A 123,564-nucleotide genomic window follows, 5' to 3' on the forward strand; every position below is an offset into this window, starting at 1 on the left:
AAAAACTGAACTGCTACGGCAAATGAAATGTATGTTGTTAACAAAATGTTAATAAAATCTTAAATTTGTTTTACCAAATTAGGATGATAGTGTTGTCTAACACAGAACACCTAGATATAAGAAATAAATGTTATGTTTGGAATGATACTTATAAAGAAATTAAAAAAAAAATGTTATATAGTTAAAACAATCCGGATAAAAAATACAATTCAGAAACCATATAACGTATTGTAACAGTACCATTCAAAGCATTGGAATTTTAATACAGTATATTGTAAAATGACAATACAATGGATCATTAAAATAACCAAAACGGCCGCTATGGAAAGCATAGATAGCGCCACCGTAGCTTTGTGTGTTTGACAGAACAGCAATGCTGTCACAATGTTAAATCCCATATACAGTGGCTCCTTTGTTTTGATGCGGTGAGCACTGAAAAAAATTACATTCAATGATCCATTACAGTACAATATATTGGTTTGGACAGTTCACTGTATGGAATATTTGATATTTCCAATATAATTTTTGAGTTACAACACGATATATTGTTCATGTATTATCTTGAATAACAATTTGTGTATAGTTGTACAATACAAAAACCATTCAACGAACTTGGTGGCGAAAAGTATAGAATTTGGATTTTGTATGGATTGTCGTCCATCTTACCGGAAATTCGTGCCAACAATAGCAAAATAATTTTAACTCCTCGTCATAGCTAATGTCAAGTGACTTTTACAAAACTACTTATTTTTACTTTTTGAATATTTTTCAGCCAACATTTCTTGCTTTCTGAACTTGTTTTGTTTACTTCTTTCTACATAAAAAAAGGAACAGTTGTTTTGTTGTTTTAATAATAGGAATATGACCAAAATTCGACATTCAATTACAATACGCTGTACTGTATTCAATACGTTATATTGTGCTTTAATAATTTATTCCATTCAATGAATAGTACGTTTTTATCCGGGAAATTAGGCTATTACTGATATTTTGTTATAAACACATTTTATTTGTAGCTGTTCAGATCTTCTTTACAGGTGAATTTAATGCATCTGCAATAAATACCAGAGATTTTGGCTTTTCAATAATAATTTAACCTAAATTTATAAAGCACTTATCGTGGCCGTAGAAGATTGCAATGATGTTTCTCAAAAATTATCAATAATTTTATTTGACACTTGTTTTAATGTTTTGACATTGAATATTCTATGCAATTCATAAGTAGGTACTATACTGTAGAGCTTTATTCCTGGTATTACAACAGTTAGTCCATATAACGTAGCTGACCTGAAATATTACTAATTGAATACATAAATTTCATACATTTCATACAATTAGCTTGAATTGCCTCAAAGTGATTTTTGAAAGTTTGTATATTAATTTAGCATGAACCGTACGTATTTAAGATAATTTGACTAATTTTGTGGAAGCTGACTCATTTTTCCACATGCATTTTCGGCTTGAAACAAATTTTGGAACAAATTTTTGGTAATGAACCATCTGAAATCCGAAAAATCTGTGATTTATATTGAACAATGTTCGTAACAGGTGTGCAAGTAACAAGTAACACCTCAGTTTTGTAGATCTTCTGGATCATGAAATATGTGAATTTTTTTTTAAGGTACTTTGTGCTCGTGGCCACTACTGTGCCGGAATCAGTTGATCTGTAGCTGCTTTACCGATACAGATCTATTTTTAACTTATCTATATTTACATTTACTTTCACTCTCTCCTACTCTTTTACTCTCACACCGAACAGCTAGGAGAGAGCTGTTAGTGAGGCTAGCTGCCTGCGAAGAGGGTCAGTTTGTCTCAGTCATTATCTGATACTGACGGAGGATGGATGTGCTCCCCAAAGCACGGTCCTCCGAGAGGCGTCTTCTGGTGGCTGGACGGGTTTTTTTTGTGGAGGGGCTGGGAATCGAACCCATGACCTTCCACTTATGAAGCGAAAGCGTTACCTCAAGGCTACAGACCCCCCTATATGTGAATTTGATTTCGATTATTGACGGATATATTTAGATTAAAGTGACCTTTTTTTAGCAAACTTTAAAATTGATCTGTAAGATTTTTATTTTTCAAACACGTTTTAACAGAATTTTTATGTGAGAATTCTGATATAATTTTGAATTGAATAGAACAATTGCTGCAAATGTCAGTAAGTGTTTGGAGCAACTGTTGTATTCAAATCAAAAATTAAAAGATAGGTAGTACAAATTAAGGGCTTTATGAACACCGTTCAATGTGTTCTTTGCTGTGAATTAAAGTGTCCCTCAATATGACCAGTGTATCCTTATTTAACAAATCTTTAGAGTGTAAATGATTTCAAGTGATCGCATTTCAAAATTATGACTGCTTGTGTTCTAAATGCCTCTTAATTTTTAAAAATGGCTCCTCAAAGTATTATTTATAATTTTCCATCTATTAGAGTAAATTACAAGAACACCAACATGAAAAGATTTCCTCGCTAACTAAATATGTGGAGAAAATCTCTTATGAATTCTAATTTTATTTTTTTCAGTTGATAATATTGAGTAATAACTGTTCCGCATCTCGAATTATTTTATAAAATGTGTTTTATAAATTCGTAAGAAATGCATGTAAACAAAAACTGGAAGCATTAACATTTATTAAAAACGCTTGTCTTTCGAAGAAAAATACAAAAACTGTGGGTTGGATTTGACGGAAATAATCTATTGCGTACCGTTTTAATACAATTTGTTATGTATAGCGCACAAAATTAAATCATATGAACCATATTCAAAGAGTTTTGTTTCCGAACAGTACCTTGCTGCAAACATAAGAAGTCTATTTTTTTCCAAACTGGGGCAGTTCTACAAAGATTATAACTACACGAAGTATCAACCATTGTGAAATTCGAAACAAGTTAAACATATTTTGTAAGGATTTTTCTAATATGTAGATTTTGTTTTGTTGTTTTTATCACCTGTATAAATAAACTTTTAAAATGTATTTATGGTCTGTTATACCGACATTAAAATAAATTTCCTAAAATTCTTATATTTTTATTACCAATTTTTTAGATCACAAAAAACGCCAAGGACTTTTGAATGTAGGCAATTTTCCAAGAAATTTTACATTTTATGCAGTAATTCTATTATTGTGTTGAACACAAAAATTTAAACATTACAATGTGCATGATAAAATCGTCTGCAGCTTATATCAATTACGAGACTCATGTGAGGCACTCATGTTCAATCAGGTTATACCATTTAGTGACCAAACTAATCAATGTTAGCCAATTTTACAGTATTCCGTACTGAAGCGAGAATTGAACCCATACTCCTTGGATCGATGCGGCTAAATGCTTGATAACACTAACCGTATGGCAACGATGCCCATAAGTTATTTTGATATTAAGCTGAAAAAAGACCGCATGCATTCCCCTAGAATGTATTTGAAGGTTGGTATAATTTTTTGATTGTGTGGAAAGTATAAATCATTATATATTACATCAACTTTCTCAAAATTGAAATTCTACAATTAGACAAACAGCCGATTTTCAAAAGCATGGCTCTTGGAGAGATGTTTGTGTGAGACTCTTGCTAAATTAAAAGAAAGATTAGAAAAAATAGGGTAGATCACCCAGTACCGGACAGCTAATCCACTAAATTCATGAATAAAAAAATATTGGTTTTCTGCGATCTTGTTACCTATTTTATATTATTATTTATGTAGCGTTCAAAAAAAAAATAGAAAATATAAATATGAATTTTATCATTGCATTTTGACCAATCTTAAAAGGCCTCCAATATCGGACACAATCAGGTAATGTACCGAATTCTGTGTATTTGTACATCAATGAATGTTCCCACTCCAGGAATAGTATTAAATTGCCAATTCAATGCATTTAGAGCATTACTTAGTCTTACTCAGCCTTAGTTTACTAGCTTATTTGATACCATGATCGATTAAATTCATGAACAATGAATGTATTTAGAGACACTGCACTGGTGTAAAAATTACAAAGATATTTTGTAATAAATCAAGCAACCAGAAAATGAGAGACAGGAGGTGCTTGATAAAAAATGTTGCTTGCGTGATCCAAATAAATTTCCCAAAAAATTATTAGTAATTAAGTTCAAATTTAAGGCAATACGTCAACTTTTTATCTTTTCAAAAAGGCATGCATATTTCATATTAGCGTTAGCGTAGTTACGGTATACTTCGTAGATTGGATACTAGCAACATTAATGTTTCGTTTGATAATCTCATCCAAACGGCTCATATTTCAAGGATGTATTCTGCATTGCTCTCCTTAATAGCGTTTTTTTCTTCTAATATGCCATCTTAATTGGACGATATTTCTCAATTTTTCAACGATGTCCAGTGTTGGGTACTATCTGGTATTGGATGCTGTCCGGTATTGGGGGATCTCTCACTGTCTTTGCAGCATGCGCAGATAATTTCTCAAGGAATCTAACAACCATCTCGCAATAACTGTCATATTCCTGCGCATTCTAAGCGCCGTCGAACTCTCACTCGATGCGAAGTTCGAATAACGAACAAGCGAACCGAAGGGTTCGATCTCGATCGGTAATAAATAGACGATAAGTCAGATCTAATGAGAATATATACCAAGGTGAGGAAGAAGACATTTAGTGTGCGTGAAATCCGTGTACGGTGCAAAATGTTTCACTACAACAAGCGAGCGAGCTCCCATAAGAAGACATGTAAATTAGTGACGTAGTTATTTTTGTTCACGTTTCTCTTTACTAATACATACCCTTTGCTTCTTCTTCCACACCTTAGTATATATTCTCATTGAGTCTGATCTGAAACTTCAAGCTTATCGGTCTATAGCTTTACAGGTCCAATCGCTGTCATAAAATTCAGTGTATCTTTTAAGGTCGGGCTTTTCCACCCTTCGGTTTAAATATTTAAAAATAACAACTGAATGTTCTCTTATCAGAAATGTACTAAGTGTCTTTCCAGGAATTCGTCATGAATTTCAACGATAATTTCTTCCAAGAATCATATTAAAAACAATCAAGGTGTCAACAGGGACCCATTGAGAATCTGTCGAAGATCTTAAAATAAAACCCACTTATAACTCCCAAAAAATCTGCCAGTATCTTCAAAGATTCTGCTAGTATTTCTTTTAAGATCTAATCTATCAAAAATCCCATTATGAATCTCAATCAATTTTGAATTTCAAAATATATACAGTTTCTAATTAGAAACTTTTCGGTGTAAAATTAGGTTTCAGGAGACAAAAAATAACACCTTTTGAAGTTAGCCTTCCTTAGCCGAGTTGTTAGAGTCCGCGACTACAAAGCGAAGCCATGCTGAAGGTGCGTGGGTTCGATTCCCGATCGGTCCAGGATCTCTTCGTAATGAAAATTTCCTTGACTTCTCTGAGCATAGAGTATAATCGTACCTGTCACACGATATACGAATGTGAAAATGGCAACTTTGGCAAAGAAAGCTCTCAGTTAAGAACTGTGGAAGTGCTCATAAGAACACTAAGCTGAGAAGCAGGCTTTATCCCATTGATGACGTAATGCCAAGAAGAAGAAGAAGAAGAAGAAGAAGAAGAAGAAGAAGGAAGAAGAAGAACTTAATTTATAAAGCCTTACAATTATTAAAATATAATACATAGAGGTTAAACGAAATGCTTAATTACTGACATTTCGGAATTGCAATACAGAATTCCTACGTTTTTTGTTTTTCAATCATATCATAAAATATCACCAAGGCTAATAGTTAATTGAGTTGCTTATATATTTCAAATTTCAATGATCTAGAAAATCAACTGGAAGATGTAGAATCAAAGGGGCCCAGAGAGCCGTAGCGGTAAACGCGCAGCTATTCAGCATGACCAGGCTTGATAATTCTCCTCAACATTATCAGAGTTCGGTGACATACTCTAGAGCAGCGTGCTGCCTTTGCCTCTTTGCGAGGAAGCGAAAAAATGCTAAGCAGAGAGGCAACGAAAAATGAGCGAGGAAGATGTAGCACAAAACACAACAGAGTAAAATTCCATCAAAAATGGGTGCTCTTACAACTCCCCGAGGACTGTCTGTTTGGGCGGCAGACTCAAGAGTTCGTTTGAAGTGAGAGTGATGGTGAGCATCGCAACGAGAGAGAGAAAGTACCTGAAAAAAATCTCGCATTTTTTTACACTCTCACTCGAATCGCTTGAGGATCTGCATTGAAAATTTTGAGTTTATTTTTTTCTCCTCAGAAAAACGGCAAAATCGCCTCCTCTTTGCCTCGCAGAGGAGTTTCTATCAAGCCTAAGCATGACCATGCTGAGGGTCGTGGGTTCGAATTCCACTGGTCGAGGATCTTTTCGTAAAGGAAATTTTCTCGACTCCCAGGACATAGAGTATTATCGTACTTGCCATACGATATACACATACAAAAATGGTCAATCGGCAAAGAAAGCTCTCAGTTAATAACTGTGGAAGTGCTTATGAGAACACTAATCTGAGAAGCAGGCTTTGTCCCAGTTGGGACGTAACGCCAGAAAGAAGAAGAAGAAGAATCAAAATCTGATGACTGAGTCAGTAAGAAATTCAAAGCAACTTGACGAAGGCACTCATATATTAATTTACCAACTACCAAAACAACTGTAAAGTACTATTAGTGCCGAAAAGTAGCACTTTTAAGTACCTACTGTTTTAAGTCTTCTTGATAAAAGTAAGGCTGATTTGTAAAGGAATAACAAAAAACCTCTTGCAATTTTGTTTGCATATTAGCCTACTTCTCATCAAAGGAATGAACAGCATAAAGACTTATTTCTCCTACCAACAAATACTGCACTGAAAAGTTGTACTTTTCAGTTCTGTTCTGAAAGTTGCCAGATTAATATCTAATTGCTTCCATCGAATTACTCTGGGTTTCTTAATGACCCATTCAACTAGCTACAGATTCTACATCCGACTCAGGTGATTCTGAGTTACAATAGGATCAATGCTTCTAGAAATAATCCAACTACAGTCAACTCTCCATAACACGATATTCAAGGCACCATCGAGTTAGGGAGGTATCAACACAAAACCAGTGCAAATGCGTTCCAAGGGACCATCGAGGAATCCTTGAAAACCGACTTTTACCATGGTTCTCTAACTCGATATCGAGATACGGAATATCAAATAAGGGAAAGTTGACTGTACAACGATAAATTTCGTAATTGTTATGTTTGTTATGCTGTTTTACCTACCTGAGGTCTGCTTTTAGATTTTCTATAAAGGTCAATGGGCGCGTTAAGTTGTTGAGGATTTTCTAAGCATTGCGTTATGATTTCATTAACCGTATTTCGCGCATTATGGCTATCCGATGATTATTGTGTGAAGTGGTTGATGTTTTTTTGAGGAAATGGTTCTAAGGGTAAGTTAGAATCATAGACACAAAACCTACCTTTGAAGCAAAAAAAAAAAATAGAATTTCCTGCAGATGTTGCAATGGTTCCGTGTCTGACCCTTTTATTTCATCTGATAGCACAAACCCTTGCGTTGACGATTGTATAAAAACTTCAAGTTCCTACTCTGTTCGCACACCCAAGTGGGCTCGTAAGCGAAATTCGGAAAACGACAAAACATTAATAAAATCAACTTGTTTGTATCACACATTCAACAATTTCCAAATATTATGCATCGCTGCACTTTCATATTGAGCCACAAATTCCAATTGCTTCAACCAGCTTCCATCTCTGAGCGAACACTAAAAAGTTATAATTGCCGTTTCCCTGGTAATGCAAACCAACCAAACCATCAGCAGCTGCCGGGAATATCATCTCTATGACGAAAGGTAATACCTAGCATTCGTTGCAGCGGAGTGTCTCCATCGTCACCATATGCCACAAAGTGTTAGCAATATTCGAGATGCAAAGTTCAATCCTGATATCTTTAATTGACACTTACCTCACTTCCGTGCAGTTTGGCCTCTGTGCATCAAATGCTAATTATCAGTTAGCTTCCAACCCACTCATTCAAGCACGAAAATGTGTTTTTGTTCGATGGCAGGACGACTCATGTTTTCTGCTCGGCAAACCATAAATTGCCAATTAGTATTCATGTTGCTTGTTTGATACTATGTAATATTCACCTAATATAGCGCACCTTGAACTTAATACGAATCGTAAAACGAGGTCTGGCCGATCACCGCAATGTGGAATTCATCAGAATGATGGTCTTTCGAGTTCCTGATTGAGGGCAACAAATTTCATATGAATCGTCATTCTATTTGATATTACGGCAAATGTAGTATTAGTGAAGCACCTGAGGGAAAACAGCTAAAATATGTTGACCAAAATCATGTAATATGATATTTTAATGTATCAGTTGATAGGTTTCAAATCGTTCTATCATTTAAATGTATGAACAATAGGATTCATTTAGAATTTTCCTGCAAAAATCGTTGCACTAATAATAGAAACTTTGTTGTATTAATGGAGGTATGTTTTAGCATGGTTTCTTTAAAGGTGCAGTCCATTAAATTTTTAATGGACCCTCAACTATGAGTAGTGATGCACCACCACAGGTACAAAAAAGCAAACTGTTTAGACAAAAAATTGTTTTAAATAGCTTTACGATTAAATTTCATGAATTCGATTCGACGGCTTGTATAATTTTTGCATAGTACTTCAAAGAAAATATCACATAGTCATTCATTTATTTAGTTAACATCTACACAGATAACACTGAATCAACAATTTCGCGCCACAATACTCGGTTCGTGGCCGCATCTCTCCATCCTCGGTTCTGCCCCACGCTCGCCAAATCGATACGCACTTGATCCGCCCACCTAGCTCGCTGCGCTCCACGCCTTCTTGTACCAACCGGATCCGAAACGAACAGCATCTTTGCAGGGTTGCTGTCCGGCATTCTTGCAACATGCCCTGCCCATCGTATCCTTCCAGCTTTGGCCACCTTCTGGATACTGGGTTCGCCGTAGAGTTGGGCGAGCTCGTGGTTCATCCTTCGCCGCCACACACCGTTCTCCTGCACACCGCCGAAGATCGTCCTAAGCACCCGACGTTCGAAGACTCCAAGTGCTTGCAGGTCCTCCTCGAGCATCGTCCACGTTTCATGCCCGTAGAGGACTACCGGCCTTATGAGCGTTTTGTACATGGTACATTTGGTGCGGGCGTGAATCTTTTTTGACCGCAGCTTCTTCTGGAGGCCATAGTAGGCCCGACTTCCACTGATGATGCGCCTCCGTATTTCACGGCTAACGTTATTGTCAGCCGTCAGCAAGGATCCAAGGTAGACGAACTCGTCGACCACCTCGAACGTATCCCCGTCTATCGTAACACTGCTACCTAGGCGAGCCCTGTCGCGCTCCCACCACCTAGCATGTACTTTGTCTTGGCCGCATTCACCACCAGTCCAACTTTTGCTGCCTCGCGTTTCAGGCGGGTGTACAGGTCTGCCACCTTTTCAAATGTTCGGCCGACAATGTCCATATCATCCGCGAAGCAAACACTGGACTGGATCTCGTAAAAATCGTACCCCGGCTGTTAAGCCCGGCTCTTCGCATAACACCTTCTAGCGCAATATTGAACAACAGGCACGAAAGTCCATCACCTTGTCGTAGTCCCCGGTGGGATCCAAACGAACTGGAGTGTTCGCCTGAAACCTTCACACAATTTTGCACACCTTCCATCGTCGCTCTTATCAGTCTCGTGAGCTTCCCGGGAAAGCTGTTCTCGTCCATGATTTTCCATAGCTCTACGCGGTCGATACTGTCGTATGCCGCCTTGAAATCGATGAAAAGGTGATGCGTTGGGACCTGGTATTCACGACATTTTTGGAGGATTTGCCGTACAGTAAAGATCTGGTCCGTTGTCGATCGGCCGTCAACGAAGCCGGCTTGATAAATTCCCACGAACTCGTTTACTACGGGTGACAGACGACGGAAGATGATCTGGGATAATACTTTGTAGGCCGCATTTAGAATGGTGATCGCTCGAAAGTTCTCACAATCTAACTTGTCGCCTTTCTTGTAGATGGGGCAGATTACCTCTTCCTTCCACTCCTCCGGTAGCTGTTCTGTTTCCCAGATTGTGCCTATCAGCCGGTGCAGACAAATGGCCAGCCTTTCCGGACCCATCTTTATGAGTTCAGCTCCGATACCATCCTTACCAGCAGCTTTATTGTTCTTGAGCTGGTGAATGGTATCCTTAACCTCCCTCAAAGTGGGGGCTGGTTGGTTTCCATCTTCCGCAGTACTGACGAAGGCATTTCCTCCGTTGTCCCGTCCTTCATTGCCTGTGCTCTCAGCACCATTCAGGTGCTCGTCGAAGTGCTGCTTCCACCTTTCGATCACCTCACGCTCGTCCGTCAGAATGCTCCCATCCTTATCCCTGCACATCTCGGCTCGCGGCACGAAGCCGTTGCGGGATGCGTTGAGCTTCTGATAGAACCTACGCGTTTCCTGAGACCGGCACAGCTGTTCCATCTCCTCGCACTCCGTCTTCTCAAGGCGGCGTTTTTTCTCCCGAAAGAGGCGGGTCTGCTGTTGCCGTTTCCGTTTATAGCGTTCCACGTTCTGCCGGGTCCCTTGCTGCAGCATGACCGCCCGCGCTGCATTCTTCTCCTTCAAAACCTCCTGGCACTCCTCGTCGAACCAATCGTTCCGTCGACTCCGTCCCACGTACCCGACGTTGCTCTCAGCTGCATCGTTGATGGCTGCTTTTACTGTTCTCCAGCAGTCCTCAAGAGGGGCTTCGTCCAGCTCACCCTCTTCCGGTAATGCAGCCTCGAGTTGCTGCGCGTATGCCGCTGCGACATCCGGTTGCTTGAGCCGCTCTAGGTCATACCGGGGCGGCCGTCGGTACCGTACGTTGTTAACGACGGAGAGTTTTGGGCGCAGTTTGACCATCACCAGATAGTGGTCAGAGTCGATGTTAGCGCCACGATAGGTCCTGACGTCGATAATGTCGGAGAAGTGCCGACCATCAATCAGAACGTGGTCGATTTGCGATTCTGTCTGCTGTGGTGATCTCCAGGTGTATCGGTACGGAAGGCTGTGCTGGAAGTAGGTGCTATGAATGGCCATATTCTTGGAGGCGGCAAAATCAATTAGTCGTAGGCCGTTTTCGTTCGTCAGTCGGTGGGCGCTGAACTTTCCAATCGTCGGTCTGAATTCCTCCTCCTGGCCAACCTGAGCGTTTAGATCTCCTATGATGATTTTGACGTCGTGGCTTGGGCAACTGTCGTACTCGCGTTCAAGCTGCGCGTAAAAAGCGTCTTTATCATCATCAGTGCTTCCGGAGTGAGGGCTGTGCACGTTTATTATGCTGAAGTTGAAGAACCGGCCTTTGATCCTCAACTTGCACATTCTCTCATTGATCGGCCACCACCCGATCACGCGCCTCTGCATATCACCCATCACTATAAAAGCTGTTCCCAGCTCATGTGTATTGCCGCAGCTCTGGTAGATGGTATGGTTCCCTCTAAACGTTCGCACCATTGATCCCTTCCAACACACTTCCTGCAACGCTACGATGCCGAAACCACGGTCCTTCAGAACGTCGGCGAGTATGCGTGTGCTCCCGATGAAGTTGAGAGATTTACAGTTCCACGTACCGAGCTTCCAATCGCTAGTCCCTTTACGTCGCTGTGGTCTTCGCCGATTGTCCCGGTTCGTATTCTCTCGTTGATTATTCGTTGCTTGATTTTTTTACAGCTGGCTTGCAGGGCCTGCCACCAACCCCCTAGATTTCCGGAGGACCATTCCCCCTAAATGTTCGGAGGACCATAGTGCGCAGTTTAGCTTAGAGTCCTTCTCTGGCACTCGGACGGTGATCAGCCGTCCCTGACATGGGGAACAGACGCTGTTGTGAGCCGCTCCTAACATGGAGTATAGACGCTCAAGGTTTGCAGAAGCAAAAGCAAAAGCAAACCCCCCCCCTTCCCTGTCAGCATACGACCAAAGTTCCCACCGGGGGTTGGTTACCCGATCTTCCCTAAGGTTACTCGTACCCCGGCCAGTACCGCGAGGAGGTAGGGATAGGAGTTGCTGGGCAAGAGGCTAAGGACCGCACAAAGGGGTCTATTTTATTCCTTCAGGTACGCGAGGTACCAATGGTACGCCATGCCTAGCCATTTACCAACCATCACATAGTCATTTAACACCACTAAAGGAGCGTTTACCGAAATGTCTCATAAGATAACTGCTCCTATATGTCGTTTGAATTTTTCAATTCTCGCTTAATTCATGATCTCGCCATAACAGCCACTGACAACCAAGTGTGTAGCCTGTTGTTACTGAGCAAACGAATGGATTTTTACGTTATTTAACAATGCAACGTTGAAGAGAAGATCCTACTCTATCTTCATCCTCTAAATGTTTATTGTGATATAACGCATACCTCAACGATACTCGCACATTCTTCTTCTTTCTGGCGTTACGTCCCAACTGGGACAAAGCCTGCTTCTCAGATTAGTGTTCTTATGAGCACTTCCACCGTTATTAACTGAGAGCTTTCTTTGCCGATTGACCATTTTTGCATGTGTATATCGTGTGGCAGGTACGAAGATACTCTATGCCCTGGGAATCGAGAAAATTTCCTTTACGAAAAGATCCTCGACCAGCGGGATTCGAACCCACGACCCTCAGCATGGTCATGCTGAATAGCTGCGCGTTTACCGCTACCTATGCTATGAGGTGCGCCACTTGCTATTCTCATCATTTTACTGGTAAAGTTCTATATGCAACAAAAATCATTAATTTTCGGCTGAATTGTAGCTAGCATTTTCAAAATTTCCAAGTCGTTTTCTTTTTACCCAATTAATGCCAGTTTACCGATTTTGTGGAGCAAAAAAAATGTTTTATGTCTTGAGCAAATGTCATAACCTTGCTGGAATTTGTAAGTTTTCTCAGCGTAAAACTGGTCGCAGTACCTGTACAAAAATAAGAAACATTAATTAGGTGCAATTTAGAATAATTTATTATTTTTGCTGCTCTTAGATTTGATTATCATTGTGTTTATTGGCGTTTTCGATACTATTGTTTGGGATTTTTTGTTTTTGGTGAATTCAAATTTCCGACACATTTTTTATAACAGTTCACAGAAAAACAAAGCTTAAAACAGCTGCATTCTCATATATGACATATTTTTCATCATTTTCTATTTAGTGGTACACACATGAACTGTATATAGTCTATACTATAGATGCTTTGATTTGAAAGTTATATAATTTTGAGTAATATAAATTAACTTTGTCATATTTGAGAGCCCCTTAGTAAAAGCTTAGCTTCATTTTTACATGATAAAAATAAACGAAGTTAAGATATGACAAAGGGACAGCCAAATAAAAGTCAATCAAAACCGCCATAAGGTCATGGCTCTTTTCTTGAATCGATATCGCGTTGGCTAAAACCAACGCCTTTATTTCTATATTTGTGCAAAAATGACTTTATTAACGAAACACGCGTAATTGTTAAACATTGCTGCCCTCACTATAAAAGTAGGCACATAGTCGTTCTACCGTTGACATAATACCAGAGAATATATGCATTGTGATCATCTCTCGGGTGACCTACTTCAAGGAGCTTATTTTCCGTCAACATATTTTCCACTTTCTCCGACCGCTCATCACATATGCGCGGATATATGGGGTATGACTGTTGAGAACACAAAATGCACCATGTTAAATTTTTGTGAGAACAAGAAAACATACTGATGTTGGAGTGTGGCATAGTTGTTGTATCGGTTTCTGTTATATTTTATTCGTAAGCAAATAATTTATCAACTAAATAAGACAACTAAATCAATTTGTCAATAAAAACGACGGTTTTGTAAATTGATGCATATTGCTCTAGAAACCCCTATATGAATAAGAACCAGCCACAACTGAACACTCTCTAATTCGTTATCGCACAGGGGAAGTTCTACTTCAATCAACAATATTGAAGCTGTAGTGCACCGTCGTTACACGCAGCAATCCTTCATAGCTCTCAGTGATATGGTGATATCAAAATATATATATATATATATATATATATATATATATATATATATATATATATATATATATATATATATATATATATATATATATATATATATATATATATATATATATATATATATATATATAGCGTTCGATACGATACAAACGTTCATACTAACCCCATGAGATGAAAATAGCGAGAATGATTACCATGATATTGTCTTACTTGTATAAGATTGAACAGAAATATTAGGTAGTAAAAAATAGTCACTAACTAAATCTTAAACATATAAAAGATGTCATTATGATTTTTTTTATACCAAACTAGGAAAATGAATATCTATCGGATTTATTTTTTTGTACGACAAGCAGCTCGATTTGGCGTAATATATATGCAACGAGTTGGGTGTTCAGTATGGAAACCGATAACAAATCGAGTTCAACTTGATATAATATATAATCTATAGGGTGTTCCAAAAAGTATGGGCACGACTTTGATAATGAGAATTGTAGTATTTTTTTGAACAAACAAAAATGTTTATATCTATGTTTTTTTCTTTGGAATATTTCAAGTGTTACTTGTGGTAACTTTGTTTGATCACATATATTTTTATATTGAAAATTTTGATTTTAGTAAATCTATTTTTATCCGTCTTATCATTTTTATCAAAAATTTACGACATGACGAATTTAAGTACATTGTATCAAACATGCTTCACACGATTTTATGTTTAAAATTGCACTTGCCTTTGCTAGAAAACTGTTGACAAAAATGCAAAATTTGAAAAAATCCTTTTTTTTCTCTCCACGTGAGACAATGTCTAGAAGTAACACTTTTTCAGGTATTATCAAGGGGAAGTGAATTCTTAGTTGAAAGTTTAGTTCTGGAAAGGCAACATAATTTTTTTGATTGATATATGTTTTTGATGTAAACATACGGATTTATTTTTGATAATCACTTTTTATGGATTACTACTCAAATTTCATATACTTAAGATTTAAATTTCAATTGAAATACACCTGAGTCTGATCAATAATCGTATTGGCATTGATAAATATATTTTTTTTCAGATTAGTTACGTGTAATACATTTTTTTTTCAAATATGCATAAATATGCAAATTTATAAATATCCCAATGATGTGATTTCAGCTGCCGCTTCTCTACAAACGTTGACCGCTACATTTTGCTGCAATGACTATCTTTCAGCTCAGGCATGGTCTGGAATGTGCTATTTACATTATAATTGTATTTATTCAAGATAATTAGTCTAGGTCATACTTACAAAATGTATTGCAAACAGCCGGATGAGTATGTTGTTCTGCAAGCAATACTTGTAATCCAGGATATTGAGTTTCCTTTACAAGAGATAAAGCAGACAAATAGTTTCAGTTGTATAATCGTTTTAATTATTTCAACACTCACCTTTTCCACAAAATATGACGTTCAATACAGTAGGTTTTCTATATTCATCACAAATATAAAAATAAACTCAACTAAACGCCTTGACATTTGCCCAAAATATGACATTAACAAAATGGCGCATTGCACTAATGAGTTGATAAAAAAATATACTATGCTTGTAGTACTTTCCATCGCCAAATGTAGTCAGCTGAAAATTGTCGGTACAACACGCTTGATATAACCGAATACATGGTAACTATCACCACATATGTGGTATATATTGAAAACAAAACCATAATATGATTAACCGCGTAAAATTGTAAATTTTACTATTAGATTCTTCTTTGAGGCATAGTATTATTTACTGCAATTTGGTTAAATTGACTTTTGTTTCCGTCAATACCAATATTTGAAGCCATAGTAAATTTGAACGTCAGTTTATTGTAGTATGTACTACAGTATTATTTTGCGTGTCAAGATCCAAAATGATGTAGCAGAAAAACTAAGCAAAAAATCATCTTGGTGTCTTCAGTGCATATGTTGATTGAGTGACAAAGACCAAATGCGCCAAAGACACCAAAATTACGTCTAGTTTGTCTGTCAGATCCCTATTCGTCTTGGTGCATTTTTTTAGTCATAATTAAATCTATTTGTGACTTTTGAATCAATTGTTTTCACACAACTTTATTTAATAATTATCAAAAATTGAGGTGATTTGTAGTTCTTCACAGAAAAAATGAAAAGAATCAGTTGAGAAATGGCGGAGATATAGCCTTCTGAAGTTGACCATTTTGCATGGGAAAACGTTTTTTTTGTATTACATCTCCAGTCGCCTATTCCGGACAGCTCAGTTTTAAGCAAAATTGGGCGAATAACTACTTGGGCACCTCTATGTCTGGAAATCAGAAAAAAGATTGACACTTGAAAAATGAAATTTGAATCTTCTCTAGATACAACTAGAGACTTTGTCAATGACCGTTTTCAAATCGAACGTCTCAGTAATTATCTATTGATTTTTATCTGAATTGAAAATCTTTGGTTATAATAATTAAGCAATTCTATGGGCATTACTGGATACAAGCAGTAAAACATAGTAGCCATGATTTGTGCGTGTCATCTCTTACGCCAGATGCAGCAATGTTACCTGTTCAGAAGACAATTGAGCGCTGTTTAACATGATCCGTTTGAATTAAAATAACTAATTATTGAGACGTTCAATTTAAAAATGATCTTGGACCAAGTTGTAGTCGACAAATTTATCTTACAGTATTAGTATTACTAATTACCATTGAAACATTGAATGGCTTTTACAGTCTCAGTTTTTATCAAAATGAGCTCAAATTATGGAGAGCACTTAGAATTTTACCTAGAATTGAATTTTAATTATTGAACGAGTTGTGTGGAGTAATAGTGATATTTTGAACCACCCTAGTGGATACACAGATAAAAATTCTGAAGTTTACACCTACCGTAAATATATAAACGTGTAAATTTATCTTATATTTAATTTAATTTTACATGAGACCATTTTTTCATGAAATATTATTTGCACGCTCCATACCGAGGCCAACCTATAATTTTAAAAATTATTGAAGATGGTACCATTTTTAACTGTGTAGTGCCTATGATTATTCTAAGATTATCAATCGAAAGATCAGCCAATTTTAAAAGAAAGGTAAATCTTATGAAAATATCAGAATTTATAATGCCAACAACTACTACCACAGTTCTGCTCTTAAGAAAAGCGAATGATTAAAAGAAGGGAAATTATCTCAATGAGTATCAGCATGTGCAATGCAAATAATAAGATGTCCAGAAGAGTTGTAGTTCAATATGTCAGATTTCTAAATCATCCATTTTAAAATTAGAAGTGATTGCTGGTGAGTTTCTTTTGATTGTTAACTAAAACCATGATTTAAACTATCTAGAAACTACGAGCTTGAGCTTGATTGGATGCCCGTGGTTGCTACTTCAGTATCGCTTACACGAGGAACCAACCAGATGACTGTTTGGGATTAACTTACAGCCTCAGTGTATAAGCGCTGGTGATATTATATTTTTTAGGCAACAATGGTGCCTGCCACGACAGAATGCAGAACAATAAGAGAAAGGGGGAAGAAATCATGATGCGAAAACTGGCTCACAGTACACACTCAATCACGATTTGCTTGTTCGGTAATATTTAATACTGGGTACGAATTGTAAATCATAAGAAATACCAAACTTTCAGCTTTTTGATTGAAAACTTCTGACGTTCAGTAATATTTTTTACTTTTTACTGAACTACGGTAGCTGTCAGACGCAATTTTGCAACATTACCGAACAGGCCGAAAAGTCAGTAAAAACAATTACCGACTATTCTGTAGTTGATGTTTTTTACTGACTTGTCGTCAAAATCAAATCAAAACAAACTGATGCGCATGTGGGAAAGTGTCAAATGAGAATCTCCTGCTGTAAAATCGTCCGGCGCTGGGAGACACCGCTTTGGCAACCAAACTTTTCCTGCACCTATTTTGCACTTTCTCGTGGTAAGTAGTCGAAATTTAGTGAGAAACTCAACCATTTTAAGCAACCGAAAAAGCTCAGCACGATTAAACTGCTTACGTTGGTAAATTCGGTTGGTTTCCATACAAGAGGTAAATTCATCTGCATCATTGAGTTTGCCTATTGTATGTAAACCAACCAAATAATGGTTTTGTTTCACATTTTTAGATTACTTCCACTGAGATATGAGCATACCGTAGATGTTTATTCTTACGAAGAATGCATGTCAATGTCGATGTCCATGTCAATTGGGGTTTAATTTGTATTGATTTCTGAAAAAAAAAGTATCCGGAGAAGCAAAGCATGAAGCATGGGAAACTGGAAAGCCAGTAAAAACGCTTTACAATTTTACTGAATTAATCAGTAATTTCCATCAATCAAAGCATATTTTGATTTACTGGTTTTTTTCGGTAATCGTTAAAATTACCGAAAAAAACCGTAGTTCCAAAACCCAGTAAAATTTTACTGGGGTCGGTAATCTGAATTGGCTGTGTAGACTTGATATACCCCTGCATCTACACCAGTTCATGCGGGAAGGAGTAGGGGTGTTAATTTCATGGCTGAGAGGCTTGCTGTTTGGTTATCAGAAATATGTTATTTTCAATACATGAATTAAAACGCACATAATAAGCAATTGCTCCCCGATTTTTTTTTATAACAAATATGCTTCAAATTGAATCAAATTTGAAGCAGCATTTGTTATTGTAACGGGTTTTGTTTTAAATATGCTATTATTTTCTCCATCAACTCAAAGTGCTTTTAACACAAATAAAACACTTTTTTTATTTGTTACAAATCTTGATATAATTGTGATATTATTCTGTTGTAATCCACTGGTCGGGATTAGACCACCAACCCATTTGATTGTCTTTCATTTATACTATCTAAAAACTATATGGTGTCCCAGAAAGTATGGGCACGACTTCACCATGGACCAGTGCCGAATTCACTTGTTGCCATGGTCACGTAAATAACACGACACCGCTCAAAAGTTAATGGGTTAACTCATGCACTGATCCATACTGCCAGTTCAAGACTAGTGAAATCTGATTTTTATACATTTGATTACTGTACCCACCAAGAGTAGATTGCGATTTATTTTTAATAAATAGTATAATTTTTATTGTGTTGATTACGTAACATTCCTTGAAGCATCTCTTATCAGTCTTGCACAAATCGCGTTATTTTTGAGCGACTTTGTTTTACAAAATTTGTTCTATGACGATATGATAGTTGATCGGACTGTCACTTATTCAAATTGAGACTTAAGCATGTAAAATTTGTATTGGAATTGAAAATCCGATTCCAGCCGTGGTTGATTTTTCCCTATCCTAGGGAATAGGGATAAACTTTTCGTAAACCTGAAATGTATTATTTCTATTACTATTTAAAATGCCTGAAGAGTTATAACTTCGTGATGCTGTCTTATGTGGAGAGAAAAATACGAGATTTTACGAATTTTACCATTTTTTCAAGTGTTCTCTAACAAAGCCAAATAAAATTTCAAACAAAAATTTATGTAAAACATCCTTTATACAAAGTACTTGAACTCACCACGGCAAAAGATTTTGATAAAAACATATATTACTGGTTATTTTTCAAAGAAACAAAATGTAGGGTCTGTGCTGACCAGATAAGAATTGATTTTCTAAAATCAAAATTTTCAATGTGAACGATTATTAAATCAAACAAATTTATCACAGATGCTGGTAAAAATAGCCTATGGAAAAATACAAAAATATAAAAATATTTGATTGTTTGGAAAAGTACTATGATTTTCATTATCAAAGTCGTGCCCATACTTTCTGGGACAACCTATACGTCCCAAAAAGTTCATTCTTTCAGGATTAGATTTGCATACCAGAAATTTAGTTTGACTAGTTTTTGTTGCAATTCCACTATTTTATTTATCATTGACATATTATTATTCAGGTGCAGGGCGTTGCAAACTATAGAAAGATAGCATCCTTTGCCAACTTTTTAGCTTGTGGCCTTTCTTAGCCGAGTGGTTGGAGTCCGCGGCTACAAAGCAAAGCCATGCTGAAGGTGTCTGGGTTCGATTCCCGGTCGGTCCAGGATCTTTTCGTAATGAAAGTTTCCTTGACTTCCCTGGGCATAAAGTATCTTCGTACCTGACACACGATAAACGAATGCGAAAATGGTAACTTTGGCAAAGAAAGCTCTTAGTTAATAACTGTTGAAGTGCTCATAAGAACACTAAGCTGAGAAGCAGTCTTTGTCCCGGTGAGGACGAAATGCCAAGAAGAAGATGAAGAAGAATCCTCAACTGAGCACTGAACAGTCATGCTTCGTCTGCCTGTGTTCTCTCAGAAAACATTTGTTACTTAAATATTTCTAACACCAGAATAAATATATTTTTACACAAAAGACTCTCGAGTCGCGACACAAATGGTCAAGGAGACACAGGAGAAAATTTCCAGTTCACCGTGTGTGGTTGCTGTCAACAATCCCTAAAAACTCAATAGAAACAATAGAGTGAAAACCAGTGTACACGAACCCGCCAGCTAGCCAGCACGCCAGCTGTCACTTCCACCTTCCCCGCAGAGTAGGGGGGCTAGGGGCAAGAAGGACACCTTAATATATATAGGTTCAAATCATGGTTGATTAGCACAATTTTTGAAGATTATTCCAGTGTAGGGGCAAGCTCACCTCTTGTTCTAAATGATGTTATAGATAGATTTCAAAAATATAAGAAGCACATGATGATTTGAGATTTTTGAAAATGTCCCTTCTTATGAGGTTTTTAAACGAGGCACGGGGCAAGAGTGCCACTCATATGGGGAAACAAGACCACCAGAGCAAAATGTCACAAATTTTGTATATTATTATTTCCCCGTCTAAACGATAAATTCTAGAGTAAGTAAAGATAAAAACTGAGGGTTAAAAGGATTTATAGTTAAAAAGTAATTTTACGAAATTAATTTAGTTTTCATCTTATTTGACTGTAACAATAATAGTAAAAATTTTCAGAAACCATTTTGAAAGTCCAAGATGGTTTATTTTGATTTTATTTAGTAGGAAACATTGTTTTAATGCAATATTAAATAAGAAAAATAAAAGTACATTTGATTTTATATGAGAAAATTGCGGTGTCCCTCTTGCCCCATAAGACATACTGTTTAAAATATGTAAAATTTAATGTCAAAAGGAATTTTTCGAAAAAATTTCCTCACAGCTATATTAAACAATTGAAAATCATCAATACTGTGCGGAAAAATCAATATGTTTTGTATTTATTGGAAGTCAAACCTTGTTTTCCAGTCTTACATTCTTATAATATTTCGCATATTTTGCGTTGGTGAGTTAAAGACATTTTTCTATTTTTTTGTACTAAACATTTTTAACTGTAATATTTACACAACCCTCCATTAGTACTCAATTTATACTTATCCTGCGTTAAACATCAAAATATTGATTTGAACTACGTCAAATTAGAGGTGGCACTTTTGCCCCAGGTGTCCTTCTTGCCCCATGTCCCCCTACTCCACGCTGCACTGACTGATCACTTGGATTGCCGTACCTCCCTTCAAGATACCTTAGAACAGCCTTTGATTTCACGAAGGGATAATCTATCATAAAATTTATGTCATCTTTAACGCAAGAAAACACTAAACCTGCACAGTTAAAAATAATGAAGATTACACGTCATGTAAACTTCATTTATGCCATGTAAACACGACGTCATGTAAATTTAATTCTGAAATAATGTAAAAATGTGTTATATGTCATGTAATCACTGAGGATCCTGTTGGATTACATGACATATAATTGAAGTTTACATGACATATCATGTAAATATTCCTGATATTCCACGCTCCAATTATCTGCATTATATGTCACAGAAATTTACATGTTTCGTTCGAACTGTGTGTGCTTGAAAGAACTGTTTGTGACTTCAGGACGGCAAAATATCAAATTGAAATGTTAGTTATTTTAAGGCGCAGGATCCGTCATTGATTTCAAAATTTTCAAAAGCAGTTTTTCCGTTCAATGTCAAGAAAAACACGGAAATTTGTTCACTGTATTCTATTCTCCAACCAACCAACACAGTGAACATCTTTTCATCGAAAACGTTTTAGTTTAGAAAAGAAAAACTGCTCTGGAAGTTTCGATGATGACGATGATTACGATGATGGAGCGTTGAACGTTAAGGAATATGTAACTCGAATTAGCTGCGCTACGTTGTACGATGGTGGTATGAGAATATCTTTGATTATTCGGTCACATTTGTGAGTGTAGAGTTCAGCATTGTTAGCCACTAAATTAATTGTAAGTTTATAATTCAATCAAAAGACATTCGCCCAACTGGATGAATACCGACTTATATTGATCTTTCATTTTGTTTTTTTTTTTTATTTTCATCATAAACTGAACTCCAAAACACTCTGGAATAAAGTCTCCAAATCTACTAGCGGAATCTATGAACCTTTGAAATTCTTTTGAATATCCAATTTTGATCATTAAGTTGCTTTGAATGTACCATTAGGTGTTATATACAAGAACAGTTCTGATCTATCCAATAATATTCTAAAATATAGGACATTTGATCCATATGCGTAATATGTGAGATGTTCGAAGATTAATAACACTAAAAAAAATAGAAAAACTATATTTGGTAGATTTAACAACATAAACTTTAACGATTAGATGAGAACATCACTTTCACAAGCTTACAAATTTCCTCCGTGTAAATTTTACTTCCTCCGCCTGCCACGAACCAGTGTTGCCACAAGTACAGATTTATCTGGAAAGGTACAGATTTTCTGATAGATTTTGGTACAGATTCTGTACGGTACAGATTACAGATTTTCACGAAAAGGTACAGATTGGTACAGATTTTTGGAATTGAAGATGTTTGTAACAGGATACTTGAAATTGGAACTGATTTCCTCAAAACCATTATTGCAAGGTACTATTTTTATTGAATTTAATAACAGATACATAATAAGTGAAATTATATCAATGAAAACTATATGAAATTTTCAATTTGATTAGGATTTCTTCCAACAATTTATGTTGGATGTGGTACAGATTTTGGGTACAGATTTTTAGAATCACTGGTACAGATAAAAAAGATTTTTGAGCCTTCAGTACAGATAGAAATGTGGCAACACTGCCACGAACGTATGGGTTGGAATTTAAGAGAGAACGATAGACAGATAGTAAAGGTGTTGTGCTGACCGACTGACCGGTACATTTTTCTGGTTTAATGCAATCGGAAACCTCGGACTTAAGTTGCTTCGGCTTAATATGGTTTCTCTCCGCGCTCTTTTTCTCTCAAGTTACTTTCAAAAGTAGGTAACTGATTTCACTCTGTACATTGAAGATTACAACGAGACTCATACATGTATTCTTCGAAGTAGCGATTCATAAATACGATCTTTCTCTCTTCGTGCTCACCGTGTGTTGTGGTTTACTGAGTCAGCTTACCGACCGGATCATATTGAGATCGATCGAATCCATTCACGTATACGTCTGTAGCGCAAAATAATCAAATCAGCATCAGTTCGTCTCAAGTGGCTCTCGTAAACGGAACAGATTAGCAGCACCAATTTTCTTCGAAGCAAGTAGCACACCCTCTTCAATTATAAGCTAAAATATAACCATTTTGGCCCATTCTAATCGCGCGCGTTTGCTTCCGAGTGTCCTAATTTCCTGGTAATTAGTTTGGATTGCAGATTTCCAGACAGGTGAGCATTGGATGTCGTTCGGCATTCCCGTATTAGCATTCTCATGTGTACAAGTACGAGGTTAGCCCTGGTTGGCTGTCGATTACGTACCACGATGATCAAAGCACTATTTTTAGAGGTGCCCATATTCGGGATTTGCTTTGATGTGTTCTTGACTGGTTTGCTCAGAATTTGTGCTGTGTTGTTGCTGCTGAATGAACAGTGAAGAGTAGTAGTTATGAAGGTGTATGGCACAGACACAACACCTTTGCAGTGTACTTTTTACGTGCTGAAAGCAAACCACAACGACCACAGAGCACAAGCGTGGACTGTTCTAAATCTGTGTGAATTGAAATTGTGTTTAAGAAGTTAATGGATATCAACAATGTGAAAGTGTTGGGGTGTTAGAACACAAAAATGTATTGACAATATTAAAGTTAATGAATACAGAAAAAACTAGCATAAGAAGTAAGTCATCGACGAATGAGAAATGTTAAAAAAATGATGGAGACACATAATAGAGTGTAGGCGTATGACTAGATTAGCATACTGATATACAACAATATATACTAAAAGTGGACATTAACGTATAATTCTGTATCCCCTGATGAAGGTTCAAATCGGGATCGAAACATAAATACGAGGATGATTGTTTTTTGAATCAGAACCAAAAAAATAACGGATTGACTATACTCGTTGGTTAAGATGGGTGATTTTCTGAAAATTGATTTTTTTTTCGTTTTGATAAATCGATGTTACACAGTGAATAATATGTTGAAAATTTCATTTGATTTTCATGCACATATTTGGAGCATCAAAATGAACTGAAATATCAACGAAAAATCTCGAAAACTTATTCAAACCGACTCAAGTCAAAAAAGTATACAAACTTACTTTATCGATTCTATGTGTTTCGCAGACGAAATTCTACTCATTTCGCTCTAAACCAACTCGATTTTTCATTTTTAGAGCGTTTACTTTTCGGATTTACAAAACGACGAAAGTAAGATTTTCAACTTTCGCTACCTAACCACTACTTTCGCCGCTCCGCTGTATGGAGAGACAAAGTGACTTATCCACGAATCAAAACAAAACACTACTTGAGCCGATTTTACACTGATACAAAAACGTCGAAAGTAACTGAATAATTCGGCTTATCATTTTGTAATAAAATTGTTGTGGGAAACAACAGGAACTCCCTAGTTTTTTATCGCGAGCTTATTATATGCAAAATTTAAGCAATGTACACGGCGAAAAAATGTTAAAAAGATGATTCATTTTAAAACAGTTTTAGAAGACAGGTTGTGATTCTTCTGAATTAATTTTCTCAAAACCGTATGGAAGTTACTTACGTCGATTTGAAAAAGTAATCGAAATCTTTTATTTTTCAATCAAATGCATTTTAAATTTACACGATCATGTAACATTCTAGCATCTTTAGTTGAAAATTGAATGTGATGCTGTAACACTACATGAATTTGGTTTCTTTTCACTAGGGAAAGTGTACCAGTAATAGCCATAGTGGTACCCTATTTGGACATATGTGTCGTCTCAAAAACTTTCACATTTTGAACCTTTTTGAATGTTTCAGCATCAAGATATATTTGATGTCAATCTGCTCAAACACACAGAATGATCAAAAATTTGAAGATAATAACATTATCACGTATGGCGAAACAGGGAAACATTATGGCCATAACTGAATCCTTTATTTTCGTTTACTCGCAAGTACGACAGATGCGAGTAAATCAGCACTCTGATGCTCGCAAGCATTTTGTTTTGTTTTTGTTCCGGTTCATCAGATATGTTCGCCGCTTCCCATCACTGCCTATGGTTAGTGATGCGATCCGTGATATATTCACGCCTAACCAGATTCGCAATACAGTTCGATAACCGCATTGTAAGCCGAAAAAGTGTTTGACGCCCACACCCGCATGAACAAGCAACGCGATCAAAGGAAAACACTACTCCAAACAGACGTAACATCTGTAACAATTTTAAATTCAAAATATAGTCACGCGAGTATTAACACCCAATGCTAAAAATAGGGACGTTTCGATATACCCAGTATGTTAGAATATGTATCGGTAGTTTTCTTTCGATATTCGATATTTTTATATCGATTCTTTTGATTCAAAATATCGATAATAGCAATATTTTAATCCGATGTAGCGAATACTTATATTTCGTGAAAATGTTTAGAGGATTTTATCGACAATTGTAAATGGTGTAAGCTGAAGGTGGGTTGAACTTTAGCTGAAGTGTGATGTAATTCAAGTGTGCACATTAATTTATCGTAAAACTAAGAGAGTGCTTTCGGGATTTAAAAATCTTTCCTTTCACATACAGTATTGGACAAAACATTTGCAACTTTTTCGATTTTCCATACAAAATGACGAACTTTGGTAAGCCAGATTCGAATGAAATTTTCACAGAACCTCAGATATAACTTGAATTTTAACATATATTTTTGAATAATTTTTCCAATCACGAGTTTATGAGTAATAACGCTTTAACTAAAGTGTAATTTTTGATGAAAAATTCAAAACGATTTATCGCAAAATCTGATAGCCTTACACAAAAACTGTCTTCAGCAAACTTGTTCATCTCGTTGAAATCTATAACTTTGCTGAAGATACCATGAAGCTATTCCTTCAATATGTTTAGTTATGTCATTTATAAAAAATCATCAAAAAATGCACTTTAGTTAAACCGTTACTGCTTTTAAACTTGTGATTGGAAAAATCATTCAAAAATATATGTTAAAATTCAAGTTATGGCTGATGTTTTGCCAAAATTTCATACAAATCGGTCCAAAAATAACTGAGATATAGCTTACCAAAGTTGGTCATTTTGTATGGAAAATCGAAAAAGTTGCAAATGTTTTGTCCAATACTGTAGCTCTAAAGCTCCAATTATTCATGAGCACATATTTTGGATTAAGGCTATCACCGAGTTGAAATGAATTACTAAATGTTTGTTGTAATATTTTTTATTCAAATATTGTGGTCAGAAGAAATTTATAAGAAATGGAAAATTGATGAAAGAAGAGAGGTTTGGCTTGAGTAAACAAACAAATTTACACTTTTGTATGGAAAAATATATACTTGCTTCATTAATCCATCTAGATTACTAAATTTAGATTTTGGTAGATATCTATAAACAATCTCTAAAGTGGCAACTTTTGAACGGAAAATGTTGAAACATTTTGTATGTTTAAACGGAAAATGTTGAAAGATTTTCATTGTTCAGAAGCAAATTGTAACCAAAAACCAAAAAAAAAAAACATTAGCGTTTAACATCATATGATTTTTTTTGTCTTCAAATTCAAGAATGGACCTAGTTTGTAAAAATGATTTCCACAAAGAGATTTGAGACTGAATTCAAGTTCTATTATAACTAGGCTGTCAAAGATAAGTGACGAACTATATGAAACTACATCAAACAGCAGAGGCGCGTCCGCGTCTGAAACCATGGGTAGGACAAAAGTTGGCAAATGTTTTGTACACAGTGAAGCTAGGAAAACAATTAGCCCTAGACTGGAAATTGAAAGTATCTTCACTTGAGGGGCTCAAACCCTCAAAAGGGTGTGAGTGACATTTTAGTTGGTTTTCATTTGAGTTAAGGAAATTCTATAGAATTTTTTCCAAGCATTTTAATGATATTTTCAGGTGATTTTTTTTGCTCAACAGAAAAAATAGCATAATTCTTAGAAGCAGAAGCTTGTTTTTTGACTCCCATACAATTAGTATATAATGAAGAATTTCTAAAAAAAACTTTTAGGGGTCTGGATCCGTCATTGATTTCAGAATTTTCAGAAGCAGCTTTTTCATGGAAAATGCAGGAAATTCACAACTGGGAACGGATCTGGTGTAGTGGTTAGAACACAAGTCTCTCACGCCGAGGAAATGGGATCGAATCCCATCCCCAAGATAGTCACTACAAATTTCATTGATGACTTCCTTCGGAAGGGAAGTAAAGCCGTTGGTCCCGAGATGAACTAGCCCAGGGCTAAAAATCTCGTTAATAAAGATAGAAAATAAAAGAAAATTCACAGGAAAAATGTGTTTACTGCATTCTATTCTCCAACCGAAACGCAGTGAACAAATTTTCATCTAATACTTCATGTTAAGTCTTGAACAGAAAAACTGCTTTTGAAGTTTCGATGATGACGATGATTACGATGACGGAGCGTTGAACGTTAAAGTAAATTTTCTTCAAACTAGGTTTTTTTCATTGACACCCCTCAATTTTATACCAGTCGTTACTACAAGACTAAGTAAGCTTTATGTCTTCACTGGCCTGGTAGTGACTGATTGTCTTAAAAATAGGGAATTGAAGACCTCTTGCCAGAAAGAAGAGACCTAAAAGGAACCAAAAAGAGGTTGAAGAGAGACCAAACAGGAACCAAGAACACAAAACGAAACTTAATAGAAGCCAGAAGATTAAAGTTCGATTCTTTATAGCATCAAAGCAGCTATTTCTCTAAGGTTTAAGACTTTTATTTGAGAATTCTTCGTGACATTACAACAAGTATTACTGAATATGATTTTTATTCCTGATTTTTTTTAGGAATTCCATTAGAAACTTATTTAGGCATTTGCCCAAATGCTCAGATATTACTCCGGAAATTTCTAAAGAAGTTCGTGTAGTGATTATTTCCCAAGCAGTTTCTCCACGAATTTTCCTAGCACATTTCTCTTAGAATTTTATTGAGGATACCTCAAAAATTCAACCATGAATTTTCCAAGGAGGACCACAGAAATAGATTTTCTCTAATTATTATTTCAGAAAAGGTAATCAATATCTTCCCCAGAAATTTATAGGGATTTCTTTCAGGATTTATATAAGTTTTCAATAAGCGATGTATCTATCCTTCATCAATTGCTCCATAGATTTCTTCATTGATTTATATAGACATTTCTTAAGTAATTCTTTGAGATTTTGAAAGTCTTTATCATGAATAGTTCCAGAAATGTTTCCAGGGAAATGCAAAGGATTTCAAAAAATAAATCCGTGAGGTATTTAAAAAAAATCATAGAACAATTTCTGGTATAACTTGGGTTTTTGAAGATTTCTTAGATAATATTCTAATAAAAAAAACAATTGATACTCGGTATAGAAGGTTTTCTAAAGAAATTTCTATAAAAACATTGGACAGAATCTCTGTAGAAATTTATGGAATTGTTGGGAAAATTGCTTTAGTATAAACTGGTGTGAAAAATTAAAAAACAAACTTTTGAAGATTGCATAAGATTTTTTGAGAAATTTGTTAAGCAATGTTTGGTGAAGGAAAAAATAGATTTGTATGACGAACCTCTCAAATGGAGAATTCAGTATAAGGATAAGTGGAACAAAATAAAGTTATACCTGAGGAAATTACTTGAGGTAGTAGCTTTGGAGTTCTCAAGGATTTCCTGAAGCTAATTTTGGAGAAATTCTTCTAAGCATCCTTTGAATAATCTGGAAGAATTGGTAGAGAAATCTCTAGAAAGATTTTTGGAGAGATCCCTTTAGGAGACCCTGAAAGTATTCAAAATAAAATCACTATGATAATTCCTGAAGCTTTTACTCGTGGAATCTGAGTCGACATTCTTTTAAAGCCAATTGAACCCGTTACAGTCTCTGAAGGTTTCTTTACAGGTTGTACAATTTTGCATCAGAATTCAATGCAAGCAGAATAAGGCAAAAAAAATTTAAGGGACTATTTCGAATAAAATTGATACTTTAGAGACCTTGCATTAAAATAGAGACTTCTAAGAGAATTGCATAAGGATAAAGATCAAGTCTAGAAAAAATCTACTAGCAGTTCTGTCCTTAGGATCATTCATTGAATCACTTTTTGTTATCGTTCATTTTAAAAATATATGAATATCTTCTATATTTATATCCTCTTGTTTAATAATAAAAAAAATTGTCTAAAGTACACTGAACTGACCAAATATTTCATTGCACAGAAACTCTATCAAACATTTCGCTGGAACTTCTTCAACAATTCTGCAAAAAAAAAAAATCGTCGGGATGTACTCAAAACATTTTATACATATTCAAGATTGTAGATATTTTTAAGAAACCATCCATTGATCAGAAATCATTCAGAAATGTCATTGAGAATTGCTCCATTTGTTTTTATAACGGTTAAAGAAGTTTCTTGTAGCAATTATTACAGTTAGTTCCTCATGATTTTTTTGTATCGTGGGTAGAACAATGCTTTGACGATTCTACCCCATTACCCCGAATCCCATTACCCCGAATGCCATTAACCCGAATGCCATTAACCCGAACGCCATTACCCCGAATTCCAAAACCCCGAATGATCCATCACCCCGAATGACATTACCCCGAATTCCAATATCATGGGGAAATGTCATCAATATCATCATGTGAAGATAATTGTAAATTCGGGGAAAAAGCATTCGGGGTGATGGAATTCGGGGTAATGGTACATTGGGGGTAATGGAATTCGGGGTGGTGGCATTCTGGGAAATGGCATTCGGGGTAATGGGGTAGAATCATCGTAGAATAGATTGTTTGTAAACGTTTCGGAAATGGTAAAATCAATTCGAATATTAAGCCTCAAATGTTCTCGATTCAAAAGCAAATAGCTCTGACCTTAAGTGTACTAATACTCTTTACTTTTAACTTTAACTGTTTAACAGAATTTATGTTATTTCGTTTAGTATGTGATGGTTTCCGCACTATCAAAGATACCCCGTTTTACGGTACCGATTTGAGCTATAATACATTGACTTGTCAATAATACATTGATTTATTTTTGAATAATGGATATTTATAAATTAATTAACTCATTACATTGAACAGGCAAACAGTTTCAACACTTAATAAATCGCACTCGCTCTGCACGCGTGTGTAGTATACATGAGATGGATGGATATTGGTTTTGGGAAGGGTCTGCGTGATCTGTGAATGGATTTGAATTCGATACTCGTAAGCTTCTGCGTTATTGGGTCACGAAGTGACTCGGTAGCTTAGTTGGCAAAGAACTCGTCTAGCATACAAGAGTCTTGGGTTCGCATCCCAGCTGAGCAGGTGGATTTTTTTTAATTATTTAACCCATAATTTATCCATCTTTATCACGCGTAATGAGTTAATTAATTTAAAAACCATGCTGATTTGAATACCGAACAGCTCAATATAGGGAGTCGATACCGGTAATGTAAGGATTGTTACGCTTGGCTGAACTCCCCTTGGATAGTGACATAATTTGTGCATAACCCCTAATAGGCACGTCGCACAGTGGGACGAAATAAAAAAAAGTGGGACATGTGTGTTTGTGCTGAAACTATTGGGTTTAGCGTTTCAACATGTTCTACAAAGTTTCATCATTTGTTGAGTACTTAATTTAGACACTGAAAAAAAAAATTCACTTGAAGTGATATACACTGAGAACAAAAATTAACTTTTTTAATTATTGTCAAAATTGAAAACTGCCTAAGGAAGTATTGTAGGCGACATCATTTCATGAAAGTTTGTCGAAGACAGGTAAGCTCTATCTCCTACACTGACTGAAAAAAACATACATTTATTCATAGGAAATACAATTTTCAATTAAACAAACTGCGATGAGCCCCGCTTGACCCCGCAATTATTCGTACATATATTAAAAGGGTATAGGTTGAGGAACAGCATGATGCTAAAATTAGCTGCTACTACTTGCAACTTTACAAGATATGCACACTTAAATTTGATGTGAAAAAATCAGAAAATCGTTCGTAAATCTTCAAAATGGAGAGCTAGCGCTTCAGTGTCTTCGGCAAACATGTGTATTTTTACAGTACCTTAACCTTAGTAAGATACTGGGGTCATAATGACCCAAAATCGAATTTCAACCTGCAATATCTCTGTTGTTATCAAACGGATCTTTCTGAAATTCCCTGACTTTTAATATTTTGTGGAAACGAAGCGCAAGACCAAAAAAATTTTTTCTTAAGGTGATTCTAAGATGGCGCCACAAAAAAACAACTTAATAAGATACTGGGGTCATTATGACCCAGAAATGTATACCCCTATAAATCAGCGAAATATCAACCGAATAATGAAATTTATGCCGCATTCGAAAGATATACTCCTCAAGATTCTGATCACTACCTGGAATACCGGTTCCGGATCCAGTGGCCACCGGGAATCGGCTACGAAGGGGACCATGTTGGCCACGTGGAATTTCAGTACACTCAGTCCAGAAATCTGCAGTCATCACCAAATTGTATAAGATGCAGGCCATATAGGAATGTACTGTCTTCAGCAAACTTGTTTCGGAGACCAAGAACTTCCACATGGGATACAATTTAGTTCAGAACTCGACCGCGACGTGGCGCTAGCGTCGATATGAACTTCCGGTAGAGGCTAATTATGCGATAACTCGAGATCGCGAGCACATAGAAGGATGCTGTCTTCGGCAAAGTTGCTCAGGAGGATAAGCACTTCCTCATGAGATACAATTTAGTTCAAAACTCGACCACCGCGTGGCGCTAGCGTCGATATGAACTTCCGGTAGGGGCTAATTATGCGATAACTCGAGATCACGAGCACATAGAAGGATGCTGTCTTCGGCAAAGTTGCTCAGGAGGATAAGGACTTTCACATGAGATACAATTTAGTTCAGAACTCGACCGCGACGTGGCGCTAGCGTCGATATGAACTTCCGGTAGGGGCTAATTATGCGATAACTCGAGATCACGAGCACATAGAAGGATGCTGTCTTCGGCAAAGTTGTTCAGGAGGATAAGGACTTCCACAAGAGATACAATTTAGTTCAGAACTCGACCGCGACGTGGCGCTAGCGTCGATATGAACTTCCGGTAGGGGCTAATTATGCGATAACTCGAGATCACGAGCACATAGAAGGATGCTGTCTTCGGCAAAGTTGCTCAGGAGGATAAGGACTTCCACATGAGATACAATTTAGTTCAGAACTCGACCGCGACGTGGCGCTAGCGTCGATATGAACTTCCGGTAGGGGCTAATTATGCGATAACTCGAGATTGCGAACACATAGAAGGATGCTGTCTTCGGCAAAGTTGCTCAGGAGGATAAGGACTTCCACATGAGATACAATTTAGTTCAGAACTCGACCGCTGCGTGGCGCTAGCGTCGATATGGACTTTCGGTAAGGGCTAATTATGCGATAACACGAGATTGCGAGCACATAGAAAGATGCAGTCTTCGGCAAAGTTGTTCATGAGGATAAGGACTTCCACATGAGATACAATTTAGTTCAGAACTCGACCACCGCGTGGTGCTAGCGTCGATACGAACTTCCGGTAGAGGCTAATTATGCGATAACTCGAGAATGCGAACACATAGAAGGATGCTGTCTTCGGCAAAGTTGCTTAGGAGGATAAGCACTTCCTTATGAGATACAATTTAGTTCAGAACTCGACCACCGCGTGGCGCTAGCGTTGATGTGGCCTTCCGGTAGGGGCTAGTTGTGCGATAATACAAGAATGCGAACACATAGAAATAGGCTGACCATACGTACCGTATTTAACGGGACAGTACCGTTTTTATTCCCTCGACGGACTGTCCCGTCGTTTTAAGGAAAATGGTCGAATTGTCCCGTATTTTAGGAAATAGAGAATTGGCACATAATTTACAACACCAATAATAAAATAAAAATAACAACATAACAAACAGTTTTTAGAAATATTTCAGAGTTTATTGTCTTACTCATCTATTTTCCAAGCAATTATTGGTTTCTCAAACAGAGTTAAACTTGATCCGTACATGCTTCTGCTCAACTTTTTGCCTTTCTTTACTAATATGTATGCCAAATTTCGGTAGTTTTCCAAAATACGGATCTTCATAAGATAATTATTCATATAAAACCTAAAATGAAAAAGAACAACTTTTTGTTTATATCTGAAACGCAATTGATTGGATTAACTGTTTAAAAAGTGGAAATAATATAAAAATTAACATTTCAATTTGAAAAATTGAAAAGTGTAACAATATTTTATATGAAGTTCTTAAAAAACGCTGCTTCTCGGAAATCAAAGAATGAGCTTCAAGGTTCTTAAGTGATTTTTTTTGAATCATACAGACATGTAGTTTGGGATTGCATAGTCTGGTTCTGCTATTTTCCCTCGAATGGCGTTTTTTCCGAATGTCGTTCTCCAAACGCCAGTTCTCAGAATGCTAGTTCCCCGAAAACCCAGTTTCCCCGAATAGTGTATTATAATGTATTTTTGTCAATATGTGTTTATTCGAGAATGATCAAATATTTCCTTATTTGGTAGCTTATCAATCTTTCTAATTCAACACTATCTCATTACCCGAGCAGAAGCAAAGTTCTGACCATTAAATCGAGATATTGATTTGATTGACATAAGAGATGAAAGATCTGAAGATAATATCAAAATTTTATTCTAGAACTTCTGAGCCATAGCTAAATTTGATGTTGGAAGATTTAAGGAATAGCTCGCTGATATTGGTGAGATCTTATAAAAGCTAAATATGATATGCTAATAGTATTCCAGGAGTAAATTTTATATTGTTGGATTTTTTATCTCTTATATCTTTTAAGTGATTATCACTTTTGTATGTCCATATCAAAATTTGCTATTACTTAGCTTTTTTCGCCTGCTCGGGTAAAGACTATTATTGCACTTTTTTGAGCCAGATTGTTTTACAAGGCAACGGGTCATCAGGGGAAATGGCTTCGCAGAAACGGGCCATTCGGGGAACTAGAATTCGGGGAAAAGTGCCACAATCGCATAACCTATGTCTTTTAAAATTGTCCCGTTTTTGTTTTTTATTGGTCCCGTTTTTATCTGGTTGGCTTATGGTCAGCCTACATAGAAAGATGCAGTCTTCGGCAAAGTTGCTCAGGAGGATAAGGACTTTCACATGAGATACAATTTAGTTCATAACTCGACTGCTGCGTGGCGCTAGCGTCGATATGAACTTCCGGTAGAGGCTAATTATGCGATAACTCGAGATTGCGAGCACATAGAAAGATGCAGTCTTTGGCAAAGTTGTTCATGAGGATAAGGACTTCCACATGAGATACAATTTAGTTCAGAACTCGACCATCGCGTGACGCTAACGTTGATGTGGCCTTCCGGTAGGGGCTAGTTGTGCGATAATACAAGAATGCGAACACATAGAAAGATGCAGTCTTCGGCAAAGTTGCTCAGGAGGATAAGGACTTTCACATGAGATACAATTTAGTTCAGAACTCGACCGCTGCGTGGCGCTAGCGTCGATATGAACTTCCGGTAGAGGCTAATTATGCGATAACTCGAGATTGCGAGCACATAGAAAGATGCAGTCTTCGGCAAAGTTGTTCATGAGGATAAGGACTTCCACAAAAGATACAATTTAGTTCAGAACTCGACCATCGCGTGACGCTAACGTTGATGTGGCCTTCCGGTAGGGGCTAGTTGTGCGATAATACAAGAATGCGAACACATAGAAAGATGCAGTCTTCGGCAAAGTTGCTCAGGAGGATAAGGACTTTCACATGAGATACAATTTAGTTCAGAACTCGACTGCTGCGTGGCGCTAGCGTCGATATGAACTTCCGGTAGAGGCTAATTATGCGATAACTCGAGATTGCGAGCACATAGAAAGATGCAGTCTTTGGCAAAGTTGTTCATGAGGATAAGGACTTCCACATGAGATACAATTTAGTTCAGAACTCGACCATCGCGTGACGCTAACGTTGATGTGGCCTTCCGGTAGGGGCTAGTTGTGCGATAATACAAGAATGCGAACACATAGAAAGATGCAGTCTTCGGCAAAGTTGCTCAGGAGGATAAGGACTTTCACATGAGATACAATTTAGTTCAGAACTCGACCATCGCGTGACGCTAACGTTGATGTGGCCTTCCGGTAGGGGCTAGTTGTGCGATAATACAAGAATGCGAACACATAGAAAGATGCAGTCTTCGGCAAAGTTGCTCAGGAGGATAAGGACTTTCACATGAGATACAATTTAGTTCAGAACTCGACCACCGCGTGGCGCTTGCGTCGATATGAACTTCCGGTAGAGGCTAATTATGCGATAACTCGAGATTACGAGCACATAGAAAGATGCAGTCTTCGGCAAAGTTGTTCATGAGGATAAGGACTTCCACAAGAGATACAATTTAGTTCAGAACTCGACCATCGCGTGACGCTAACGTTGATGTGGCCTTCCGGTAGGGGCTAGTTGTGCGATAATACAAGAATGCGAACACATAGAAAGATGCTGTCTTTGGCAAAGTTGCTCAGGAGGATAAGGACTTTCACATGAGATACAATTTAGTTCAGAACTCGACCGCTGCGTGGCGCTAGCGTCGATATGAACTTCCGGTAGAGGCTAATTATGCGATAACTCGAGATTGCGAGCACATAGAAAGATGCAGTCTTCGGCAAAGTTGTTCATGAGGATAAGGACTTCCACATCAGATACAATTTAGTTCAGAACTCGACCATCGCGTGACGCTAACGTTGATGTCGCCTTCCGGTAGGGGCTAGTTGTGCGATAATACAAGAATGCGAACACATAGAAAGATGCAGTCTTCGGCAAAGTTCCTCAGTAGGATAAGGACTTCCACATAAGACACAATTTAGTTTAGAACACGACCACCACGTGGTCATTGGATAAATAAATAAATTGATAAAATTACGCCTTGAGGAGGACTGGGGGTGTCTCTCCTAGGAAATAATTTATAAGGATGTCCCCGAAAAAAAAATTCTGTGGCGTATCCCTAGAAGAAATAAGAGATAGAATTCCGAAAGAAACTCTTGAGCACATTTCATAAGAAACTTCCTACATTTTCTTACCCCCACTTAAAAAAGTGCACGTCATAAACTTTAATTTGAACGTAATCTTCTGCTTGAGTTGTGATTATCTAATCACCTACACTATTCTTCGCAAGTTAGAGTAAGTAGATTTGCGAGCGTGACTTGAAGTAGAAAGATGTGAATGTGTTCGGATAGTGATAATTATCAATATTATTATTGAGATAATTAAAAATTTATAGTACAGTGAAACCTCCATGAGTTGATATTGAAGGGACCATCGACTCATGGAAATATCGAGTCATGGAACAGCATTCCTTTGGAAAGCTGCTTCTAGGGACCATCATAGTAACCATGAAAGTTTGTTTTTACTATGGTCCCATGAGTCGATATCGAGTCATGGAACATCGACTCATGGAGGTATTACTGTAAAATCAATAGAGTGTGTGAATTTGATTTAAAGTAAAATTTAGTGCTGAAGTAGTTGATTTGATTCAGAATCAATTATTTTTGCGTAAGTAATAATAATTAACAGGATAGTAACGCCAAAATAAAACATTCTTCTCCGTTAACTTCTGGACATTTCTTTTGAATCAGCTTCTGCAGAAATTTCAACAAGAATTTGCATAAAGGTTTTGTATGATAACAATTTTGGCAGGAAGAACTCAGAAAAATTTCGTCAGACTATTTTGAAAAAAGGCTTGTAAAAAAATTAAGCAATTTCGCAAACACCAATGAAAAAATCCCAAAAACCCAAATTTCTCGTAGAATTCTATAATAAAGGATTAGAAGAATCAAATTAGATTGAATAAATGACCGTGGAGGAATTCATACATCAACTCGAACGAATGTTGGAAATATCTTATGGACTAATACTAGAAAGAACAGCTGGAGGAATTCCAAAAATAGCTTCATTAGGACGCATTATTAAAAAGTACTCTGAAGTGTTTTTAAAAAATCCTCTTGAGAAAATTCAAAATTATCCTTCAGAAAAAAATCAGACTATTATTCCGTCAAATCCAAGAATAATAACTTGAGAAATACCGAAAACAATTTTAAAATCAGATCGTCGAAGAATTCAATAAAAAAAAGACCTGTGAGGGAATTGCAAAAACTCTGAAGAATTCACTCCAGATAGATTTCTCCGGGAATTAATCCATCCTCAGGGAACTTTTCCAGGAATTATTGCATAGATTACTTCAAGCACTCCACCAGCGATTCTTGCAAAGATTCTTCAAGAGATTTCTCCTGACATTCCTCTAATAAAAAATAAGAGATTCCCCTAAGGATTCCTCCAAGAAGATCTCTACAGAGATTTTTGCAGAATGTCAGAGGTTTCTCTAAGAAACATTTCTTCAAGGATTACTTAAAATATTTCTTCAGTGAATTCTCCAGACATTCCGCTGGTAGTCCTTCCAAGATTCCTCTAGGATTTACTTCTAAGATTTCCTCCAGGGATCGCTCCAGGAATTCTATAACGAATTATTCCAGAGATTCTACCATTCAATTGGGGATTTTACAAGAAATTATTTTATGAGTCTTATAGGGATCGCTGGAGAAATTCTTGCAAGAGCCCAAGAAGGGATTCTCGAGGAAAGCTCTGGAGGAATTCCTTACAAAAATCCCCGGAACAGCATTCATGCTTTTCAGTTACGCAGTCTCTATTTTTTTCAACGTTCTATTTATGATGAAGACTGCGTAGACGAAACTCATATTTCATTTATATATACAGTCAAATCTCTACCAGTTCATTCCTGAAACGATATCTACAGGAAACCATGTAGAGATTTTTCTGTAGCGATCCTTGGAGAAATTCCTGAAGAAATAGCTGGAGAAATCTCTGCAGGAATTCCTGTAAAGATTTGCATAGAGAAATCTCTGTAGGAGTCTTTGGATAGACTCATGTACTGCCCATAACTGCATATTTGTAACATTCGACAAAAGTAGGCATTGAGTAAATAGAATACCAAGAGTACATTTGATGACAGTATGTGAGGAAACTGAAATTACTAAAAATTACCAGAAACTCAAAAGTGCTTTTTTAAGGCTGATATTTTGTATAACTCATATCGCATACTAGGTGAATAGTCAGAAAATAATTCTGGTAGAAGTTTCATTGCTGTTACATTACGAGGCTCATTTATAATCTCAATGTTACTGTTATGCGGTTATAATTACCAATGCGACAAAATAACTTGGTATTTTTTTCGAATTTTCTAGAACAATCTCACATATTTCAGTAAGCTGATCGAAAGTATTTATCATTTGATGACTCTCCATGGTATTAACTTCAATTTGTCAAAAATGTCGAATGTGACAAATATGCAGATATGGGCAGTGTAGGCATCCATGAAGGACTCTTGGAGACATCTTTGGAGGAATCACTGATGAATGGAGGTATCCTAGGAAGAATCGATGTAGAAATTTTGCAGGTGGAATCGCTAGAAAAATCCCTGGAAAAACCCCTGTAGATTTTTTGCTGGAAAAACCCCTGTAGATTTTTGTTGGATAAATCCCTGAAAGAATCCTTATAGGAGTATTAAAATAGAAAAATTTCTCAAAAAATCTAAGGAGAAATATCTTAAGAAATCCATGAATAGATTTTCAAAAAAAAAAAAAAAAAAAATTCTAGAGATTTTACTGTAGGACATGTAGAGATTTTTTTTAATGAAATCAATGGAGAAATTTTTAGCATAAGTTCTGATAATATTCTAGCAGGACTTAATGGGAGAATCTTTAGAGAAATTTCAAGAAGAACTCTTGGGGGAATCCATGGAGTATTATTGAAGACCCAGTACGAATCCCTGGAGAAATTCTTGGGGAATCCCTGGAAGATTACCTTGAGAAATTCTTGAGGCGTTTCATGAAATTTCCTTGAGGAATTCGTGAGTTTTAGAACACCTGCAGAAATTCCTTGTGGAATCCTTGTAGAATTTCCTCATAGAATCATCTCTGGAGGAATCCCGGAATAATTTCTGAACGAATCGCGAGAGAACTGCTTGGGGATATTTTTGTATGTATCCGTGGAGGAATCCTCGGAAAAAAAATCTGAAGATATCACTAGAGAAACATCTTTAGTAATCCTTGAAGAAATTGTTTTAAGTGTTACTCCTGGAGGAATTCCTGGAGAAAGCCTTGAAGATATCTGTGCAAGAATCCTTGAAGACACTTTCCTGGAGAAATCCTTGCAAAAGTCTGTGGAAAATTTTATAGAGGAATACCAGAAGAAATAACTTAAAAAATCCCTGGAGAAATTTCCGGAGAAATTTCGAAGTATTCCTAAAACGAATCCTGGAGGAACCCTTGGAAAAAATCCTGAAAGAATCCCAATAAAGATTTTGTTGGAGGAATCTACGAAGGAATCACTTAAGACATTTCTGCTGGAAACCTTTGCGAAATCTCTGAAGAAATCCTTATGCATATTTTTTTTTGTAGGAATCCTTGTAAAAATTCCATGTCAACTCCCTGGAGGAAGCTATTCCATGCATGGCAAACAAAAGTTCTTCCTGAAAAAATCTCTGTCAAAAGTCCTAGGGAACCCCAGAAGAAATCATTGTAGAGATTAAGGTACAGAATAGCTTGGATTATTTTCTGGTAAAATACTTGGAGGAATCTTCGAAAGATTTCCTGGAAAAATCTTTGGGAGAGTCTCTGGAGATATTTCGAGAGGATGAGGACAGAAGGGCATGGGTTTGTATTCCATCGGATGAGCTCTCGGTAAATAACTGTAGAATCCATCATACAAATCATTTAAGGTTACTGGACTATATCCTTTGAATAACTCCGATGTGAACTACGTCTTGAGATCTAGATAACTTTTTGGAAGAAATCCAGAAGGAATTACTGGTATAAAGTCATAAGATTCCTCTGGATCCAATTAAAAACTAAAGTGCACAGTTACTGCAACAACTTCTAAAGAAAACTAGAAGTAATTGTTTTTGCAATTTCATGACGTTATCTGTATCTGAACTCTTGTTGGAATTTTAGAAGTGAGTACAATATAGTTCATATCATATCATAGAGCTTATTTTATATTATATACAATCGACTCTCCACAACTCGATATTCTATAACCCGATATACTCTATAACTAGATGGATTTTCCGGTTCCTTCAAATTTCCATACATTGTGCTCTCCATAAGTCGATATTTCTGTAACTCGATATCTCCACAAGTTGATGTTACGTGAGATGTGAATTTCTCTCCATAACTCGATATCTATTTTATTTTTTTTTTATTTTTTTGGGGAAACGTGATCTAATTTTTGTTTGAAGGTGAATAAATACTTACAAGTTGTAATGACATGAAAATGATAAAAACTATTGTCAGTAAAAATAACGTGATTTTTCGAGCACTTCGAAAAATGTTTTCAAATAATAGTTTGTAAAATGCTATCAACAAAATAATACTGCTTTCTTACAAAAATGATAATAAAAATATTGGAAATACAAAAATGTGTTCCTTCGATTTTGTGTCGGTATATTCTATTATACCATAATTCTATAAGTCGATGGTCCCTTAGTTATGGAGAGTCGACTGTAGTTTATATCGTAACATATATTTCGTGGATCGTGTAGTTAAAACACACGGACACGGACACCGTCTTCAGCCATTTAGCAGCACAGACTGTTACTTAATACTAGACAAAGAACAAGCATGCTCCAATGGTACAGCCGAGAAACATTCCTCACGAAAAGTTTCAATGGCTGCAGCGGGAATCGAACCCACACCCCATGACACGACCCAGATAGCCGTAGCGGTAAACGCGCAGCTATTCAGCAAGACCAAGCTGAGGGTCGTGGGTTCGAATCCCACCGGTCGAGGATCTTTTCGGGTTGGAAATTTTCTCGACTTCCCAGGGCATAGAGTATCTTCGTACCTGCCACACGATATACGCATGCAAAAATGGTCATTGGCACAGTAAGCTCTCAGTTAATAACTGTGGAAGTGCTCATAAGAACACTAAGCTGAGAAGCAGGCTCTGTCCCAGTAGGGACGTAATGCCAGAAAGAAGAAGAAGACCCCATGACACGATGCACTCATTGCCTGACGACACTAACCGCACGGCCACGAAGCCCACAAGTTCAGAGTTCATATCATATAAGAGCAATATAATGACGAGCGTCACGCGGAATTTACTACGCAGAATAAAAAAAAACTGAACAACTTTGCCGAAGATAAACCCTTCAAAAAAGAGTTCCTTCTGGAAATACATATAGACGCCAGCACCACATGCTGGTTAAATTTTGAGCGTATGTTCATGACTAATTCCTTATTCTCTCGAACAATTTTATCCTTCTATAAGTCGGGTTCGGGGTTTCAAACCCGGACTCGAATGGTTCGGGACGGATTTGAAGGCTACGTCGGAATCGGGCTTGTAAAAATTCGGATTTAGATGGACTTTAGTAAGAGTTATGGTAAGAGTAACAACCAAAAAGCTTCCTTATGCATCAGAAACGATGAATTTATCTATTTTTAAAACTCGGTCTTTTCTTACAAAAAATGCTTAGGTTTCGAGTCAGATTCGGATTTGAACAGCGGATTTTTTTTTTCAAGTTCGGGTCAGGTCTGAGTACGGGTCGGGTCCGGGTTTAAAAAAAATAAAGTAAGTCGGGTACGGGTCGTGTTTGGGCTCATAAAATGTGAAACCCCCCTCTAATAAATAACCTCTATCGGAAATACAAATCGACGTCAAATCCACCGGGTGGTCGAGCAACTTTGTGGAAGACAGCATCCTTCTAAATGACTGTGACGCGGGTACGTCACAGTTTCATGGTGCGTTATGGAGAAAAGATATACAAGGAAAAAAAATTGAACAATTTGTTTCATAATCCTTCATTCATTTGATTCTCTAGTTTGAAGAAGTAGGGACTATGATTCTGATGCCCGGACAATATCTGTGTAATTTCTACCGAAAGTCCATATCGACGCTAGTGCCACGCGGTGGTCGAGTTCTGAACTAAATTGTATCTCATGTGGAAGTCCTTATCCTCCTGAACAACTTTGCCGAAGACAGCATCCTTCTATGTGCACGCAATCTCGAGTTATCTCATAATTAGCCTTTACCGGAAGTTCATATCGACGCTAGCGCCACGCAGCGGTCGAGTTCTGAACTAAATTGTATCTCATGTGGAAGTCCTTATCCTCCTGAGCAATTATGCCGAAGACAGCATCTTTCTATGTGCTCGCAATCTCGAGTTATCGCATAATTAGCCTCTACCGGAAGTTCATATCGATGCTAGCGCCACGCAGCGGTCGAGTTCTGAATTAAATTGTATCTCATGTGAAAGTCCTTATCCTCCTGAGCAACTTTGCCGAAGACAGCATCCTTCTATGTGCTAGCAATCTCGAGTTATCGCATAATTAGCCTCTACCGGAAGTTCATATCGACGCTAGCGCCACGTCGCGGTCGAGTTCTGAACTAAATTGTATCTCTTGTGGAAGTCCTTATCCTCCTGAACAACTTTGCCGAAGACAGCATCCTTCTATGTGCTCGTGATCTCGAGTTATCGCATAATTAGCCCCTACCGGAAGTTCATATCGACGCTAGCGCCACGTCGCGGTCGAGTTCTGAACTAAATTGTATCTCATGTGAAAGTCCTTATCCTCCTGAGCAACTTTGCCGAAGACAGCATCCTTCTATGTGCTCGTGATCTCGAGTTATCGCATAATTAGCCCCTACCGGAAGTTCATATCGACGCTAGCGCCACGCGGTGGTCGAGTTTTGAACTAAATTGTATCTCATGAGGAAGTGCTTATCCTCCTGAGCAACTTTGCCGAAGACAGCATCCTTCTATGTGCTCGCGATCTCGAGTTATCGCATAATTAGCCTCTACCGGAAGTTCATATCGACGCTAGCGCCACGTCGCGGTCGAGTTCTGAACTAAATTGTATCTCTTGTGGAAGTCCTTATCCTCCTGAGCAACTTTGCCGAAGACAGCATCCTTCTATGTGCTAGCAATCTCGAGTTATCGCATAATTAGCCTCTACCGGAAGTTCATATCGACGCTAGCGCCACGTCGCGGTCGAGTTCTGAACTAAATTGTATCTCTTGTGGAAGTCCTTATCCTCCTGAACAACTTTGCCGAAGACAGCATCCTTCTATGTGCTCGTGATCTCGAGTTATCGCATAATTAGCCCCTACCGGAAGTTCATATCGACGCTAGCGCCACGTCGCGGTCGAGTTCTGAACTAAATTGTATCCCATGTGGAAGTTCTTGGTCCCCGAAACAAGTTTGCTGAAGACAGTACATTCCTATATGGCCTGCATCTTATACAATTTGGTGATGACTGCAGATTTCTGGACTGAGTGTACTGAAATTCCACGTGGCCAACATGGTCCCCTTCGTAGCCGATTCCCGGTGGCCACTGGATCCGGAACCGGTATTCCAGGTAGTGATCAGAGTCTTGAGGAGTATATCTTTCGAATGCGGCATAAATTTCATTATTCGGTTGATATTTCGCTGATTTATAGGGGTATACATTTCTGGGTCATAATGACCCCAGTATCTTATTAAGTTGTTTTTCTTAACATCCGCGGAAGGTTAAACATTGTAGAACATTGTAAAAATGTAAAAATTCAAATTTAGAAGTTATTAAGAAAATATGAGTTTTAAGGGGGTACCCATCATTTTTACCCCCTAACTTCGTCAGTGTAGATAGAGCTTTCCTGTCTTCTACAAAATTTCATGAAATTATGTCGCCTACAATACTTCCTTTGACAGTTTTCAATTTTGACAATAATTAAAAAAGTTAATTTTTTTCTCAGTGTATATCACTTCAAGTGAAATTTTTTTCAGTGTCTAGATTAAGTACTCAACAAATGATGAAACTTTGTAGAACATGTCGAAACGCTAAACCCAATAGTTTCAGCACAAACACACATGTCCCACTTTTTTTGATTTCGTCCCACTGTGCGTCTGCAGCGAGCCGGATTACATGGGAATGAAATGGAGGGTCCATAAAAGGAAGCGTCAAATTTTGTAAACATTCATATTAGGGACACCGGGAGGGTCCATAATAGGCATTCGGACAGTTTTTCCAAATGTATACTTCACTGGGAAAATCTAATGATTTTGTATGTTTCATAGGCGTACTATGAAGTAAAGACATTGAACTTGCTGTTAGACTCCATAAAACGTATAGGGAAAGTGTACCAGTTATGGCCATAGTGGTTTCCTATTTGGCCATATGCAAAATTTGGATAACTTTTACATTTTTAATCTTTTTGAATGTTTTAACATCAAGATTTGTCCTTTATTTTACTGCTAAAATACAGAAGATTTTTCAAAATGTGAAGGAATTCAAGTTATCACGTATGACGAAATTGGGAACCACTATGGCCATAACTGGTACACCTACCCTATCAGTCTGAGATATCATTGCGGAAAAGCGTCGAGAATGAATTTCAGCTACTAAGGGGTCCATTACTAGCATTAAAGCCCTATGTGTATCGTAAATTGTGAAACAATAGTGCAAAAAATAGAAAAACAATAAAATGTGATTTAATATTTTTTAGCATAAAAATAATCAGTGAATTTGGTCAATTCGGGTAGATACGATTTGGAACCATCCAATCTTTACATAGAGTGTATGTTTCGTATATTCCGATGAAGTCAGTCGGTCGACCTGTTAGTGGCGCAATAAAGCTACTGGTTAGCTGGCCGTTCCTTTGCTTTGATACCGTCGTGAGATACTCCATTCGGTGGCGGATGTGTGTATAGTGATGTGGGAAGCGAGAGAGGGAGCTACGAAGCTGAAATAAATTTTCGAACGCGATGATCTTGAATTTTTTGTTTATGTTTATGTTTTCCGTTCTTCTCTCCCGGTGCGTCATCAGCAGTTTCGGAAGATTTGCGAACTGATGAGCGAAGGCATAGGTATGTTGCAGTAGCTCAATTCATTTTACGCAGATCGGTACCATGACTGATGCAGTACAGGAAATATATTTTGTGGGATGTGTTTTGATCTCACGTTGTTTCACTTTCTCTGCTACGTAATGGCTCGGCAGGAAGATAGTGAATCATTTGAACAAGATTACATGGTTTATTTCAATAAATAATCTTGTGAGATAATGGCTTGATACATTGCACCGAGCACAAACATTGCTCATTATTTGAACCTAGAATATGATGTTGATGTTTTTTAATTGTATGTCTTATAGTCATTGGAATCAACGACCCATCAAATATCTTATGGTTATTGCCCACGTTGAGCAAAAGCAAAATACGACTTCATAGGCAACGTTCCCCGCCAATAGGGATTTTGGGAAATTTGTGCCATCGCCATATTGAGCCAATTTCATCATCTATCTACCTAGTACATAGTTTCCCAAACTGTGGGTCGCGACCCCCTGGGGGGTCGTGAGTCTGTATTTGGTGGGTCGCGAAAAAAATCCAAAATATTAATTTATTTCCAAGCTTTTTTAAAGTTTCCAAAAACTTTGGCCACTGGCTAGAAATTATTCATCATAGAATCACTAGAATTGTTTCTTCCAGTGATTAGGCATGGGTCAGCCGGCACTATCAAAACTAATCTAAGGCTAAAATATTTGAATAATTATTTAAAAAAAGGGTCTATAATCGAGCTTCCATGAGTCAAAGAGATTATCAGCCCATGGATATAGCGAGTAATGTAACAAATATTTTTAATAAACTGTTTGAGAGGAATATCATAGCACTCTTTTTTTTTTTAGTGTGATTCACGGTGTCAATATCTCAATTATTATCAAACTTTCATGCTCCATGACTTTATGGTTGGAAGAACATAACATATTCTGTCGAAGAAAATTTCCCATGCATTTGGTATGGGACTGTTTTAGCTGCAAAATTTGCTTTGCTTGTATTTTGTATGTAAAATAACCCTTAAATTTGAAAATATTTCATTTTCTCCGACAGAATATTTTTAAACTTTCAGGGTGTGAAAGAAATTTGCAAGTGCATGCAACAAAGATTATAATAGAAATATTGATCCCGTGTGGTTCCGAGAGCCAATGTTGAGCAATAGGACATCTACTCGTGGAAGTTTCACATAATTGGAAAATTTTAAATTTTGCAAGAATATAATCAGTTCTATATGGAATTTTGATAGATGTCGAGACATTCAAACAATTCATGTTGTTATAAAAGTTTCCTATGTTAATGTTTTCATCTTGTAACGAGAAGGTGCGTGTTAACAAATAGATTTTTATTCACTGTAGTTTCAATCAAGCATAGCGCATGCCAATATCAATTACGTCTTGTGATCATATCCCAATCCGAATTAACAAATAAGTGACATCAGAAGCTACAGTACACAACTTGTCTATGGACAATTTTCCTCTGGTGGGTCGCAAGAAATATGCTTATTGGCTAGGTGGGTCGCGAAACCAAAAAGTTTGGGAACCTATGACCTAGTAGAATATAACAGGGAAAGAAAATATTGGAGAAAATTAGGGGTTCCTTAGAAGAGTGCATAAGCGAAATGAGAGCGTGTCGCTTCTATCAATAAACGGGTTAAGAATGACAGAATATCTTAAAGATTAACATATCTTAATCCAGTTTCACTAAATAACTGTACTACGTACTTGACATCATAGCGGAATTGCAATTCTATTCTGCAATTATGCAATTATATTTCGAAAGATTTGTTAAATATTTTGCCACTCTGCTCAGTAATGTACGATTTTGTTAGACGAGACGACTCCAAATCTTGATTTTGTTTATATATTTAGCACTTCGAAATTGGAATAGCCAATGAAGTCATGCGATGCTGCATGGTGAGCTAACTTATCTGCCAATTTACTTACAGCTACGGTCATTTGTTCAAGGTATTCATACAAGGCTAACATAGCTAACTGAATTTAGTTCCTCAATTTTAGTTTGACTTGCGATAACTAATATCGTCCTTGAGTTGATCGGAGCAAGAGATTCGATAGCAGTCCGACTATCTGAAAATCTGATTTTACTAATAGCTTGTAATAGTTTGGAAAACGGTCCAATGTCTATCAAATAAGTAAAACACAAGTATACCGTCGATGGGGGTGACAATGGGTCTAGGGGGTGAGATTGGGTCAAAACGGAAAAATATGATTTATGAAATATTTCAGCCAATAACGCTGATATTACTAAAATTAATAATTCATATACTAGGGAACATATGATTATACGTAATTCATCACAATATACATTATTAGAAATAGTAGTTTTTGTTTACTATGTTGATAAACTTGTATGTTGAAACTAGATAAAATTTACATCATTGAATTTCTCCTATTCCACAAAAAAATCATATTTTTCGGTACGGTGTCTATAACATCAAAAATGGGGGTGAGATTGGGTCAAGGAAGTACGATACCGTCGATGGGGGTGACAATGGGTCTAGGGGGTGAGATTGGGTCAAAACGGAAAAATATGATTTATGGAATATTTCAGCCAATAACGCTGATATTACTAAAATTAATAATTCATATACTAGGGAACATATAATTACACGTAATTCATCACAATATACATTATTAGAAATAGTAGTTTTTGTTTACTATATTGATAAACTTGTATGTTGAAACTAGATAAAATTTACAACATTAAATTTCTCCTATGCAAAGTATCACGCATGTACTTTAACCTCTATCGTTATATTAGTAGAAGGTTGAAAGTCTTTTCATTACACTTCATACGTATTTTCAGGAATCTATTTAATTTTTCCCCAAAAATTTCATTTTTTTTCTGCACGGTGTCTAAAACATCAAAAATGGGGAGATTGGGTCAAGCAAAAACGATAGTAAATGAAATTGCAAGTCCACTTTTTTAACGATTTACGGTACCGGGTGTTCTCGTTTTTTTATTAAGATTTGTTTATTCTTTCTAAATACAGCATCTCTGAAACATCAAACAAGTCTACTTGTGTAACATACATTTATACATACATAAATAACAATGCAACGTATTTTTTTTCTCAATCCAGCAACTGCGTTTTGTGCGCAGCAACATCGTGAAATTTAATCAAATGGATTTTTTTTTTTGGAATTTAATTATTTATCAGTGTTTTCATATTATAGAAACATCTCACGGAAGTACAAATTTCAGCGATCCAACATACCGAGATTATGACGTCAACATTTGGCTGAAATGTATTGATCTTGGAATGTCGCACCGAAATTTAACTGTTTGAGAAGGTTCAAAATAATCACTGTTTCAGTAGGGGAAACTGAAAAGGCTTTATGGCAATGGGGATGAGACTTTGAGGATAATTTAAGGGAAAACACAAGAAAATTTACGTAAACTTGACGATAAATGTTGGGTTCACATATTTTTCCTCATAGCTCTTCAATTTTTCGGTATAATCGTTCTTTAAAGTGGGTTTATCATACTTGTGAATCATCTTAGATATCTTTCCGTCTTGTTTGCATCGTATTTCATCAATATTTTTCACCTGTGAATGGTTTTGCAATAATATTCTCAAAAACAAGTTATTTTAATTACAGTGACCCAATGTCACCCCCTCTATGGGGTGAGATTGGGTAATTTTTCATTCACTCGTGGTGCCGCTGTCAATAAATATTTTTCTTTAATTTTTTCAACAGTTGTAATGCACCATCATAGTACATACACACCAAATTTGAAGCTTTCTGGAGTTGCGATAGTTATTCAATAAATAAATCGTACATATCCCTTTTTGACCCATTGTCACCCCCAACGACGCACAGTGGCCGCATCCCATACAAATGCTGGCCAAAAGTACAATTCTCACTCAAAACGTTTAAAAATGCTAAATATTTGACAAAACATGATTTTTAGAGGTAATTTGATAGAAATAGTCGCTGAAACAGAAAATCGATATTTCCGGTACATTTGACAGAATTTGTTTAAAATAGCACATTTTTGTAATTCAATCAATGAAATCCGTATCCAGATCAAAATCAAATGAAACGTCATTCTTTTGATGCCAATTTGAAGTTAAATATCGTGGGCAAGCTCAAGATGGTTTTTGAATCTATTCGGGAGCTTATAAAGGTAAAAAATGCGATATTTATATCAAGTATGATGGTCTAATGGGCTGATTCGTAGTGTAACTAAAAATAATTTTTCTTATCTTGGCGCAAAAAAGCGCAAGTGAAGCCATAGTACATCGAAAACTATGGAATATTTGCTACACATTGAGGGGTAATTGATCATTTTAGAGCGTTTCCCAGATATCTTGCACTACCTTTGAAAAAATGACTTATTTTTTAAGGAGCTCTATGATACACACTTCTTGACATTCTTGTAGGAGAAATCAGCGACCACCAATCTATGAATGAACCATGACTGCTACTGCTGCCAATATTGACAGCTCAAATATACCGGCAGCACGAGCAGCGGCAAGTGTACCGTTAACTTTTCTTTTTACTCATTCCAAACGTGTATTCCGTCGAGAGTAGTATAATAAACGACCGTGTGAAATCAAATTAAGTTTCTCGGAGTTTTCTCTTCGAAAGAGTTCCTTTTTCCGTGGTCTATTCGGTTCGCTTCGTTCCTGCGTGGTTCTGCCCACAGGTTATGGGCTCCAGATCGCGAAAAGTGCGGAAAAGTGCCGAACATTAGAAGAAAAATCGGATCGGTCGTGTGCGCGAGTGGGACTCCATTTTGCTTTTCGAGCAAATTCCACGCGGCGGAATTTTGTTGTGAACAATGGCCGATAGTGCAAAAGTGTCCTTCCCAAAGCTTACCCAGTCAAACTGGGGCTCCTGGAAGCAGCGTATGGAGTGGCTGCTGGAGCGAGAAGATCTTTGGGAAGTAATTGTTGGTGCCAAACCAGAACCCGTGACGGATGAGTGGAGAGCACAAGATCGCAAAGCGCGGGCCAACATCGGGCTTTTCCTGGACGAAAGCCAGTTTAAAGTGGTGAAAGATTGTGACAGTGCGAAAGGAATGTGGGAGGCGTTAAAAACGCACCACGAAAAAGTGTCTATGTCGACGATTGTTCACTACTTGAATCTTTTGTGCAGTGCTAGTTTGTCGGAGGGTGGCTGCATGGCGGCCCACCTTGAGAACATGGATGAATTGTTCGACAAGCTTGCCGCGGCCGGCCAGAATCTCGAAGAGTCGTTGCGTATCGCGATGGTGTTTCGTAGTGTGCCGTCTTCCTACCTAAATCTGGTACAAGGGCTGCAAAGTCAGATTAACGCGGATTGGACTGTGTTGATGGTGAAGAATCGATTGTTGGAAGAGTACCGGCAACGTCAGAATCGCGGTGAATCACTGGCGCAGGATGTGAAAGCGATGAAGTTAGACGCAGTAAGTGGCAAAAAGGAGCGTTTGTGTTATTTTTGTCAGCAGCCGGGTCACGTCCGGAAGCACTGCAAAAAGTGGCGTGCGCAGAAGAAGGCTGATTTCGAGAAGAAGCCGAAAAGTGATGACAAAGATAAATACCCGAAGGCTAAACAAGCTGACGGTGGTGCTACCGGTGGTGCGGTTTGCTTTGTGGCCGGTGCAATGATTCGCGACTGTTGGGTGATTGACAGCGGTGCTACGTGCCACATGACGTGTGACAGATCGTTCTTCGCGGAGTTGCGCGATACCGTCGGTGCAACAGTGACTCTGGCCGACGGAAAGAAAACGAATGCGTCGGGAATCGGTAAAGGAATTGTGTACAGTGAGAACGCGCGCGGTGAGAGAGTCGAAGTTACTCTGAAGAATGTACTGTTCGTTCCGGAATTAGACGGCGGTTTGATTTCCGTCGGTGCGTTGGCCGCGAACGGATTTTCCGCGAAATTTGGCGCGTCGGGCTGTGAAATTCGAAATGCGAACGATGAAGTGGTAGTGATCGGAGACAAGAAGGGCAGTTTGTATAAGCTGCGAATCCAGGAGTGCTCCCGCAAAGTGGCAGGTGATCATCACGAGCGGTGCCAACATACGTGGCATCGTCGAGTTGGACACCGGGACCCCGATGTTCTGCGACGATTGAAATCGGAGGATCTGGTGAGCGGTTTTGAAATGGTAGACTGCGGTGTTCGTATCACGTGCGAAAGCTGCTTGCAAGGTAAGCTGGCCAGGGCGCCGTTCTCAGCTTTGGCCGAAAGGAAGACTTCGAGGCCCCTGGAGCTGATCCACACGGATTTGTGTGGCCCCATGGAGACCACCACACCCTCAGGTAATCGATATATTATGACTTTAATTGACGACTACAGCCGTTATGCTGTGGTCCATCTGCTAAAGAGCAAGGACGAAGCTGCAGGTAAGATCAAGCAGTACGTCCGTTGGGTACAGAATGTGTTTGGGAGGAAGCCCCTCGTGTTTCGCTCGGATGGTGGGGGTGAATATACTGGTAACAATCTCCGGGAATTCTACGAATCGGAAGGGATCAAAGCGCAATATACGATACCCTATTCCCCCCAGCAAAACGGCATGGCCGAGCGCAAAAATCGTTCATTGCAGAAGATGGCTCTATCCATGTTAGCAGATGCGGGAATGTCAAAATTGTACTGGGGCAAGGCCGTGATGACGGCGGCATTTCTTCAAAATCGATTGCCGTCAAGGGTGGTAAGCAAGACTCCTTATGAATTATGGACGGGCGAGAAACCGGATTTAGCTGATCTTCGTGTATTTGGCTGTGACGCGTACGTTCAGGTACCGGAGCAGAAGCGTTCGAAACTGGATTTCAAATCGGTGAAGCTTACTTTCGTAGGCTATGCGGAAGATCGTAAGGGCTATCGTTTCGTAGATCGTTTGACCAATAAGATTACTGTCAGCCGGGATGCCAAGTTCATAGAACTCGGGAATGGGTCCAACCAAGCCAGGCAGCCGATTGAAACGGAATCGGCCGATATTTCAGCGCCTCCGGAGATAGACATTCCGTTGTCTGGAGAAGCTGTTCCCGTTGAAGAAGTTGGTGAGTTCGACGATAACGACGGTTCTTTGTTGTCGGATTTGGACGGTCGGGCAGAAACCATGTCCGATAGTTCTGAGGCTGAAGAAGTTCAGGAGGAGGAAGTATCGCGACGCAATCGGCGAAATAGGAGCGTCCTGCCGGCGCGTTTCAACGATTTTGTTGTTGGAATAGCCAGAGGTGAAGCCGAAGAGCCGGTTGATCATAAGGAAGCGTTGCTGTATCCTGAATGGAAAGAAGCGATGAAACAGGAGTTACATTCCCACGCAGCAAATGAGACTTGGGACCTTGTGGAGCTGCCGCCGGGGAAAAAGGCCGTCGGTTCGCGCTGGGTATTCAAGCTGAAGCGGGATGAATCGGGCTCTGTCGTGAAGCACAAAGCGAGGCTTGTGGCACAGGGCTACCGCCAGCGCTACGGTGAGGATTACTTGGACGTTTTTCGCACCGGTAACGAGGCTGGAAATTTTTCGTGCGCTGCTAGCCGTAGCTGGTAGACGTGGAATGACGCTCAACCATTTCGACGTCAAGACCGCGTATTTGCATGGCACGATTGAGGAGGAGATATACATGCGCCAGCCACCGGGATTTGCGGCTACCGGGAAAGAGAAACTCGTCTGCAAGCTCAGAAAAAGCATATACGGTCTTAAGCAATCAGCGCGCTGCTGGAACCGGGCGCTACACGGTGCGTTGATCAACCTCGGATTCAAGCAATGTTCTTCAGACTCCTGTTTGTACGTTCGGGCTGACAAGCGTGGTGTCGTATTCTTGCTGATTTATGTGGACGATATTTTGGTCGGCAGTACGGAGGAGCAACTGATAGCGGATGTGTTTGAGTCGTTGCGGAAGGAGTTTGATATCACGAACCTCGGTGCTGTGAAGCAGTTTTTAGGATTCGAAGTCCAGCGTTCAAACGGTTTCTACAACCTGCGATTGTCAAGCTACATTCGGACGCTGATCAAACGTTTTGGCCTTGAGGAGTGCAAACCGTCGGGTACCCCAATGGATCCTGGATACGTGGGAATCAACGATTCAAGTCAACCGTTTTCTGATACGTTCCTGTACCGTAGCCTTATCGGAGCACTTTTGTACGTGGCGGTGAATGCAAGGCCGGATATCGCCTCAAGTGTATCAATCCTTGGCCGTAAGGTCAGTGCGCCGAGCGAGATGGACTGGAAAGCGGCAAAACGTATTGTCAAGTATTTGAAGGGGACGATGGAGCTGCGACTGAGATTCGAACCAGGACAGGATTGGGCGTTGATCGGCTACTCCGACGCCGACTGGGCTGGGGATCAAGCAAGCAGGAGGTCTACCACGGGCTTCATATTCTTTTTTGGAGTCGGCCCCATCGCTTGGGCGAGCCGTCGACAAACGTGTGTCAGTTTATCTTCGATGGATGCAGAGTACATCGCATTAAGCGAAACGTGTCAAGAACTACTCTGGCTTCGACGGTTGATGGCAGACTTGGGCGAGGATGTTTCGAAGGCGACAACGATATTCGAAGACAACCAGAGTTGCCTGTCGTTCATCAAAGCGGAGCGTACAAGCAAAAGGTCTAAACACATAGACACCAGACGACATTTCGTGAAAGACATGACGGAGCGTGGCGAAGTGATTCTGGTCTACTGTCCAACGGAGCGGATGGTAGCGGACGCACTCACAAAACCCTTGGGTGCAACTAAGTTCCGACAGCTTGTCGAGATGAGTGGACTTTCGGTGTGAGCGGATTCTGTGCTCGCTGAGGAGGAGTGTAGGAGAAATCAGCGACCACCAATCTATGGATGAACCATGACTGCTACTGCTGCCAATATTGACAGCTCAAATATACCGGCAGCACGAGCAGCGGCAAGTGTACCGTTAACTTTTCTTTTTACTCATTCCAAACGTGTATTCCGTCGAGAGTAGTATAATAAACGACCGTGTGAAATCAAATTAAGTTTCTCGGAGTTTTCTCTTCGAAAGAGTTCCTTTTTCCGTGGTCTATTCGGTTCGCTTCGTTCCTGCGTGGTTCTGCCCACAATTCTCAAATGGTAAACATGTCAAATATGGTTTAAAATATATTCAAAACAAAGCTTAAGGTATATTCTTTCGAATGAGACCGGTTGAGAAAGGTTTGGTCATGATTTAGTACAGAAACTGCAATTTCTATAGAACAACCTTCACGAAATTTGAAGAATTCAAAAGGGTCAATTTCAGCTGACATCTCTCCAGGTCACATGCTGTGAAAAATCGAAATGTACACCGATCGATCTGAAACTTTGGGGAATTGTTATTCAATACTGAAGAAATCAAGAAAATATATTCAAGAAGGAATTTGCAAACTTTATTTTTTTGAATTTTGGCCAGCTTTGGGCCACTGTGCGACGGTATACAAAAATATCAGACCTTCTTTTGAGAAGGGAGTCATCAATGTAACCATTTACCTCAAACTTACATATGGCCTCTAAGCGTTGTCTTTTTACACGCGTTGCGAACTTCTCTGATGCCCTTTGGTTTGGAGCATTTGACAATTTCTTCGAGGATAAGCTCGATGGACATCATTCCGTCCATGCATACTGCTACTTTGGAAAGCTTTAAGTGCTACTCTCAAGCACATTACGTCAAGGAAACTTTCTAACCATCTTTATCATAGTACTTTCCAAACGTTGTAGGTTTTTGCTCGTTCTCATGTGCTTCTGACAAAATTGGTCCTCTATACCTGAGTATTGATAGCGCCATGTCTGTCAGGAGTCTACGTTTACTGAATCATCCAGCCCCCTCCCCCCACCAGAATTTTGATGATAATAAAAAACAATAACAAATTAACACGTAGCTAAATGTTCTGAATCAATGTAACTAGGGTCGGTGTTCCCTTAGTGGACAGTCCCCTATAGTCGCACTAGTGACTTTTCACGGCCGTTTTGCTATAAATCTTTTCAAAACATTTTTTGACATGAAGGTCAGGACCTATTTATCTAAGTACCATTGATACACAGATTGATTTTGTTCAAAAATGACCGAAATAATTAGTTTTGCTTAAAATTTGAGCTCCCTTGCGCCTATAGTAAACCTATTGTTCCTATAGTAGCACTACTGAGAGAAACTATTTTTTATTATACGAAGTAATTGATGAATTAATAACTTTTTTTACATCAAACGAAAGCTTAAGATCCACACTTTGTAGGAAAAATATAAAAGTTTTGTAAAAATACGGTTTTGATAAGTATTTTGCCGACGCCGTGATGCTAGTGCTACTATTGGAACAGAAATTAGAAATAGTGCTACTATAGGCACATGTATTCCTATAGTGGCACACGCGATAATAAATACAAACATTTGAGTTTTCGTAGGTTTTATATTTTTCCCACAAAACCAAGATAAAAAGCTATCAGATGATGTAAAAATAATGACGCTAGCATTATTTTTCGATTTTATACGAATTTTTGTTCTTAGCTATGCGGCTATTGGTACATCGACCCTACTGAAGAGATTTTTGTCAATAACAAGAGTCATGGTTATTGACCAAAACCTCTTCAGTAGTTACGTTTTATTATGTTGTATAATTCAAGTGAGGATACCTCGCTTGTCTCACATAGTAGCAGAGTGGTGGTTTTGACTTCGGTGAATCTCGCGACAACCAATAGCTTAACCGTTGCTGTCGATCGAATGGTTACTGTTAGGAATAACTTTTTGTTGTATGCGATAAGCGCAATTTTTAGACGTCTCCGTTGCAAAAAAATACCCTGGTATAAAAAAGCGTCAATATCCTGGAAATTCGTTCAAAATCCAAATAATCCTGTTTAGCATAAAGCAGCATGTTCCCTACATTCCCTATGTTTTTGGATGAAACCCAGCTCAAGGTGTACGGTAATGAGAATTCACTAAAGAAATCCATACATTAACTCGTATAATGTCCGAAAAAATAATTTACAAATAGACAGAATTGCTAAAGGAATTTTTAAGACAATACTTAGCGAAATTTGTTGTTGAAAAATGAAGCATAACTTTCAAGGAATTTTGGCGTATCCAAGTTTTCTTTAGATGATGTAAAAAGATGTAACAAAATTATCGCTTAAACTATGTTTTTTCAAGAAAACTTATTACTTCATAAATTTTAATTTGATTGATTTCCAGCAGATTTGTAGCATTTTTTTTAAATAACTTCAAAATTTTTTATATAATTTTAGTATAATCTAATCCCTTAAGGAATATTGAAGGGTGGCTTCAGAGCTTTTGAAAATCTCTTGTAAATAAGTCAAATAATATTGGGCGACTTGTTCATATTTTCATAGCGAATTCCTCCTTGTTGACATTAATTCCTTGTATGTCTATTTTTTATTAGCAAATTAATTTCGGAATATGTTCCCGGATTTACCTAAAAGTTCAGTTTTTTTTCGCAATTTCTCAAATAATCATTGATTCTGTCAAATCTAATACTGAGGTATTTCCCTGATTGTTCTACTACAAATTCTTATGCGAATCCCTTTAAATATTTTTTCCATAAATTTTATTACAAATTCTTCCGCAAAGTTCATCAAAAGTCCTTAACAAATATTTCCATAATACATAAAAAATGCGTCAAACATTCTTCTATGTTTTCTTTTTCTAGAAATTTCACTTCAAATCCCTGGATTATTCAGGAATTAATTTTTTTATTAAATGTCGCTTGCCTGCGAATTCTTCCGAGGAAATTCGTTGAAAACCCCAGAAAAAGTTTTGCTTCCGAAATTAGCATAGCGGTTCAAGAATCTGTAGCAAAATAACTGAGAAGTAGGAGAGTAAATAATGTTTTATTGATCTTCCTTAAAACACTTCTTTGGAAGTAATGTTATCAATTATTGGCAGAATCCACTAAGGCTGAATTTCAAGAGGCTCGCTGGCAGAATTCTAGAAAACCAGAAGTCAAGGATAGATATATTTCAGAATAATTTCTAAAGAAGATCCTGATGCAACTTCTTGAGAAATTTATTTTATTTGTCAATTCATTAGAGAGGTTTGACTGTAGTCAACCCTCCATGAGTCGATATTGAAGGGACCATCGACTCATGGAACAGCAATGCTATGGAAAGCTGTTTGAGGGTACCATGATAGTAACCATGAAATTTGATTTTAGTATGGTTCCATGAGTCGATATCGAGTAATGGAACATCGACTCATGGAGGTTTAACTGTATCTTGAAATTTACCTCTAGAGAAAAGATTATAATAATCACTTATCTTTCATTTTAACATTAACCATTTATTGCAACCTTTTAGTTCCTCAAAGCGTCATGCGAAAGAAGGAGATTTCGCATGACGCTTTGAGGAACTTCGTACAAAAATCTTTCTATACTTAAAAAAATGCAATTTTTTAAATAATTTAAAAAAGGGTAAATTATAGGAGTTTTGAATTTTTATACGTATGGTACATCTTCGGTAATGTTCTAAGAACATACCGGCAATGTTTTCGCGTTAAACTCGTACAGTATTACAGAATAATAGACCCTTCAAAAAAGTTTGTTTTGAAACTTCGGAGTTGATACAAAATATTATCTAAGATTTTAGTTGCAAATGCGTTCAGTAAAAGTTTCATTCGCAACACCAATAATTTTCTATTATTAAAGACGAAGAATAAAATTCAAGGTTTATTGTAGAAAATTTTACAAGGACCACTTAACTTTTTTGTGAGGTACGTTGACTGTTCTTGAATTTCACGACAGGAATTCTGTAATTTTTTTTTCTAAATTATGTTTAAGCTACAATTATTCAAAAGATTACCAACAAACTACTGTTGGAGTTATTGAAAGCTTCTTTATTACGTCTGTTTTATTGGACGACTCAATCAATAATGTACAATTATATGTCAATCTGAACCTATGCTAACTTGATCTGTTATAACCCTACACCTACTTGATATACCTAACTGCTACAGTACTTTTTTGTATGGGTTTCTCTAGAAATCTGATGTGGAGTGATTCTTAGAGGAATTTGTAAAGCAATTCCAAAAAATAATGTGATATTCCTGGAGTAGGTTTTGAACCAAAAAATGGAGAGTGGATTTGTTTTTAAATTTTATTCATGGAAAAATCCTGACATTACCGCTCAGAAAAAAATATGGAGTTAATTCTAGACAATAAAAGAATATTTCATGGAATATCTGGAGAAATTTTTGACAAGTTCAAGAATAAATTGCGAAATCTTAGTAAATCTGATGGAAAAATTTTTCAGAAATTCCTATAAACATCGTTAGTGCGGTTTTAAGAAAAAAAAAATACTCTGGAAAATACTCAGATGAATCTCTGGTATATTTTTCGGAAGAATCTTAGGGAAACAATAATAAAATTCTCTAAGAAACCCTTAAACAAATTGCTCGGGGAATTTTTGAGTATTTTCGCGGAAGAGTTTTCGAAATAATAGTTTAACGTATTCCGCTAGGTACTTTGTAGGAATGATAGAATTCTTTAAGGTGATTATAGAACGAAGCCACACCTCAAATTTTCAAGAGCACAAGACTTGAGAACCAAATAGCGCTTCGCTGTAAAAATCTATCCCATTGGGAACCACCAGGAAGCAAGCAAGTTGATTGGTTTTCTATGCGATCTGTTGTCAGATACTCTCGTCTTGTGCACTTGAAAATTCAAAGTTTGGCTTCGTTTTATAATCACCTTAAACAATTCTCAATTAGGCATTTTGAAAAAATAAAAAAAATATTTTAGAGAGAGTTTTGAAGGAATGCCGGGTAATGCTCCTTGATTTTAGAGAAATCTAAAAAATATCTGTGAAAAAAATGCAGATACATCTGCGGAGAATTTCTCTGAATAATCATGAATAAAATTTTGCCAATTGAATTCTTTACAATTGCTCATGAAATTCTTGTGGAATATTACGGGGAATTCTCAGAGTAACACCTGGAATAATCATTTGATTGTTTTGCAGGAAGTCCGGATAATTTTTACTGCGGTTTTTTTTAAACAATCCTGCAGATAAATTTAGGAAGAACTTCGAAAGCAAAGTGAGAAGAACTGTTAATGAACTCTGAAGAATTCGTGGAATGAATCCTTGCTTGTTGATCTTGAAGACATTTTTGGTGGGAGTAATAGAATTTTTTGCACTATTTTTTTAAAGAATTTCTTAGTTATTCCTGAAAATCCAAAACAAATTTTCAATGGACAACTGGAGGATACATTAAACTAACAATTGGAATTTATATGTAATAAGTAAGTAGAGGACCTTCCAGGAGAAATTATTAAAAGAATTTCTAATGCAATTTCTAATGAATTTCTTGCGGAATTCTTCAAGTGTTTTTTTTTAGCAATTTGATTTAGAAATTTTCTGATGATTAATAAGTGGGAATGTTTTTTCGTGAGATTCCCAGGATGAAATCAGTGGAAATCGGTAAAGGAGTTCTTGGAGAAAGCACTGAAAAGTACGAAAATAATTGATGAAGGAATTTCTTCATAAATTATTTTCGTACTTTTCAGTGCTTTCTCCAAGAAGGAATCACTTCAGAGCACATGGTTGAATCACAAAGGACATTTGTTGTAAGTTTGTTTTTGCTAGGATTCTTGACGATTTTTTGACTGGATTACAAAAAGAATTAATCGTCTTGTAATTGTAATTCCTAGCACAACATCTTAAAAATTGAGTAAAAAAAAACCTCCTCTCCTATTTTTCTACGGAATTAATGGACTAAGGGGTCGTCCAATTAATGGACTAAGGGGTGCTATTGTATATGTCGACAAATATTTGGTGGGATCTGACTAATAGAATTTCTTTAAGGTCAAACAAATGTTCGCCATTTATTCCAAATATTTGCACCCTGTTGTTCAAAAACTAGACGTGTGAGAAAATTGAAAATAAATATTCGAGTTCAAAACATTGAGAAAACGCGATGGGCACAAACATTTGTGTACATAAGAGGTTGCTACACATAAATGCATCTTAAATACTTACCTCTACCTAATTTAGTAATTATTGGTTGCTACAAACAAAATTTTCAACACCAAACCCTAAATGTACGAAGTCCTCTTTTACGCAAACTCAATTTATAACACTTTTTTTTTACAATTATGTGGGAAATTGTGTAATGGACTGACCTCCGGTTGGGGAATCGTTGGAAACTTAAGCAATATGGGTATTTTGTTTTTGTTAGAATTCTTGACGATTTTTTGACTGGATTACAAAAAGAATTAATCTTTTCCGTAATAAACAAATAAAATCAATTCAATCCTGGTAGAACTAAGAATTTTAGGAAAATCGTGATTATTGTCACCGACATTACTTCTGTGAAACAAGTATTTTCTAGGCCCCCTCTAGGCCCCCTCCAGAAAAAAGTCATAGCTACGCCAATGCGGTGGAGTAGTCCCAGTTTATTACACACCATCTATTTCTCAACTATAACTATTCTACTTTCTTGAATGCGATGCATTCAATTTTAACATCCGTCGGAAGTGGTAGTCATTGTACATAGCAATCTATAGTACCGGGTCCAGGAACCTTGAGTTACTCCCTTAATTCGAACGCTTTTCTGCCCTTCCTCTGTGTCATTTGTTAGAATCTTACCTTTGAAGCAGCTTTTTTTAGAAACTCACACAACTGCCTGGAACTACGAGGTGATTTAGTGCGACGTGCGTACACTCTTCATCGTTCAAAGTAACAACGGTGAAGTAACGTATGTCCTTCTTTGCATGCTCGATTGTCATCTCAGCTAACTGGTCCAGTGTAGATTCACCTTTTTTGAATACAAACTGATAAAAAGACACTAGTGCGAATATAGGTGACCGTCTACTTAAAGTACACCCACCCTATTTTGATCATGCTTGAGTGAATTATTAGAACTTAATTGTGTGCACATTTTCTTGTTGACGATAGAAAACCGGCAAAACATCATTCCCTTCGATCATAGTCTCTTCATGTATTACATATCAATAGAAGCCCATATGAAACTGTGCTGGAAATATGTGAAGCATCGCAAAGTTTACAATGAGCATTTGATTTCGAACTGACACGCGTTTCCAAGGTGTGGAGTTGCAAAAGTGTGTGCGAGCAAATGAACATAGTTTGTCGCACGTTGTTCTTAATCTATTTTAAACTTCACCTTCATCATTGCTCCCACGAGCGGAGTCTGTTTCTTCACTGCCATTGGGTATGTAGTTCAGTCGTCTTGCGTCGGACGCTGTTGGCTGTGTTCTTCCGATGCCTATATCAAATGCTGTGTATAAATGTAATCATCATTCCACTCACGGTGGAAGATATATGGACTGAAGGTGGTTAGACGCATTGCACTCCGTGCTAAAATAGGTCTCACGTATGAACTTGGACTGGTTCGAGCAAAATTTTGGGTGGGAGGATCGAACTTGCATATTCGGAATTTAATCATTTTTTGCTAGGCATTGCACATAAATTACGTTACGCTACCGAAAAGCTAAACATTACATATAATTTGCAATTGGATTAGATGGACAAATTGATGTGAAGATTTGCGAAAAAGTTACACGTCTTCTCAGTGAGAATCGAACTCACGACTCCCCGATCTCTAGTTGGGGCGCGTTAACCACTACGCCATGAGAGGACTCATGAACGCAGAAGTTAACCTGAATTCGATTTCAGCTCAATAATCACGTGGTTCTTTTTCGCAAAGTGCACCTCTTTCGGAAGAATTAGATGCCCATCCAAACACAACGCTTTCTATATATATCCAATGCCTAGCCCGAGAGCGCATTGTTTTTAGGTATAGGAATAGCACACTACACTAGCCAGCAACTGCGCTGGCTGAGGTATCTATTGTGTGGGCTTCCAATGGGTCGCGACGTTCTCAAACGACCGGTTACGGAACATGAGTCCGTTGCTCGATAAATATTTGTTTTTAATTATGAAACGTGGTTTTACGGCTAACCAGCCGAGTGGAAGTATAACAACTACCGAAAAGCTAAACATTACATATAATTTGCAATTGGATTAGATGGACAAATTGATGTGAAGATTTGCGAAAAAGTTACACGTCTTCTCAGTGAGAATCGAACTCACGACTCCCCGATCTCTAGTTGGGGCGCGTTAACCACTACGCCATGAGAGGACTCATGAACGCAGAAGTTAACCTGAATTCGATTTCAGCTCAATAATCACGTGGTTCTTTTTCGCAAAGTGCACCTCTTTCGGAAGAATTAGATGCCCATCCAAACACAACGCTTTCTATATATATCCAATGCCTAGCCCGAGAGCGCATTGTTTTTAGGTATAGGAATAGCACACTACACTAGCCAGCAACTGCGCTGGCTGAGGTATCTATTGTGTGGGCTTCCAATGGGTCGCGACGTTCTCAAACGACCGGTTACGGAACATGAGTCCGTTGCTCGATAAATATTTGTTTTTAATTATGAAACGTGGTTTTACGGCTAACCAGCCGAGTGGAAGTATAACAACTACCGAAAAGCTAAACATTACATATAATTTGCAATTGGATTAGATGGACAAATTGATGTGAAGATTTGCGAAAAAGTTACACGTCTTCTCAGTGAGAATCGAACTCACGACTCCCCGATCTCTAGTTGGGGCGCGTTAACCACTACGCCATGAGAGGACTCATGAACGCAGAAGTTAACCTGAATTCGATTTCAGCTCAATAATCACGTGGTTCTTTTTCGCAAAGTGCACCTCTTTCGGAAGAATTAGATGCCCATCCAAACACAACGCTTTCTATATATATCCAATGCCTAGCCCGAGAGCGCATTGTTTTTAGGTATACACTGAAACAAGCGTTGCAGTAATGAGAACCATGAACGTGTTTTTAAATTTACTTTTCCAATCACGATTGAGCTATCATGAACGCTTTTTATTTGTGTTTTGTTCCCTCTCTATCCAACCGCGCCGATAGCCGAGCGGCTAGCATTCGCGCTTGACAATCGTCAGATCCTCGGTTCGATTCTGGTCAGCTGCAAGTTTTTGACCATGATATAGTAATTTTTACTATAAAAATGGTGCCATGGTAAAATTGAATGCATAAAATATTCTAAATAAATGCGAATTTAGTCTGCACAAATCAAGTGGCGTTGTGTATTTAATTTAACCCTCTGATATAGTATTTTCAACCGCAACGCTGTTCTCAGTGTAGGAATAGCACACTACACTAGCCAGCAACTGCGCTGGCTGAGGTATCTATTGTGTGGGCTTCCAATGGGTCGCGACGTTCTCAAACGACCGGTTACGGAACATGAGTCCGTTGCTCGATAAATATTTGTTTTTAATTATGAAACGTGGTTTTACGGCTAACCAGCCGAGTGGAAGTATAACAACTACCGAAAAGCTAAACATTACATATAATTTGCAATTGGATTAGATGGACAAATTGATGTGAAGATTTGCGAAAAAGTTACACGTCTTCTCAGTGAGAATCGAACTCACGACTCCCCGATCTCTAGTTGGGGCGCGTTAACCACTACGCCATGAGAGGACTCATGAACGCAGAAGTTAACCTGAATTCGATTTCAGCTCAATAATCACGTGGTTCTTTTTCGCAAAGTGCACCTCTTTCGGAAGAATTAGATGCCCATCCAAACACAACGCTTTCTATATATATCCAATGCCTAGCCCGAGAGCGCATTGTTTTTAGGTATAGGAATAGCACACTACACTAGCCAGCAACTGCGCTGGCTGAGGTATCTATTGTGTGGGCTTCCAATGGGTCGCGACGTTCTCAAACGACCGGTTACGGAACATGAGTCCGTTGCTCGATAAATATTTGTTTTTAATTATGAAACGTGGTTTTACGGCTAACCAGCCGAGTGGAAGTATAACAACTACCGAAAAGCTAAACATTACATATAATTTGCAATTGGATTAGATGGACAAATTGATGTGAAGATTTGCGAAAAAGTTACACGTCTTCTCAGTGAGAATCGAACTCACGACTCCCCGATCTCTAGTTGGGGCGCGTTAACCACTACGCCATGAGAGGACTCATGAACGCAGAAGTTAACCTGAATTCGATTTCAGCTCAATAATCACGTGGTTCTTTTTCGCAAAGTGCACCTCTTTCGGAAGAATTAGATGCCCATCCAAACACAACGCTTTCTATATATATCCAATGCCTAGCCCGAGAGCGCATTGTTTTTAGGTATAGGAATAGCACACTACACTAGCCAGCAACTGCGCTGGCTGAGGTATCTATTGTGTGGGCTTCCAATGGGTCGCGACGTTCTCAAACGACCGGTTACGGAACATGAGTCCGTTGCTCGATAAATATTTGTTTTTAATTATGAAACGTGGTTTTACGGCTAACCAGCCGAGTGGAAGTATAACAACTACCGAAAAGCTAAACATTACATATAATTTGCAATTGGATTAGATGGACAAATTGATGTGAAGATTTGCGAAAAAGTTACACGTCTTCTCAGTGAGAATCGAACTCACGACTCCCCGATCTCTAGTTGGGGCGCGTTAACCACTACGCCATGAGAGGACTCATGAACGCAGAAGTTAACCTGAATTCGATTTCAGCTCAATAATCACGTGGTTCTTTTTCGCAAAGTGCACCTCTTTCGGAAGAATTAGATGCCCATCCAAACACAACGCTTTCTATATATATCCAATGCCTAGCCCGAGAGCGCATTGTTTTTAGGTATAGGAATAGCACACTACACTAGCCAGCAACTGCGCTGGCTGAGGTATCTATTGTGTGGGCTTCCAATGGGTCGCGACGTTCTCAAACGACCGGTTACGGAACATGAGTCCGTTGCTCGATAAATATTTGTTTTTAATTATGAAACGTGGTTTTACGGCTAACCAGCCGAGTGGAAGTATAACAACTACCGAAAAGCTAAACATTACATATAATTTGCAATTGGATTAGATGGACAAATTGATGTGAAGATTTGCGAAAAAGTTACACGTCTTCTCAGTGAGAATCGAACTCACGACTCCCCGATCTCTAGTTGGGGCGCGTTAACCACTACGCCATGAGAGGACTCATGAACGCAGAAGTTAACCTGAATTCGATTTCAGCTCAATAATCACGTGGTTCTTTTTCGCAAAGTGCACCTCTTTCGGAAGAATTAGATGCCCATCCAAACACAACGCTTTCTATATATATCCAATGCCTAGCCCGAGAGCGCATTGTTTTTAGGTATAGGAATAGCACACTACACTAGCCAGCAACTGCGCTGGCTGAGGTATCTATTGTGTGGGCTTCCAATGGGTCGCGACGTTCTCAAACGACCGGTTACGGAACATGAGTCCGTTGCTCGATAAATATTTGTTTTTAATTATGAAACGTGGTTTTACGGCTAACCAGCCGAGTGGAAGTATAACAACTACCGAAAAGCTAAACATTACATATAATTTGCAATTGGATTAGATGGACAAATTGATGTGAAGATTTGCGAAAAAGTTACACGTCTTCTCAGTGAGAATCGAACTCACGACTCCCCGATCTCTAGTTGGGGCGCGTTAACCACTACGCCATGAGAGGACTCATGAACGCAGAAGTTAACCTGAATTCGATTTCAGCTCAATAATCACGTGGTTCTTTTTCGCAAAGTGCACCTCTTTCGGAAGAATTAGATGCCCATCCAAACACAACGCTTTCTATATATATCCAATGCCTAGCCCGAGAGCGCATTGTTTTTAGGTATAGGAATAGCACACTACACTAGCCAGCAACTGCGCTGGCTGAGGTATCTATTGTGTGGGCTTCCAATGGGTCGCGACGTTCTCAAACGACCGGTTACGGAACATGAGTCCGTTGCTCGATAAATATTTGTTTTTAATTATGAAACGTGGTTTTACGGCTAACCAGCCGAGTGGAAGTATAACAACTACCGAAAAGCTAAACATTACATATAATTTGCAATTGGATTAGATGGACAAATTGATGTGAAGATTTGCGAAAAAGTTACACGTCTTCTCAGTGAGAATCGAACTCACGACTCCCCGATCTCTAGTTGGGGCGCGTTAACCACTACGCCATGAGAGGACTCATGAACGCAGAAGTTAACCTGAATTCGATTTCAGCTCAATAATCACGTGGTTCTTTTTCGCAAAGTGCACCTCTTTCGGAAGAATTAGATGCCCATCCAAACACAACGCTTTCTATATATATCCAATGCCTAGCCCGAGAGCGCATTGTTTTTAGGTATAGGAATAGCACACTACACTAGCCAGCAACTGCGCTGGCTGAGGTATCTATTGTGTGGGCTTCCAATGGGTCGCGACGTTCTCAAACGACCGGTTACGGAACATGAGTCCGTTGCTCGATAAATATTTGTTTTTAATTATGAAACGTGGTTTTACGGCTAACCAGCCGAGTGGAAGTATAACAACTACCGAAAAGCTAAACATTACATATAATTTGCAATTGGATTAGATGGACAAATTGATGTGAAGATTTGCGAAAAAGTTACACGTCTTCTCAGTGAGAATCGAACTCACGACTCCCCGATCTCTAGTTGGGGCGCGTTAACCACTACGCCATGAGAGGACTCATGAACGCAGAAGTTAACCTGAATTCGATTTCAGCTCAATAATCACGTGGTTCTTTTTCGCAAAGTGCACCTCTTTCGGAAGAATTAGATGCCCATCCAAACACAACGCTTTCTATATATATCCAATGCCTAGCCCGAGAGCGCATTGTTTTTAGGTATAGGAATAGCACACTACACTAGCCAGCAACTGCGCTGGCTGAGGTATCTATTGTGTGGGCTTCCAATGGGTCGCGACGTTCTCAAACGACCGGTTACGGAACATGAGTCCGTTGCTCGATAAATATTTGTTTTTAATTATGAAACGTGGTTTTACGGCTAACCAGCCGAGTGGAAGTATAACAACTACCGAAAAGCTAAACATTACATATAATTTGCAATTGGATTAGATGGACAAATTGATGTGAAGATTTGCGAAAAAGTTACACGTCTTCTCAGTGAGAATCGAACTCACGACTCCCCGATCTCTAGTTGGGGCGCGTTAACCACTACGCCATGAGAGGACTCATGAACGCAGAAGTTAACCTGAATTCGATTTCAGCTCAATAATCACGTGGTTCTTTTTCGCAAAGTGCACCTCTTTCGGAAGAATTAGATGCCCATCCAAACACAACGCTTTCTATATATATCCAATGCCTAGCCCGAGAGCGCATTGTTTTTAGGTATAGGAATAGCACACTACACTAGCCAGCAACTGCGCTGGCTGAGGTATCTATTGTGTGGGCTTCCAATGGGTCGCGACGTTCTCAAACGACCGGTTACGGAACATGAGTCCGTTGCTCGATAAATATTTGTTTTTAATTATGAAACGTGGTTTTACGGCTAACCAGCCGAGTGGAAGTATAACAACTACCGAAAAGCTAAACATTACATATAATTTGCAATTGGATTAGATGGACAAATTGATGTGAAGATTTGCGAAAAAGTTACACGTCTTCTCAGTGAGAATCGAACTCACGACTCCCCGATCTCTAGTTGGGGCGCGTTAACCACTACGCCATGAGAGGACTCATGAACGCAGAAGTTAACCTGAATTCGATTTCAGCTCAATAATCACGTGGTTCTTTTTCGCAAAGTGCACCTCTTTCGGAAGAATTAGATGCCCATCCAAACACAACGCTTTCTATATATATCCAATGCCTAGCCCGAGAGCGCATTGTTTTTAGGTATAGGAATAGCACACTACACTAGCCAGCAACTGCGCTGGCTGAGGTATCTATTGTGTGGGCTTCCAATGGGTCGCGACGTTCTCAAACGACCGGTTACGGAACATGAGTCCGTTGCTCGATAAATATTTGTTTTTAATTATGAAACGTGGTTTTACGGCTAACCAGCCGAGTGGAAGTATAACAACTACCGAAAAGCTAAACATTACATATAATTTGCAATTGGATTAGATGGACAAATTGATGTGAAGATTTGCGAAAAAGTTACACGTCTTCTCAGTGAGAATCGAACTCACGACTCCCCGATCTCTAGTTGGGGCGCGTTAACCACTACGCCATGAGAGGACTCATGAACGCAGAAGTTAACCTGAATTCGATTTCAGCTCAATAATCACGTGGTTCTTTTTCGCAAAGTGCACCTCTTTCGGAAGAATTAGATGCCCATCCAAACACAACGCTTTCTATATATATCCAATGCCTAGCCCGAGAGCGCATTGTTTTTAGGTATAGGAATAGCACACTACACTAGCCAGCAACTGCGCTGGCTGAGGTATCTATTGTGTGGGCTTCCAATGGGTCGCGACGTTCTCAAACGACCGGTTACGGAACATGAGTCCGTTGCTCGATAAATATTTGTTTTTAATTATGAAACGTGGTTTTACGGCTAACCAGCCGAGTGGAAGTATAACAACTACCGAAAAGCTAAACATTACATATAATTTGCAATTGGATTAGATGGACAAATTGATGTGAAGATTTGCGAAAAAGTTACACGTCTTCTCAGTGAGAATCGAACTCACGACTCCCCGATCTCTAGTTGGGGCGCGTTAACCACTACGCCATGAGAGGACTCATGAACGCAGAAGTTAACCTGAATTCGATTTCAGCTCAATAATCACGTGGTTCTTTTTCGCAAAGTGCACCTCTTTCGGAAGAATTAGATGCCCATCCAAACACAACGCTTTCTATATATATCCAATGCCTAGCCCGAGAGCGCATTGTTTTTAGGTATAGGAATAGCACACTACACTAGCCAGCAACTGCGCTGGCTGAGGTATCTATTGTGTGGGCTTCCAATGGGTCGCGACGTTCTCAAACGACCGGTTACGGAACATGAGTCCGTTGCTCGATAAATATTTGTTTTTAATTATGAAACGTGGTTTTACGGCTAACCAGCCGAGTGGAAGTATAACAACTACCGAAAAGCTAAACATTACATATAATTTGCAATTGGATTAGATGGACAAATTGATGTGAAGATTTGCGAAAAAGTTACACGTCTTCTCAGTGAGAATCGAACTCACGACTCCCCGATCTCTAGTTGGGGCGCGTTAACCACTACGCCATGAGAGGACTCATGAACGCAGAAGTTAACCTGAATTCGATTTCAGCTCAATAATCACGTGGTTCTTTTTCGCAAAGTGCACCTCTTTCGGAAGAATTAGATGCCCATCCAAACACAACGCTTTCTATATATATCCAATGCCTAGCCCGAGAGCGCATTGTTTTTAGGTATACACTGAAACAAGCGTTGCAGTAATGAGAACCATGAACGTGTTTTTAAATTTACTTTTCCAATCACGATTGAGCTATCATGAACGCTTTTTATTTGTGTTTTGTTCCCTCTCTATCCAACCGCGCCGATAGCCGAGCGGCTAGCATTCGCGCTTGACAATCGTCAGATCCTCGGTTCGATTCTGGTCAGCTGCAAGTTTTTGACCATGATATAGTAATTTTTACTATAAAAATGGTGCCATGGTAAAATTGAATGCATAAAATATTCTAAATAAATGCGAATTTAGTCTGCACAAATCAAGTGGCGTTGTGTATTTAATTTAACCCTCTGATATAGTATTTTCAACCGCAACGCTGTTCTCAGTGTAGGAATAGCACACTACACTAGCCAGCAACTGCGCTGGCTGAGGTATCTATTGTGTGGGCTTCCAATGGGTCGCGACGTTCTCAAACGACCGGTTACGGAACATGAGTCCGTTGCTCGATAAATATTTGTTTTTAATTATGAAACGTGGTTTTACGGCTAACCAGCCGAGTGGAAGTATAACAACTACCGAAAAGCTAAACATTACATATAATTTGCAATTGGATTAGATGGACAAATTGATGTGAAGATTTGCGAAAAAGTTACACGTCTTCTCAGTGAGAATCGAACTCACGACTCCCCGATCTCTAGTTGGGGCGCGTTAACCACTACGCCATGAGAGGACTCATGAACGCAGAAGTTAACCTGAATTCGATTTCAGCTCAATAATCACGTGGTTCTTTTTCGCAAAGTGCACCTCTTTCGGAAGAATTAGATGCCCATCCAAACACAACGCTTTCTATATATATCCAATGCCTAGCCCGAGAGCGCATTGTTTTTAGGTATAGGAATAGCACACTACACTAGCCAGCAACTGCGCTGGCTGAGGTATCTATTGTGTGGGCTTCCAATGGGTCGCGACGTTCTCAAACGACCGGTTACGGAACATGAGTCCGTTGCTCGATAAATATTTGTTTTTAATTATGAAACGTGGTTTTACGGCTAACCAGCCGAGTGGAAGTATAACAACTACCGAAAAGCTAAACATTACATATAATTTGCAATTGGATTAGATGGACAAATTGATGTGAAGATTTGCGAAAAAGTTACACGTCTTCTCAGTGAGAATCGAACTCACGACTCCCCGATCTCTAGTTGGGGCGCGTTAACCACTACGCCATGAGAGGACTCATGAACGCAGAAGTTAACCTGAATTCGATTTCAGCTCAATAATCACGTGGTTCTTTTTCGCAAAGTGCACCTCTTTCGGAAGAATTAGATGCCCATCCAAACACAACGCTTTCTATATATATCCAATGCCTAGCCCGAGAGCGCATTGTTTTTAGGTATAGGAATAGCACACTACACTAGCCAGCAACTGCGCTGGCTGAGGTATCTATTGTGTGGGCTTCCAATGGGTCGCGACGTTCTCAAACGACCGGTTACGGAACATGAGTCCGTTGCTCGATAAATATTTGTTTTTAATTATGAAACGTGGTTTTACGGCTAACCAGCCGAGTGGAAGTATAACAACTACCGAAAAGCTAAACATTACATATAATTTGCAATTGGATTAGATGGACAAATTGATGTGAAGATTTGCGAAAAAGTTACACGTCTTCTCAGTGAGAATCGAACTCACGACTCCCCGATCTCTAGTTGGGGCGCGTTAACCACTACGCCATGAGAGGACTCATGAACGCAGAAGTTAACCTGAATTCGATTTCAGCTCAATAATCACGTGGTTCTTTTTCGCAAAGTGCACCTCTTTCGGAAGAATTAGATGCCCATCCAAACACAACGCTTTCTATATATATCCAATGCCTAGCCCGAGAGCGCATTGTTTTAGGTATAGGAATAGCACACTACACTAGCCAGCAACTGCGCTGGCTGAGGTATCTATTGTGTGGGCTTCCAATGGGTCGCGACGTTCTCAAACGACCGGTTACGGAACATGAGTCCGTTGCTCGATAAATATTTGTTTTTAATTATGAAACGTGGTTTTACGGCTAACCAGCCGAGTGGAAGTATAACAACTACCGAAAAGCTAAACATTACATATAATTTGCAATTGGATTAGATGGACAAATTGATGTGAAGATTTGCGAAAAAGTTACACGTCTTCTCAGTGAGAATCGAACTCACGACTCCCCGATCTCTAGTTGGGGCGCGTTAACCACTACGCCATGAGAGGACTCATGAACGCAGAAGTTAACCTGAATTCGATTTCAGCTCAATAATCACGTGGTTCTTTTTCGCAAAGTGCACCTCTTTCGGAAGAATTAGATGCCCATCCAAACACAAAAAAAAAAAAAAAAAAAAAAAAAAAAAAAAAAAAAAAAAAAACAAATATTTATCGAGCAACGGACTCATGTTCCGCAACCGGTCGTTTGAGAACGTCGCGACCCATTGGAAGCCCACACAATAGATACCTCAGCCAGCGCAGTTGCTGGCTAGTGTAGTGTGCTATTCCTATACCTAAAAACAATGCGCTCTCGGGCTAGGCATTGGATATATATAGAAAGCGTTGTGTTTGGATGGGCATCTAATTCTTCCGAAAGAGGTGCACTTTGCGAAAAAGAACCACGTGATTATTGAGCTGAAATCGAATTCAGGTTAACTTCTGCGTTCATGAGTCCTCTCATGGCGTAGTGGTTAACGCGCCCCAACTAGAGATCGGGGAGTCGTGAGTTCGATTCTCACTGAGAAGACGTGTAACTTTTTCGCAAATCTTCACATCAATTTGTCCATCTAATCCAATTGCAAATTATATGTAATGTTTAGCTTTTCGGTAGTTGTTATACTTCCACTCGGCTGGTTAGCCGTAAAACCACGTTTCATAATTAAAAACAAATATTTATCGAGCAACGGACTCATGTTCCGTAACCGGTCGTTTGAGAACGTCGCGACCCATTGGAAGCCCACACAATAGATACCTCAGCCAGCGCAGTTGCTGGCTAGTGTAGTGTGCTATTCCTATACCTAAAAACAATGCGCTCTCGGGCTAGGCATTGGATATATATAGAAAGCGTTGTGTTTGGATGGGCATCTAATTCTTCCGAAAGAGGTGCACTTTGCGAAAAAGAACCACGTGATTATTGAGCTGAAATCGAATTCAGGTTAACTTCTGCGTTCATGAGTCCTCTCATGGCGTAGTGGTTAACGCGCCCCAACTAGAGATCGGGGAGTCGTGAGTTCGATTCTCACTGAGAAGACGTGTAACTTTTTCGCAAATCTTCACATCAATTTGTCCATCTAATCCAATTGCAAATTATATGTAATGTTTAGCTTTTCGGTAGTTGTTATACTTCCACTCGGCTGGTTAGCCGTAAAACCACGTTTCATAATTAAAAACAAATATTTATCGAGCAACGGACTCATGTTCCGTAACCGGTCGTTTGAGAACGTCGCGACCCATTGGAAGCCCACACAATAGATACCTCAGCCAGCGCAGTTGCTGGCTAGTGTAGTGTGCTATTCCTATACCTAAAAACAATGCGCTCTCGGGCTAGGCATTGGATATATATAGAAAGCGTTGTGTTTGGATGGGCATCTAATTCTTCCGAAAGAGGTGCACTTTGCGAAAAAGAACCACGTGATTATTGAGCTGAAATCGAATTCAGGTTAACTTCTGCGTTCATGAGTCCTCTCATGGCGTAGTGGTTAACGCGCCCCAACTAGAGATCGGGGAGTCGTGAGTTCGATTCTCACTGAGAAGACGTGTAACTTTTTCGCAAATCTTCACATCAATTTGTCCATCTAATCCAATTGCAAATTATATGTAATGTTTAGCTTTTCGGTAGTTGTTATACTTCCACTCGGCTGGTTAGCCGTAAAACCACGTTTCATAATTAAAAACAAATATTTATCGAGCAACGGACTCATGTTCCGTAACCGGTCGTTTGAGAACGTCGCGACCCATTGGAAGCCCACACAATAGATACCTCAGCCAGCGCAGTTGCTGGCTAGTGTAGTGTGCTATTCCTATACCTAAAAACAATGCGCTCTCGGGCTAGGCATTGGATATATATAGAAAGCGTTGTGTTTGGATGGGCATCTAATTCTTCCGAAAGAGGTGCACTTTGCGAAAAAGAACCACGTGATTATTGAGCTGAAATCGAATTCAGGTTAACTTCTGCGTTCATGAGTCCTCTCATGGCGTAGTGGTTAACGCGCCCCAACTAGAGATCGGGGAGTCGTGAGTTCGATTCTCACTGAGAAGACGTGTAACTTTTTCGCAAATCTTCACATCAATTTGTCCATCTAATCCAATTGCAAATTATATGTAATGTTTAGCTTTTCGGTAGTTGTTATACTTCCACTCGGCTGGTTAGCCGTAAAACCACGTTTCATAATTAAAAACAAATACGTTACGCTATTATAGAGCAAGGGATTGTTGTACAATTAAAAAATAAATGTTCTTTTCCCACAAAAAGAGTTATAAAAAAGGGGAAAGGAATTCTAGATTCACTGGATGTAGAGAACATGTGCAAAAACGCTAGTATAGAAGGACCGGTTTTGGCCGTAGCGCCAATTGTAGCCATAGTGGAGTATATACAGTTTACACTGAAAATTAGATTATAACATTTCGTATCTAGTAGAACACATTCACATGGTAGAGCTACATTAATTTAATCGTTCAAATCGATTCAAAAAACAAAAGAAAAACATAATTTTCCTGATAGGTTCATCTCCTATACTCCTAATTTGGCCAGGGTAATTTGGCCACTCTCATAAGAAATCAATGTGATGTGGCTGAAACTAGTTCTGGTGGCCTATATTGACCATAGCGGTTTTCAATGCGAAAATGCGGGTTAAGTTCAGTTCCGATATTTTTCATACATAGGAGGGATTGAAAGCTTTCATTTGGCTTATTTGCAGTACATGTAGAGCTTTTAATATACTTTCCAGATATGTTTCTTCATAGGCTGGCCAAAACCGATGCTTCTACCCTACATATTTTTTTGTAAATTCTTACTTTATCAATCGTTTATGATCAAACATTTAATGTCTATTTTATTTACTTGGTATTTCATCAATAAGTTCGATTAAACCTCTTTAACGATGTTATGCCAATTTACTCTGTCCATAGAAGTGTCTGTTTAACTTCGAATTTGGCGCTTTCCAGATCATGTTTCACCAAGCCACCTCACTTGTATCGCTCCACGCCTTCTTGTACTAACAGAATTACACGCGAACACCATCTTTGCAGGATTGTTGCCCGGTAGTCTTGCAACATGCCCTGCCCAGCACACTCTTCCGGCTTTCGACACCTTCTGGATACTGGGTTTGCTGATGCCTGCCTTTACAGCTCTTGGTTCATTATTCGCCGCTGTTACTGTTCTCCTGCACACCACAAAAGATGATCCTAAACACTTGTAGTGCTTGCAGGTCCTTTTTTAGCATTGTCTATGCGAATTTTCCATAGAGGACTATTGGTGCTATTAGCGTTTTGTGCATGATACATTTGGTGCGGGCAGAATCTTTCCGACCGATTTCCACTGATGATGCGCCTCCGTATTTTACGACTAACGTTGTTATTAGCCGTGAACAAGAATAGTACGACAAATCTAAGAGACTTTTCTTTGATTCTCTCCAAATTAATATGATAAAAGACACACAATAAAATATATTTATTTTTGTACATCAAAAACTCAAGTTGATTGTAATTGATTAGATGAATCACATATAGAACCAAACAACCACAAGTCTAAAAATTGTCAAATATTGTTAGTTTTTGATATTTATGCTTTTGATAAAAGAAGTTATTCAATTTGTTTTAATATTTTCTGTGGATAAAGGTCATAAACAAAATAATATCATAATAAAATAGACATATCATAAGTAGATGAAAAAAACCGAATTTAGTACTATACCATTTAATTCCACTAGAGTTTGTATCCTTTGACAGATACGCGTATTTCGACCTCAACTGTAAGGCCGTCTTCAGTGTCGTGTACTAGACTCGAGTCTAGTACACGACACTGAAGACGGCCTTACAGTTGAGGTCGAAATACGCGTATCTGTCAAAGGATACAAACTCTAGTGGAATTAAATGGTATAGTACTAAATTCGGTTTTTTTCATCTACTTATAGGTATTCTACTAAACAGCTCGAAGATTTATTATCATCAGACATATCATATTTTGATAAAATGTTGTTATACTTTTGTTATGCTCTTCTCTATTTCTTTCGACCATGCTGTACTGTATTGAATTTAGTTTGTCTTAATATGAAGCAAACATCTTACATATGATGCAATATCTAAAAGACTTTTTCCCCCAGAGGGGCGTGTTGTTCAAAAACTAGACGTGTGAGAAAATTGAAAATAAATTTTCGAGTTCAATACATTGAGAAAACGCGATGGGCACAAACATTTCTGGACAAACATTTCAAAAGGGCACATCGACATTGGTAAACATTGGCTTTGCAAGACGCTGTTGAGCCCAATTCAACTCGATCACGCTCACCAATACCACTATCAGGAAGAGCTAACATCAATCTTTCTGATAGTGGTGTTAGTTTGCGTGGGCGGGCTAGGAAGGGCTCAACAGCAACGTTTCTAAAAAAAGGCTCAAGACCTCTTGGGCCCTTTTCAAATGTTTGTCCAGATTTGTGTACATAAGGGGTTGCTACACATAAATGCATCCTCAATACTTACCTCTACCTAATTTAGTAATTATTGGTTGCTACAAACAAAATTTTCAATACACCAAAACCTAAATTTACGAAGTCCTCTTTTACGCAAACTCAATTTATAACACTTTTTTTACAATTATGTGGGAAATTGTGTAATGGACTGACCTCCGGTTGGGGAATCGTTGGAAACTTAAGCAATATGGGTATTTTTGGAACTGGCACGACGAGGCGGTGATGAAAATTCGATGTCCAATGCCATTTTAGAATCCAAGATGGTGACCTCAGGTTGGGTAAAAACCTTCTCAGAATGAGCACGAGAAAATTTTTCGAATGAACACAACAAGGGCATGACGAAAATCGATATCCGACGCCATTTTGAAATCCAAGATGGCGACCTCCGGTTAGAGTATATTATTGAAACCCGTGTAATATTCACTAAAACCTTAATTTTTAAACATTTTTTTCGCAAATTCAATTGACGTCACTTTTTTACGAAGTAAATTCAAAAGCAAATAAGTACATTCCATTTGCTTAAAAGAAGAGTTGAGATTTTTTGCCATAACAAAATATCATCAATATACAACAACAGTAATACAGTGGGATTCCGTTTTTGGCAACAAAGTCGAAATTTTCAGTTGCCAAAAACGGAACCGTGCCAAAATCGGAACCCATTCTTTCAATTTCAAGAAAATCGTTTGAACGTAGTAATACCATTATTATGGAACCAAATGATGGTCAGACTTCATAACGGTCCACTTCGAAGCAGATTTCCTTAAGATGTGGCTATACTATGAAATTATGGACCCATCAGATTATTTGTTATAAACATTCCACACACTTTTCACTGCTGAAATATCTTCAAGAGTTACATTAAGCTTATAAAATGTATATCATTGTTACACATATGCCAAGCAAAAGCAATAATCGCATAAGTGACCTTTATTCAATAACTGGTCCATACCTTAAAATAGAGTTAGGATACAGATATTCAACACATTTCATTAGAAACGTGTTTACGAAAGTAGTTCTACGTGTAACAGAACTAATTTTTTTTTTCGAATTTATTGAACAAAGACAATATTAGGTAATTGAAAATGGTTTTCACTTACATAAAAGGCATCTTATATCATATTATTGACTACAGTCAAAACTGCATACAGAAACAATTAAAATCAATTGCTGTACACAAAAAATATAATAATTGATATTCAATCAAATTTTCCATATTCGCACAAATAACTTCATATCACTTCAATTTGAAATTATTTTTATTTTTGTTTTAGAAGTTGAGCTTGTATGTTAACCAACCATATGAATTCAACAGAAATTTACAGAATCCCGCTATGAAGTAAAAGATAAGAATCTTCAGATGTCCGCGAAGAGTCCAGAGCAACCCGCTAGAACTCTGAAGAAGCTCGGTAGGAATCCACAGGATCTTGTGTAGGATTCAGATAGGATTTGACATCTAGCCAATAACTTGCCAGGAATTCTGAGGATATCGCTTAGAATTCTCAAGTCTCCGATGAAATTCAATGGTTCTTGCAGATTATCCCTAGCTATCTCCAAATTCAGAAACCTATTCAGAATCTTCAAGATTTCGCCAGAAATCTATATAAATAAAAATGGAATGGTGTTTGTATGTCACGAAATGGCTTACGAACGGGTTAACGGATATGAATGATTATTGCTCCGTTTTGTTCGTCAAGGGTTCCGACGTGTTCGTGCGTATAAAAATCCCAGGATATTTACCGGGAAAGCCGAAAAATCGAGAGTGGACGGAACTGTCATTTTGTATAGGACGATCCATAGCGTATACAACAGCCTACTTGATGGCAAGACGAAGTTTGCCGGGACCACTAGTTTTTGAAATAAAACTAAATATTCACATTATTTCACTAAAAATTCACAGGACGCCTTTGAAATCTTAGGAGTTTGCAAGGAAACGCCCAATAACTAATTATACATTCTCAGAAGCAATAACTAATGTCCGATAGGAACAGTCAGATTTCGCTCAGTATCCTTAAGAATCCGCTGAAAATTTTCAGAAGCCTACATACTATAGGATCTTGTAGAAAATCTCTAGAATCCAATAAGAAAACTCCTTGATCCAGCTTTGGATCACCAGGATATCGTTAAGAACATTTTGATCGTTTTAAGCGATTCGCATCCTATTTCGCATTTCCAGGAGTGTCCATAATAGGCATGTCGGCAGCGAGCCGGATTTAAATGGAGGGTCCATAATAGGAAACGTCAAAATTTGTAAAAATTCTTTTTATAAGCATTCGGACAACAGTTTTCAAATGTTTATTTCGCTGGAAAAATCGAATGATTTTGTATGTTTCATAGCGGTACTATGAAGTGAAGACATTGAACTTGGCGAGAAGAAATTTATGATAGAAACTCTGTGTGAGTCATACACTTTTTATTGCTTTTGTGTAAATGCTTGTGCTTTGTTCAAACGAATTGATACAAATCTAGAAAAAAATGCTATCACATATCGGCATACCCAAGTGGGCTGGTCAAATAACGTGAATGCCTGAGAGGTTGGAGCTCTAGTTGAGATAATCATAGATATTGATGGCTTCGTGAAACATTGTGAACACATGACCATCTTGCAATAAATAGGCGCATACGAGACCCTATCAGTTGGTGCGATTTGGGGGAATATCGATAAAAATTGAGCTCTGGAATGCGGTAAACGTTCAGCTGATTTGTTTTTCAGATGACTGAACCTAAAGAAACAATATTTACAACAATTTACAAATTTCAATGTTATTAAAATATGTTGCCAAAAACGGATCAATTTTGTTGCCAAAATCGAGGGGTGGCCAAAAATGGAGCATGCCAAAAACGGAGCATGCCAAAAACGGAATCCCACTGTACCTCGATATAACATAACTTGATTTTAATTTTCGTTGCGGTATATCGAAGCAAAATATTTTTTCTCTATTTCGTTTAGGATGTATTTTTTAATGAAAAAATGAATCTAATATTGATATTATTCACTTAGCAAGTATTTCCAGCACTCCTCTTTTTTTTCTGTTTTTTTTTTATTTTTTTTATTATTAGGGGAACATGGTCCAATTCGGACCTAGTAACAGTTTTTTGGCCATTTCTTTTTGGTACGATAAAAGGCATCAAAAGTTTTATGTTTGCGTGAAAGTCTGATTCAGCGCGCACACTTTTCTCTCAGAGTTTTGTGACATCTCCTACCAGGACATGACTAGACATGTTTGAACAAAATTCTTCAGAAGGTCTGAATTGGACCAACCCTATTCCAATTCGGTTCCAACCCATGTTCTAATTCGGAGCACGTTTTATTTTATGGGGTTTTGCTTAGGTAGTAATAAAATATAACTCTGATTTGTGTGGTATCATGCTTTTTGAACTTCTCCTGTAAACGGGAGCTTTAAAAAATAAACTGAATGCGCGTCAAATTTCAATTGAATTAGAGCCAAAACTAGCTCAAGTAAAATGAGGATATTATTTAAAAAAAGGTGAGTGTAATCCGAAACTGTTTAAAAAAATTGGTATAGTCAACTCTCACTATCTTGATTTTGAATGTATAATCATATATGGGAGGTATCGTGACGAAGAACACATATTTTTCAAATTAGGATCTTTTTGTTATGTTGACAAAATATATTGGAGGAAGTCATTTTAATGTAGAATATAATAAAATTTCAACACATTCAAACTTTGAATGAAACACTGAAAATTTGAATGAAAAGTATCCCATACAAATTCATAAAGAGATGAATTTGTATGGGATACTGAAGCAGACAGCATCGAATCTGGGAACATAAAGTTGGAGAAGTATCGACTTACATTTAGGAGTCATTCAATCGAGTAAGGAAGCAAAAACACAGAGAATCACGCAAGGAAGAGTTGACTGTATTGTTCTCAGACTCGTAAACGTGTTTTGTGACGTATTGTCATACTATTTTGAATACAGCTTGGCTGTGGTATTCATAAAGATGCTTTCTAAGTAGATGATTTATTATTTTCTCTATTTTTCGGTGTTCTATCGTATTTCTTAATTTTTCCGAATACTTTTTCTTGACCGCAAAAGAAATGAGAAATTGAGAAATGATTGATGGTCCGAATTAGAACAGGGTCCGAATTGGTCCCCTACGTCCTAATTAGAGTTACACTCAAAGAAGTGTTCTCCGAAAAATCTTTGGATGAATTCTATAGCATTCTAAGAAACTAATAGAAATTGATAGATGAGATTTTTCAGAAATATATAAAAAAGTAAATGTTTAGCAGTTTATGAATGCAATTATGAAACTCACGAGTTTTATTTCATCCCAATTCCTATTGATGAGAGTTTTATCTAAAAACAATCCTTCGTAATTTCTTCGAAGTATTGAAGAATAAATTTTCCACATTTTTTTTTAATACAATGAATAAGAAAGTTCATGAAGAAATTACTTGAAAACCTCTAGGAACTATCCTTGAGAAATATTCCAAGAAAATGTTTCTGAACGAATGCCTGTTGGAATTATCGATGTTTCTCTATTAGAATTCTCTGTGGGATCTGGGGAACTTGATCTATTTTTGGAGGAATATCTATACATAAATTTTGTAATTCAAAAAAAAATCGTAGAAAAATCTCTAAACGAATTCTTTAAGAATTACTTGGAGAGCTCACTGAAAAAAATCATAGAGAACATTCTCAGTAAATTCCTGATGTATCGAAAGATTTCTTCCCACATAGAATCCTTGAAGAAAATAAGTAGTAGTTCAAAGAATGGTTCTTGCATAAATACTCGGAGACTTCTGCAGAAATTTATACTGAAATTGCTAGATATATTCAGGGAGGATTTAAAGAAACATTTCTAGAGCATTCCACGAATTATTACTAGATTGTTCTTTTCTTCTTTCGTGGAAGAATTCATGTTGAATTGCTTGGATAATGTATGTATCTCTGAACAGAAACACCTGCAGCAACTCCGGGAAAAATTGAAAGTACATTTTTCTGAATGGTTTGAAAAATTCATAGCCGAATTCACTTTATATTCTGAACAAATTACTTGCTGATTTCTTGATTCTTGAACAAAAGCACAGTAGATTTGTAGATTTAGTTAGAAACCTGTTAGAGAATCCATAATTTATTGAAAAGAGATCTTATACATATTCTGCAGAAATTTATGGAGGAACATTTGAACCATTTCTTGGTGGAACTCAATGAGAATTTTTCGATAAATTTCCTCATGGAATCTTCAAGGCGAGAATCCGTCAAATCAATACTAATTAAAAGTTCCTTGGAACTCTTGGAGGAATCTCTTAAATCGCTTTGGAAAAAATAATCTGGTGGAACCATTTCTGAAGAAAATCTCAGAAAATTTCATACATGAATATTAAGAAAGTTAACTAGTGGATTTTATGGGAGATCCCTGTCGCAATGATTTGAGCAAAATATTTTAAGTTTCATACATGATTTTCAGGAGAATTCAAGGTGAATCCATGGGAAAATTATTTTAGGAATCTCTGGAGGCATTCAATTATAATAATACTCATTTTACTGCTATGAATAGATAAGGGCCTGTGTCATATAAAAAAACATCAAAGGATCGCTGAATACGTCAGTATATTGCAGGTATATACTTATTCTAGGAAGTTTTTGGATGAACGAGAACACCTAGTTTTTATTATTTATTGACACCGCCTTCAGCTTCGCTGTACAGACTGAATATCCCTTATCATTCTAATAGATTTGTCTAACAATATTCTTAAAACGATTTCTATCAAAATTGACATCAAAGCCATCTACTTCATTTTAAAGATAAAAGAATTTCTCTAGAGGATAATTTTGGCCGGAAACTGTACGGTATCGAGTTGTCCGGATTAGAGAACGTTGACGTAAAAGACGCGCTGATACAAAGAATTTCGCCTGCTGCAGAAGCTCTGGGTTGTCAATCCGGTTACTTATTTCGTCATAAGCGAACATTCTTTGGAGGTTAACTCGTCGATAGTGTAATGACTCCAGCCCTATTAGTTGACGCCGACTATCATACGCAGGCATCAGAATAGGATTCGCCCACGGTAATCTCCTTAGGGCATATCGGACGTAGCATCGTTGCACTCTTTCTACACGAGCGATTTGAGTTTCGTGGTGTGGAGCCCGTACTTAAACAGCATATTCCAGGATGCTTCTTACAAGTGACCAGTACGCAGATTTTAAAGAATATGGATCAGTGTCTCCATATTTCAATATACAGTCAACAAGGCTGACTCTCAGTAGGATCCGTCATCGTTGATTTCTTCTTTGTGTGAATGATTTTTTGACAATACGTACACGAATCTGATAGAGCGTGCATTCAGTTTTTCAATTACTTTATCTACACTGAATCTCATTTACCTACTGACATTCGGTGGCAGCAAATTCAATTTCGCCTGTGAAAAAACTCATTTTCACCAAAATAGCATGCGCAAATAGCAAAAGTTGTACTTTTTTCTCAAAAGACATCCATGATTTATCAACATTGCCGTTTTCTTACACCAATGATATAAAATACAGTCGTATATTTTTATATTCAATTCTCAATCCAATGCCTCTAGATGAAACTGAATATTGAAATGACACCAATAGTGGGTGAAACTGAATGTGTGCGTGTGTTACACCCACTCTCATTCTCGTCACATTCGCTCTCATAGTCAGATTGGCTTCGTGCTAGCGGAGTTTGTTTTTGTCCGTTTTCGCACTGATCGGGAATAATTGAGCGGAATTTTTATGACACTGATATGGTCGGCGTTAAGTCAGAGGGAACCAAGTACAAAACATGGGAAAATTTGATTATTCTCTAATTAGATGCAAAATTACATTACCTCCGTTTCACTTTGACCAGATTTGATGAATTCTGTAAACTGCAAGAGATGTGTGACAAATTTACTTTGAATGATAAAAAAAAATCGATAGAAGTGTGCAGTCAGAGTGGACCTAGTGCTTATTACTAGAATAGCGAAAATGATCAGCGCACTGAGGAATGCGAGGAAATGAAAAACATTTCAAGAGTTTTGTCAGATTTTTCGACATCGAATGGTTCTTCTACTTATCCATCAATAGAAATCTATGAATATTACCCAATTCGATGCATTTGATTTTGATTTTCGATCATTTACCATATTTGGATGGGTGGTCAAAAATTGCAACAATTTCTGTGCAGACAGAGCGGACCAAGTGTTGAAAAGCAATAAACAGATTGATTATTGCATTTTTTGAGTCAATTTCAGTGTCCGATAGAAGCTTATGGTAGTTCTGTGGTGTATGTATGGAATGTGCTAGAACCCGCTTATTGGACCAGTATATTTTGGTCGGTACTCAAGATTTTCACTTGGTCCACTCTGATTGAACACATATTTGAAAATTTCTGGTCTTCAATGCCCTGACCCTGCAAAACCTTAATTTTCAAGCTATCGTAATGCCACTGATCTCGGTATTGATGAATGGAATATAAAATAATTTACGATACTGGTATCGAAGGGCCTTGATGATCTACCCATCTTTGAGATATGCACCCAGTTTGACCATGCAAGCATTAAATGATTGTTATTTTCCTAGAAATTGTGCAGTCAGAGTGAACCAACTTACTGAACGGTGGTCTTTAGTTCAATCAGAGTGAACCAAGTGCACATAGTCCATCAAAAAATCGGTCTATCAGAGATTTGGATTTTGATTTTTCATGATGTTCACTTCACATTATATTGTTTAGAAATAATACAAAGACGTGTAGAAATATTGAACCTAAATTTAAACGAGTTATAAAATTACAGAGCGTTAGACTTCAAACCCATTTTTCTCAAAATATGAAAAATGTCACTTGGTCCACTCTGACTTAACGCCGACCATATGGATCGCCGAAATCCAGTTACCAAATCTCGGATCTGAGAAAATTCTTCAAAATATAAGAATCTTCTAGGGTCCAGTATTGTAAGTTATTCTTTTATATCTTCTTCTTCTTGGCATTTCCATCCTCACTGGGACAGAGGCTGCTTCTCAGATTAGTGTTCTTATGAGCACTTCCACAGCTATTAACTGAGAGCTTTCTTTGCCAAAGTTGCCATTTTTGCAATCGTATATCGTGTGGCAGGTACTCAATGCCCAGGGAAGTCAAAGAAATTTCCTTTACGAAAAAATCCTGGACCGACCGGGAATCGAACCCAGACACCTTCAACATGGCTTTGCTTTGTAGCCGCGGACTCTAACCACTTGGCTAAGGAAGGCCCCTCAGTCCCTTCTTTTACATAGAAATGATGAATTGATCTCCGTTAACTCACGTAGAATCATATGCCGAAACTCCAAAGAGTTCTTGGAACACCTTAACTTGCACACATTCTAGCATTTTTAAGAACCAAATATATCAATAATTTGTTAATGATACTAAAATAGCAAAATTTATCTATATAATAAAAATAAATTTCATACAAGTAGACTCCAAAAGGCAAGACCTCGTTTTACGAACTAAGCTCTCTCGTTTTATGCACTGATTCAATTTACGAAAGAATTCAATTTATTCAACCCCGATCTAGTTCATAAATTGAGGTTACAGTGTACCGTACAATTTGATGTAGTTTTGAATAGTTCGTCACTTATATTTGACTTATATAATATAAAAAATAATAGTTATAATAGAACTTGCATATGGTCTGAAATCTCTTAGCGAAAACTGTTTTTACAAACTGGGACCATTTTTGTAATCTAAGTCATAAATTCCATATAACGTTAAACGCCTAGAGGTATGTAATGCCCAATAAATGTTACTCAATTAATTAAATTTTGTTCGATTTATGCTCCGTTATCAAAGTAACCTCAAAAAGAAAACCGACTTTTGATTATTTGAAAAATTACACTATTCGACAAAAAAAGTCGATCTGAATGCACAGAGACCGGACACTTACTTACTTACCAGTCAGGCTAAGGCCTGGGTGGCCTCTGCTGTACGTAGGAGACGTCTCCATTCGACTCGGTCCATGGCTGCCCGTTGCCAGCCACGCATTCTGCGAAGGGTCCGCAGATCGTCCTCAACTTGATCGACCCATCTTGCTCGCTGCGCACCACGTCGTCTTGTGCCGGTCGGATTGTTTTCGAGAACCATTTTCACCGGGTTGGTATCCGACATTCTGGTGACATGCCCGGCCCACCGCAGCCTCCCAATTTTTGCGAGGTGGACAATGGTTGGTTCTCCCAGCAGCTGGTGCAATTCATGGTTCATCCGCCTTCTCCACGTTCCGTCTTCCATCTGCACTCCGCCGTAGATGGTCCGCAACACCTTCCGTTCGAAAACACCAAGGGCGCGTTGATCCTCTGCACGTAGGGTCCATGTTTCGTGCCCATAGAGGAGTACCGGTCTAATCAGCGTCTTGTAGATGGTCAACTTCGTGCGATGGCGAACTTTGCTCGATCGGAGCGTTCTGCGGAGTCCAAAGTAGGCACGATTTCCAGCAACGATGCGTCTCTGGATTTCTCTGCTGGTGTCGTTGTCGGCGGTCACCAGTGAGCCCAAGTACACGAATTCTTCGACAACCTCGATTTCATCACCGTCAATATGAACTCGAGGTGGGGGGCGTGCCGTGTCTTCTCTTGAGCCCCTCGCTATCATGTACTTCGTCTTTGACACATTGATGTTCAGTCCGATTCGCCTAGCTTCAGCCCTTAGTCGGATGTACGTATCCGCCATCGTCTCAAAGTTCCGTACTACGATATCAATGTCGTCGGCGAAACCAAGTAACTGAACGGACTTTCTGAAAATCGTGCCACTCGTGTCTATCCCCGCTCTTCTTATCACACCCTCTAAAGCAATGTTGAACAGTAAACACGAAAGGCCATCACCTTGCCGTAACCCTCTGCGAGATTCGAAGGGACTCGAGAGTGTCCCTGATACTCGGACTACGCACATCACTCGCTCCATCGTCGCCTTGATCAATCTTATCAGTTTGTCCGGGAAACCGTATTCGTGCATAATCTGCCATAGCTGTTCTCGATCGATTGTATCATAGGCCGATTTAAAATCGATGAATAAATGATGTGTGGGTACATTGTATTCGCGGCATTTCTGCAACACCTGGCGGATGGCGAATATCTGGTCCGTTGTTGCTCGTTCGCCCATAAATCCTGCCTGATATTGTCCAACGAATTCTCTAGCAATTGGTGATAGACGGCGGCATAGAATTTGGGAGAGTACCTTGTAGGCGGCGCTCAAAATTGTGATCGCACGATAATTGGCGCAATCCAACTTGTCGCCCTTTTTGTAGATGGGACACACGACACCTTCCATCCACTCCTCCGGCAATACTTCCTCCTCCCAAATCTTGGAAATAACCCAGTGCAGCGCTCTTGCCAGTGCATCACCACCGTATTTTAGCAATTCGCTAGGAAGTTGGTCCACTCCAGCGGCTTTGTTGTTTTTCAACCGTCTAATCTCCGTTTCTACCTCTTGGAGATCTGGAGGCGGAAGTCTTTCGTCGTCCGCGCGTGCTCCCAAAGTTATTTCCGTGCCACCTCCGCTACTGGCCACATCACCATTAAGGTGCTCGTCGTAGTGCTGCCGCCACCTTTCGACCACCTCACGTTCGTTCGTGAGAAGATTTCCGTCAAAGTCTCTGCACATGTCGGCTTGTGGCACAAAGCCTTTGCGCGAACGGTTAAGCTTCTCGTAGAACTTCCGTGAGTCTTTAGCGCGGAACAGCTCTTCCATCGCTTCGCGATCTCGTTCTTCTTGATGGCGCTTTTTTCTTCGGAAGATCGAGTTTTGTCTGTTCCGCGCCTGTTTATACCGTGCCTCGTTCGCTCTCGTGCGGTGTTGCAGCATTCTCGCCCATGCTGCATTCTTCTCATTCTTCAACTGCTCGCATTCGCCGTCGTACCAGTCATTTCTCTGATTCGGGGCCGCTGGACCTAGTGCTGCTGTTGCGGTGCTACCTATGGCGGATCTTATGTGCCTCCAGCCATCTTCAAGAGTGGCGGCGCCGAGCTGCTCTTCCGTTGGTAGGGCCACTTCCAACTGCTGCGCGTATTCTTGGGCTACTTCTGAGTCCCGTAGCCGCTCGATGTTAAGCCGCGGCGTTCGGCTTCGACGCGAGTTTGTCACCGTCGAAAGTTTTGAGCGCATGCATATAGCAACTAGGTAGTGATCCGAATCTATATTCGCACTGCGGTATGTGCGAACATTGGTAATGTCAGAGAAGAATTTTCCGTCGATTAGAACGTGGTCGATTTGGTTCTCGGTTAGGTTATCGGGTGATCTCCAGGTGGTCTTATGGATATCTTTACGGGGGAAGAAGGTGCTTCGGACTACCATACCACGAGAGGCTGCAAAGTTGACGCATCGTTGGCCGTTGTCGTTAGATACGGCGTGCAGACTGTTCCGCCCGATCACCGGTCTGTACATCTCCTCTCGTCCTACCTGTGCGTTCATGTCGCCAACAACGATTTTCACGTCACGCGGCGAGCATCCGTCATAAATCTGCTCCAGCTGCGCGTAAAACGTCTCCTTCTCGTCGTCGGGTCTCCCTTCGTGTGGGCAGTGTACGTTGATGATGCTGTAGTTGAAGAAACGGCCTTTTATTCTCATCTTGCACATCCTTGCGTTGATCGGCTGCCACCCGATAACGCGTTGTCGCATCTTGCCCAACACTATGAAGCCAGTTCCTAGCTCATTTGTGGTGCCACAGCTTTGGTAGAAGGTAGCCGCTCGATGCCCGCTTTTCCACACCTTCTGTCCAGTCCAACAAAGTTCCTGCAGCGCTACGATATCGAAGTTACGGGGATGTAGTTCGTCATAGATTATCCTGTCGCAACCTGCGAAACCAAGTGACTTGCAGTTCCATGTTCCAAGTTTCCAATCGTAATCCTTATTTCGTCGCGTGGGTCTTTGCCGATTGTTCCGGGTCGTATTATCTCCTATGTTATTCGCAATAAGGTTTTTTACGGGTGGCTTATTGGGCCTACGCCAACACTCCTGTCTCGCCGGAGCGCCATCGTGCCAGCTCTGTTTAACGTCCCAACTAACACTAGGACGATCGCGCTGATGGGGCTACCACCTTGGATTTAGCTGTGCGCGATTCAGCATTTCTTGCTCAGCCGCTGGATACCAGAACAGACGCTGTTTGAGCCGCACCTCCTGGTGAACAGACGCTCGAGACGTACCTCCTCAATCTAGCTGATGTCAGAAGGACAACAGTGCCCAGGCTGCACTACCAGCTAAGTACGCAACCCTTAGCTGGCGGTCTTTGTCATCGTTTGACCCGTGGAAGCGTGAGGTAGGAACCCCGGAAGACCGGACACCCCGGACTTAAATTTATACTTTTAAAAATAATGACGTTTTCAGAATTTTCGTGTCTGGCCCAGGTCATTTTTAAAATATACTTGAACATTTTGCATTTTTTTTTAAATCTAATCTAATCAATAACCCGACAAAGTGTTTTATTTTCAGGAAAGCAGAATTCATGTGCCATATCATTTTTTAAACTTGAAATTCAATATGAAGAGTTGTATATTAAGATTTGCATGGACTCCCCCACCCCCCTTTTTGTACCCTCCCCATTTTTAAAGTATTGCAAATGATGGAATATCTGATATAAATGGTTGAAATAAGCTTTTTTTTTGTGATTCTCTCCAGAAATATCGTGGTTTAGAGTTGTGTTTCATCCTTTGACCTTGACGCTTGCTCCTGCGGGGCCGGCGATGAGGGCAGGATCAAACATGTCGCGCGTCGGTCAAGTGGAAGTGAAAAAAAATCGCGATCGCTTAGTTGTGTTTGATCTTCCGACCTTGACGCTTGCTCCTGCGGGGGCCGGCGATGAGGGCAGGATCGCGCGTCGGTCGAGTGAGAGTGAAAAAGTGGCGTGATCCGTTAGTTGTGTTTCATCCTTCGACCTTGACGCTTGCTCCTGCCGTGGCCGGCGATGAGGACAGGATCAAACATGTCGCGCGTCGATCGAGTAAAGTGAAAAAGTGCCGCGTCGATTAGTTCTTTTTGATCTTCCGACGTTGACGCTTGCTCCTGGGGAGTGCGTCAAGAAAGCCCCAGCAGTCGTCAGTTGTTTTCCCTCACGGGTTGCGCGCCTATTTTCTCTGAGTGCTTTTATATAGCTGAGCAAATGAGTGAAGCTGAAAGAGGATTGTTGCTGCTCAAGGATGACGGATCAATTGGTGAGCTCGTTTCATGCTATTGTTTCTAATCTATAAAATATGTATGACTGCACCTTTAATCGTTAAAACGGTGAGACGTAAATATGATTTTTCAAAATAATATGAATGGTTCGTCACTGTGAGTGTCGACATCAACTCTGATTCACAAATTATTTCTGCCTAAATTTTTTTTATTAAAAACACCTTCCTCTTTTTACCTTTATCTTTGTAATTGAAAAAAAAAAATTTTGAATGGTTCGACACTTCATGTGTAGACTTCCAAAAGGTTCACTTTATTCAACAAACTTTGAAAGGTTCGTCACCTCAAGTATCGGCATATTTTTTCTCTACATAGATATTGTTCATATCAAATGAAAATATTATATTTACATATAAGCATGTTTATATCTCACAAATAATTATTTATCATGGTCTAATCGCTTATCAAAGTGAATCCTGTGACCCAACGATCCTTCCCATTAACAAACATCCCTCCCAGTAACCTTTGTGGAGATGCAGAGGCAAACATAAATAGCAAAGATTACACACTAACAGTTCTTCCCCCAATCCCACCTGATTGTAAGGACGTGGACGGCGCCGTTATTGACCATGTATAAATAGAGGCACTGAATTATGCACACTGAAGAAGATTATGGCCAATCCCAGCCGAACTTCTAGTTGATTCTTTGTGCATTTTCACTGACTTCGGTCAATCACGGAATAGCAACCATTGATATGTGCAGTCAGTCTAAGCTAAGCTAAGCTAAGCTCTCCAGAAATATCGTGGTTTATGGGTTGTTCTATACTGTACTATACTATACTATACTATGGAACCGTCCATAAATCGCGTGTTCATTTTAGGGGGGTGGGGTCTGTTTAAAGGTTACGGTTCATGTAAATAAAAGTAAAAAGGGGAAGGGGATGAAAACTACCAAAAATATAACCACGTGGTTTATGAAATTCAATACAGAGTCAGAATTAGGGCGAATGTGAAAAGTTGTCCATTCCCAGTAAAATCAGTTTGAAGTTAAGCGGCTATAATTTCAATTCTATATTATGTTTCTGATCGATTTAACCGCATGATGCATTTTTGTATGATCCATTACAATATTACCTTTGTAGTAAACCATTTGATTTATTTTCATATTATGAATAACATGTTAAAATAAATAAAAATGCATCATGCGCCATTCATCAGAATTCAGAAGCGGAGATGAACCAGCCAAGGGCTGAAAATCTCCCTAATAAAGATAACTAATAATAATAATAATAATAAAATTCAGAATGGTTGCGCCCCTCGGTTTTTCGTCTCCTTCAGTTTGACAGCAGCGATTGCGTCTTAAGACATCGTCTTTCTGGTTTGATTATCATCAGCTTCACCGTTTTGTAGGCTTCGTGGCCTTGCGGTTAGCGGCGTCAGCCGTTTAGGCGTATTGTGTCATGAAGTGTGGGTTCGATTCCTGCTCCAGTCGTTGGAAACTTTTCGTCAAACGAAAAATTCATCATTGGGCTACTGGGTGTTTCGTATTGTCCGTTGCCTAATGTTTGTGATCGTTCAGTCTGTGCAGCCTTGAGTCTTTTTTTTTTGTTACGCTCTTTCACACGAACCATCATCACTATCGCCCTTCTGCATTCTCAGTTTCAAGTGCGCCCTGCTGCCACACTCAATCTCAAATGCGCCCGGGGCGAAGATGGGCGAAATAGACATCAGAGTTCGTATGGAAAGAGAAAATCAAATGCGCCTTTATGTTTTCTCATCTATTCCGTATAAAACGTTATTTTTAAGAAACAGATGTGCAATAAATGATTGTAATTTATCAAAAAAACTGTTAGGTGAATAAAACTCATTTTAGGCCGTTATTCTGGTACTGTATTGAAATATTAAATACTGAATAAAATCGTTTTTCTACACTCAAAAAAATCCAAACGTCTTTGCTACGTGAAAAATCACGTAGATCATTCCAAATTCATTTTGCCTCCACTTTACCTGACTAAAATAAAGATCACTAAGCCCTTCATAATCATCAAATAGTGAATCGGTAATTGTTACTGAGGTTACCTATCGCACTTACGTGAAATTCACGTAGGTGCCTAAGTTCATTTGACATCTGCATGTTGTACGTACATTCGGTGTTGAGCGCAAATCCTAAGATGGCGCCCGCTTGATTTTTGAGGAACTCCAGAAGCTGCTGAACTTCAAACCCTGTGTTAGATTGATTTTAAGGTAAATATGCTTTGAATACCGAAGAATCCCTGCATTACTTCATATTTTATACCTGATTTATAACCTCTATCAATTATAGCACGCGAAGGCGAAGGCCACAACAAGACAGAAAAAAACTCACAACATTTGGGAAACAGGATTCACAATGCTCAGATTGAATATAAATATATAACAATCTTTTAGGTCTGTTTACATTTTACAATTGGTTAGTTATAGAGTTATTAGAGATCAGGTTGGTCTTTACTCCAGTTAAATTTAATGCAAAACCATCTAGGTCCTATAGAAACGCTTCGTAAAGGCTACCGGAAAATTCACGTTTTCCAATTTTTCAAAGGAATTTTTGTGACCAAAATGAAGTATTATCAGTCATTATAGTAAACAAGAAACAAAATAATCTGCAAGGGGTCCTCCATAAACCACGTGATTATATTTTTGGTAGTTTTCATCCCCCTTCCCCTTGTGGCCAACTCTTCAAATTTGTGTTTTTATTTACTTCAACCGTAACCTTTGAACAGACCCCCCCCCCTAAAATGAACACGCAATTTATGGACGGTCCCATGGTATAGTAAAGGGGTTGTTCATAAGCCTCGATATTTCTGGAGAGATGGCTGGTGGATTGTAGAATCACTAAAATCGCTTATTTCAACTATTTGTATCAAATTTTCCATCATTGGCAATACTTTAAAAATGGGGAGGGTTCAAAAAGGGGGGGGGGAGTCAATGAAAATCTTAATACAACTCTTCATTTTGAATTTCAAGTTATTATACTAGATTTTTAAATAAAAAACGCAAGATGTTCAAGTATATTTTAAAAATGACCTGGGCCAGACACGAAAATTCTGAAAACGCCATTATTTTTGTTTATTTTTATACTTTTAAGCCCGGGGTGTCCGGCCTCTGTGCATTCAGATCGACTTTTTTTTGTCGAACTGTGTTATTCATCCATTCCTTTGACAATCTATCAACTGCAATCGGTAGCTAGGATGCCATAACTTGTTTTAAAAATATAAATATAAAATATAATTCTTTGAAACAGCATGCATAAATATTCAAGTTTTCTTCGAAAAAACTATCAAAGATACCCCGTTTTACGGTACCTATAAAATACTATTGTCAACAGCATCAGGATCACTACTCAAAATCTAATTGTTAAAATATTATATTATATCACAGATAAAATTATATTATATTATGATGTCAAAAAAGGGTATGCTCGCTAAGGCTACACATAAAACACAGTATACAACATATAACACTGAACAATTTGAATAAATAAATCATATGCTTTCTCTTTTTATATTTTCAGCACAGTGAGATATAATGGCAGAACCATGTGTGACATCTTGTTGCCGGTGCTACTCCCTGCGAACCGGCTCGTTAATCTCGGGCATCATGGGAATCATCCTATCAATTATCTCCATTATCGTAATTTTCACCACAAGAGTCGAATTCAAAACGATTCTCATGGACTGGCTGCCGCAGAATGTTGTGAAAATCATATTTGTGCTGAACCTGTGCATGACCATTTTAATTTCATTGCTGATGATTCTTGGCGTGGCTAAGGTGAGTGCATTCCATGTCAAAGACAATCGGATTATTATACAGTACTGGACAAAAAACCTCACATTTTCTTAAATGCTATTTAAATTTTTTTCAGTCGGATACGACCTTAGTTGTGTGGGTGTTTCGAAAAGTTGAACTATTTTTTTAATCGATTCTTTTTAATTCTTCCTTCATTCTTGTTAGAGAAGCAGTTTTAGATTAATAAAATAGTTCTTCTTCTTTTTGGCATTACGTCGTCACTGGGACAGAGTCTGCTTCTCAGCTTAGTGTTCAATGAGGACTTCCACAGTTATTGCTCGAGAGCTTTCTTTGCCAAAATTGCCATTTTCGCAATCGCACATCGTGTGGCAGACAGGACGATACTCTATACCCAGGGAACTCAAGGAAATTTCCATTAAAAAATGATCCTAGACCGACCGGGGATCGAACCCAGACACTTTCAGCATGGCTTTGCTTTGTAGCCGCGGACTCTAACCACTCGGCAAAGCAAGGCTCCTAAACAAAATGAATTATGCACTTTATTTCATCACATACACATCACATATGCATGTTTCCCATATATTTTCCAATGTTATAACAAATTGAAAGCTCAATACCTAATACTCTTTAATATTATTTTGGTAAGAGAGTTTCGTCAATTCATATTTATTTTTACAATCAAATGGACATTTTGTTTTGGCAGTCACCCTTTGAAAATATATATTCTTCTCTACAGTATCGGATATGAAAATGGTTTAAAACCATACAAATTGGCAACTCCATATTACTCTGTCCCCGTCGTTTCTTGAACAAATCACTCAATTGGGTTGTTCAGCGATGAAAAAGTTAGTGTTTCGTAGGTTGATCGAAAGAGCACATTTTTCTTAGCACAACATAATGTTATTGCGCTTCAATATCTTAGTCTTTGCTTGCACTCACTATTGAATAAGAGCAATTCTCGCTGAAACCAGGCCGTCATCGGCACCCATCGTTAGAATTCCGATTTTTTGTCACTGATCGCTAGTTTTCGATAAAACTTAAGGGTGGTCCTTTCGGTTTTCTCAAATTGGTGGACCCCTCGCACGCCAGCTAGCTAAACAGTTTGCGAAAAAGCCCATTTTTTGATAAATCTTGGGCATTTCTTCACGTGATATGTCCCATATTTCCCTTGGAACACATAACAAACTTAGTGGCATCGTATAGAGAAAGGATATAGTTTTCATTTGAAGTTAAAAAAAATTTGGCGGCCGTTTTGAATTTGGCCGCCATCTTGGATTTTGTTAGAAAAATCGTTTTTTCACCATTAGCGCACCGCTTATTTTTCAATTCTGAGATCACCATCAGAAAGCTGAGGAAAAATTGCGTAAGATAGGCTACAGAAACTAGGTGAGCAATGGTATTTATCCTATGAAATGAACGATTTTCTAAGTCATGTTGTACGATTTTGACGTATACGGCGAGTGCAATCAATGCAAACATAATTTTTTGTACAATAAAGAAACAATTTCTCAATCGTTGGTATTTTATTCGAGTCGAGAGAAGAATAAGAACATTATTTTGAGTGATAAAATCTGGCGGCCATCTTGGATTTTGACGCCATCTTGATTTTAAGTAGTTGAATGAATTTTTCACCTTGATAGCACTCAGCATGTCGTAAACTCTTCTTCTTATTCTTCTTCTTGTTATTCGTCATTTTCCTGTCGTTACGTCCCTACCGGAACCGAGCCTGATACTCAGCTTTGTTAGTTGTGTTATAAATACAGGTTATTGAATAGGAATTTTCTTATATAATGCGATTTTTCATACCAGAATAATTCTTCAACATATCTTTGAATTCAGGAATTATGTATTAATAAATTCAATGAATGAAAACTGTCAAAAACATTGATTGAAATAAACAAACATTTTTTTACCATATGCATTTTTGTCATTGAATGAAGTTCATAAATTGCACGTTGGGACATTAGTAAGTCTTGTAGAAATATCTGTAGTTTTTACGTAAAACATTGCCAAACGTGAATTTACTAATAATGGAAATCTTAATTTAAAAAAAAATCTTTGATATTCTGAACCATAAAGTATTCATTTTACTACCGCCCAACATGCATGTGAATATAGCGAAATTGAAAAATGAGAAGCAGGCTTTGTTCTAATGTGGACGTAATGCCGAAACGCAGGTGTATCATTTTGAGATTGGAAAATTTCGTGGCCATCTTGGATTTCGATACTATCTTAGATTTTAGCAGTTGAATGACTGTTTGCCATCTCAGCGCTCATCATACTGAATTTTGAGGCCTCCTTAAAAAAACCAATCAGATTCTTTCTTTCTTACCTTATCTCAGCTGTTTATCCGATTGTTAATTTCTATCAATGGTTTTGACCAAATAAATGAAAGAAGTAATGCTATTTTTCAATTCGAAGATATGCAGAACAATCATTCAGGTAACAAATAAGCGTTAAAATCATATTTGATCATTAGTTTTTGAAGCTAGTTAAGCTGAGGGGCTGGCTCTGTTCCAGTAAGGACGTAACGACAGGAAAAAGAAGAACAAGAAGAAAAGTAAGTGTAATGGTAGCATTAATATTCAACATGTTGAGTGCTATCAAGGTGAAAACTCATTCTTCTACTTAAATTCAAGATGGCGTCAATATCCAAGATGGCCGCCAATTTTTTCACTCAAAATAATACTCCTATCCTTCATTTCACTCGAGCAATACACCTACGATTGAGAAATTGTTTCTTTGTTGTACAAAAAATGATGTTTGCATTGATTGCACTCGCCATATACGTCAAAATCGTAGAACATGACTTAGAAAATCGTTCATTTCATAGGGTAAATACCATTGCTCACCTAGTTTCTGTAGCCTATCGTACGCAATTTTTCCTCAGCTTTCTGATGGTGATCTCAGAATTGAAAACTAGCGGTGCGCTAATGGCGAAAAAACAATTTTTCTAACAAAATCCAAGATGGCGGCCAAATTCAAAATGGCCGCCAAATTTTTTTTAACTTCAAATGAAAGCTATATCCTTTCTCTATACGATGCCACTAAGTTTGCTATGTGTTCCAAGGGAAATATGAGACATATCACGTGAAGAAATACCCAAGATTTAACGAAAAATGGGCTTTTTCGCAAACTGTTTAGCTGGCTGGCGTACGAGGGGTCCACCAATTTGAGAAAACCGAAAGGACCACCCTTAAGTTTTATCGAAAACTAGCGATTAGTGACATAAAATCGGAATTCTAACGATGGGTGCCGATGGCGGCCTGATTTCAGCGAGAATTGCTCATAAGTAGTTTTCCTAGAAAATTTTCAACAGTTTCTATGTTTGTTACAGGAAAATAATAAGATTGAGTTTAAAGATGATAAAGATTTATTTATCTAAAATTGATCATTTTGATTTGGGAAACGAATTTGGTGCATTTTTATGAAAATTAAAATATATTATAAAATACAGTCGACTCTCCAAAACTCGATGTTCTATAACTCGATATACTCTATAACTCGATGGATTTTTCGGTCCCTTTAAATTTCCATACATCGTGCTCTCCATAAGTCGAAATTTCTATAACTCGATATCTCCACTAGTCGATGTCACGTGAGAGGGAAATTTCGCTCCATAACTCGATATCTATTTTAAAATCTTTCTTATTTGGGGAAATGTGGTCTCATTCTTGTTTGGATATGAAAAAATACTTGCAAGTTGTAATAAAAGTTGAAAAACATTGAAATGAAAAAAAATATTGGAGGTCAAAACAATGTGTTTTTTCGAGCATTTCGAATTTTTTTTCAAATAATAGTTTGTAAAGTACAATCAACAAAATAATATTACTTTCTTACAGAGGTGATTATTTATGTATTAGAAAAACAGATTTTTTTTCCTTTAGATTTAGTGACTTTTTGTTTCGGTACATTCTATAACTCGATACTGCATTTATATCATAATTCAGGGAAAAATCTAAAACTAGTGATGCATAACAAAAAAATACTCAAAAATTATGTTTAAAAATGTCATGTTAAGGTCGCTTCGTGCCGTTCTATGTCACCATTTACCGTGCACAGTAGTGTACCATTCACCGTGCGTATAGTTTTCGTCAGGAATTAATTTTGTATTTTGAAGAAACGTTGTTGGTGGAGCATCTATGTTGCTAGTAGTGTGCACACTCATTTTTAAGAGTACTCAAATATTTATTTACAATAAAAGCAATAGAAATTAAAAAAAAATAGTTAATTCATTATTTTTTCATTAAAATCGTTATAGGAGGTTTGACTGTATTGTCCAAACCATCCCATATTTACTCAAAAACTAAATATGAAGCAGTTAAATCACGACATAACAATAAATCTAATATTACCCAATAATTACATGCCTTTTACACTAATGCACGGTAATAGGAACCATACATATTGAAAAGGGTCCATTCGCCGTGCAATTGGGTTTCGACTGAAAGAAAATAAAAAAAAATCTAACTTTCATAAAATCTCATGGCTCATACGGTGAAACACATCTTACTAGTAGTATGCACAGCGAATACTTGGTGAAATTTTGAAAAATATGATACGCAAACGTTAAAATGAAAAATGTGAATTTTTGGCGTTTCTACTAAAAGTGTTACAAAATCTCATTATTAAGCAGATTTCACATGATTTTGACTATATGAACTAAGTTTTTCAAAATGCTTTGTGACAAGAACTACTTTATTTTATAAGTTCTATATTATTTTGCTAACAAAACAATAATTTGTGAAATTTGTATGAATATTCTGTAGGAATCTGTATATGTGCACGGTGAATGGAGGTTGCACGGTGACTGGTGACTAAACGGTACAACAGTCACGATGTAACCAGTCAGTTAAATCTAAATTTGTGTTAGTGTATTATTGTCTAGTACTGTAACAATATAAAAACATGTTATAAGTATATTTTATTTAGCATAATCTCAAACTTTTATTTGCAGAAAAATCATTATCTCATGATGCCATGGGTGATTCTGGGATTTATGCTGATAATAGGTCTGTTAATCAGCGTGATATACACTGCCGTGATGTATTTCATCGATGGATTCGTACTCGGTGGTACTCTTTGGTTAATTATTGGATTAATTTCAGTTGGTAAGTGAATATTTTTTGTTTAAACAACTCACTTTTATTTTAATGTTGGTATTATTATATTCTGTACTGTACTTTCAATGTTGTTTTATCTTTTTGGCAAGTATACTATAATGTTTTCTACTAACACTGAGCACTTGATTGTTCAGTTCAGTTTGATAACATTGCAATTATGCTAATGATGATACAGCCCCACCCACAAGCGCATTAGCGGTTGCCGGGATGAGTCTTCAACAACAATAATAATAATTTGTACATTGATATTAAACTGTGGTACACGTACACTGTTGCTAAACTAATATTTTGTTGTGCCACTTGACTTCCCTCTGTGGCATGGCTTATGCACTCTTACGCTATTCACAGGATAAATTATATGTTGCTTGATTTTCAAAGTGCCTCTGAAAATCCACATTCACATGTAGGGATTGTACTTTTTATACGGCTCATCAATAATGGTGGACCAAATGGAGCATGTTTAATGTACCGTGACATTTGACTCGATTCCCGGATTAAGGATTGTGGCGCGAAACAGTTCATAGCACTCACCACTTAATGTGTGTGCGGGTTTCCCACATTGGCGTACAACTAAGATCCCATCGTGACAAACAAAAATCACGTTCAGCAAAACTGATATGGTTATTGATCGATGTCCTAGAGGCGAATGAGATGGGTAAGAGTGTTAAATTAATGTTGTGTTTTTCTTTCTCTCTTTACAGTAATTTACAGCTACATGTGGGCAGTTGTATACAGCTGCTTCATTGAACAGAAAAACGAGAATGAACGTGGACAATACTCTAAACAGCCATATCGACGATAAATAAGTACAAAATTCATATTATTGAATAAAATGTGTCGCAGAAGTTACATTCTAGACCTTCGGAAACGACTTAACAATAGATACTAATCGATTTTTATTATTTATATTGTAGGCTATTAATAATTTATTTGTGTTAAGTTTAAACATTTCGATTATATAACAAAGAATTAAAAGGTTCAATAAAAATACTTTTGATACGAAAATTTGATGTATGGTAATTGATGTGAAATATCGACAATATTATCATGCATACTGTCGTCAGGGGTGAGAATAGACCAAAAAATGCGTAACGTTGAACACCTGCAAGAATTTTCAACTTCAATTGACTAAAAACCAAGAACTATACGACACCTTAACTATTGAATTCCTTTTTGAACTTTTTCATGGCCAATCGGCCTACAGAATGATTTGACGATAGTTTGAATCGACTCATTTTATCTTATCAAAAATCTTAACATGCAACACCTAATGCCAATTCAGTTTTCTAGAACAAAAATTTGATATATTTTATCAGTCACAATTGATATACTATATCCCTGAGAAGTCGAGAAAATTTCTATCCTGAGAAATCGTCGACCAGTGGGATTCGAATCCACGGTTCTCAGACCAGCAGAGAAGTATATATATTTTAATCACAATTTGTATAGGGTATCCCCAAAATATGATTTGTCAAGAAAAAATGCACGGACAATATCTCAATTATTACAAAATATTCATAGTGACCTTAAAAGTTCGGGGGTGCATATTACCACAGATACCCTTACGATACAAAAAACATTTATGAGAGCTGAGAACAATACAGTCAACTTTCCCTTACTCGATATTTCGTGTTTTTTCCCTAGCTCGATGGAATACACAGTCCCTGCAATATATCGTGCTTTGACCCTAATATGTAAGTCGATATTTCTCCAACTTGGTGTACCGAGAATCGATGTTGTCAATTTCATTTTCCCATACAAGTTTCAACTTGTAACTTGTTTAGTTACGAAACTATAGGTTGTCAAATTAAAGGTTTCTTAAGGAACCTTTTTCAGTTGAAGCAGGTTCCCAGCAGAACTAAATTCGGAGAACACATTCTCTAAGTCGCAATTTGTAACTTTTTTTATGGAAGCTCCTCTAGGGGTCATTCAAACTTTTGCTCCCACAAAAATAAAATTGTTAGAAAATTTCGAATTGCTAGCTTTTTTCAATCAAATTTATTTATTTATTTATTTATTTCGTCAATCAATAGTAGACTACACGTTTGCTTAATTCACACCGCATCACCGCTGTTGGTTGTCAGATCAAAGTGATATTGATAGTTTTAGTTTTAGTCCATCAGCCATCAGCTGATATGACCGATATTGTGCAACTCTGGTAACTTCAACCATTCGTCATCTTTGATGTTCACTTCACATGAGCCATCACCGGCTCCGGTTCTTCGGATTCCGGTTCAAGAACGGGGTTTCGACTGAGGCAATCGGCATGTTGCATCTTTTCCCCCTTTCGGTGTACTAAATCAAAATCGTACTCTTGGAGTTTCAGTAACCACTTGCCAACTACCGGTAACATCACTTTCTTCGCTATCGTTTTCTTCACGGCTTCGCAATCCGTTACAACCACAAAGTGTCTTCCCAGCAAATATTTACGGTATCTTTCCACTGATTCAACAACTGCGAGTTCGTAACTATACTTCAGGCATTCAACTGGCTAAGTTTTTTTGGCTAAAGTAGCTTATGGGGTGCAAACCATCTTCCATTTGCTGTAACAGTATTCCGGACAGACCGTGCGAATAAGCGTCTGTATGTACTTCTAGATTTCGAGCAGGGTCGTACATGACTACGACCGGCCCATTCACAAGAGCTTCTTTTAGCTTCCCGAAAGCTGTTTCTTGTTCTTCTTCCCACGTGAACGGTTCATCTTTCTTCGTAAGTAGTGTTAATGGTTCGGTGATAATACTGAATTCTTTCACGAATCGACGTAAGTAATTGGCTAAGCCAAGAAACTCGCGAATATTGCGCACATTTACTGGTTGGGGAAATTCACTGATTGCACGAATCTTTTCTTTTCCCGGTAATATTTCATCTTCGCTTACTTCGTGGCCCAGAAAGTCGAGGCTGACTTTCAGAAACTGAGTCTTCTCCAAATTTACTGTTAGACTAAATTCCATTAACCGCTTCAACAGAGCCTCAAATTTTTGCAACACATCATCTACAGCGTGATGTATCGAGAATTGCATCCTTTGGAACATGGCACCACCGTTCCAAAGGGCATTTTCACATACTTGAAATGTCCAAAAGGCGTCGAGAATGCAGTAAAATTTCTGCTATTCTCCACTATCGGAATTTGATGATAGCCTCGAAATATGTCCACAGTGGTGAACAGTCGATTGCCAACTAATCGGTTGAGCCAATCCTCGATAACTGGCATCGGCCAAGAATCCTTCACTGTTCTAGCGTTAACAGCCCGATTATCGACTACCATGCGCCAATCGTCGTTCTTCTTACGCACTAACACTGTTGGGCTGTTGTATGGGGAGTAAGATGGACGAATTATATTCGCTGCTAACAAATCATAATCTACATATCTATCTACAATCATATCTACAATCATATAGAAATCATATCTACAATAGTCTCCACCACTTTTTCTCGCGAGTACTCCAATGGATACTGTTTTGTATGTTTCGGCTTTTCGGCACCGATAAGTTAAACCAGCATCTCACAATCTCTCCATCTGCGGTACCTATTTCTAGGTAGTTTTTTGCGAAACATGGTCGATAGCACTAGTAGAAGCATTAGCCGTAGAAGGCCAATGTCGCGACTGTTCGTGTGACAAACATCTAGTTTGCCACGCTTTGACAGTCTGAGTACCGGGTCTATAAGTGTCAAATCAAATTTTTTGACCATAATAAAACATTGTCTACAACATAGCGCTAAACAAACAATCAAAAACTTCAATAGTAAGTATTATAAAATAATTCTATTTTGTGATAACAGCGCCACTAGCGTTCTACTGCTTATACTTCTATTATAGCACTTGATAAGTTCAAAACATTTCTTTCGCTCTTCACCAACACTATCCACGTTTATCTCTTCAGCAACGATAGGTTCATAAGCTCGGATGCTGAACACCTTATTTTGTGTATCACTCTTATCCGACAATGGTCCACTCTGCCTCTCATCGTTGTGTTGCTCCGCAATCTTCTCAATTCACACACCACCCTTCTTTACGAAACGAATATCTTCACGATCGAGAATGTCCCTTCCGATTATCATCGAGTTCGCTTGAACTTTGTTGGGAACTACACAAACATCGCACTCTACTACAATCCCATCAAGATTGATCACTTCGGCACTCTTTCCCCGAACTTGCACTTTATTACCACCGAACCCTACTAGTTCGATATTGCACGGCTCAACACAGTTCAGTATACCAGCGCAGCCTTAAGTGTTCGGAATATAAGTCAAAACGGTAGTCACCACCGAGCCACAATCGTAAAGTGCATCTATTTCAGAATTTCCGACAATCACTGTTTTCACGAAATTGCTTGGCTGACGGATTTCTTGCATGGGTCGAGAAAACGGTTTCGTAGTAGTTTTACTGCAATTTTTCGCGATATGACCCTTCTGATTACACCGATAGCACTCAAAGTTCGCGTGATATTTCCCGGCACTACATATTAGCAGCCACATGACTCCACAGATCTCGAACCTCTGCCAACCATTTTAGCTGCTTGAGTAATTCTGGCAGTGTACTCACTTGGGTTATGGTTCCGAATGTCCCTTCCAAGCTTAGCACAATGTATTTGAATGTGGCCTCATCAGTTAACTTCCCCTTTCTACCTAATGCGACATGACTATTAGAGTGGTTCAAAAAATCGTTTTTGCTTCACACCGCTCATTCGATTGTAGATCAAATTCAGAGTGTCCTCCCAAAGTTTGAGCTCATTTGGATGGAAACTGAGACTGCACAAGCTCTTTAAAGTTTATATGGGAATTATTATGAGAAAAGCAACCAATTCATTCAATCGGTCATAGTGTTTGCCCATGTGCTCTTGGGGATTAGAGCTACGTTGATACTGTGAGATACATTTATCAGCTACAACTTTGCCGAAGACCGTTTTCAAATCGGACGCCTCAGTAATTAGTTACTAATTTATATCCAGTCACAAATTCTTCAGCAGTGCTCATTTAACTTTTGAACAGGCAGCATTGCTGCACCTGGCGCGAAAGATAGCACGCACAAATCATGGCTACTATGTTTAACTGCATATATCCAGTGATGCCTGCAGAACAGCCCATTAATTATAGCCAAAGTTTTACAGCTCATTCAAAAATCAATAACTAATTACTGGAGCGTCCGATTTAAAAACGGTCTTCAGCAAAGTTGTAGCTGATTATTGTATCTCACAGTATCAACATAGTTCTAATCCTCAAGAGCACATGGGCAAACACTATGACCGATTGAATGAATTGTTTACTTTTCCAATAGTATTTCCCATATAAACTTTAAAGGGCTTGTGCAGTCTCAGTTTTCATCCAAATGAGCTCAAATTTCAGGAGGACACTCAGTCTCCAGTCTTTCGTGTGGAAGTTTCTTTCGGTTAATCATCGCTTGATGAATACCGACAGCGTCAACGGACGTATGAAAATCGAGAATTAAAGTTGTCTTAAATTCATCGCACGTATTCACAGCCACACCAGTGAACCATAGCTTGGCTGCGCCATTTAGGTTCAAGATTTCACATTGGAACTTCCATTCGTCGTTACCCTGGTATAGAGCTGCCGCCTTCACAATAGAATCAACCCATTGTTTCAGCAGTTAAAAATAACAGAAGTTGATAAAATATTGTTATCAAGATGGCTTTGTTCTCAACTTGTTATATTTTTAGTAACACATTCATAACAACATTTGTTATATTTTTGACATCGCATTTATAAGTTTGTTGCAAGTAACATCCGATGTTATAAACAGTAACATAGTTTGCAATAATTTTGTTATTTTGTAACATTCTTGCAGCACATTCTGTAATAATTTTTATATAATTGTAACAGGGTTTGTTATATTTTAGTTGAATTTGATGCAAATTTTGTTAGAATTTTTGTTATTTTAACTGCTAACGGTACATGTTTTATAACAACTGGTGATAAAAAATATTCATATCAGGGGAACGAATTCTATTATAATCTTGTTACTTCCGTCTGGTTGGGTAGTATCGCATGTTCAAATGCTAATCGCGATCCCGTAACAAAATTGATCCTGTCTACAGAATTGTAAGAGGATTTTTAAAGACGTTCGGATTTACAAAGATATTGCGGCCACTCAATTCAACGGGAGATATATTACTGACTAGGAATGTATAATAGATGAGAAGCAAAATGAAAGCCCCCAATGGATTACTTGCTTTGATTTTGCCCACAGTTGAGCAGCAGAAGTTTTCTCGATTCATTTTGTATGGGGAAAGGCATTACTCGAAAAAATATTTGGTAGGCGTAATAGTCATTATCATCACGTACAACCGGTACCAAATATTTTTTCGAAAATTATTCCCAATTTTGAGAAATAATTCGTTAGATGCTTTTCACCATACAAATATTTTTCGCGTTACCTTTTAGCGATCTTTTGTGCATAGACGCTAGCGCATGTGCGTTACTATGTGGCGAGTAGCAAATCAGGGCATGGATGTAACCCATTGTTGGGTGGCGTTAGGGTGATCCACAAATTCAAAATTGAAGTTCAATATTAAAATATATCCGTTATACAAGCTTGTTCAGCAATATGGTTGCCAATATGTTGTAGGTTCACTGTATAGTATTTATTTCATTTCAACAGCATCCGTTTTCTTGGAAATATTGATTGTTCAACTAAGGTCGAGTGTTTTACTTATAACTCTCGCTAGAGCTATGCGATTTGAGGTTTATTATGAGAATTTGTTTTAGTGATTAGTTCAATTTTATCAGCATTCCATTATTTTTTCACTGTTTGATAAACATAACTGAACTTAAATCTAGCATTTACCCACCAAAAATAACAAAGATAATCTCACTGAATGAAAGGTCGGATTTTCTCAGAAATAAATATGTTACAACTCTGTTGTAATCTATTGGTCGGGTTCTCTCCCATGAATTTGAAAATTTTTCATCGAGGGACATGAAAGTTGTACAGTTTTGGAGATTTAGGGCTATTTTAAAGAGATATTTCCACATTTGAAAAAAAAAATCCTAGTTGTTGTATCATTTACCAATCAAAAACAAATTAAACAAACATCAGGTTCACTTGCAACCTTCAAAAGATATGATGTCCAAACATATTTCCTGTAAATTTGAAGTATTTTGTTTTACGGGATCACAAGTTACAGTAGTTTTTGTGTTTAATAGAATATTAATATGGTTTATACGCATGTATTAAATAAAATAATTCTATAACCAATAATCAAATGTCTATTAGATTTTCACTTGACATTAAAATATATATTGTTTGAGCGAGTTCATTGGAAATTTTATAGCATTTCATCGGGGGTAAGCGAAACCATCGTTATATGAAGTTTTTAACCTATCTTGAAGAATATTTTAACAATGATAAAAAATCAAAACTTGGAGTGACAAAACTAAAGGTCAAAACAGGTGTTCATCGAATTTTTATTTTAAAATTTCAAAATTTTTGAATGGCAACACATATTTGATCTGTTCAAATTCTGGAATGTCGTACATTTAGAAGCATTTTTGAGAAGATATGAAAATAGCAGTACTTTGAATTATTCTAAGCTTCCAATTTTTAACTGCATCATAAATCATTAACGTAAAATAAAAATAAATTGATTATTAAAACTTATGTTAATCAATCCAAAATTTATGTAAATTTTTCATCTAAGTTTATCAAATGTTTTGAAATAATATCATATCCGAAGATAGTTCAAACTAGGTTGATGGGATATGTTTTAAATGTCAAACATGAAAAAATAGTAGCTATAATCTGGTTATGATCATCATTTTCATTCATATAGATTTCCATACTCACTAAAAAGATAACCAAAATTAAGTTCTCTTGAGTTCTAGAATATATATTTTGAAGATTTCTTATGGATCAATTTGATAAGGACAACGCAACGCACTTGGATTTATGAACTCTAAATTATTGCATTCATATAAAATATACACATGGTCTTCATGCATGCGATAAACAACCGCTTCAATTTGTAATTACTTTGACGAACTATGTTTAAACTCTAGTGAGACTAGAATTAAAGTATTATTCATGTAATATTGAAATAAACAATGTGTGATAAAAACATCAGAGGTAATAGCACCGTTAAATTATCGAGTTTTATTCAATTACAGCGAAATAAATTTTGCTGAAGTGAACATGTACAAGACAGAGGTGCTACATTCAACTAAAAATAAATCGAGATTGTCATAAATTTCAAATCTTTGTAGTTTAGATTTCCTTCGATAAAATGTTTGTTACCAGAAGATGTGACATTAGGTTTTCGTTGATAGAATCCATTGAATTATCATGGTCATATACACTCCAGTGTAAAAGTTTGGGTTCGCCTCCTAAAAATACACAAAAGTGTTTTGTCCATATATCTGTGATAACTCGTCCAATTGAAACGAAAGGAAATGAGTTATTCTTACATTTTTTGATTTTTTTGTACTAAATTATTACTAAAAATTGTTACATATAAAAAACACACTGAAAAAACATGGAATTTCCTCAGCATTGGATCGACCAAAATTTAAAACCAATTTGTCATAAGAATCGTAATCTTATATTCTTTAAGGAGTACTCACGAAATGTTGGCAGAAAAAAGAAATGAAAAATATTTGAAATCAATGAAACAGTCATTCATGTCATAATGCAAAAGTTTGGGTTTACCTAAACTTACAAAAAACACAAAAAATCTTTGAAATTTCAAACCAATCATGTATGCGCCATTATTAACGTTTGAAAAAGCTGTAAACTATTAAAATCAGTTGAATGGCAGATATATTGGCAAAAATGATTTGCGTGCGGCTCATGTGATCCCAAACTTCTGCACGATACACACATCATACTTAGGGGTGAACCAAAACTTTGGCACAATGACTTGAATTACTGTTTCATTGATTTTGAATAGTTTTCATATTTTTCCGCCAAAATTCCGTGAGTACTCTTCAAGAATATAAGATTAAGGGCTGATTTCTTCACCTTCGCTTAAGCCATAAACCAGGTTTACCCATACGATTAAACCAGGTTTAAGGCCTAAGCGGTGGTGAAGAAACCGCTTCTAAGATTCTAATGACACATTGATTTAAAATTTTGGTCGATCCAATGCTGAGGAAATTAGACATGATTTCAGTCATCTACGAAATGAAATCAAATGCACAAACATAGAAAGTATCGCCTTCTTGGGTAATTTCGCCAATCAACAAACTTTATCAGTCGTGTAGTCTAGATGTGATGTACTTTTTCGGCTTTTCACGTAACTTCAAAAGAGATTTCTAGTATGTTTTGGCTCAAGTTTGAAATCTACACTCAAATGGTAAAAGAGAAACTAATATCTGTTTCAACAACAGCCGTATGCCACTTGATGCTCCATTCGATTCAATCAACTACGCGTTGAAATTGACCAATTTTGGGTTCGTACTGATGCATTTCAAATTTTGTGCACTGGACTGAAGCGCTATTGTCCAAAAATTAATGGTTGGTTTGACAATAAGTCGACTCGAACAGAATCCCAAATCCATTTTCATTGTCGATTGCCATACGATATAAATTACTATATACTAGACCTGTTCATATTTGAAAAAATGTCTGAAATTCTTCCTGTTAAGCAGTATTCTGAATTATCATGTTAAGAACAACGTCTGGTCAAATTTTCAGCTCATTTGATAAAGATTACGGTATGCTTCAAGTTAAAAATGTGTTTTTGGGCCTATTTTAAGGTTTGAAAAATCATAACTAGCATGTGGGAATTCAAAACCACTTGCTATTACCACTATTTGAAAGCTAATTTTATTCTGTTAAAGTTTGTCGAAGACGCTAATAAGATTAAATTGAATTTTAACATTGTTTGATCCAAATTTGTTCTCCCTAGCACCCAGAAATAACAGTTTCCTCATTATATAAAATATAGAAAACACACATTGACATTATTCCTTCAAGCCCTATTCAACGAGAATTAAGGCTGCACGGGACGTCATCATAATCACCCTATCCATTTCAAAAAGCAAATCCCAAGAACCACTCCATATATCGATGCGAAAATGTATCACTATGATTCTATATATGTAGTGCACAACCCGATAAATTTTCTGCTTCATCGGTTCACTAAAACTCGAGATTTGCTTCCACAAAGTTTTGATGATTATTGTTAGAGTGAGACGAAAGATAGGGAAAATAACACGGTCTCCCGAGTCCCCTTAAACATAATGAATCTATGAATTCATTGACCATCAACTACTTACATGTTGCTTGAGGCAATAAATTTCAAAAAATGCCCAAAGATCGAACACAGCATCGCAGCCTGATAAAAGTTAAGGGGACACGGGAGACCGTGTTATTTTCCCTATCTTTCGTCTCACTCTAACAATAATCATCAAAACATTGTGGAAGCAAATCTCGAGTTTTAGTGAACCGATGAAGCAGAAAATTTATCGGGTTGTGCACTACATATATAGAATCATAGTGATACATTTTCGCATCGATATATGGAGTGGTTCTTGGGATTTGCTTTTTGAAATGGATAGGGTGATTATGATGACGTCCCGTGCAGCCTTAAATCATGCATGATACATGTACCGACGAATGAATGAATTGTACAAGTTAGCATTGCCTTTTCTTTCCATTTGATGATTGTTTTGATCGCATTTCACTGACCATTTAGAACAATTTGAAAACAATCATCATCATCGGCTGAAAAACGGCAGTGCTAACGTGTTCATTTTTTATGTTCTTTGAAGCTCACGGTGGTGCTTTTAGCTCACTCACAGCGGATTTACAAATGTGTTTCATAATTACCTATTTTTTACAATTTATTTCCGTAGGATAAATGGTAGCTTTGAACGGAGTTGACTTTTAGATATACATAATCGTCATTATAAATCCAGAATTTTCATACAGGTATGCTTTTTAGAGAAAACACTCCCCGAAAAAAGAGATTTTCAAGAACCCCGAGACACAAACCTCGACCAAACTATGTTAAAACTTGCTCCAATCATAAAATCGTGTTCGACAAAAGTTCGTAGAATTGGATAAACTACTGTGTAGAGGTGTTTGCGATAAGTTTGGGTGTTCCTTTCAGTAGTTATGATTTTTTAAAGCTTGAAAATAGCCCAAAAACACATAATTGATTTGAAGCACACCTAAATTTACTCCAAATTGGCTGAAATTTTGATCAGAAGTTTATTTCGACATGTAAAATTAAAGTATTGGTTGACTGGGAAGTTTCCAGACATTTTTGAAAATATGAATAGGTCTACTATATACCTTGATTGACATATCGTTACAAACATTCCTAGCTCTATAGGCAGAAGCATAGCAGTGTGATTAATCAAGCCAGTAGAATGAATTGTTCGCGAGCTAAATACAGTACTGGGCAAAATCATTACATGTTAATTTTTATTTATAAATCTATATGTAGGTCGATTTAATCAATCATTTGTTTATCAAGTTGCAACAACTGAAATTTTTTGAATGCTATTTGCTTTCTTTAGCAAACCTACTCAACCTGCATGATTAATAATATTGACATAACTTTGTGAAAGTGTGTATTAGTATGATAAGAACTTTCCTTTGTACATACTTACCTATGATATATTTGATATTTATATTTCTACAAAGATTCTAGATTTTTCAAAATCTAGGAACACGGCTCTATAACATTTTCCAATACTGTACCTAGAAGCAATATGCCACATCCATGCCAGGAGTACTGTCCTGCAAATATGCCTACATTCGTTTCTGTTTCACTGTCATTATGCTTTAAATTACAGCTGATGCTTTCGATAAAATTCACACCTGGTCAAACTTTGATATCGATTTTTATTTGTTGTTTCCCAAAGGTTCACATCATCGATCGGTAGCTCTATTCGTGTTGTCTAGGAAATATACAGTTCGAACGTGCCCCAAGCACATCAATTGCAAAATGATTACAATGCGAAGAAGTATAATTCATTAACATAAATTTCCACATTAGGGGTCGTCCATAAATGACGTAGCATTTTAGGGGGGAGGGGGGTCTTCACGAATTTGTGACGATGTGTGACGAGGGGGAGGAAGGGGTTCCACCTAGTGGACGCATTTTGAATAATTTGGATAAAAAAGAGTAGCGCTGAAAAAAATTACAAGTAGTTTTTCATCAAACTTTTTTGCCTGACTTATTAAACTTAGGTTATAAAATGATGATTCAGCCTCAATTTTTCAAGAGCATGGATCTGGAGAACCAAACATCCGTTTGAGCTGAAAACTTAATCGATTGGTCTCTCGCTGGTGGTGACCAATCGATTAAGTTTTCAGCTTAAACAGGTGTTTGGTTCTTCAGATTTGTGCTCTTGAAAATTTGAAGTTTGGCTTCGATTCATCTTCACCTCAAAAGATTAATATGACAAAAATATTTTTTTCTAATAAATTTTATATTTCCTGATAAATGCAATCGAACAAATTTTATGAAACTTCAAGTAGTTGTGTGAATATTAAATTGTTTCCGTGTCTAAACTATTTAATTTATAAATGAACAAATTAAAAGATTTAAAGTAAAATAAAAATCAATGCATTATCGACTTCCATTTGTTAACAAGATATAGAATCAACCGTATTGTATAAGAATGCTACGGTATATCAAAGTATCATTCATTATAATATCCTAACATTTCAGTAAGTAAACAATATCAAACTTTGTTGCGAATTTCTGGATTTTAATGTTTCATTTTAGCCCAATCGCTGAGGGCAACAACAAATAAATAAGGGGGGGGGATGCTTGATTTGCTACGTATTTTCCAAGGGGGGGTATCAACATTTGTGACTAAATGCTACGAGGGGAGAGGGGGGTGAAAAAATTAGTGAAAAAATGCTACGTCATTTATGGACGGCCCCTTATCCTCCGCACAACAAATCGTCATTCGGTTTGCCACAGGTAGATCAATTTTGTGACGTTGGCTCAAGCAGTCATTGATATGTACAGACAGAGGAGAATCGAATCATCAACGGTGGGGAAGCTTTTTCCGAGAAAATGTTTCCTAAGTACCCTTTTTTGGGCATGATTTCTTTCTGTGTGCATTGTAAGATTTTTGGTGATCGCCGTTCTGAAATGAATAAGAAACCAATGTCTAGGTAAATGAGCCAACTTTTCAAACTGTACAGCACCATGCGTTCCCTTCGAAGCAAAACCATATTGCAGCTAATGCTGACCGTACATCTAAATTCGAAGGAAATTTTGAATGGGAACTTAAATTGAAAATAAAGTACCGTTTTGCCTCACATCCCGAACAGACTCATATTCCGAACACTCGGTTTTTGTATGGCGATTTGGTTGAAATGTTTCGCTGAAATATGTCATCAAATAACAAGGAAATGGCTGTCAATTTCAATTCAATTTTAACGTCTCCAATATAATTTATACCGCGGGAGTAGTGATGATTCTCTAGTTTGAGGCCAGTAGAACAAGCTGAGATCCATTTATTTGTGAAATTATTCATTTGAATACGATTTATTCGTGCTGTTCGGAATTTAAATCAATGTGTTCGGAATATGAGACAGAATGAACACAGTGTTCGGCATTTGAATCAAAATGTTGTTCCATACTTTTACGTTAAAATAATACTGAACGAGTTAAAATTAACATTTTTAACGGCACACCCAACAGCTAACAGTTAGGCTTTGCAAAGAAATTAAAATTTTCACAAATATCGACTAATTTATGCCCATCAGATGCATTTGAAGTCACTGGCCTTAAGTGATCGCAATATGAGTCAAAACGGTATCGAATTGCTGAGAACCATTCTTACTAGTGAATGCGTTCTGAAATTGTAGATGAAGTCCACGAATTTTCACTGTTGTTGGTAGTCACAACATATTAACCTCGCTCTGAAAAGTTTGGTTGATCTTCTTCTTCTTCTTCTTGGCATTGCGTCCTCACTTGGACAGAGCCTGCTTCTCAGCTTAGTGTTCTTATGAGCACTTCCACAGTTATTAACTGAGAGCTTTCTTTGCTAAAGTTACCATTTTCTCATTCGTACATCGTGTGGCAGGTACGTTTATACTCTATGCCCAGGGAAGTCAAGGAAATTTCCTTTACGAAAAGATTCTGGACCGACCGGGATTCGAACCCAGACCCCTTCAGCATGGCTTTGCTTTCTGGCCGCGGACTCTAACCACTCGGCTAAGGAAGGCCCCATTTAGGTTGATCTTATTTTTTTTATTTTGGATGCAGTATTATGTTTATTCTGTGTATATAATACAATGGTGCCGTTTGTTGTAATATTTGAAAATTAACTAAAATTTTATCAGAAAATTGGAATATATATCCAAATGTATTGCAAATCTTTAGGAAACATAAATAATATCAAGAAAAGTATCATCCACTTCTTGTTTCAATAACGATTTTCTTAATTTCTCATTTTATCTTTATTAGAGTTTACTACACTACATTAAAAATCGATCTACTAAAGCTTTTCAACGGAATACTTAACGGTTCAGTGAAACTATTAGAGAGTTTTTCCAATGGGGTTGTGACACTAATCCCGAAAACATGAAACAAGAATGACATAAACAATTATAGACCAATTAGTCTATTGAACATCGACTACAAGCTTCTATGTAAAATTACACAGCGCAACAAAAATGACACTTTCGCGTGTCTCAAGAATCAAATTATGTGTCTCTAGTAGATTTTGGGTCGCTGAATCTGATGCCGTTCTCAGAAATGTTCCAGCACGTCACAATTTTTAGCTACAGGTCGTCAAAGTTGTATAAAACACTGATTTTATTGATGTTTACATGAAATTTAAAGTAAGATTTATCAAACTTTTTTGTGATATAATCTACCAAACATGCTAAATAGGACTTGAACTTTCAATTTAGATACAAATCAGTTGAAATTTTACGATAAAATTTAGTTTAAATCGATTTTTTTCAACATGTTTGCAGTCTTCATATAAAATTCTTCGTTTCTCTTATATGGCATAATACAATACTTTTCTGAACCACCAAAAAATAACATTTTACCATCGAAAATATTATGAACCTCGTTGATAATTATTGTTCTATGCATAAAGTTTGAATTCTGTGACAAATTGAGCAAACGAATTGCCGTACAAGTTGGAAAACTTGCATGCAAGTTGGCTGAAACAGTCAAATTTAGCATTTTCAACCATCAATATCTCAAAAACTAGACGTGCCATGATATTTCTGAAAACGGCAATGGACTCAGCAACCCTTAATTTAGTAAATAGCGGTATTTTGGTTCTTGAGACAAAACCGTGTTCCGCAGTGTTATCGCACCGCTTTAAGAACTGTCTTGAAGAACTTATTGATGAGAGCCAAACAGCTGGTATCATTAACAAAAGTTGTACAGAAAATCTCGACATCATTCGTACTCTTGTCTTTAAAGCACAACAATCAAAAAAATTCAAATTTGCTTTGCTCAGTCTAGATCTGAAGAAAGCTTTTGACAAGGTTTGCCATGAACGTTTGTGGGAAATCATACTTAAGTTTGATATACCGCAACAAGTCGTAAACTGCATTAAGCAGCTATACAAAAATGGTTTTTCTAAAATTTTAGTAAACAGATTCTTGACACAAACCTTTAAAATACAGAAATTAGTACGACAAGGTTGACCTTTGTCAATGTTACTTTTCACGTTATAAATTGAGCCATTAATAAGACATTTAAATAAAAGTTTACCAGGAATTCTGATTTTGAACAGATTTGTACGTGTTCTTGCTTTCGCAGCTTCAGATTCGACTTTGATCATTAGATCTGACCATGAAATTGATGCAGTGATGGGAATTTTAGATAATTTCACTAAATTCGCTGGAATAAAGCTGAATTTACGGAAACCAGGGTTTTTCCATTTTAATAATTGTGTGATAGGACCACAGAAGGTCTCTGAAAAAGATGAATTGAAAATTTTAGGTATTTTTATTGGTACCAATTACAGACAAGTAGTGGAAACCAACTACAGGAAAGTTGTTCAAGCAATAAATGCTACAATCCAGGCTCATATGTCTAGAAGACTTAATCTTTTGGAAAAGGTCGTTGTTTTGAACACCTATATTATCTCGAAGTTGTGGTATGTTGCTCAAATCTTACCAGCCAGTAATATACACATTATACAAATACGTAAAATAACGGAAAGTTTTCTTATGGGGTTATAATAGAATCTTTAAAATAGAACGCTCACAATTATACTTACATTATTTTAAGGGAGGCTTGAATTTAATAGATGTAGACACCCAGTGTAAATCTTTTTTAATGAGAAGGTTACTTTTCAAAGGTGCCACTGCTATAAGTCACTATTTGATAAGCACACACAATTTGAAAGAACTAAGTTTAAATACACAACGACTTATTCAGAAAGCAAAAGAAATCAAAGATATGACGCATCTAGTAACTAACAAGCAAATTTATGAATACATGTTAACTAAACTAAATATTGAAGTCAAGGTTGAAAAAAGTATCCTCAAATTCATTGGAAAGTAGTATGGGAGAACATAAATCAAAGCTTTTTAAGTTTATCAGCTAGGTCAACAATGTATGAGATATTCAATGACATCATTCCGAACAAAATTAAAATGTTTAACAATCTTGCTAACATAGATAGCTTTTCATGGGATGTGTGTGGAAAACCAGATAATAACGTTCATCGGTTCAGTGCGCATCGTACCTTCGTGCTGTGCGTACACAAATTCTCTCTGCTCTTGTAAGTTTTCTTAAAAATTACCTAAAGCAATAAAACAGTACTTTTCAGTGCTACATAAACAGTACTTTACTGTGCTAAAATTAAAAACGGTACTTTTCAGTGTTACTAAAACAGTACTTTTCAGTACTATGTTTTCTACTATTGATCCCTTTACAATCCTTGTTTGGACCCGTGCATTCGATTTTTCGTTGGACCCGTTGGCAAAAGCCAGCGGTGGTAATCCTTCTTGGACACCGTCTTGGGAAAAAACCTCTCGAAGGTCACGTCTTCTTTCGTTTATTAACTAAACATGGTATCAACAACTAACAAAAGGAAGGGTGAATCTCTGAATTCACAACTTCCTTCTAAAAAAGAGGGTTTTAAAACTGTCACTAAACGTGGCAAGAATGGAAGAAAGGACGCTTCCCCGGTATGCGAACTTTCTTCCAAGGGTGAAATGAATACTTTTATCGAAATGAGCAATCAGTTCGATGCTCTAGACAAATTTTCCGAACACCAGATCGAAGCAGGCTCTTTGATTCAAGTGAGGAAGCAAAGAGTGCTGCCTATCGTGGTCAGTTGTTCCGGATTTGGGGGATTTAGGCAGGAAATCTTGAACTCCATTAGGGGAATCAAAGTTTCCTTCGCGTTTAGCCGGAAACTCTCAAAGATCGCGAACTTCTTCTCAGACATCTTGAAGAGAAGAAGCACATTTTTTTACTTATGACGACAAAACTGAACGTTTGTTCAAAGTTGTCTTGAAAGGTCTCTCAAGTGACTATAAGTCACCTGAAGAGATCAAAAATGGAATAAATTATTTACTACCAATCTGACATTGTTCCGGAAGGGCTTTTTCAAGAATATTATTTAGTTCACTTTAACAAAAAAAAAAAAAAACTAAATAATATTAAAGCTTAAAAAAAGCAAAACTTTTGTTCGATGTCCTTGTGACATGGGAACATTTTCCGAAACCTGGAGGAAATTACCAGAACCCCACTTAGTGCCCACGGGGCCAAAAGTGGGGTCATGGTACAAAAAATTGTCGCATGGATGCTAAATGCATGATTTGCGGAGGTTCTTTTCACGCCAGGGACAGTGAAGGAAGATACCACCAAGTTTATATGCTCTAATTGCGGGGCTAATCATAAGTCATTTTTTTCGAATTGCCCTTCACGCAAGAGAGTCATTGAGGCTCGTGCCAGGCAGATGAAAGATAATATCTGTTACGATAACGGTCGTTTCCGGAATTTGCCTGGTAGAGTATCGAACAGTACTCATTTTTCAGTTAACGATCGCTTAGGAATCATACCCATCAGGAAGATCATAATCATGCTCATTCACAAGCTTATTTTAATCCATCGGGTAGCCGTTCGAATCTTTCAATTTCGAATGTATCTACCCACGGAAAATCCTTTGCTGATATCGTAGCAGGTAATTTGAACTCCTCCCCTGTTCGTACTATGAGTACCCATTCTACTTGTTTCAAATCAAATGGAAAAAACCCTACCGCCACAGGTAACTCCTACTCCGCTTCTTGCGTCTGCCTCTGATTTTAATTTTCTAACTGAATAATTGAATCTAATGATTGATGCAATGTTCAAAGCCACCACTATGACTGAAGCAGTCTAAGTAGGTGTAAAATTTACGAATCAAATTGTTATCGGACTACGTTTTTCTAATGGATCCAAATAATAATTTAAATATTTTAAATTGGAATGTTCGTTCTCTGAATGGTAAAGATGACGAGCTGTTTAATTTTCTTACAACTTATAACGTGCATATAGCAGTTATTACTGAAACATATTTAAAACCTGGATCTAAACTCAAAAGAGATCCTAACTTTTTTGTTTATCGTAATGATCGACTTGATGGGGCATGTGGGGGAGTTGCAATCATCATTCATAGGCGTTTAAAACATCAACTGTTTTCGTCATTTGAAACTAAAGTTTTTGAAACTTTAGGTGTTTCAGTTGAAACACAGCTTGGTAAATATACTTTCATAGCTGCCTTTTTGCCTTTTCAATGCTCTGGACAGCAAGTTAATTTGCTCCAAACTGACTTGCAAAAATTGACTCGCAATAAGTCAAAATTTTTTATCATTGGTGACTTTAATGCCAAACATCGGTCATGGAATAATTCTCAAAGTAATTCCAACGGCAGAATTTTATTTGATGAGTGCTCTTCAGGGTATTTCTCAATTCAATACCCTGATAGCCCTACATGTTTTTCCTCTTCTAGAAATCCATCTACGATTGATTTGGTCTTAACCCGTATAGGCCTGAGTGAAAGCAAAAATACTGAAACTCTTACCGCTCAGCGAATTCTTAACGGATTCAAATGATTTTTTATCAGTTCCGTGGCCCACATATCTGTTTCTGGAAGTGGCGAGAGGAACTCGGAAATATTCATGTGGCTGGTGTTATTCCGGTGGGTCACTGGGTCAAGTCGAGTAAAAGAGGGCTATTTTTTGGGACGTGCCAAGTTACCTTTATTTATTTGCAATGACAATCGTTTTAATTTGCATAAATCATTAAGATCTGATGTTCAACATTATAAATGAAGCGTTTTGCACCGTTTAAAATATACCTAATGTAGCCATTCGGATGTAATGCCCGGAAGATTCGGCTGCAGATTTGTTGGATACTAAACCGTTTCAACTCTCGAAAAGTGGAAATCAAACATAATTGTGCACTAAAATGCGCTCCCACAAGCTTGGCACAGATGTTCAGATACAAATAGGCCACTTTATCATAAGTTTGAGGCGTCTCGGGAACCGAAAATGGTCATTTGTAGGATTAGTCAAATGCAAAACTCATAGTTATCCAACTCAATCGTTTCTCAAAAGGTTTACACTGATGCAATTCCCTTAAAATTCCGTCATGTTATGGCCACATTATAGCCGACTTTGGAAATTGTCTGTGACCTGAAATTTGCCTACCTTCAGGGGCACAAACGCACAGTACCCTTCTCTCCCGACCTGACCCAGTGATCCACCGGAATAACTCTGGCCACAAGAATATTTCTGCGTTCCTCAGTCCACTTCTAGGAACTATATATGTGTGCCAGTATACTAACAAAAAATCATTTGAATCCAATAGGAATTCCCTGAGCGGTGAGGGTTTTAGAATTTTTGCTTACACTCAGGCCTATACGGGTTAACCGACTCTAGTCATCTTTGTAGCCAACCGATTACTCATGCTGATTTTGATTCTGATCATGTCCCTGTTACATTTCAAATATCCCATGAAGCGATTCTCAATCCTATCAGCTCCACTTTCAATTATTTTCGAGCCGACTGGAATATATATGAAACATTTATTGACTCTAATCTTAATGTTAATATTCCTTTACAAACAAAGCTTGATATTGACAATGCTCTTGAAACTTTAACAAATTCCATTATTGAAGCCAGAAGCATTGCAATTCCAAAATGTGAAGTAAAATTTGAATACGTGATTATGGACGATGATCTTAAACTCTTGATCCGTCTTAAAAACGTGAGGAGAAGGCAATTTCATCGCACTCGTGATCAGTAAAGTTTTTGAAAAGGTCATTTTAAACAAAATGATGGCCCACATCAACGAATATTCAATTTTTGCCAATGAACAGTTCGGATTCCACCATGGACATTCGACCACTCATCAACTCTTACGTGTAACAAATTTGATCCGTTCCAACAAATCTGAAGGCTTTTCTACTGGTCTTGCTGTTCTAGATATAGGTTGGTTGGTTTGACTTTATTAACGAGATTTTTAGCCCTAGGCTAGTTCATCTCGGGACCAATGGCTTTACTTCCCTTCCGAAGGAAGTCGTCACTATAACTTTTTACGTCATAAGTGACTATGTTGGGGATGGGATTCGATCCCAGGTCCTCGGCGTGAGAGGCGAGTGTTCTAACCACTACACCAGGTCCGTCCCCAATTCTAGATATAGAAAAAGTATACGACAGTGTTTGGCATGAAGCTTTGATCGTAAAATTAAATAACTTTAATTTTCCAACATACATTGTTAGAATAATTCAAAGTTATCTGTCAAATCGTACACTTCAGGTTAATTATCAGAACTCCAGATCTGAAAGACTTCCTGTAAGAGCTGGTGTTCCTCAAGGCAGCATTTTGGGATCAATATTATACAATATCTTCATTTCTGACTTACCTCTTTGTTTGCGGATGACACAGGCCTCTTCGCCAAAGGACGAAGCCTGCGTGTCATCTGTAGTCGATTGCAAAAAAGTTTGGATATTTTTGCTTCATACTTGCATAATGGAAGATTTCTCCTAATGCTTCCAAAACTCAACTAATAATATTCCCACATAAACCCAAAGATCTTTATTTGAAACTTTTAAGTAGACATGTTGTCAAGATGAGAGGGGTCCCAATAAATTGGTCAGATGAAGTTAAGTATCAAGAGCTTATGCTAGATACAAATTTAACTTTCAAAAATCCAATGTCTCTATCCCCTTATTAATAGAAAATCAAAACTTTGTCTCAAGAACAAGCTTTTTATTTATTTATTTGCTTCATCTTCAACTTGGAAGTTGCACCGAGTGTTAAAATTCACTTAATCCTATTCTTATAAATTAATTTACTAATATTAAAGTCGAACACATTACACACTTGATTATACAGTCGACAACATATATTAAAAGGATTATTCAGTCCGTAAAGAGTGCTATGGCCAGGAATCCACAACAGTTGGCGGTTTCGAAGCTGACGAATGGGCACGTGTAGTCTGACATTCTCCAGAAGGCTCCTACAGTCAATGTTATTTCTGATAACGTCGAAGGTAAACAGGCGTTGATATTCAAACAAATTTTCAGGCCAGCCATGTTGTATGCCGTACCAATATGGACTGGCTGTTGTAATACCAGGAAGAAAGCTCTGCAGAGAATTCAAAATAAAATTTTGAAAATTATTCTGAGGCTTCCTCCCTGGTATAGTACCAATGAGTTACATAGAATATCCAATGTTGAAACATTGGAACAAATGTCAAATACAATCATTAAAAATTTCAGGCAAAAATCGTTACAATCTTCTATTGCCACGATTAATGCGTTATATGTTTAGGTTAAGTTAGGTTATAGTAGTTTACGGAACAAGTTGCAGAATGATGATTTTTACAGCACGAGTCGTAAATTTATCCTACGAGGCTTGCCGAGTAGGATAATTACGACGAGTTCTGTAAAAATCGAGTTTTGCAACGAGTTACGTACAACGTTTTTTGCAATTTCGTAGAAGACCACTTGATGGTATCAGAAATTATATCGGAATGCATTCACCATTATTTTACAATTTCTGAGGAATTGTTGTGTTATGATTCATTACGCAACTCAAAACAGTTGCGTAATGAGAAAGCGTTGCGTAATGAATCATTACAGCACTGGTTTCAGTTAGGTAAGGAATATTCCCGCACTGCGTACTCCAGTGCAGGAAAGTAGGCCGTTTCATGACAGATTGGCGTGATGGAAAACAGCCTACCGTGATGCATCAATACCCGGACGCCTAAGACGACAGGAATGCTCAAACTTAGATTTAGCAATGTTTTGTTAGGATATTCTGGTAGTATTAATATTCAACATATTTCTACACTTTAGATCTTCATGGGAGTGATGACATTTTTGGTTAAAATTAATATTTTTACAAGTAAATCCATGAAACACTGGAGCATGTCTTGTCTTTAAATCCGGACACCTGATACAAATGGCGTTTTTAAATCCGGACACTTTTGGATCGAAATCCGGACACCTGTGTAATAATATGAAATATTTGTTCAACTTTCTAAGAAAACTCTTTCAACTAGCATTATTCAATATATCGACGTATATATTTTTCGTTTAAAACCACAAAGAACAAAACGTAATTAACATGTTAATTTATTTACCTGAACTGAAGCGCATGTAATTCGAATTCATTTACGAATGGCTTGAATCTTAAAAACCAAAGAAATGCACAATTTATCTTACATAACACCATCTAATGGTAGCTCACAACGTATTTTATATTTATTTTTCAAGTCTTCTTTCACGTTTTCTTTAAAAAAAGTAATTTAAACTAATGAAAAGTGGATATTTATATGATGTCCGGATTCAAAATCACTGAATCATAATCCCGGACAGTCTCTTTTCACAGCGTTATATGCACATTTGCAACATAATTTACAATAGTGGTGCTACTGAACATTGCGAGTATTTTTATGTAGTCAATTGCGATCAAAACACTCCACAAAAATATGATTCACACACTTTTTCTTTAATCAAGAGTTTTTCGCGTTTGTGTCGTCAAAGATCGTTAAACTTGAATTTACGCGGGCCACGATAAAATGACGTCCCTCAGTAACAATCAACTTGTTATTATTTTTATTAATAATTTGGCAGTGTTAACTAGATCTAAAATGGTGGTACAATATTCTTCAATGTCAACAGTAAAAATATGAAAAAATCTAAACATATAACATTCAAATTAAACTGAAATTTATTAATATTATCAGAGTGTCCGGCTATTGGTACCGTCCGGATTTTGATTCACCACGGTATTACGATGAGAAATTGCAAAAAATATATTCAAAGCGTTTTTTTCTTATAAGCAGGTGAAATCAACTCACCTGTAAAAAATCTGAACTGCTACGGCAAATGAAATGTAATATGTTGTTAACAAAATGTTAATAAAATCTTAAATTTGTTTTACCAAATTAGGATGATAGTGTTGTCTAATAACACAGAACACCTAGATATAAGAAATGAATGTAATGTTTGGAATGATTCTTAAGAAAAAAAAAGTTCATCGGTTTATGAATTGTATAAAAACAGCTGATATATGGAACTGGGTTTCTGACATAATCAAAAACCGATTAAAAATTAAAATAACTTCGCCTCATTTGCTACTTTATCGTGGGATAGGAAAACATAATTGTAGATTAAAAGCAGCATTATGGCTAGTATGTGAAGCAATAGTGTACAATGTAAAAAATCATGAGAATCCAAGTTTAAACATGTTCAAGAAAGATATACGAGATTATAGATGGAATAATCGCACATTGTTTTGTAAACGTTTCAAAAACTATCTTAATATCTGTTGAACACTAACAGAATTTAGTTAATGATTAGAACTAAGATACATTTTATAGAGTAGTGCTTGATCCTTCGACCTTGACGCTTGCTCCTACGGGGGCGGGCGATGAGGGCAGGATCAAACATGTCGCTCGTTGGTAGGACGGTAGTGAAAAAGTGATCGGTTGGTTAGTAGTGTTTGGTCCTCCGACCTGGTAGCTTGCTCCTGTGGGGGCGGGCGATGAGGGCAGGATTAAACATGTCAAGCGTCATTCTCGTACCACGGTGGAATAGAATCGCGGATCGTGTTTGAAGTATTTGATCCTATGATCTTGTAGCTTGCTCCTGTGGGGCGAGCAACGAACACTTGTTCGGCGTACAATGCTTTTATCGAGTAATATCGCGAATGCGGTTAGGCGCATTCATTTCAAATTATATATTTATCGTTTACCAAAACGAATCCTTTACCCAAACCTTTCCCATATCCAAACTCCCAGTGTCTACTTGTGGAAGTGCAGAGGACTCCTCGGCTTCCATAAAGCAAGTAACACGTCAACATTTCCCACCCATCCCCAAATTGACCTGCATTTGGGCGCAGCCGGCGCCGTTATTGCTTGTTATAATAATGGGAGCATCAGTACTTACACATTGAGGATGCTACTGATCCCGAGTAGTGTCTGCTGGTTCCTTGTGTAAGTACAGCTGTTCTTGCAATAACGGCGTAGCATCTGCGGGCGGTCAATCATGTTCATGTTCATGTTCAGAACTAAGATACATTTTATAAAAAAAACACTATGTATGTTAGACTATACATTGTTATGTTTGTGAATGTTGTTAAAAGCTAAATAAACAGTTAAAATTAAAAAAAGAGATATTTACATCATTGATAACAAAAATTGAAAAAGAAGCATTTTCAACAGGCTTCTAATTTTGAAACTTCGTAGATCTAATATTTCAGCCAATAACGACCGCTAAATAGGATTATTTTTAATATGGAATGATTCTTAAATACTGATTAAGCATCTTTTTCGTCTTCTTGGCTATTACGTTCCAAATAAGATAGAGTCTGATTATCAGCGTAGTGTTATAAGAGCTCTTCTACAGATATAAACTGAGAGTTGCCATTATGCATTTTCAATTAGTGTGGCAGGTATGATGGTACTTTATGCCCAAGGAAGTCGACAAAATTTCCATTTCGAAAAGATCGTTGACAGCCCGGGTGTCTGATATTTTGCAAACTAGTTTGAGTTGTTCTGGAGTTAGTACTGGCCAAGAGGTGTACCGACATAAAGTAAAAAATCTAGAAGAGTTGCTTAAAGTGTCAACTGTATCTTTTAGACTTCTTAGGGACCACGTGGAATACTAAGAGGGGGTAGCAATACACAAAAGTCCACGCTAGCCCTCGGAGAGAGGGAAAGGGGTAAAAGAAATGTCTAAGTGGACATTGTTTAGATAATAAAAGATAAACTGAATTAAATTATTGAAACTTTTAGCAATTAATTAAACATGTAATCATTTAATTATTCAATAGTTCGGATGTGTCTGATTTGTATTTAAAAAAGGATGAATTTCATGGAATCAAAATCATTAATTTTCCCCAATTTTAAATTTCAAATTAGTTTTTTATAATTTTCCAAACTTTTGTTTAAAATAACCATCTGAATACCGTTTCGATTCATATTACGGACACTTAAGGACTCAGGGAAATATAACCCAGCATAGATCATTCAAAATAAATCATTCTGTATGATTCCTTAGCACTATCGAGCGTAGGAAGCCCTTTACTTTCGAACGATGGGTGAAGAATACGCTTCCGCAACTTCAATAATTTTAAATAAATCAAAATGTGTGGCCTTTTCATGATTCTTATTCCGGACGCTTCCTCACTTTTGCCTCATATTCCGG

At 37.7% G+C, this 123,564-nt stretch overlaps 1 protein-coding gene across 1 annotated transcript; it reads left to right on the top strand.

Moving 5' to 3' along the window:
- The first annotated feature begins 23,273 nt into the window (after positions 1-23,273).
- Positions 23,274-98,903, top strand: LOC5569577. Its single transcript, XM_001658590.2, has 4 exons — positions 23,274-23,586; positions 92,594-92,850; positions 97,787-97,940; positions 98,654-98,903. The coding sequence occupies exons 2-4, from the start codon at positions 92,608-92,610 to the stop codon at positions 98,752-98,754; spliced, it is 498 nt and encodes a 165-aa protein (XP_001658640.1). The 5' UTR covers positions 23,274-23,586; positions 92,594-92,607; the 3' UTR covers positions 98,755-98,903.
- The last annotated feature ends 24,661 nt before the right edge of the window (positions 98,904-123,564 follow it).

This window comes from Aedes aegypti, chromosome 2 (assembly GCF_002204515.2).
Source record: "Aedes aegypti strain LVP_AGWG chromosome 2, AaegL5.0 Primary Assembly, whole genome shotgun sequence".
NCBI classification, from domain to species: domain Eukaryota; kingdom Metazoa; phylum Arthropoda; class Insecta; order Diptera; family Culicidae; genus Aedes; species Aedes aegypti.

Coding starts and splice junctions, on each gene's coding strand:
- LOC5569577 (XM_001658590.2), top strand. CDS start 92,608: ATGGCAGAACCATGTGTGACATCTTGTTGCCGGTGCTACTCCCTGCGA. Junction 92,851..97,786: donor TGATTCTTGGCGTGGCTAAG/GTGAGTGCATTC, acceptor TTTTATTTGCAG/AAAAATCATTATCTCATGAT. Junction 97,941..98,653: donor TATTGGATTAATTTCAGTTG/GTAAGTGAATAT, acceptor CTCTCTTTACAG/TAATTTACAGCTACATGTGG.